This window comes from Anabas testudineus, chromosome 15, assembly GCF_900324465.2.
Source record: "Anabas testudineus chromosome 15, fAnaTes1.2, whole genome shotgun sequence".
Taxonomy (NCBI): domain Eukaryota; kingdom Metazoa; phylum Chordata; class Actinopteri; order Anabantiformes; family Anabantidae; genus Anabas; species Anabas testudineus.
Genome location: NC_046624.1, coordinates 6,590,915 through 6,712,810, shown reverse-complemented (window position 1 = coordinate 6,712,810; position 121,896 = coordinate 6,590,915). Strand labels below are relative to the sequence as shown.

General features: G+C 40.9%; 7 protein-coding genes across 26 annotated transcripts; 5 read left to right on the top strand and 2 right to left on the bottom strand.

The window, feature by feature from the left end:
• Window positions 1-214: 214 nt before the first annotated feature.
• LOC113159393 (opsin-5-like) lies at window positions 215-4,733 on the top strand. Its single transcript, XM_026356052.1, has 6 exons — window positions 215-353; window positions 700-905; window positions 2,751-2,850; window positions 3,727-3,831; window positions 3,913-4,136; window positions 4,263-4,733. Exons 1-6 carry the CDS (start codon window positions 215-217, stop codon window positions 4,731-4,733), a joined length of 1,245 nt encoding a protein of 414 aa, XP_026211837.1.
• Window positions 4,734-5,694: 961 nt separating this feature from the next.
• Window positions 5,695-22,550, top strand: vit (vitrin). Of its 13 annotated transcripts, none has more exons than XM_026355030.1 (23): window positions 5,695-6,182; window positions 10,089-10,180; window positions 10,406-10,471; window positions 10,727-10,883; window positions 10,980-11,113; window positions 11,196-11,273; window positions 11,571-11,750; window positions 12,412-12,456; window positions 12,859-12,897; window positions 12,992-13,042; window positions 13,575-13,640; window positions 14,153-14,215; window positions 16,231-16,305; window positions 16,564-16,665; window positions 17,075-17,137; window positions 18,017-18,079; window positions 18,217-18,264; window positions 18,831-18,896; window positions 19,030-19,177; window positions 19,270-19,373; window positions 20,148-20,374; window positions 20,453-20,966; window positions 21,159-22,550. In XM_026355030.1, the coding sequence occupies exons 2-23, from the start codon at window positions 10,147-10,149 to the stop codon at window positions 21,335-21,337; spliced, it is 2,502 nt and encodes an 833-aa protein (XP_026210815.1). In that variant the 5' UTR covers window positions 5,695-6,182; window positions 10,089-10,146; the 3' UTR covers window positions 21,338-22,550. The 13 variants fall into 13 exon arrangements, with proteins under 13 accessions (XP_026210815.1, XP_026210817.1, XP_026210816.1 ...); XM_026355032.1 differs by having other exon boundaries at window positions 16,600-16,665; window positions 21,159-21,337; XM_026355031.1 differs by having other exon boundaries at window positions 18,220-18,264; window positions 21,159-21,337.
• Window positions 22,551-22,737: 187 nt separating this feature from the next.
• On the bottom strand, window positions 22,738-45,970 carry LOC113158754 (striatin). 2 transcript variants are annotated; one of them, XM_026354920.1, is made up of 17 exons: window positions 45,632-45,970; window positions 35,716-35,819; window positions 32,887-32,960; window positions 30,814-30,892; window positions 30,185-30,355; window positions 29,886-30,021; window positions 29,633-29,795; window positions 28,681-28,791; window positions 27,231-27,374; window positions 26,984-27,120; window positions 26,569-26,744; window positions 25,923-25,970; window positions 25,722-25,843; window positions 25,461-25,628; window positions 25,226-25,366; window positions 24,626-24,814; window positions 22,738-24,315 (listed from the first exon to the last, which is right to left on the bottom strand). In XM_026354920.1, the coding sequence occupies exons 1-17, from the start codon at window positions 45,842-45,844 to the stop codon at window positions 24,146-24,148; spliced, it is 2,346 nt and encodes a 781-aa protein (XP_026210705.1). In that variant the 5' UTR covers window positions 45,845-45,970; the 3' UTR covers window positions 22,738-24,145. The 2 variants fall into 2 exon arrangements, with proteins under 2 accessions (XP_026210705.1, XP_026210707.1); XM_026354922.1 differs by lacking the exon at window positions 28,681-28,791.
• Window positions 45,971-46,235: 265 nt separating this feature from the next.
• heatr5b (HEAT repeat containing 5B) lies at window positions 46,236-63,806 on the bottom strand. 3 transcript variants are annotated; one of them, XM_026354307.2, is made up of 36 exons: window positions 63,705-63,805; window positions 63,047-63,214; window positions 62,752-62,963; window positions 62,291-62,399; window positions 62,005-62,154; window positions 61,654-61,825; window positions 61,411-61,568; window positions 61,027-61,321; window positions 58,712-58,867; window positions 58,178-58,428; window positions 57,614-57,725; window positions 57,371-57,523; window positions 57,181-57,280; window positions 56,933-57,042; window positions 56,689-56,852; window positions 56,352-56,527; window positions 56,161-56,266; window positions 55,872-56,062; window positions 55,474-55,633; window positions 54,970-55,159; window positions 54,583-54,752; window positions 54,338-54,485; window positions 54,051-54,230; window positions 53,666-53,920; window positions 52,789-52,970; window positions 52,620-52,688; window positions 51,879-52,058; window positions 51,538-51,778; window positions 51,201-51,437; window positions 50,869-50,996; window positions 49,817-49,961; window positions 49,421-49,693; window positions 48,804-49,028; window positions 48,525-48,676; window positions 48,194-48,407; window positions 46,236-47,346 (listed from the first exon to the last, which is right to left on the bottom strand). In XM_026354307.2, the coding sequence occupies exons 2-36, from the start codon at window positions 63,170-63,172 to the stop codon at window positions 47,039-47,041; spliced, it is 6,198 nt and encodes a 2,065-aa protein (XP_026210092.1). In that variant the 5' UTR covers window positions 63,173-63,214; window positions 63,705-63,805; the 3' UTR covers window positions 46,236-47,038. The 3 variants fall into 3 exon arrangements, with proteins under 3 accessions (XP_026210092.1, XP_026210091.1, XP_026210093.1); XM_026354306.1 differs by having other exon boundaries at window positions 47,039-47,346; window positions 63,047-63,211; window positions 63,701-63,806; XM_026354308.1 differs by having other exon boundaries at window positions 47,039-47,346; window positions 61,072-61,321.
• Window positions 63,807-63,949: 143 nt separating this feature from the next.
• Window positions 63,950-66,376, top strand: gpatch11 (G patch domain containing 11). The gene is made up of 8 exons (XM_026354309.1): window positions 63,950-64,109; window positions 64,315-64,541; window positions 64,648-64,689; window positions 64,784-64,904; window positions 64,985-65,075; window positions 65,223-65,330; window positions 65,564-65,645; window positions 65,729-66,376. The coding sequence occupies exons 1-8, from the start codon at window positions 64,060-64,062 to the stop codon at window positions 65,782-65,784; spliced, it is 777 nt and encodes a 258-aa protein (XP_026210094.1). The 5' UTR covers window positions 63,950-64,059; the 3' UTR covers window positions 65,785-66,376.
• A 318-nt stretch (window positions 66,377-66,694) lies between these two features.
• Window positions 66,695-75,715, top strand: LOC113159757 (interferon-induced, double-stranded RNA-activated protein kinase-like). 2 transcript variants are annotated; one of them, XM_026356643.1, is made up of 19 exons: window positions 66,695-66,931; window positions 67,580-67,706; window positions 67,799-67,953; window positions 68,046-68,169; window positions 68,312-68,385; window positions 68,479-68,628; window positions 68,761-68,893; window positions 69,117-69,184; window positions 69,270-69,339; window positions 69,491-69,522; window positions 69,852-69,891; window positions 69,991-70,070; window positions 72,630-72,749; window positions 72,875-73,003; window positions 73,112-73,319; window positions 73,404-73,547; window positions 73,659-73,760; window positions 74,038-74,100; window positions 75,150-75,715. In XM_026356643.1, the coding sequence occupies exons 1-19, from the start codon at window positions 66,825-66,827 to the stop codon at window positions 75,285-75,287; spliced, it is 2,064 nt and encodes a 687-aa protein (XP_026212428.1). In that variant the 5' UTR covers window positions 66,695-66,824; the 3' UTR covers window positions 75,288-75,715. The 2 variants fall into 2 exon arrangements, with proteins under 2 accessions (XP_026212428.1, XP_026212427.1); XM_026356642.1 differs by having other exon boundaries at window positions 66,696-66,931; window positions 73,103-73,319.
• A 2,506-nt stretch (window positions 75,716-78,221) lies between these two features.
• Window positions 78,222-91,965, top strand: LOC113158718 (interferon-induced, double-stranded RNA-activated protein kinase-like). Of its 4 annotated transcripts, none has more exons than XM_026354828.1 (19): window positions 78,222-78,421; window positions 86,430-86,568; window positions 86,693-86,844; window positions 86,930-87,053; window positions 87,183-87,256; window positions 87,334-87,483; window positions 87,575-87,707; window positions 87,871-87,914; window positions 88,361-88,451; window positions 88,556-88,620; window positions 88,721-88,808; window positions 88,960-89,018; window positions 89,116-89,235; window positions 89,335-89,457; window positions 89,545-89,749; window positions 89,963-90,103; window positions 90,396-90,497; window positions 90,992-91,054; window positions 91,195-91,962. In XM_026354828.1, exons 1-19 carry the CDS (start codon window positions 78,309-78,311, stop codon window positions 91,330-91,332), a joined length of 2,124 nt encoding a protein of 707 aa, XP_026210613.1. In that variant the 5' UTR covers window positions 78,222-78,308; the 3' UTR covers window positions 91,333-91,962. The 4 variants fall into 4 exon arrangements, with proteins under 4 accessions (XP_026210613.1, XP_026210622.1, XP_026210618.1 ...); XM_026354833.1 differs by lacking the exon at window positions 78,222-78,421 and adding an exon at window positions 85,261-86,065 and having other exon boundaries at window positions 86,430-86,559; window positions 91,195-91,965; XM_026354829.2 differs by lacking the exon at window positions 78,222-78,421 and adding an exon at window positions 85,953-86,065 and having other exon boundaries at window positions 91,195-91,965.
• Window positions 91,966-121,896: the final 29,931 nt, after the last annotated feature.

Sequence of the window (121,896 nt, the reverse complement as noted above, 5' to 3'; positions counted from 1 at the left end):
CCTCTATCTGCTTAGTTGTTAAGAAATAGATAGGATTACACCTGCAATCATTTGGCCAGTGAGTGGTGAGGTATTAGTGACTGTGTGTAAGCTGGATTTAAAATAACCGGTCATCCCTGCTGGTGTAACACAGTTTTGTCTGCAGAAAGCTAAAGAGAACCGAGCTACTCTAGGAGACAGCAAGGATTCATGCCTTGGCATCGAAACTCAGGCCATGGAAATAACGCTGAAGAGTTTCCCCCTGAAGGTGGTGAATATTCCATGGAGGAATAACAACCTCAGTACGCTGCGTACAGACCCTCAGCTGTCCGAACAAGGGGAGAACATCATTGGAGTCTACCTGTTGGTGCTGGGTAAGTTAATCAGCACTCACTGAAATCTAATAAAACGGCACTGTGTAAGTTAACACCGTGTAATCAATGCCAGGGACCAGGAACAGTGCAGTGAATCAACCTACTCTACTGCACTCTATTTTAGTAGGTTGTACTCTACTGCACTTTACCCTGCACTGCTGTTGTTTTCTCCTCTGTCAGGTTCTGTACTTACACTCTGCTACTGTATACTATGCTGATACGCTACACTTTGCACTATGCTTTACTATACTTCACTACTGACTCTACTTTGATTTGCTTTTGCTATACTATTCACCACACTGCACTATGGGGAATATACTAAATATATATATTTCTGTCTCCACAGGATGGATGTCCTGGTTTGGAAACAGTTTAGTGATGTTTGTCCTGTACAGACAGCGCTCCTCACTTCAGCCAACAGATTTCCTCACCTTAAGTCTTGCCATATCCGATGCCAGCATCTCAGTATTTGGCTACTCCAGAGGGATATTAGAAATATTCAATATCTTCAAGGATGACGGGTATTTGATCACATGGATCTGGACCTGCCAGGTACAAATCACACCGAGGCAATAGATTTCAAAGTGTGAAAACAATTAAAAGGGGGATTTGTTTCCTTTTTAATAATATTTAATATCCCACGAAATGTCTGTGCAGAGAGAAAATGTGCACATGCATCTGCTTTCTTTGCCCAATCCCAATTAATGAAGTACATTAAAAGAATCTGTGGAAGACTTACAGTAAAGCTAGTATACATGTGAGTGTGTATGTGTATGTGTAAGGGATTATGCTAGTAGCCATGAGGGCTGGTGGTTAAATCGGTAATAAGATTACCATAGAGGCCTTTATATGGGGGGGAGTTCTTTAAACAGCAAGGCACCTGTCAACAACCTAACAGGGTACAAGCATAGGAGAGAGAACCTTTAATTTATAATGTCATCACATGCTGCAAAGTTACAAAATAAAATTAACATTGTGTTGGGCATCATGTCAAAGATGTGCTGATCATTTCTATGTTTTCCTTCTCCCACAGTCACAGCTTGAAATGAACTAGTTGTCATATTCTAGCTTGGAATTCATCCAGGTAGATTTTTTTTGCTTAAGGCTAGATGTGGTGAAAACTGTCATATCCGCGATGCAGTGAATAAACTCTCTGAGGAATCATGTGAAAACAGGCTGGTGTAACCAGAATACTTTCAGTCTCAGAAGCACAAACCCCCAAATTTGAGAACGGGAGCTGTTGTAAATTAAGGTCTTAAACTTCAGCGCGGCGTCGGAGGTGATCTCATTTCTTAGATATCCAATCTCAGGATTTTAGCTGAAGGAGACATATAGGGATCACACTATACCCTTTTCACTTCTCGTCCCCTGAGAGAGGTTGGCTGAGAGAGCGAGCGTTGGAAGTAAATAAGGGGAAAGTGAGATGTAAGTAAGAAGTGACAGAAATAGAGGTGGGAAGGAACTGCAAGGTGAAAGAGACAGGCATGTGAGACGCATTAGCAGATTACTGCATGGAGCATGATGGGACATGAACAGATGCAAGCTGGGACAAACATCCCTTCATTTTGCACTTCGTGGGACAGGACATCATAGAATATGATGCAGCATTGTGGGACCCTTTGATTTGGCACAGGGGGATACAGAAAAAGTGTCAACGTAGTGTACAAGCTGTATAAAACACGAAGTCATTGCTTTTCTGTTGCCTGTTCTAGGATTAAAAATTCAAATATCATCCTTTCTTGTGAGCAGAGGCAGAGATGAAACACTGTGATGCCGTGGGATGAGAAGATCACATCACATCATTACATGAAGCCACAATCGTAATGCACATTTGAAATGTACCGTAGAAAAGTTATGAATTGAAATCATACTGTTGGAAGTCCATTAGTCTGATGAATGTGAGGGTGAAGAAACGTGATGACTGACAGTAATAAGATTAGCACTAAGGAGGATCAAGAAAGTAATCAGTGAGACTTTAACTGATCCATGTCACCTGGAAGTGGCACAGCAGGGAACAGGGTGTCGCACAGTTGGAGGCAGTCTGAAACAAAGTGGCATAGGTTCTTTTAAGAAGAGCAGTGATTAAAAGATTGTCTTGTTGAACAATGGACTGGCTGCGTGGAAGCTTAATGGTTATTCAACGTTTTCTCCCAGTTTAAATCTATTAAGAGCTTTACATTAAGTTTAGAAGTGTGCACGACACAAACAGAAAGATGCTGTGGGTCTGGAGCATGTTGGAAAAAGGGCTCTTCACTTGTAGCATATCTGTCTGATAATCCCCAACGCAAAAACAAACTCAGCAGAGAAAAGGTCTGGAACGATTAGGAATGCACACCCCTCAATGACAGTTTGAAGATTTATTAGACGTCACCAACCTCTCTCCCTATTTCCTTCCAGGTAGACGGCTTCTTGACGTTGCTGTTCGGCCTTGCAAGCATCAACACCCTGACTGTTATTAGCATCACCAGATACATCAAGGGATGCCACCCAAACAAAGGTCAGATCCAGCTTCCCTAAATTCAAGTGAGAGAACACAGAGAAAGTTTCAGACCGGCGTCTCGGCCTCTACATTCCAGCAGTTCTTATCTGACACAAAAGTCTGTTTTAAAGTGTTAATGAAACCTTCAGCTGTGGAAATAACTACCACTTGTCTCCAGAGATTTCTTTTACATTTCGCCAACGTGTCATTAAGTTAATGTGAGGTGACATTTTCTATTTTTAAGGTGTAATAGAGGCTGAAGAATGTCTTAATTATACAGAAATTTGGCTAAGCAACTGCCGTTGTTGTCAGAGTGAGTTTTTACGGCGTTGGTGGTTTTTTATAAAACAAGAGCTAAGGTATGAAAACCTGTGTGTGGGTATTTTTACATTTGGGGTTAAAATATGAACATCGGTTGAACATGTGGGATATAACCAACTGTATTATACCAGTGTGGTGTTGGATTCAAGTTAAATGAATTTAGACAGATTGAGTTTTTCCTTCTCCATAATACAAAGCTAAGTGTCAACAGAGGTCCTTTTGATCCACAGATGTTTGCAAAGGCTGATAACATAAAAAAAAGAACTTGACATTCATATTTCAATTCAATTTACAATTCAATTTTATTTGCATAGCACAAATTCACAACAGAAGTCGTCTTAAGGCACTGCAGTGTTTAAGACCTTACAAAACATAACAGTATACAGAATTATACAGAAAACCACAAGAAACCCATTTGAGCAAACACTAGATGACAGCAGAGAGGAAAAACTCCCTTTAGAGGAAGAAACCTCCAGCAAAACCAGGCTCAGGGTGGGCGGCCATCTGCCTCGACCAGTCACACAGCTTATTCATATTCATGTTCCTCATTGTTTTAGTTTGTTTGTTTTGCAGCTTACTGTATCAACATGAACACCATCACTGTCTCGCTCATCTGCATTTGGACCGGAGCGATCTTCTGGTCTGTTGCTCCACTGCTGGGCTGGGGCAGCTACACAGGTCTGTTTCCACATGTAATATATCGTCATATTTCTGATTAAGAGCTGTAATTTCATCTTTGCATCTTCTGTGTGTTTGTAGATCGGGGTTACGGCACCTGTGAGGTGGACTGGTCCAAAGCCAATTACTCTACCATCTACAAGTCCTACATCATCTCCATCCTCATTTTCTGCTTTTTCATACCAGTGATGGTCATGCTTTTCTCCTATGTCTCCATTATCAACCAAGTGAAAAGCACCAACGCCATGTCAGCGGATGGTTTCCTCACTGCTCGTCAAAGGAAGGTGGAGAGGGATGTCACAAGGGTAGGCAACGAGGAGGAAAAAGTTGCTTTCAAAAGACTCTAATGCGCCACTTAAAAGTGTCCTCTCAGTAATAAACCTCTCATGTAATTCCACTCCTGACAATTGTTCCCTCATGTTCCCCTCTAGATTTCCATTGTAATCTGCACAGCTTTCATCCTGGCCTGGTCGCCATATGCAGTGGTGTCTATGTGGTCAGCCTGGGGATTCCATGTGCCAAGCACGACCAGCATCATCACCCGCCTTTTCGCCAAGTCTGCCAGCTTCTACAACCCCCTCATCTACTTCGGCATGAGCTCCAAATTCCGCAAAGACGTGTCTGTGCTGCTGCCGTGCACGCGAGAGAGCAGGGACGTGGTGCGCCTGCAACACTTTAAGAACATCAAAGCCAAGGCCGAGGCCCCGTCCCCACCTGCGTCGCTCCCTGTCCAGAAGCCGGAGGCGAAATACGCAGCAGGAGAGCAGAGCCAGTCCAATCCTGACAGTGACTCAGGGGTCAACAGCCTCCCTCAGACTCCTCCACCCGACACACAGGGGGTCTTCCACATTGATGTGCCCTCGCACGTTGAAACATCAGAGTACTGGTGTGATAGACTCTGAAGACTGTCCCCATTCTACTCCAACTAACCCGTACCTGAATTATAAGGGGAGATTGAGAGCATTTTTATATTTGTTGGTCTTACCCGTGTTAAGAAACTATTTGTGTAACCAGTGTGAATAAATTATTTTCTGAATCTCAAGTGGGTTTCAGTGTTTCAAAGAGTTTTCATTCTGTCCAACTGCGACACACAGGCGCTCCATGAAGCGAGACGAGAGACGCACGAACAACATCTGGAAATACTGAATCGTCCTCGGCATGTGATGACATAGTAATCTGCCGTTTCCCCCTGCTCTTCCTGGGGGCACCTGTGCCAGATCAGACATACCCTTCAGATATCACGCATTCGTCACAAGATGCCCGACTCTGAATGTGTCATTTCACATCTCCGTCCATTCAAGCATCATTATGTCAAACAATTTAAAGCAGGTTGGAGCCAAGGTGGTTCCAGTTTGATAAAGAAGAAATAGCCCCCTGGTCCAAGGGTGTGGTGAACTTAGGGCGGCTTTTCCGTTGGCAAGCGTTCACACTAATGGCTCTGCTGAGAAATTATCATTCTTGAAATAGCACTAAACTGCACCAATGAGAAATTATCGTCTAAATATTCCCGAGATGGGTTCTGTGAACTCCATAATCACACACAGTGAGCTCTTTTAAAGCAGCCGTTAAGACCTTTAAATCAAAATGGTGCCTCCATATAGTAAAGGCAGCAGCCATGTGCCAGTCATAAACAAACAAGCTCCTGTTAGATAAGCTTGGCACAGGATTGTATGGGTGTTAAAAGGAGCTGTGGTCATGGGGCGTACTGTCGACCACACCAGCAAACAAAAAGTGACAGTGGATGTAACTTTGTCTGTTTCTCAAACAGGTGTTGATTGGTTTATTTGGTGGAGGAGGAGTGATTGCTGTGGTGAGAGTTGACACACTCCTCTTGCTTGTTTTTGTTTCAGTCAGAGGATTTGAGTGAGTTGCAGAACAGACAAGTCAGGATCGCAGCTGGGCTTTTCTCCTTTTGCATAACAAAAACATGCAGCTTTAAAGTGCCCATGTGAAGGAAACTCTCCTCTTGGGCAAGCTAAAACCATGAAAATATGCGTTGGCTGCTTCTGTCCTACCTGTCAAACAAACACAAATCTGTTTGCATTGCTGTTGCTGTAGGATTCCAGCTCGCTGCATCCTCTCCTCATGGCCCCGGGTCACTGATCTTCTTCTGCCTGGGTGAAGAGCTGGGAGCCTGAAGTGGGACGGGCAAAGAGGGGAAAATCTCTGGCCCCGTCCCGTTCTCCAGTTTTAATGAGGCTCCGATCACACAGGAGTAAAAGTTCAGGTGGAACAGTTGAGCGCTCGCACACACGTCCGCCAGTTCAAACCGAGATTCAATGACTGAGTAAAGGAAAACCGCGCAGGGATTTCCTTCTTTAAGCGCCTTCAGGACTATTTTACCTCCACAGGTAAGTTCATCTTGGTTGTTCTACGTAGATGAGGACCTGAGAATTTCTTTTTTTTTACTTTGCTGTTGCGTGGATTGACTCCTCCACTATTTCAGTGGTGCGTAATTGCGTAAACGGCTTTTAAGGACTTGTTTACATGTCTTAATAATCCAGTTTAATTTAAGTTCAATTCAGTAAAGACTACGTTGTTTTTAATCTGTGTTTTTTTTTTACCCTTATAATTTCGGGATCTGGTTCATTTCAGGCACCAGGTGTCCAAATAAGAGCACCGCTGTTTTTTATTTAGTGGAACTTTGTGCGTATTTTGTCTTTTTTATAAATACCCCCCCTTCCTCAAGTGAGACTTTTAGCTGAATGAATTAAGCTGTGTCAGGATTCATAGCATAAGTCTGTAGAAAATCCAGCTTTTTTATTTATTTTCTTTTACCAAGTGTATTTTAAAATGACAGATGTTTGACATTTCTGTGTGATTTCAAGGAGCCTGATGAAGCTCAGGTGGTCTCTCCACCATATGTCCAGCAGCTTGCTCTGGCTTGCACTAAAATTGGTGCCAAGAATTGAAGTTATACAGCCTGTTCTGTGCTTGGTAAACAAATAGTTCTCAGGCAGCAGCAGCAGCCTAAAATACTACAGAGATGACCCTGTAGAGACATGTTAGTTTCCTTTGTGACTGATCTTTCCTGTGTTTCTTTAGTTGGCTTGTTGCTACAACACTTGGCACCTATAATGTGCTTACAGTACAGTTCTGTCACACTTGAACGCTGGGATTTAACACAGCCTGGCACCGAGTGTGTGTTTTCTCTCTCACTTCAGGCATGCTATGGTGAAACAAAGTTCTCAGCTGGTTATGGGACTCATATAAGCCTCGGTTGCCTTTAGTGCCTTGTGGGTCCACAAGGAATGTGGGTGCTGCAGAAATAGAGAAGGTTTGCACTACAGTCCAGTCATGTACTGCAGCGGAGCTGCCTGAAGTGATGAAAACAGGAAACTCTAGGGGCAAAAATATGAAATAATGACACCAGCATCTGCCTTCAAGCACTTCGGAGACTATAGTAGACCAGTCACAGGTGTGTGTGGTCTACACCTTTCTTTGAGAACCTATTGTGTAATGGTCTTTGAAATAGGCGCAGACGGCCACTGTGCATCCTGTTTGCATTATAGCTACTGTGTACCTACGAAACCCCTGCCAGGTGTGATTTCCATCCTTCATTATCAGATTGCTGGCGCGTATGCATCAAAATTGCCGGAAATTTGCCCACCGGAGCTCAAAAGGTTAGCTTTGCTGCAGCTGCACGCCAACAGGTTTTGCACAACACAACAGCTTGGAATTGTGTAATCCACATTGTAGTAAGAATTTTACTCAGATCGAATTATGCACTTTTAATTCCTCAAACTATGTGACCTGTCTGAGCTGCTGGGGTTTTCTACAGTGGCCGAGGCAGGAGCCTTTCATCTTTTCCTTTCAGAGGCTGTGAAAATCCCTTTGCTTCTTTTTTATACAGTTTCTCAAAGTTAATTGTCAGCATGTGGACAGTTTTGTTTTGTGTCCCCACCCAGCTGAAATTAGATGCTAGAGATGTGCAGTACCAAGGCAGGTTCTGGCTGATGTGACGACAGGGCTGAGCTGAAGCTGTGCTGTATAATCCTCACCTTATCTAAAGTCTAACACAGGTGTATGCAAAATATACAACACTGTATGTAGCTCACCCTGCTTGTGATTTATGGTGGCGGTAAGTGGCGCGTCTGAAAGCCCTCACATACCGTGACATTCTCCAAAGCTATCTGAGCATGTGATAAGTTATCCCAGATCTCCAGATGAATGTGTGTGTGCGTGTGTGTGTGTGTGTGTGTGTATCCTCAGAATCTATTATCTACTGTACAGGAAACACCCCATAATGTTTGTCAAGGGATATTATTTGCTCTGCACATCATGGTTTGGAGAAGGAGTCATTTAGAGGCGCACACAAATGAAGAGGTCTCAAATTATTGTAATTTCTTTTTTGCACATTTCATTTTTCCTACACTGATGTCATGCTTCTCTAATCTTCAGAGGAACAGAGCAATATACAAAGCATTATTTTGGAGTCGTTGCTAGAAGGAGGAATCCGATGTTCACAGTTATCACAGATATCCTCATACAGGAATATGACAGCTCACACTTATGTGTTTTATCCAGTCAAGCATGCTCACTTCTCTTGTACTGTAGATGTTCATATCTGTCCCAGCTTGTTCCCAGTCTCAACTTTCTTCCCCCTGCGAGGACAAATTGTAGTCCTGACTGCGCAGCACTGATTTAGCTGCCTGTCAAAGCACAACACTGTGGAAAAATCATGTCTGTGCTCATGATTGTTAGGTAAAAATGTAGACCTGCATTGGGGAAAGTCCTATCACTGCCAACTGCAGCTAAATGAATTATTACCTTAACGTGATATGTTTGTTATACATATTAACTCTGATCAACACATTGATGAGAAATCACTTTACAACAACACTTCAGTACACAACACTGATTCTATTTGATGAGTCAAATATGAAACTTGGGAGGTCTGGGAGTCATAGGGCGATGTTGTTTTTCTCCCTATTGTCCTGTAATGATGTCTCTTTAAGTACAAGTAAGATTTTTTGATGTGTTTTTTTTTAATATTTCAGTTTCACCTGGTCCTTTTTCGTCAACTCTTCATTTTTTTGGTGCAGCTCTCTCCTCCTAACACCAGTGAAGAACAGTGGTTTTGAGGAATGCCTTATTCACACTTTGATATCTGGAAGCTGTCCAGTATAAATACAGTCTGATCTGTCCGCCAGCTGGAGACTTGTCTTGACGCAGGGAATTTAACCATCCTGACTTACATAGTGTGTGATCTCCTAGCTGAAGACAGGTGTATTTTTAACTTGTGTTTTCACACTTCATATGTAGCTGAGCTACATATGACTCTCGGTTCCTCTTGGTTCTGTGTCAAGGTGTCCACCATCATTTACTGCAACTGACCAAGATCAATAAAGTATGTCATTACCAGTATCATTACTAACATGCATGTCAGTCTGAAGGGCATCATACCTGGCCATGACTCAAAGGTTGTCGTACTCTGTGATCAAATGTGCCCATTTGATCAGACTACTGTTGTGTGGCAGCAGTGACAGACACGACGCCGCCCTGGTGAGTCGTGCAGCATTCCTCTGTTAACAGGGAGGCCTCAGTCATCGCCTCCCCAGTAAGTATAGCAGAGACTGGGGTGGCTCTCATTCACAGTTCATCGTCCAGCCCGTGTACTAAGACTTTATCTGGCTGGCTGTTTTAGTTCAGACTGTGCAGTTGCTGTTATCACCAGCACTATCATTAGAACAAACCTGCAGTGCCTGGACTGATGTCTTAGCATCCCACTTCTGTTAACACAGGCTTTCGCTTTGGTTTATATCTTTGCATGGGTACGACTATAAATCCAAATAACAGACGCAGAGAGACATTTTCTCCAGCGTAAACAGACTGTATTTCAACCAGTTATATGGCTTCTTGCGTTTTCTGCTGTCAAACAAAAATCATCGGATTGAACACAGCCCTCCGTTCCTCACACATTAAATTATGCCGATGTGTGTTCTCTAATTGAGCTGGAGTCCCCACACAGTGGGAGCCCAGATGTTCCAGCTTCTGATTGGCAAATAGTAGGTGTGACAATGTGAGTTTCATAATAAGTATTGTGTAGATCTCATGCAGCTCATAATGTGCCTGCTACTTATCCAAAAATTCCTAGAACATGTATCCCATCTTACTCCCTCAGTGTCTTGTTTCCAGCGGACACCAAAACACAGAAATATTGACTAAAGCCTCCAGAGTTACTTTCTGCTTGGAAACAGGAAGCAGGAAATTGGTTTTAGGGAATAATTCTGCTGTTTATCCTCTTTCTCTCTAAGGTTGGAAGGTCACACAAGGACATCTGGCTGACCTGCTGAACCAGCACAACCACCCATCATGATCAGAGCATCACTCACTGCCTTCTGTCTCGGTGAGCAATGCATCTGTCTGCAGGAGAATTCTAGTTTTAAATTTATGACCTGTCACCACAATGTTTCATATTTCCAAAATAGCCTCCAACAGTTAATTTTCTGTTCATTCACACCATCAAACAGCAGCATCCTCCAGCTCACGGGTCTTGTGTTTACCGTAAACGTACTGATGATTATGTTACTTTGTCTGCTCTTATGTGACACTCCCTCTGCCTCGCCCGCAGCGCTCCTCCTGTCCCGTGCTTGCTGGGCCAAGCCTAACGGATCAAAGAACAAGAAACCAAAGCAAGGTAGACATCATCACAATAATCAACGGGCAAGCCTATAATCTCATTTAGTCCCAGTTAGTTATTGTCTTCTCTGGCCCTCACCAGCGCAGCCGATTCGAAATCATAGCAGTTTCTAACTACATGTTGAAACATAGTCACATTATCGATTAATCTGCAGCGTTTTCAGTATATTAACTGATAAAATGCCAGGAAGTAGTAAAAAAAACCTTCAAGTCTAAAGTGGTTTATTTACTCTACTTCCTTTTCCCTCCGCAGTCGTTCCAGACATAGATTGCAATGTCAGAGCGGGAAAGGTCAACCTCCCAGAGTTCATAGTCAAGTGTCCTGCACACTGTAAGGAGACAAAGCAGCAAGTCTATGGGACGGGCGTGTTTGCTTCTATCTCCAGCATCTGCAACGCAGCCATCCACAGGTTATCACTAGAGTGACATGAGTGAAATGAAGCTCAGCGTGATGCATGTAGGGCAGTCGGGCTTAGTTACATCTGACAGACGTTTTGTGTCCACAGTGGCATCATCACCAACACAGGAGGAAAGGTGATAGTGAAGAAGATGCCTGGGCAGAACATCTACAAAGGAAGCAATTCCAACGGGGTGCGCTCTCTGTCTCTGCCTAAGTGGAGGGAGTCGTTTGTTGTCTCAGGTATTAACGATGAAGTAAAACTATGTTGAACAGTTATTCAGAATTAGCTGCTCAATCAACAGCTGACTCTGACGTGTTTCAGTGGGGAAGCCCAAGAAAGGAGTGACCTACCCATCGACTCTGGACTACGTCACTTCAAGACCAACCTACGTGAAACAAAGTGAGAGGGGGAGGGTTTCTGTTCCACTTACGTCATGTTTAGTTTATGTGAATATCTGTATGATTTACCTCGACACCTAGACGTCTTTAGGCCTACAAATCAGATCATTGCTTCGGGGCACCAAAGGTTATCAGATAGACGCCCCTGTGCTTGACTCTGGCATGTTGAACTTCTATCCGGTTGAAGGAGGAGTCAGTCTGGTTAAGAATGTCAAGAATGCATTACAACACTGCTGTTACTGTAGACGCTCTTCCTCTCCGTCCATCCGCCTTGCCTTCATCTGTCATCTCGTTACAGGTCAAAACAGGGACAGTGAGGAAACAACACCTGAACCCACCACAACTACAACACCCGCACCCACCACTACCACTACCACCACCACCACCACCACACTGGCTCCTACAACCACCACCACTACACCTCCACCAACAACCACCACCACGGCACGAGCTGCTGTTCATAAAGTCAGGGATGCAGGTGAATTAAACAAACACTTCCTACGCTACATCTTTTTTATTTTTTTTGCATGCATACATACACAAAACGCTAATCACAGTAATGAGTATCAGTTGATCTGTTTATGTTATGATTGCGTATTTACTTGGATCCAGTGTTCTGTTAATTATCCAGTAAAACCAATCGGGACAGAAGATCCACTGCAGCCAGCGTGCCACTTAGCTGATGTCGAACTAACTGCGTTAGCAGCTTTTAACTAGAGTCTCTCTTTTTACCTGAACAAGCTTTCATTTGTGTGAAACTGAGTGATGAAGATGACTGATTGCAGCCGGTAATTACAAGTCACAACTGCACTTGTAACAAATTACAGCTGGTCTGTGATGAAGTAGTACGGTGCTGTTCAGTTGCTTGGCCAACACTGCACTTGATCACCAGACCTTTCATCACTCTTATTAAAAACATTATCAGATGGTAATCGCTGTGAGTCGTCTGCCCTGTGTTGGATACAAATGCAGTTACAGTGAGTAGACAAAGCTGCAGTATCTGAAGGTATGTGTTTAAATGAGATGGGCTGCGTGCCAGTCAGGCTCCCAACCATTTCTGTCTCCTTCATTTTCTGTAACATTATCTCTTTCTCCTCTCCTCTCCATGCTGGCACCCCGTTTGTCGTTCTTCTATCTAGGCAGCAGTCACCCGTACCTTGCCTCTGTGGCAGCCGCCAGTTCAAGTAAGTGAAGGAAAGCAGCTAGTGCACGAGGGGCATGAGGAGGTGCAGCGGTGTTGCCTTACTCTGGGGTGTGCAGGGATATGTGTTTATAGCATGGGGTGTTTGCTGCTCATACTGTCCGTCCTCTGGGAATAGCGTGCATAAGGATTTGTTATATATCCTCTGTGAAAGGTATCAGTGGAGTTGTTTTCAAAGCAAGTTTGTCATTATCAACGGCACAACTTGACCATTTAATAGCTGAAATTATTTGTTTTAAGCCAAATACTTAAAACAGTAAGGCCATGCTCTGGGCTATCAGTTTATATTCATACTAAAACTATGTTCACTTAGTTGTTTTTGTGGATTATTTACTTGTAAACAAAATCAGTGCCTAAATTTGCCCACACTGTGTTATTGGTATAGGACAGTCACAGAATGGTCAAGGAAAGAGTCCCAGCCAAGGTATGTCAATGCTCTTACTGACTCTGCAGCTCTTCGAAAGTCCTTGACACCACGTTAAAATTACATTTAACTAAACCACGACATTTCTTCAAAGTATTCAGAGGAGGCACCTATCCCAGTAGATTCCCACAGCGTACCAGCCCAGGTAAACCGAACCTTAGTGTTGTTTGTCTTTTATTCCTCCTTGAAACATTTTCTGCATATTTTCTCTGCATTTCTTTGCTTTTACTGATGCATAAACCCTGCATAGTGTATCTGTCCTGTATGTGCACGGCTTCTTTAAAAAGACTTTCACTGTAACACAGACCTGAATATTCAGAAGAAGCTCAACACTGTGCTGTTGTTGTTGAATGAATAAACCAGATTCACCTATATTCGCACTGTATGAACATTTGTTGTACTTTTCTATTGAATCTTTAACAATAGTCTACAGCCATGAGCAACATAGCAGGTCACGTTTACAATAATCCAATAATAATAACTATACCTAATAAACACGAGTAGAAAACCACACAAGACAGGGGTTGTTTTGATTGTTGTGTTAGACTTCACGTGATCGCTGTAGAGGTCTGAGTTGCACAGATGCTCATGTTCAGTACTTGTTAAGGTCATCAAACAGTGAAAAAGTCATGTGCTGCTGCAGCTGAACGAATGAATGTTATCTTATGTTATCGTAGTCCAAGGTCTGCGCAGACCGGAAGCAGGGTCAGCTGCTAGGAGACCCTCGTCTCCAGTTGGACCAGGTCAGCCTCATCATTCACACACACACACACACACACACACACACTCACAAATATATTAACAAACAGGTAGATAAGGTGGATCTAACAGACCAAAGGCCGCGCAGGGACAGATTTGTTGGAACAGGAATCCACAAGACGTAGACGGTTGTAAGTCTGCCTCGTCGGCCCCTGTGGTCTTCACCTCTGGGGTCAGCACTAATCCTCTCCATCAAGCATCCCAGCGTACATTCCTTTTGTGATAACCGCTGTTCTCTGTCATCAGCGACATCCTCCTGTTAATGCTTTCATTTTCTGAGATGAAAAGGGACAAATGAAGCTAAGTCAAGGCCTGTAAATACTCACAGCATATGTCCTTGAGTTTTTGATATCACGCTGTGGAGAAAATGCCTTCAGTTTGACTCCAAGCAAAACAGCTGGCCTGAATTTGTGTATGCAGCCCCAGGCCTGAAGCTCTCCTCTGCCCCCCTTCTCCTCTCTGTTTCTATCTTCCTGTTTCTCATCGCTGCAAACAGCTTTTAACAGGGTTCAGCCGTCCCCACCCGAGCGGACTCCAATCACGAGCCAGTCCAACCCTGGTAAGTATCTCCAGACCGTTAGCGTGAGTCCTCACACAGACACACTCACTGATGTAAGAAGTAGACAGGTCTGATCAAACAGGGCAATAACTAAGGCAATAAAACAGTGGTTGAAATGTTTTATAGAGCAGCACTAATGTTTACTCTCTGTGGGACGCTGTGGTTCAATGCAGACAATACAAAGAGACACTCGACTTTGACTGTACTCGGCACAAAAAACTGAGCAACGCGTACATCAATATGCCTCAAATATGAGCAATGGTGGGAAACCATTGTTTAAAATTCATTGTCAGCAGCGTGTCTGAGACAGCTCTCAACTTTTTCCTATTTAGATAGGACCACGGTGAGACGTGTACTTGGTCAGTACTGTAATATTTCTTTGGACAGATCCCATCTGGTCTTCCTTTCGCTCGTAAATGCATGCAGTGAGAAATGAAAGCATCAGCACCAAAAGGCCTGGTGTAGCTCCCCCCTGGAGAGACTTGTGACCCAGGCCACAGCGCTGCAGGATCTGGGTCCATTCTCCAGCCTGTCAAGAATAGAAAGCCCTCGCCATTCAAACCAGGCGAGGTTTGGCTCGCCAAGGAATGTGCTTCTGTTTTTGCTTCTGTGGAATGCAAAACCATGGTTCCCTAGAATAAGACAGGAATATATCCGTTTAAATGACGGTTGATTGTATGATATGATTTCTAAAGTGCACAGTTTCATGCCACTGCATCATAACCAGTTGCTGTTGAGAAGTGTTATAGAAATGTCAGACCAAATATGTAGAGCTGTGGCTTGTGGATGATAGTGTGATGCTTTATTGATGCCCTCAGGGAAATTCTTTCTGCTTGAGGTCAGAGGTCAGCAGCGCTCCTGGAGGACACACCAGTACAGTGGATGCTTGCTCACACTGGAGTCTTGAACTCTGATTGACTGGTTGATGGGTTTTTCCCGCAGCCAATTTGCCACTCATTTGCCTCAGACAGGTGTTCAAAATGATTGCTCAGCTTTCTGGAAATGCTAAAGTTTAGTTTACCCTGGTGTTTGTTTTTATTTTAAAGAGATTCGACCACTTGACAGCCACAGACATTTATGAAGAACCTTTGTATATGTCAGGACTCTGTGTTTGACTGAATGCAAGTTAAGGCCACAGTGCAGAGCTACACACCAAGGTGAGGATCAGTATCCCCAGCTCTGTTGTGACCTTCTGGCCGCAGTGGTCACTGAAGTGGCTATGATTGAAGAGTTAAATTCAATCCTTTTAAAGCACCTGTTTCATCAGAAAAAACAACAGTGCTGTCTCTTCTATGCTGCTGAGCCTTTTACCAGCAGCAGATTGTGCTAATCTCTGCGTCCTACTATCTACACTGTCCCTGGTTTGACACCAACTTTAGAATAATACTCCCACGCTTCACTGGAAAACAGGCTGGGCTCCCCCATCCCATCCCGGTCAACAAAGGCCCTGCTCACTAGCTGCCACTGGATGGGAACCTCAGTTGCCGGGCTGTGTGTTTGTCTAAGCTACCAATCCACTGCAGGGAGGGGTTGAACTGAAGTGTGTTGTCACGCCTCAGATAAATGTGAGGCATTGTTACGGCGTTGCTCAGCTGTTTGGACTCCTAATGATCAATCATTGGAATAATGTAACTTGAATCGACCTGTGTCCGCACTAGAAATTTGCTGATTAAACAGGCTGATGCTTCTGCCACATAACAAGTTAAAACTTTGGGGCCGTGTCAATAAATTCTGGTGCCAGAAGCAGCAGACAGAGATGAGAAACACATTTCCAGAGCTCCCTCTGTCTTTCTACCTGCAGGGTAGTTGAAAGCACTTCAAAAAGTTTGAACTTCACTCAAACAGTCCTAACTTGCTCGGCCACATTGTGTTTGAGTGACTGCTGTAAGTTTAGGAATCAATGCGAGGCTGAACATCTTGTGCATACCCCACTAATAATGTGGCGGTCTGTGTGCTCCTCCTTGATGCATGTCTTGAACACAGCTTTCTAATCTTCCCCCCCCCCCCCTGCACAGCTTTTCCCAGAAGGGATTGGGCTCCCCCCTCCTTTTCTCATCCCGATTGGTTCCCTGGCGCGAGACGACCATCAGGTATCACAGAATTGCTCATCCTTCTTTAGAAAAACACAAATAAATCTTTTTATACTGCAATGTATGTCATAAAGGATTGTACTGTTTTCCATGTTTCACTGAATATAATATTTGATTTATAACGTGTAATGTCTTCAATATCTCAGTTTACCACGTAAAAAATGTTAACATTTGCTAATTACCACTAAGTACACAGTGCAGCGGAGGCTGATGGGAATGTTGGCATATGCCAACACTAAACACCCTAACTGTATGTAGTTGCTGATGCCTCCACCTTTTCTGCTGTACGTTCAGATGTTAGTTATGCAGCTCCAGACTCGGGATACAAATGGAGCGAGACAGACACGCCTGAGAGCACAGGTAAGTGAACCTCCCTCTAATGACAGCGACACCTTGTATCCATTTAAGTTGCACGTGCATGTGTTGGTGACCGATACAGTTGAGCATCTGCTGATCATGTATGTGTTGAATTGGCTCCGCGTGTGTAAGTACATGCAGTGTGTCTCTCAGGACGTTGTGTTTACATGCCATCTGCCTGCCATATGAGAAATTCCTGTGAAGTGTGGAGGAGAGGAGCATAGGGCAGGTTTATTGTTTGTGCATGTGAGAGCGAGACACTGGGAGGTGATCATTCTGCACAAAGCCATGTTTCACTGGTCTGAGGTTGGTCAGTGAGAACACGTGACCAGTCACAACCATGGAAATGCATGCTTTTCTGTCTGAAATTCAATGTGGGCATACTAATGGGTTTAAAAACATCCTCCTCTAGCTCGGGATCACAGGCCTGATATCTCAGAGTTTGAGCGCTGGTATTATAACTTTGGACCATACCGTAAGTGTTTTTCTATTCTATTTACTGGGGACTAACAAGTGCTGGGGTTCATGTTTACAGTGTAATGTCATACATAATGTATGTATATATGTATATACATATGTGTCCTCCTTCAGTGACAGTAAACAGCTTCCCACACTTCTTTGGTCATTTGATTTAATGTCTTATTGAAATGTTGCCGTACTCAGTTCTGACTTCTGAGGTGACATATCTCCTGGCATTTCTTCCTCACTGCCTTATTTAATTAATGAAATGCATCCTTTCCGTGTTTCAATACAGGATGCATTCAGGCACAACATTGGGTGTAGGTCATTAGTCTTTTGAAATGAATGCCTCCAGACAAACCTTTAGAGGTGCTGGAGATTGTGAAACTGGACAAAGTCACAGCAACTGTTTCACCCTGTTCATAGTGTTTATGCTAAGCTAGGCTTGGCTGATCATCGTCTGCTTGTAGCTCACTATTTAATAAACAGATGTGAGTCTATTGTCTATAAGTCTATTGTGTTTAATTATTCCCTTTTAAGTTATAACATATTTTTTAAGTCATAGCCTTGACACTAAAAAATACAAACCATTTACAACATGGTCAGCTTCAAAGACAGAAAGGGGCATGCAAAAACCCTATGCTTTTAGATTATAGGTTATGGTTCCATCTATTTAATGACACAGCCGATCCTCCAAATCTAAGTAGAAGGGACATAGTTTGGAAAACCGAGTAGCTAAGCCATTTCCAGTGCACACCACAAAAATACCACCACACATCCAACCAGAAACAACATGGAGCTGATGGGAGCAGGCTGTATCTCATAATCTGATTACATTTGTGTGACATATGTTAGTATCGCAGTATGCCATCACTGATAATGTGCTCACTTTTAGCGCCCCGATCCACTCACACAGATAGCACCCGTAAAGTGCCGCTGGATACAGCCCATACTAGAGGTGAGCATTGGTTACCATGGCTACAAACACATGTTTCTATCCAGGAAGGCATCACCTTAGTATTATATCAGCTGGTTTGTTGCTGATTTGTGGTAAAAATGTGTTAATACTAAGCTTGTATGACATTATCTGTGTAGTAGAGCCAGTAGATGCCTGGAAGCCAGAAGGAAACCCTTATGAGTCAGGTGAGGTGCTCCTTTTTTCTTCCTCCACAATAATCACTTTGCCAGTAATTCTCATTTGTGACTGCAAGTGCAAACCAAACAGAGGCTATCCAAGGAAACGCATCTGGGTTTCTGCTCCGCCTGTAATTGAAGGGACTTGGAGTCAAATGGCACGGTCGCTTCAGGATAAAATCATTTCCTGTTTTATATTATTTTTGCCAAAACAAAACTGGCCAACCTCTCAGATTTCTGGACAGCTGCAAAATCCCATGTTTAATGGAAATTTTATATGAAACAAACTTGCTGGTAGATTTTGCCAAAACACACACATTTTCTTTTGCTTTGGAGCAACAGAGTAGAAGATGTAGGAGGCTATATTCATATGATTCCATATAACTATATTGATGTAAATCATAGAAAACGTCCCATCATCCCATTTCATCATCTTTATGTTGAAATATGATAAATGGAATCATTTTAGAGATGCTTATGTCAATGATGCATTTGTCTGAGTGAAATGTATGAACTTGTCTTTAGTGTAGAAACCTTGGTTCAATTGAGCTATTTATGTGTTTCTTAATTTTCAGGCTTCAACATCAGGGAGCAAGAACCTGTACCTAGAGCACCTCAGCCTGTGTCACAGGGAGACCCAAGTAGTTAAAACATATTTCTTTAGCTTTTCAGTGTTTCCCACTGGAGCATACCCACTGTTAAAAACATTGCTATAACCTTTCACCAGTGGTCAGAAACTCCACAGAGCGCTTTTTTATCTGTGTCGTTCTGCAGACTGTAAGGTGGACCTAGCCTTCCTGATGGATGGGAGCTGGAGTATTGGGAAGCGGCGCTTCAAGATCCAGAAGGACTTCCTGGCTGAGGTGGCTCAGGCCATCAACGTGGGTGTGGCTGGACCCATGATGGGCATCATTCAATACGGGTAACCTACTGCTCCTTTTGTGTTATTGCTTTACCATTTTTAAATAAGGAAACGTGATGGGATGGCTTGCTCTTTTGTTTGTTTGTTTGAAGGGATGACCCTGTGACAGAGATCAATCTGAAGTCTTACTCCAACTCCAGAGAGGTGAAGTCAGCCATCGATAAGATTGTGCAAAAGGGAGGCCTCTCGAATGTGGGTGAGTGACCCGCCGTCTGCTGCCAGCTACAGTAGATGCCTACAAACACAAGTGTGAAAGTAAAAGGGGTAAAATTATCACATGGTTTACTACCCAGGCACATTTTCACATGCAAGGATAGAATTAAATCTAAATTTGATGCAAGACACTGTGAGCTAAATTACAGTCTTGATTTTGCAAGTCGTGTTTTTCTCCAACTCTGACCAAAAAGCATTTGGTTTTACCAGCCCTTGGGGGTCAGCTTACAGAGGGCAAGGGCTGTTTTTCCGTTTTGGTTGGTGCGTCAGCATGCATGCACAGCCACATGTGTCTTTATGAGTTGCTAAATTTTGCATACTGATACAAACACCATTTTTTTTGTTTGCCCAAAACTGCTCTCTAATCATGTAACATGGCAAATCCTCTTTAATCCCCAGCAGATCCACCCCTGTGCTGCCATCTTTTAGACCACCAACCATACTGTGACAGGCTAAATGATAGGATTTCATGATTTTTGTGATCATATACAGTTACAACATACACCCATTTCTGCACTGTAGACAGGCTTGGGTGCATTTTGTGTGCAAATAGAATACTATGTAAAGTTTATTTGGCATACAAGATAAAAAAAAATGTTTCTGTACTGCTCTCAGCCAACTTCATAATGATTTACAATTGGTTCTGCTCCACTGTGTCTTCCTGAATGCATGCCTGCATTTTAACCACAGACTTGTGCCACAAACCTATGTACTATGATTGTAACTGTCTCCCTGCTGCCCTCTGGTGGCCAAACAGGAAAGGCCCTCTCCTTTATCAACAAGCAGTACTTCAGTGATGCCAATGGCAACCGAGGAGGAGCTCCAAATGTGGCCGTGGTGCTGGTGGACGGCTGGCCTACAGACAAGGTGGAGGAAGCATCTCGGCTCGCTCGGGAGTCTGGCATCAACATATTCTTCGTCACCATCGAGGGCCCTGATGAAAATGAGAAACACAACTTGGTTGAGGCCAACTTTGTTGACAAGGTTGGGCGTCACAGACATTTGTCAGTGCTTTATTAAAACAACTCCAGTCTGAAACACAGTGTGTTCTTCATCCCGCAGGCTGTGTGTCGGACAAATGGCTTCTACTCCCTGCCTGTGACGAGCTGGTTTGCCCTAAGGAAGGCTGTGCAGCCCCTGGTGAAGAGGGTATGTGACACAGACCGACTTGTGTGCAGCAAAACCTGCCTCAACGCTAATGACATCGCCTTTGTCATTGATGGCTCCAGTAGTGTGGGAACCGGCAACTTCCGCACGGTGCTACAGTTTGTGGCCAACGTCACGCGGGAGTTTGAAATCTCTGACACAGACACCCGAGTCGGAGCTGTGCAGTACACCTACGAGCAGAGGCTGGAGTTTGCCTTTGGCCAATACAACAACAAGGCTGAGCTCCTTAACGCCATCAAACGCATCAACTACTGGAGCGGTGGGACCAGCACTGGTGCTGCCATCACCTACGCTGCAGAGCAGCTTTTCAGCAAATCCAAACCCAACAAACGCAAAATCATGATTGTCATTACAGATGGGCGCTCCTACGATGACGTCAGGGCACCTGCACTAGCTGTCCATCGCCAAGGTGAGGCATCAGCCGAGGAATTTCTTGTGCACGATAGTAATCTGGCGTGTTAACACACAGAATTTGGACGAAAAAGTCGTCAAATTATACAAAGAGTTGTTAAACCTGGTGTGTGAGTCCACAACACTGTTTGCTGTGACAAACACACGCAAGGCCTGTGTGTGTAATTTTCTGTCTCCTCCTGTGATCCAGGTGTGATCGCCTACTCCATCGGCATCGCCTGGGCAGCCCAGGATGAGCTGGAGTACATCGCCACAGACCCCGACAAGGAGCACTCCTTCTTCGTGGATGAGTTTGACAACCTCTACAAATTTGTACCCAAGATCATCCACAACATCTGCCAGGAGTTCAACTCCCAGCCCAGAAACTGAGGACAGATGGGCGGAGGGGAGGATTGGACAGGGACGTCCTGATCCTGGGCTGTCTTTACAGAACACTGACAGTAAATATACTCACTCTGTTGCCCAGATGGTGGTGCTGGATTGGCTGCAGCGCCCCGTGTTTGAACAGGGAGGGGGGTTGAATTTAGGTGAGGATAGTGGGTCTTGGACAAAACAAATCTTAAAGTGAATCAGCATTCGGCTCCAAATACGCAGACGGTGTTAATGGTAAAGGGTTTGCATACTGACACCTCATGTATACTGCGGTGCCAGTTATTCTTTGGTTGTGCCAAGAGAACAGAGTAATTATTTACAGTGTTGGCTCCACTTTCTAATCGGTTACCCTGCATAAGAGTTATTATTATTACATTAATAAACGTCTAACACTGCTGCAAAATATTCCTCTGGCATGAAAACTTGTCTTTTTAGATGTATAGTTTATTAAGGAAACATCTTCAATCCAACTCAGTGTTTATTAAATGCAATCTTGACTGATTTAATTTGTGCCATAAACCAAGTTATTCTTCAATAGAGCCTTGGCAGATGATTTAGTGTCCTTAGCTCAAGTACAACTTAGAACCTTTACAAAGGGAACCTCTTTAAGAAGAAGTATATAAATTGATTGGCAAACATAAAACTACCTTACTGAGACAAGATGCTTGCAGAGAAATGTAGACGGACACACTCTTATGGCTTAACATATTTCATAAACTTCATAATATGGTGCTTTTTGTATGCAGTTCTCTGTAAATATATACTTTCTTAGAACTGATGCATTCTGATCTTCCTAACAGGAGAGATTCGTTAGGAGGGACATTGTTAAAGTTCCTCTCCGAGACTATGGTGCTGTCAGTATAAGAGGTGTTTGAAATGAGGCTTAGGTGCAACCAAGTGTCTGTGAAACGCAAATAAGCGACATGAAACAAGAAAGTGGACTTGTATGACAAGTAAGGAAAGAGGAGCTTGTATGTATTGTATCTTTGTATAGAGCGATGGCAGATGCTTCCCGAGAATGAAATTCATATCATCACTCTTTGTTTTCTACTAGCGTGCCTGCTTCTGATGTTGCAGGCACTTCTCACTCTCTCCGAGTATTTATGATTTTCTCCCTGTCGTGTCCTGTTTGTACATATGCATATTAAAAGACTTGCGCTAATAATATTCAGATAATTGATCAGATTTTTTTTTGACATTTTTAATAAAATAAAGAAAATGAAGAAAACTAAAAGTATTCTCTTGAATCTTTTGTTGATCCTCTTGCAGTAACTTGTGTCACACCTGGACACGTTTAGATATTTTATAAGGGCCACATTTACTTTTCAGTGCTCATTATACATATAAAAAAAGGTGCAGGTTTTCATGATTTTAAATGACCAACATCAGAGCCCAGGTAACATTTTACAGCAGGTTTTATTTTGAACATATTTCCATGTACAAACCAGTGACTGAGAAAATGGCTCATTGGAAGCTGTACTCTACATGTACAACATCTGGATTGATTCGTGTCTACCCACGATCGTTCCCTTCTCACAGTTTATTGTAAACTGACATTTGCAGGACACGTCTCCTCTCTCAGTGTCAGATGGTTAACTCTTTCATTCAGATAGTCCTACAGTACTGCACTAAGTTCCTGCTAAACATTGGACTACTGTAAATATCTGGACATGGTACATCAAGTGTAGTCAAGCATGTCCACACAAGTGGGGAAAACTACATACAGTACAAGCCATTCAGTTCAAACAAGAGCAAACTGGCCAAAATCAGTAATTCCTAAAATGGACATCTACAACCAAGTTTGAATTGTATTTATATAACCAGGATGTTTGACTTTGGACACATATGTTGATAATTTTACTTCTGAAGTGTACAATTACTTGAATCTAACAAACAGGCATTATATTTAATGGTCTGTATCTACCAGCTTTGCCTTGAAATGCACAAAATTGATTCCCCAACCACACTTATCAAAAAGGAGCACTCAAACTCACGCTGCACAGTAAATTTTAAGACTGTATATATATATTTTTTTATTATAAGCATTTGTAATTTTACATCCAATGTTAAAATCGACAACATTGTGAACACCAGCTCCCCCTTTCTCCGCTGTCCCCTTCCCTCCTTGTTGCCCGAAACAAGCTTGTTAAAATAACATTTTTCAAGACCTTTTTAAAGCAAAGGCACATTTGTCAATACGTGTTTTAAAAAGGAAAATAAAGGCAGGCCAGCAAGCAGAGTCAGTCAGGGAAGCAGAGAAGAAGAATTGAGAGACTTCCACGACAGCTCCAGCAAGCCTTCAGTACCCCCAGGTTTCTGGATCATCACAATGTGAAACCCTGACTTGAAGCAGAGGGCCCGGACCTGTTTTGTCTGAGAGGGAAGGTCGGGGGCCTGAGGGATTTGGGGTGAGTGTGAAGTCCCAGGAAGAAGGTCGAAACCTAATTTCTCCACTCCACACTCTTTAACACTTGTCCTGAGCCTCCTAGCTATGGAGGTTAAGTTTTAGTCTGTCTGTGGGGGCGCTGTGGCTGTCACACCCAGGCCTGCCTGGATGGTAGATGGGGGACCAGAGAGCAGTTCTCCTCCTGACTGGCCTCCCTTCCGACCCCTTTCTATGGAGAGTCACGGCCCGTTTGAGGCTAGTGGCTACATAGTCTGCCAATCCAACAGGAAACCAGTGGGCTGTGTGAGGTGGGACTGGACCCATAGCTAAAGGTCTTTCCCCTGCTGTGTCTCTATTGGTCCCTTATGATGGGAGGCTGAGTCAGAGAACGAGGCTGCAGGGAGAGACACAGCTCCACGTCATACAAACACCTTTGCAAGAGCATCTGCCCCGGCACTTGCGATGTAGCATTTAGTTGGGTGAAATGCTACATCATGGATCGACTCCTCAAACTTCTTTCTGTGAGCTGTGAACTCCTGGATGCAGGTTTTACTCTCAAGGTTCCAGAGACGAATAGAGCAGTCATGACCTGGGAAAAAGATGATGAATTACAAATGGTGTAAACTAAAAGTGATGAGAGTATCAGAGAATTACATTTTTGTTTTACTTTACTTTACTTTACATGTAAGTAAGAGGCTCGGGATCATAACATTTGTGGAACATAGATAATCTTAGCAAGTGACAAGCACAGTAACTGTATACGCATATTGTACTTTTGCATTTAACGTTTAGTATTTTGTAAAACATTCTGATAAAAAATAAGCTAATACTATAGCACTGGCTCTCAGTCACTGCTACACTAGAGTCACACAATCAGACACTGGATGGGAGATACTTACTGCCTGACATGAGATAAAGTCCATTAGGATCTACAGCTAAGCTGGTGACAGCATCAAGGTGAGCCACCATAGAGTGAATCAGCTTTCCGCTGTTGTTGTCAAAAAACTTAATGTGTCTGTCCTCCTGCGCAGTGATGGTGATGGGAAGAGTCGGGTGACTAAGGACCTTATTAATCTGACAGGGAGTGCCTGAGTGAAAACAGATGAGCACATTAGACTTCACACAGTGGGAGGTCGAAGGCAGATTTAGTGCATGTACAGTCAATCAGTAGGAATCTTTACTGGCAAACACACAAAGCGGGCTTAGCTGAAGCATGGTCAACCCCACGGCAAAAACAAAACAAAACAAAACAAAACAAAACAAGACAAAACAAAACAACCTGATAAATCTATTAGAGTTCATGTTCAACCCATGAGTCACTCTTTGTGAATTTTCAATTTAGTTGTAGACTCCCTGCAAACTCAAGTTTGTTACCTTTATAATAAAGTTACATTTTTTTTAGGTTAATGTTGTTGGTACAATTGAGTCACTAGGTAAAAGGTCATCATCACCATGTCAAAACCTTCACTGACAAAAATAACACTGATCTCTAAATCTACCTGGCTCCTGACTGGATTCCAGACTGAGGACCAGCTGGCAGGTCTCCATGTTGAACAGACCAATCTGCCCATTTGTGAAGGATGTGACCAGGTGGGCTGGATCACTGCAGACTAGGTCTACAGAGGAGGGAACTCCTAGGTCTTAGACACAGAAAGATGCATCAACCATATGTTAACTATTCAATCAAAGCAAATATTTGATGGGGGAAAAAAAAGATAAGATTAAAGTCAGTACTTTTGTTTTCATTGAATACTGCGAGGGCCGGGGATGTGGTGTTGGGGTCCCACAGTCTCACGGTCCCGTCTGCAGAGCAGGAGAGGAGACGCTGGTGTGCGCTGCTGTAGACCAAACCCCAAACTGAGTCAGTGTGTCCATTCAATTCTCCACGCAGCACTGATGGGTCTGTTGGAGAAAGCACAAAACAAACCAGTCTCAGTGAACATGTTGTAATATGAAAATCCTCAGATCTAAACATAACACGACATAAATTGTTACCGTAGGAGTCATAGGGGTCAATGTTTGGATTGGGGGTGTTCCAGCACTGTATGGTCCCGTCAACCCCTCCACTGAAACACTGCTCCCCCGTACTGCTCATCACCACACTCAGTACAGCCCCTCTGTAAAAATGTTTACATTTCATGTGAATCAAACCAATTCCTAAATTTAACTATTCTTTTATGTTTTTAGTGTTTTTACCTGTGGGCCCTGAAAGTGTAGATTGGTTCCACATCTAAAGATGTACTCCTGTGGAGAAACAATGCATTCGTTAAAATAACTATAATTCAACAACAGTGCCAACTTTATGAATTCTAAAATATTATTATTTTTACATATATATTTGTGTTAAATGGTATTGTTTTCTAGTCGTATTCACAATACCCTCAACTTTAAAGTGACTTCAGCCTCTAAAAATAAACACGATATCACTACAGACCGTGTACAGGCTGCATCGTCGTGATGTGACATAATGAGTAGAGCAGTATTGTTGCGTCTTTGTTACATGGGAACTGTTTCCTGTAGCTGAATTGTGTGACAGAAAATCATCAAATTGAGCTACTGTATAATCCTTACAGGTTCTGCAATGACACAGCTTCTCTTTCTAATGGTGCTCGCTCTACAGCAGACTTCATCAAATACACTGCTGTCTGAGTGTTAGTGTGTCTAATATGGCAGAAAATGAAAGACCAGACATCAAATCAATACAACAGTAAATTTTAAATGGTTAATTTTTCTCCTTTTGTTTGAGAAATAAAAAAACTAACAGTACAAACTGATGGGAATTGGTCTGAGTTGTACTAAAAAGGAGTCTGGAGGTTTTTATTGTGAATGAAGATGTTCTTACTTCTTGGCAGGAGCAGTTTTTTGCAGATTCCACATCTTGAGAGTGTGGTCCTCTGAAGCAGTGACCAGGACAGGCTCCACAGGGTGGAAGGTCAGAGCACGAATCCCATCGAAATGGCTTCGCAGAGTGAATTTAGGGTTCCATGTCTTTCTCATGGCGTCCTTGTTGTTGCCAATCTGAGGAGAGGACATTTCGTCAGACGAGTGTTCTTTAACCAGTTCTGCCTGTTATCGCGCCGAATGGTTACAGCACATGTCATATAACAGTCATGTTTGTAGCATATAAAATCCTTTCTTGCACTCATGCTAAAAAAAACATGGTATCACAATAATAAGCAAATAAAAAAACACATGCTACAATCTACCAAAGTGTGCTTAGACATCTGCATCTTAGTGATCTGCCTCTTCCTACTCACATCGTATCCCAGACTGTCGGCTTCGTTGGCCACGGTAAGTCCAGCCAGCTCCCCCAGGCCCAGCTCGCTCTCCATGGCCTCATCTGTGCCCATGATGAACGACTTCCCTGAGGTGGGCGGGAAGGTCAGCGCCTCAACTGGACACATAACAAATAAATAAGTAAAAATGAAACAGCTGTGAGCACAGTTTATAGAGAGTGAAGGGAATTTAAAGACCCTTTCCTTTCGGGAAATTTTACTCAGGTACCTTCATCTGTTCGTGTCCCATCATGCTCATTGAAGCGGACCACATTGGAGCGGGACTGGGGGGCTGATGGAGGCTGCATGTGGGACAAGTCCTCCACATCTCTCAGATTAGCCAGCATGTCCTGCAGCTTGGACCGGTTCGGCCCTATTTAACAAGTGAGGGTCAGTATTGTTACCAAACTGATATAAAGTGATGGATAATAGAGAAGAAATTATATGGAAACAATAAATGATTTGATAAAATAGGCAATAAAACAGTGATTATAAGCTGAAAACAAAAAATACAGAATAAATGTACAAGAAAAGCAGCACTAAAAGGGAAAAAAATATATTAATTAAAATTATAAGGAAATAAATGAGGCAAAGTCAGCAGTAGAATCCTTTTTAGATGAGTTAAAGAAGGAGAAAAGTTGTGGAGAAACAGTCTGTGAGTGAGTGTGGGCTGTGTGGAGAGACTAATTCAAGATGGAGCTGGAATCTGTGACGTCTCAGCTCAGGCAGAAGCTATTAGTGACACTATTATAGATATTTATTTTGAGTCGTATGAATTTTAATATGTACGCTCTTAGAGAAAAAAAAACTGAAACCTGGAAAAACCAAGAAATACAGTATACGAAAGAACACAACTGTGTGAAAAATAACAGATCCTGATGATCTCATCCACACATCCACAAAAGTGCTAAAGCACAGGCACAGTGCGAACAACATAAACAGATTTCTGAAACCAGAGGAGGAGAAAGTGAAGTGTAAAAAGAAGAAAGTGAGACAAACTGGGGTGTTGATCTCATGATTCAATCACAGCAAGAAAAAAAAAAAAAGAAAGAAAGAGCCAAATGTAAAATATAAGAGCTCTCAGCTACTGAATGAGTCTGAAGAGGGCTGTCATCTAAGAGCTGTAGTATTGAGCTGAGTCACTTAACCGTGTCACTGAAAAAGCTTCTAATTGGTAGTAATTTACCAAGCAGCAACATTACTTATTACTCTTGTTATCAACATGGCTGACAGATGAGAATGAAGATGGTGATAATTATGTTACTATGACTGAAGAACATACTGATGTTGGAAACAAAACTGTGGAGACTATTGCTCGTCCAGATGGGTCACAGATGGACGAACTTTCACATCAATCTTTTGATATCTGACACTGTGGACGATGACGATGTCAAGAGAAATGAAATATTTAAACAGAACAGAAAATCATGCATCAAGCATTACAGTTTGTTTGGGAAAGGAAATAATGGGGACAGATTTTGTATGTTTCACTAAGGGACGGGAAACGAAAATGACAGACAAGAGGACAAAGGCTTAATAAGGAGCAACAAGAGGAGGAGATGAGAAAAATAAAGAGAAAGAGATGTTTTCTTTTTAAATTGAGGCTTTCTGCTTGAAAGTCAGGCTCTACAGAGAGAGGAGTAGAAGGGAGGGAGGCAGCAACGCCTGACAGGACTTACTCTTCACCCCCTTTTTCCCCTTGCGCTCCTTTTTGTACTGCTCCTTGAGTTTGGTTATCAGGCCCGGGTCCACGTCCCAGGCCTCAGAAATGGGACCTTGTTCGTCCTTCTCTACACAGGGAGAACAAAACCAGACCAAGAGGCTGTTGAGGAACTACCCTGAGAGGAGACCCGAGGGGCCTGGCAGGGTATGTAAAGTTGCAGAAACCTCTCAGGCTTGTACTCTCCTGGAGAATTCTCAAGCCTCAATAAAAGCAGGACCTGAGATGAGCAGGCCACTACCACCTCAGTCATAATAGACTCATTACAATTGGGAGCAGCATTAACAATTAATCTTTGTTGGATTTCTTTTGTATTGGAAGAAGGGAGAGTGGTAGAAGGGATTTAACGTCATGTCGGGAATTCTTTCATTTGGACATTTGGACAGTGAGTCACAAAATCCCCCTGTGAACTCTGTGTTGACGTGACTCAAACACTCAAACCCATGTTCAAATACAAAGAAAACATCAACATGACATAAAACCAATTTTCTTGGAGTCTAAGAATCAGTGAGGTTTAAAAGGAATCAGGCTGATTTGACGACATACAGGAGTGGAAGAGACATTGTGGTCACAGGCTGGCTATGGGAACACACAGTGGAAGAGATCACAAACTATGGGTTAAACAGACAAAGTCCAAACATCATGATTTATGGCCACAGTATGATATATGAATGACTCCTACTCCGTGAACAGTCAAATCTAAGAATATTTCATTTCGCAGAAGCAGGCAAATATTAAGGATACGGTAAAAAAAAAAAGTTCCTTGGATACTTACATAAATAACTGTATTTTAAACAGGCTCATCATTGTTCAAGAGCAAATAAACTAACATTTGATATTGTGTGTTCTACAGTTCTATCTGCTGTGTCTACAGAGTTTTTATCCAGTTCCAACTCTGATCCATGACTCACCCCAATCTGTTCCATCCCCTGTGCCTCTGGACTCAGGTGAGGTGTCCATTTCCTCAGTACTAGACAGGAAATCAAAGCCCTTCAACGCCTCCTCTGCATCAGGGTCCTCACTGGTGTCCATACTGGCCGGTGATGTTGATGAAGAAGGCTTCTTCCTCATGATCTGAGGTAAAATATTATGGCTGTTATAACAGAACAGACATAACTTCCTACATAATTGTGTCCCAAAGGTGAGGCCAGATTGTTTTCTTACAGTCCTGGATTCCACGTGAGTCCTGTCTTTCCCCTCGCTGTCCTCCTCCTCATCTTCATCGCTGAACTCAACTCCTGCATTCTCAATAAACTTGAAGGCCTCCAGTACAGAACTAGTGTCAGAAAGCTCAGCTTTCCTGTGGAGGAACAGTAATGTATGCATTAATACCCAATTTTTAAATGTAGGCATGGTTTACATAACTAACCAAGGAGAAAGTGTGATACTATTTAAAATTGTTCATAGGACATTGAACAGAATATTTAAACCATTGTTACTGTACTTTACAGGAGAGTACTCACCCTCTGGTCCCCATGCCCTTCGTTGTTGCGTCTGTGCCATTGACCAAAGGCTCAGAACCAGTCCGTTCACCTGTCGTTCCGCCTCCATCCCCGGTTAGTCCAAGCAGCGCTCTGACACGTTGGGACTTTACATCTAAGATGGTGTCTGTGTAGCCCACCTCCTGCAGATACCTGGAACAAGATAATAAACTCTAACTTTGCTATATTTGTCCCAACCACTAAATATGGTGTCTAAAAGGGAGGAGTGTCTTAGCACATTATTGATCTGTCCCGATGTTGGCACAGCTGATGTGTGATGGTGTCTGGGACAAAGGCTGAAGCTTTTTTTATATACATATACAGAGAAAGAGAGTAAGAGTAGGATGATAGAATTACTATCTTCTGAGCCCACCAGGTACACTAGAGCAGGCAGTGCCTCCTGTTGCCCATGTGAGGGAGCTCTTCTTCACAGTTACTGGGGCATAGTTTCGCAAAACCTGTTTTGTCTGACACAAGACACAGTACTATTGCAAAGAACTGTAACTAGGGGCCTGTCAGCATCCTGATATTTGTATTCAGTTAATTTTAGAAGACAGCAGTGATTTTGTTTTCTGGGTTGAAGACTGTCATAGAAGCATAAAGGCACTTACTGTCTGAGGAGCTGACGGCCTTGTTTCCAGGACAGCTGATTGTTGAGTGATCCAGAAGTCTCGTTCTCGTTGGTCTCATCTGGGGGAAGAGTGGAGGACACAAATCAGGGCTCCTCTCACAGCACAGTCTCTTGACATTATTTTCACTCTGTAAACACGACCCCTACATTCCTGCATCACAGCAACTACATACATCCAGTGCTCAGCTGCTTTCAGTAAATCAACATTGGATACGAGTTAAATAGGAGAATTTATTGCTTTTCTTTAAATTCCATCAGTGAAACAACATTTATATCGGTCCATTTTCTTAACCACTTGTCCACCAAAGGGTCACAGGAGTGCTGAAACCAGCTATCATTTATATCAATAATGTAAAATAATCACTATAAATAAGCATGCTCACAAAAGCTGTGCCGAAAACAGCATATTTTAATGGATTTGAACAAGATTTATTTTTTTTCCAATTCAATCCAAACAGTAGCACCCCAATAGGTAATTGCTGTCCTTATAAAACTTTGAACACAACAGTACTAGTAGTAGAAATAAAAGATTTAGCAATGGCATGTATTTGGTGCTAAAACATAAGACATTTGATTTTTAATGACGCATTCTGACACCTTTAAAATGGCTGTTCTCTGCTTCAACCGTGTTCCATGACATACTAGAAAAAGCAACCCTGTGTGTTTGTGCCGGCAGCATCCAGAACGACACACACACTCTTCATGACTGTCGCTCTGACAAAACAAACAATGATGGGATTCAAAGCTCACTTTTATATTCAACAACGTCAGCACTCTGCTCGCAAGTCAGCTGGGAATTCTGCATGGGCCAGAGAGACTTGTTAATAAGATTTAGATGAAGTGTGTGTGTGTGTGTGTGTGTGTGTGTGTATGTGTCTCGAGCGGTTGATTTGACGAGGCAGAGAGACGAGGTTGCCTCAAAAAGTGGGTCATGTCTAATTCAGGAGGGTGAGGAACGGGCAGGTGTGCCACCATACGAGCACCACCTCTGTCTAACACCTCTCCCCTTTACCTATCTCCGTCTCCCCTCAACACTTCAAGGGCTTGGGTGCTTTGAACAGCCCTCATGAATAGAGATGAGCACAAGAGAGGACGTATCGCAATCTGACTTAATGATGGCAGAGGACTTGAGCACGAAAGGCCAATTAAACTACAATATTATAAGAAACTAGGGTACAACAAGGTACTGTGATAGAAACAGTGAAGGCAAAATCTTTGCTTCATTTCTATCCATGCCATTAGAAACTGGCTATAATGGTGGAGCAAGCAACATGGATGGAAACAGAGTAACAGACTGTGTGAGAGACATGAAAAAAGTCGACTCTGGCTTTACAGCAATGACTACCCTAAACACTGCCTTTGTGTACCTTCGTTATTTGGCCATTTAAACCACATTTAAATGACGCACATTTTCAAAGGCGGCTACAATGTGAACAAGACGAAAAGTTCACTTTTTGTAAAAAAAAAATGTCAACAAACTAATCTAAGCACACAAGAGGAATAGTGTAAATAAGTTGAAGACAGTGTGTGCTGGTACTGTAATTTATCAGATGTGACAAGTAATTGCCCATATTTGAAAATGTGTATGCTGTTTATAACAAGTGCACTGGAGACAGCAATATCAAATGGAGATATTCTTAAATTTAGGAAAATTCAACTATAACTCTGTACAGTACATAGCTGCATGGATAAAGGTCACTAGAGACACAAGAGAAACATTTCTGGTATGGTTTTGTCCAATCAAGGTGGAATACTATATGATATGAATACTATATGACTGTTCATTTCTTTCTTACATTTACCTCCATCAATGCTCTCAAACAACAATATATCATATAAAACAAAGCAGCAATAATACAGCAACACATACACAACAATAGTACTCTTTCAGCATTCTGGAAAATACACTATGAAAAAATCTATTGAGGCAAACAAGATTCAACATGAACAGGGCCTTCACATACTAACAGTCCTGCCATTTGAAGCAACTCAACAATCACAGTGATTTAGTATGAAGAGGTTGAGTTGGCTGTTGGAGCATCTATAGACTTACCAGAGTCGTAGCTCGGAGGCTTCATGTCACCCTGATTTAACTCTGTCCCATATTTTAACTTGTGGAACTTTGCTCTGGAAGTAAAAAGGAAAAGGGTAGAAAAATACAAATAAGCAAACAGGGTTGATCAAAAGGTCTGAGAAGAAGCCATTAAAAAGAAATAAATTATGCATGGCATCTGCATAGGCTTGAAAAGTAAACCCAACTCCAACTTGCTCTACTTCTCACAAATAAGTAAACTAGTTAGACAGATTCACTGTAGGGCAGTGGTGTGGTTGAATTCAATTTTACACATTTCACCATGTCAAAAAAGATGGTGATCTACATCATTTTATAGAAATCAGGGCAACAAATATGAATCATTAGTTTAATGCCAGTGAAACTAGAGGAAAATCCTATGCTAATGATAATTTGACATTAAATTTATTATATATATATATATAAAATATATATAAGTACACAAGATTTTTTACACAAACATTTTTACATTTGAGCAGCTGGAACAGGTGAAATTTTGGCTAATTGTGCACAAAAAAAAAAGACTAAAGAAAAAGTACAAATATATGCAAACATATGTGCAAAGTCCCATGTATAACAACCAAATATATTGTCACATAATAAACAATCTCTATCATCACAATGTGTCAAAGAAAACATTTATTAAGAAATTGAAAATATCAGTGTCTGTTTCTCCCTTTACAACATTGACATGCAGTTTCTGACAATGACTATAACACATCCATATCATGGAAGAAGAATCTTATACTTATTGACTTTTAGTTAATAAGTATAATGTACAGTTGACACAGCCCCCACCACACTATTCCCCCTGTGATCAAGAGGAAGCAACCCCCAACAAAATCAAATTCATTTTAAATTGATGCATCCTACATTCGGAAAGTAATTTCTGATATTGCTTCCAGATACCCTCCGAGACATGACCTGTTGCTTAGCAACCGGGCAAAGTGGTAGCAATTCTGGGTTAAGTGTTGCTCCTGAGGCAAAGTCTGCAGTGATCTCACCGGAGAAAAGTAGATAAATATACACTACAAACAGCCAGAGGACGATTCCACGCTTTACAAATCTAATGATGATGCTCCTCACAGAGACAGAAAGGTAAAATGTAACCAACCTTGGAGTTGAGTGGAGGTAGGACACAGCACTAGCCTATTTTGACACCTGTCTAACATCATAGTGTTAAGTTTATAAAAGACACAGCCAGTTATTTTCTTTTTTATTTATTACTGATCCCAGTTTTTCTATTCTTACCTTTACTTACCCACAAAGGACTTTGTCTGTGTTCATTTCAGATTTTAAATTCCATACATTCCCACCTCATAGTTGTCTATACAAACCGAAGTGCAAAATTCAAATGGATGGCAGGAGGTAAGATAAAGAAAAGTCCATACTATGCTAGTTTAGACAATATTAGAAGATTTGGGGAAAAATGGACCATCATGACCCATTAGACATAATCAATGTTGTGAAGAGGAGTTGAATGAATTTAAAGTCAGTCATGGTGTCTGGTAATAATCCTCACACATGCATACATACATGGGTTTCTGTGCTACGGCATCACTGGCCCAACATGGAGATGATCTTGTTATTGTTGTGGCTAAAACTAGTGGTCAAGTGAGTTGGCCATTAAAAAAAAAACAAAAAACCTATCAGTCAACCACTAGCTAGTAGAGTTATATTCTGGGAAACCGCTAAAAGGAGCAGCTGAATTTTGATGGAAAATCTATATCGTTGTTAAGTTAATAATATTCCAAAGAAAAAATAGATAGAGGCAATTTTGGGATCCTCTATCAGATCAATAATACTCAGTATGTGAGGAGAGAAGCTGATGGCATTCACTGTGTTATTTGAGTTTTGCATTAACATGGTCTGGGATATATCCAGTGCCTGGTATATTTTGAGGAAAGAGCAGGATCTTCATACATGTTAATGTCACAAATGTAAAAAGGAGAAAGCTTTATGCTTTTTTTCAGCAAAAATACTAATGTTTTAAAATGTTTTTAATCTAACATCAATTGTGTATTGAGGAGTCTGTGACTGCAAAGTTTAACCTGTGCTGTCAGTAATGTTTTTGGACAACACATAGTTAATCTCTTTAGAGCTAACTTTGTGTCTACACCTATTTATAATAAACATTATCACTGCTGGATGTTGTTTAACTAGGATTAGCATTAGCTTGCTGCCAGAGATGTGCCTTAACGTTTGGTGAAAACGTTGCTAAGTTTCAATTGAGCAACCTTACACTGTGCAAACCAGAGGCATTTTAAGAGTTTTTAGTAATGTAATTAGTGTAGAAAATCTTTGGTTTCATACGCAGTTCTCATCATTGGAATGTAGTGGCATGATGTCACGTGAAAATCACCTATTCCTTTCTTCTACTTTCCTTTTCTATCCTGGGACGGTGCAGAGTCACCAGCATCCCACAGCAAACAAAGCCTCCTTGCTAACTAATGCTCTCACCCAGATGCATCCCTCTAGCTGGATTAAGGGAATCTCTCTGACACTCTTACTCCATTATTGCTTCTGCTGATATCAACTGAGCCCTCAGACTCATATGCATAGAATAAAAAAGGACACTACCTAATCTTTAAAAACACAAGTAAACCTTGCACTCACTCTGTGTGAGTGACTGAGTGTGCTAGCTCTGTGCAGGTACAGCAGATGTCAGCACTGTCCTGTTCTTACATACCATATTTCTGTATCGAGAAATCTATTTTTAGCGTTGTTTAAAACATGGAAACACTGCAGTTGTTGCAAACGACCAGAGGTATTTGTATGCATTGTAGGTGGGGTGAAGCAGCGGGCACTCACCTCTCCTGCTTCAGCGCGTACTCCAGCATTTTGATCCTCCTTACGAGGTCTTTCTTCAAATTCTCCTGGCCCTTCCTCTCTCCCTGGAGGAAGGCAATTTGAGCCTGAAAACACAAAAATAGGATTGTCAGGTCAGATTTATAAGTATTAAGAGATTTACAGTAGTTGCTTTTATAAATAGAGTCAATGTTTCCAGTGTTTTGGCATTTTAGATATGAGCTAGCTACAAAGACTTGACTTAAAAGACTAACTCGATGTGGTAACATCTAACAACTACTTCTGTCGAGACTGAAATAGGATGATGTCAAATCAATATGCGTGGCATGATGTGAAATAAAAAGCTAATCTGCACTATTCTATTTTAATCTAACCTACTCACTCTCCCACACATCAATCGTCCCTCCTCCCTCCTCTAAAATCTCTGCACACCACTGTCTCTCTTCAGTAACAGGCAGCAGCTGTTGACGCACTCAGTCTGAGTCAGCATTACATTATATTACATTGCTGAGTACCACGCACGCACGCACGCACGCACGCACGCACGCACGCACGCACGCACGCACGCACTGTATCTTACAGCAGTACTGCATATGTGTGATCATCACAATATACTCATATACATATACATTATTCCAGTCAAAATATCAAACTTGACATGTTAATATATGCTCGGACAAGCTACAAAAGGGCATCTGAGGTAGGCGTGTTAGTTTCAACAAGATTACTTGCCGTACTATATGTATAATTACTTATAGCTACTGCCTTGTAATAAATTCACTTAAGGCAATCTTTACGTTTTTGGTCAGCTCCATCTGATAGTTCCTATAAGTTTTCCATGGTGTTCTTTTAAATAATTATAAAAAACATGCTTTGTATGTATCCAGTATTAATAATGACTAAGGGAGGGCTTCTTTCACTTTTTTACTGCTGAATAATTAAAACAGGTAACACAAGTCAAACAAAACTAAATTATTACAAAGAAATTGCAGTATGTAGTTATTGCCTTTTGGCTTTTCAGGACTACACTGCTATAAATGCATTAGAACTTGGTTAAATACGGGTGGTGCTAAATAAAAAAATCTTTAGTCCAAGAATCAGAAACAACTAACCACCAAAAACAAAGTGCCAAACCACTCTAGAAGCTGCTATGGTTTCTAAATGCCACAGCGTCAACAAAAATGAGGATAAGCATGCCGTTGTTTCAATTTCAGCACTTAAGAGCTCTCCTTTAGAGTTCCTCTCAGTTGTGTGATGTTTAAATCTAATTTTGGATTAAATCAAATGACAAACAAAACTTGAAACAGTAAACCACACAACAGCAGCAGACAAATGGTAGATCCATTGCAAACAAGGCTAGACCAAGACTAAAACCACACATTAATACCTAAAGGGAATGAATATTGACTTTGATTCCCTGCATTTCACTCTACATGCAGAGGATGGTGCGAGTTTGAGTGGGCTGGATCACAGTTTCACACGGATAGCAAGTAGAGCTGCTGCCTGCAACAATGAGTCATGACAGCACTTCAATCTGCTTCATATTAATAACAACGTATCTTATAATACACAGTTCTCCACAGATAACCTGCCTACTTAGGATTTAGGGTACCGTTTCTCAGTCTAACAGTATAAGCAGTCCCAAGTTTAGTTGGCACCAGTCATGCCAGTAGTCTCTGTAGTTGCCAAGAATTGATGGTCTTTAAGGAGGATCAGCATAGCACATACATCACTCGATCTAATACATCTACACAGTCTCCAGTTCCTTATTCATCCTGTTTTATGTGCATCTATCCACAGCTAGATCTATACTAATGCATTCAAGATTGACAGCAATGTTAATGAAGTTTAGCATGCATCTGATTTTCCACATCCCTAAGCCAGTATCAGTGGACATAAAAACAGAAAGCTGTTAAACCTCACACTGGTGCATTTATAAGCTCAGTTACAGTGACATGGAAAAGGGCAGATGATGAATAGAGAAAATACCAGCAAAGCCCCAGTGGTAGTTCATTTTTCACCTGAACAATATTGATTTGTCCTGGTAGGTGGACTGAAAAGGTTTCTGAATATGGCAGGAGGAAAAAAAAGTGGTTTAGCTGACAGCTAATGAACAAACTGCTTAGATTCACTAAAGCAGGAGTCAGCTTATTCCATCTTTAGAGGGTGGATAAGGAGGCACATTGATGGTCACAAATCTGGCTTTCGGAAAATGTGGCATATGGAAAATTGTAACTGTTTAGATTGTGCCAGACTGTGCGGCACCCAAAATAACCTACTCTGGCTAAAGTGGCTCCAGTCCAAATATCAGTGAGGACCACTGCCTCGGGGCATCGAAACTGTATCATGTGCATCTAGTCTGCTGAACCAACAAAAGTTTCATTAGGATAACTGTACCGTTAGTTTCAATAATTTCCTCAATGTCCAGCTGAACACAGTCAATCTATGTAGCTCAAATGGTAAAACAACACTGGGCAGAAAGGCAACAACTCAAGAATAAAAAATGCTATATGAAAAACAATGACAATGTGTAAGAACATCCTCATAAGTGGTTATTCTGAATACACTCAATATAATACTTCACAATGCACTGTAGATGAAACTGTACATCTGTGCTGACTCAGATCGTGAACGACCATTCACTTCTTATCCACATGAAGAGCTGGCCCAGGGACCTGTGCTGTCCTGCAGTACCAGAGATAGAGAAGAGTGGATCTCTGTCAAGCTCTGGCTCGCCATCTCTCCTCCATCAAACATTAACCTTGGGAGGAATGCAATGAGTCAACTCAGGCCATAAAGACACACAGGAAGTATTTAATTCCCGGCTTCACACTGACTGCATTATTGGGCTGCTGGATAAGGGGTCCTTAGTCTGTCTAAGTAAGACACATGTAGAATAGGGGCATCCATCTAGAGCACAGGGCTTTTCAGAGACAGGAAAAGGAGGCAGAGGAGATAGGTTAGCAGCTAAACACCAGCCACTTAAAAAAAACAAAACTATTTTCTTAAAATCACAGTACTCTCTATTTACTAATCACAATTTTAGAGGTATTTGAATCAAAACTGGACTGACATTCATTCTGACATCTATTACGTTAAATTATAGGAAGTAGTATAGGAAGGTGTTATGTTCACCTTCAACTTAAAGAATTCTCTTAACCATTGCTTTCTCTCCGCCCTCTCCCAGTGGTCATCACTGTTAGCTAAATCAGTGTCCATACTGACAGATGTTCATTTACGTTTTAGCCAGCAGCCCATTTCAGCCTCATGTTCGTGTAACTTAAACCGAACTGTACATTATTTAAACTTGCAATTCCTTAATTTTTAGTCTACTAATGTATGATGACTACATAATGACACACTTGGACATACTAGACCTCTACTCTATATTTAAATTTAGAGAAGAATCTTAAGGTCTGAGATTTGTGAATTCCAAACATGTTTTTTTTTTCCAGACTTGTTCTGCGTCATTGCTTAAGACATCTACAACACAATGAGGCCATTTAAACTAGACAGAGTGAACTTCAGTACAACGGCAAGACTGAGCTCACTCCATTTGTAGAAGAAATTCAATGGATACTCACAACCTCAGGGCTCATGCACAAACAAAATGGTCACACACTCTGGCCCTTTGGTTGCGGCCAGAGCTGTAGAAAGGAAAGGTACTGAAGTAAATCTCACATTTACAATGCAAACAACCTTTCTTTCAGTGAACACAAAGTTTAGTCTTACAGTTACTGCAAACCAAAGAGCACCATGATGGTCGACCTGATAACTAGCCAAGTACATTCCATGCATGCCATTACACTAGTAGCAACAGAAAAAAAAGGCAGTCAAACAGCAGAGGTGCTGGGAAATACAGTAACATGGCCACAAGTGTGTTTTCTGTTCATTAAGTCACTTAAAGCTACTCACTCACACTTACAACAAACTAAATACTAACATGGGAAGAGTTAAGAGATTCTGTTGTTGGTGCTGGAGAGCCTTATTTGTACACAGTTATTGTAAATCTATATCATAACAGAATAAATTCTCTAAATCAACAAAGAAAGTGCTATAATGTGGTGATATTATGGTTTTACTTTTAACACTTAAATGCACACAATCAAAAACTATAAATTATGAATAAACCCAATATGGAGAATACATTTCAGAACATCATTTGGAAACATTATCATTTTAAAGGAACCTTACTTCAGTCCTTTTAAGACTTTTCAAGAACTAAACTTCAAAGCACATACTTCAAATCAAGGTTAGTCATCACAATGATGCAAAAATCATAAAATCCAATACTGCCATAAATTTTGACCTACAACAGTGTCCTAAAGCACCTAGAAGCACTAAAGGCACAGTAACCACACCAATTTACACAGTATAAAAAGATCCACCCATCTTTCGGTGCACAAACCCATTGGCTATAATGACTCATACAAATGAAGACATTCAGGTATTGTGTGCCTTTAATTACCTAAAATAACTTCAGTTTAAGTTTAAATAGATTAACTCTATTTCTCCTCCTTCCTTACTCAAGGTGGTGAGGGTCATTTAAATGTTTACTGCAAAACTGGTCGTCATTTCACAACCACGTTCTGTGTCAGAGAGTACCTCTAAAAAGGCTGACTGTGTGTACATGTATTACACATCCGTGTCCTTACTGTTGGGTGTGGGCATCAAAGTGCTTAGTTTAATCAACAGCTCCATTTTCTCCTGCTATGCCTCAGAAGCAGTCAGTTACGTTGCAAAAATACTGAAGACCTGTGATCACGGCTGGTACTCGCTCTTTTAAATGCAGACACCACACATTAATCCACCTTGCTCCTGTCTGCAAGACACAGATTCAGGATTGCTGTGAGGGTCAGGGTGACACAGTGAGCCGCTCAAACTGTGATCTATTAAAGATTTCTGTTCCGTTATCTGGAATGAGCCCAGCTGTGCCTTTCACCTCTTGTACAAAACAAAAGAAAGTCCTTAGAGTGCTGGAGATTCCTCATAGTCAAAAATACATCTCTCTTTTCCTAAACCTTCAGAGACATGGATTTGTTGTTTTCATTTCATCCTGAGTTTCCACTTTACACTTGACACAGTGTCATCAAGTTGACACTGCAGCGTTACCTTACAAGAGGGTGCAAACCAAGGCAGCATATTTGGTTTTGTAGGGGCAAGGGTGCTGCCACCCAAGCTGCTGCATTAATATTGTATATGGCTTACGGCGCACATGGCCACACTTACACATGGAGGCAAAGAGCTATTTTTTTCCACCATCAACATTTTCTCTAACAAATAAGTTGTGCGATTGTGAGGTGCAGTCCTGGTCAAATCATGCAAATAAATTTGTGTTGCAGAGTGAAAAAGATTTGAAACGGCAAACAAATAATCTAAAAAGATGATTAATCTGACATTGTAAAAAAATTCTGCAAACAGCAGACCTGCCTGCAAAAATGCTTAATAACCAGGATGAGCCGCAATATACATTTCTGTTTTTCCAGAGGCCGAATGCATAAACAAACGGACAAGGCCCTAAAATAGCCCTAGGAAAGTGCTCTGTTTCAGGATATGAATTTAAAGAAACACAACAGATGCAGACAGAAACAAACTTTCTTCCAACAAAATGTGGTTAAAGCACTAAGAGAGGCAGCAATGATTAGATTGATGGCTCCACAGTGTATATAGAAGCATGGGGTAATGATTGCTTTACTTTCAAGAAGGAACTTGTGGGCAAAAATAACCCAGATATATAACACCAGATTACAGCACTATATATCCCCACATCACAGCAAGACAACACCAATTTGATCTGGTAAGTTCACCAATTTACAACTCTGACAGACTGACAACCTCAGATTTACTGTAAAACTGGTGGAGGCAGGCGCGTTTGTGGCAACTGTCCCACACACCCACGTAGACAGACAGGCTGTAAGTGTGAATGGAGGAAGGAGAGGGGAATTAACAGCCCGACGACGACACAGAGAAAAGCTCTGGTGTGAGTCCAACGGGGACAGTGGAGGAAAGCTCAGAAGACCAGGCTTTAGTTAATAAACATGGGTCCCTTCAGGCTCTATCACAGTAAAAGCTACTTAGTGTTATCTGTACACAGTGAATATTTGATCTGAGCTGCAGCGACAGTCTTTGTGATGCTTTTGTTGACTATTACCAGTCTGTCTTGAACCAGTGACTGAGGATGAGGTTGATTCTTTGTGGTGTACGCCCTGGTTACGTGAGAAAGCCTGTGAGCCGTTGTGTAGCATTAGTTTCTGTGTGAACAGTTTTTCTTTCTTGTTTTTTTTTTAACATTTGTGGAACCTTTTAAAACCAGTACTTCTTATCCTCGAAACAGGGGCTTTGTTTTTTTTGTCAATTCCCACTCGAAGGCGCACATTGAGAGGGCAAAAATAACTTCAGGTTTGGGGTGGACATAGTGGATGCAGTATCAACTAAGGAATGACTGAGACTGCCATTTTAGAATTTTTTAATGCCACTGTATGCGCATGTGTATGTTTGTGCATGTTGCAGCGCTTCTTATTGCTCCACCACTGAGCTAAATATGCCTCAGGCTTTGCCATTAGTAAAAGTAAACATGAGCTCACAGTACTAAGTCGTATAACTGAGGCAGGCCTATGCTAGGCTGCTCCACAGTCAGCTGCAGTTGTCTCTAATATGGAGGGAAGTAATCGAATAAAATAAGCTACATGATAAGCTTGCTGAAGTTAAACACTTAGCATCGGGCTTCTATTCTGAAGTGAAGTGAGTCACAGTCTCAGTCTGCACCCATACAGAGCCACCATACACCCCTAGTCACCTTCAACCTTCTCCTGGTGTCAAATTATGGCTTCTTACAGATACTCCTAGCAAGGAGACACCCATGGAGCAGGGATTTCCCCATAACTGGAGGGTTGGCCAGGCATATTGGAGCTCTGCCTATCCTGTACAGGGTGTAACATGACTCAACTTCAGTCCCCAGGCCTGGAAAAGACCTGTGCTAAATTAAATCACAGTATTAATAAGAGATTTTCTAATAGATGAATCTAATAGGTCAAAATAACTTACTGTCTTTCACATAAATCTCTGCAGACTTTCAAAACAGCAGCTCATTCTTTTCTAATTAAAATTTGGTTAAATTCATTTTGACTTTGGAATATTACAACACAAACACAATGCAATGCCAATGATAATTGCAAATAATTATATTAAATTAACACTGTCAAAATAAACAATGCTTATAATTCAACAGCAGCATTTTATGTATCCACCGTTAATTAAAACAAAATACTCTTAAGTGGTGTGTGCCGTCAATCTAACTTGAAACCTACACAATCCTGTGTCAACGTTACTCTAAGTGCTATGATGATCAAGTCAGTAATGATCAATAGTCAAATAAGTGTCCAAACATTCAATGGGAAATTAATTAATAAGCAGTTCAATAATACCTTAAATAAAGTTGCAACAACTGGTTATGGCAAAAGCTAAGTAACTGAAAATTTAACTACTGTTTGAAATGCAGATGTTTTCTGTATTTATCATCTAAAATATGAATTTCTACTGTTTTTCTGTCTTATTTCATTGAAGAGAAAGAAGGATTTCTGAAAATAAAATTGTAAAGAACATTATTTACCATCTTATGACATTTTATATAACATATAGTTGCAGACATGGCTACCTCACTACCTCAGGCTGATCATAGCTGTAACTTACCACTAACTAAGGAGATCTGTTTTATTGAGTCAATCAATAGGGACTAAACTGGAGTCTAATCATGAATGACAGCATCCTGTGCACAACACAGAAATGGCATGGGATGTACAGTTTAGTTTCTGCACTATTTCACCAAAAAGGAGTGGCTCTCAGCATGACTTAACTGGCTAGCTAGGCGGCATTCCTACTTTACAAGTCCTGGGCTTTGCCTTCTTCCCAAACAGCCACATATGACACAGCTTCAACTGTCTCCCATTCACTGAAAGAAAAGATAAACCATCCTGGGAGGAGAATATTCACTCAATTGTGAAATCATCTGCTTTGTAAACAGGTTTTTACCTGAAACCATGTGTGTAACTTTCTTAAAACATGCAACACAATGAGCCAGTTTTGATTCTGTGATTAAAAGACACGTATGTTGACATGATGATGAACATAATGAGGAAGGATAAAACAAATCAATGAAAACAGTGGATGATGCATGGTATCTTCCATTAAGGTCCTGTTCACCAGAGGTTTTCATCATTCATAGCTATTTATGTTAATTTAAATGACTATCCATCTTTTCATCGACACTGTGTTCCCTTCACTAAAGGTTAATCCACCAAAACCAATCACTCAAGGACATTACAAGGTTGTATATCATGTGGACTTTCAAAGCTTTCAAATCCTTGATTCTACATTCTTCTCAAGTACAGAATAACGCTGTTGCAGGGAGATGCACAACTTGGAGCAAGACAGAAGATTTATAGAGTTTACTGCAAATCATGAACAAAATATTTACCAGGCTCATGTTTAGGATTAGGTGCAACAATAACAAGAACTCAAATTGAGCGCGCACCATTTTGCCGCCTCAAACAAACCACCCAATAAGCCATTTAGCAACATCACTGTGCTTTGCCGCAGTTGCTGCTGTTTCGCTGATAAGCTTGCTTCATGACAGCAGACAGGAAGCTTAATACACAGGCCAGACTGAAAGCGCTACGTGAGGCTGATGAGTCAAAACCCTACTATAGCAAACATGGTGTACGTCACCAGTGTAGAAACAATGCAGGGTCTTCCTCTGGTCTCTTTGTTAGCTGGTGCCAATCTGTTGATGGAGCCGCCTGTTGTCAAACCTCAAATCTCAATTCTGGTTCTCGTCTGTGATCCAAATATTTGGGGAAAGGGTGAAATAAAAGACATTTTTCCCCAAAAAAAACGGGCATGATAACTCAAATAAGCAAAGGCAAGTTGTAACAATGTGTATGAGTGATATAGTTCAGTCAAGTTAGGCCCCCAATAAAGCCAAAGCAAATCAGTTATGGGACTTAAAAAAAGAGCCAGACAAATTCAACAAGAGTTGGCTTACTGGCTTGAAAGTATATGGTAAGATGAGTACAGCACTTACTACTCCCATACAGTGCACGGAAAAACAAGTGCAAACATAGAAACAGGACAAAAGGATAAAAAATAAATAAATAAAAGAGAGTGTTCAAATTGTAGTTAAACTGGAAACCACAACAAAACTTTAAAAAACGGTGGTTCACAATCAATGAATGGTCAGGTTTACGGTGGTACATTACAGGCATGCTCATCGACCTATGAGTAAGAGTAAGTTAATTTAAAAGCTCTGTGATCCTTCACCAAATACATAGAAGACATCATTAGGATTTTCTCTCCAGGAGTGGCAGTGACATGGCAGCTAGCTTCCTCTGAGATAACATTCATAAACAAGACATACTGAGTCTACACGCTGTGTGGAGTATGGTCTCACAGCTCTCAAAAAGCGAAGGAGAGCTCCTACTGCCTTCTGAGCATGTTACTGTGTTTGACTTTAGACATTAAATGTAATAAAATCAACGCGAGGTGATGTATTTAGTGTTAGCTAAACGCACAAGTGTAGCGGTCTGTTTCTACGTATTACATACTTTGGTAGTAGCCATCAGTTGGGCGCTTAATGAGTCTGTTTCTTTTATAAACCGAGTTTTAAGTTTGTCTCCAACCTCTAAATGCAACAAGCAACTTCAGTGCTTCCAGTCATAGTGAGGAGCTCGCAAACAGTCGTCGTGCCGTCGGGTCAGGGAGGCGCTGCAGCGTCTTTAGCTCCTGAGGTAAAGCTAACAAGCTAACGTAGTAAGCAGAACAATCACATTCACAAACTAACGCCGCTTACTAGCAGGGGCACCGCTACGCCCCGCTAGTGCCGCTAATATGTGGTCGTGGTTGCACAAAGTGTGGTGGTTTTCACCTGCAATTCGGCCCGCTCGACCTCCCATTGTGCCCTCTCTACTTCGAAGCGGGCCCATTCGTGCTGCAGGAAGTGCAAGATCCCCGGGATACTGTACTGCGCCCTGGCCGCCTCCCCTGCGTCGCCATCGGGCAGCGGTCCTTTCCCACCGCCGGGTAAAACAGAGTTGTTATTGTTGTTGAAGAACACGCCGGGCCCCGCCTGTTCGTCCATGGCCGGGCTCGGTGAGAAGGTCTGTCCGTTGTCTCGCTGACTCGGGGCGCTAGATACCGACGGAAGGGCGAAAGCCTGTCGACGGGGCTCCGTCTCTCGGCTCGAGGGGAATGAACTCACTTTCTGACAGCTAGCTGTCACTGGGTGACGTCAGCGAGCACGGCCACGCCCACCTGATGGGGGCGCTCGATCGCTTATCCCGACTCCCCGGAGAGGCAGCGTGTGCACCTCACCAGCGTCACAGGCACATAGCATGTGTTTATGATGTATGTGGCTCAGGACAGAAAGGGATCTTCCGTTTTACAGTCTGTCATAGATTCTGCATTGGTATGTTATCTTCAAAGTGAGTGCAACCACTAAAATGTGCCACCAAACGCAGGCAAAAGCACACTGAGGTCAGAGCAACTTTATTCACATTTAAAAGAAATTAAAGTGGAATTTAACACAGGGCCATCTGAGCAACTCTGCCAGCAGCTGAGACTCACCTCTACATGTCTGTATGATATGCAACACCTTCATTAAATTATTATGTAATCTTCATTTATAAGGAGACCAATTAACTCTCTAAGAACATTTACAATTTCTGCCTAGAACAACAGAAAATGTAGTAGGAATGTTTATAACATAATTTAAGAAAAACAGACAAAAAAAAAAAAAAGAAAGATGCGCCAGTAACAATCACAATCTGTAGGTACTGCCATATACTTAACCATTGTGGATGTGCAATATAGTAAGCCAGCTCTATTAAACAAACACACAAGATGAAACCTAAACAAATAAAATATGTCATGCTTGTGGTGATGCAACATCAGCGAAAACAAATGGCACTGTAACTGAACTTGTTGAAAGTGTAGATGGTGAGCAGATGAAAAGAAAAGGGTTCAGGTTCAGGAAAAAAAAACTACTGAGAAAAAAAAGTATAGAAGTATAGAGTCCCTTTATAAATGTGCATCTACTGGTACTGGTACATTCACACATTCAACATTTCCTACAGGTTTTAAAGAGAACATTCAGAGGCTTTTTAAAAGTAATCTTCTTAAAAAGACTTCCCATTCATCAAAAACAAATCGTAGAATAAATAAAAACAGACATCAAACTATCAACTGACATGACGTACACCTTGACAGAAAGATAATCAAACCAAAAAAAAAAGACAAATTAGACTATGAGCATGTGCAGTGCATTTTGGAGTGTTTAAAAGAAGCTTTTCTTCAGTTTGATGGTTGGTGCAGTTTGCACAGCTGGCTGAGCTTGCCTGGCTGCAGCTTTGGCTTTGCTGCTGGCCTGATTGGCCCGTATAGCAGATTCCAGACGGGTTTTAAGCTCAGGTGCTGCACCAATTACTATCTTGAAGGCAGCTGGATAGAGGGGGCCAATCCGCATTAAGTTCTGAAGGGCAAAATCATGCAGGGCCTTGGAGACTTGGGGCACAGAGGAGATGGCATTTTCATCCAAAAGGTAGGAGACAAGAGTTGGAACAAGAAGAGCGAGCAACTGCACCCCTGTTAAACACAGAAACACACAGAAATTTAAAAAAAAGATTATCGCTTGGAACAAAACTAATTAGAGCAGAAAAGGACTGAGAGTGCAACTGCACAACAACAAAACTCAATCAGAGACCACTGGTCACCAATTGTTACCAAAACCATCAATATCAGTTTCTCCATTGCTGCTTTCCTTGTCTTACACTTAAACACACCATGCGTCGAACCGTGATGGATATGTTTAACTGTTTACTGACATTTTATATGTCAAAAAAATAAATAAATAAATAAAATAACTGGCAGGATAATTTGTCATGACAATGAGCAGTAGTTGCAACCCTAAATACATACAAAAAACACATAAAAATGTATTATTATTATTATGTATTATTATTGCTAACGAGTGACAAATATTATAGCACCAGATATTTCTGAAATAACCCTCTAAAGAAACTGCTCAACCCTAAACTATGATATATATCAATATATCAGCTTAATGTAACACAATAATCTATATCTATGAACATTTTTATAGAGAATTATATGCAAGTATGCAGCTCTATTTGCTTTATGGGAAATTAAAACAAGAAGTGACAGGAACAAGGTAACTCAGGAGACAAAATACCAAATGTGTGTATTTGAATAAATACAGAATATATATACAATATATATATATATACAATAATGATATTCTAAAAGCTAAATTGGTAATGCTAAATTTAGCATTTATTGCTCTGATCTTTGACAGCACATCAAATGACACGGAGATACAAACTTTAGAAGACCTAGTTTAGGTTGATTTTGGAGCTGAACATTTTTAATAGTTTTTGTACTTCAGTGGTCCATTAGGCAGAGGCATACTTACGGTTCTGCTCTTCACCCATACCGACCAGATTCTCTAGGACCCTGATGCCCTCCTGCACAGACTGCAGCTCGGCAGCAGTCCCTGGCCGACTGCGCTCCACTGCCTTCAGTTTTTCCACCATCAGTGGAGCCAGAGAGTGGATGTATGGGGTAGACAGAGCACGGTTGGAGTGCTGAAACACTGATAACAGTAGCTGGTAACATCGGGCCTGAACCTGTGGTAAAAAGAATGAGATCACTTATTTAAATTGGCCACACTCACACATGGGAAGTCTAATACACCTTTTGCTCATTCTCCCTTATTTTCATTTGTGCTATGCTTAGGTGCTTACCCACGGATCACTGGAGTTGAGGGCGTTTCGGAAGCGGTCCATGCAGCCTTTCTGCAGGACAGTCACTCCAACAAGTTCGTTGCTAGCTGACAGCAGGAAGAGTGTGATCGCTGTCAACATACTGACCTGATCCATGTCAGGTCTGGAATCATCTGCAGAAACACCCAAATATGCAAACATACTGTCTAAATAGTGATGTCAGTTGTTTTTTCATCATCCCCTTCACAGAAAGGACAGGTCACATAGACATCAATCAGACATCCAAATGCATTAGCTTACCTGGCTGTGAGTACTCAAGCACAGATGCCAAGCTGCTCCTCACGAGTCCAGTCCACTGTGTGTGTATGCTCTCAACCCGGACCAGTGGGGAGGTGATGATGGTTTTGATGCCCTGCAGGGCCGGTGACACCGGCACCGGCACTGAGTTGTCAGAAGTCTTAACTGCAGTTTCCCTCAGCACCCCGGTGATTAGGAAGAGCACAGTAGGTAGGATGGTCATACTTCCTATAAAAGAAAAGAGCAACAGTGACAAATGGGTTCAATTCACATTGCATATTTGTACTTACTCTTAACCTCACACATTTGGTAATTGGTCATTATTTATTCAGGGTACGTGTACTGAGAGGCAAAACTGGAGGACAATGCAACCACAACAGAATCTGGCTGAATCTTATTGAGTTTGAGAGTGAAATCATTATGCTAATCATAACTATATGCAAATCTGAACTGCGCAGAATGGGAATGCTAATTGTTCTAAAAAATTGTGAAAATTGTCACTGAATCAAGATGTATTGTGATTGTACAGATAAGATGAATATGGGTTATTCTTTTTTTATGTCTTTGTTGCATATTTTGAATGTGGTGAGTCTGTTGTTGCAGTGTGCCTCAGGCCTCACCAGCAGGAGAGCAGAGAGAGGGCAGCTCCGCCAGTATGGAAACTGTGTTAGCCACCAGCCGCGCACTTTCTTCTGGAAGTCGTTGAGGCCTGAGTGGCACATGGCTGGGTGACTCCTTCACACGAGTATTAAGCTGTGGTAAGTGGCGGACCAGGATGAACACGAGCAGCTCCATGGCTGCAAACACCAGAGACTTGCCAGGAACAAGCTCCCCTGTGTCTCCTCCTTCCCCTAGGCTGGCCTGAGAGTCTTTCTCGCCTTCTTCATCTTTGCCTAAACAAAACAACACAGTGACCTAGATCACTCAAACAGATGTTTTCAGAATACAGCAGTTTTTAAGTGTAATGTATTGCAAAGGAAACAAGGCTGAGGTTGTACTGTGTGTAAGCTGCTGACCTTTGCTGGACCTTTGTCTCTGCAGGTGGTCCTGTGCAGCCCTGATGGTCTCCTGTACGACCGCAGTGACCTGAAGCTGTACTGCAGGAGGATCCCGGGTCAAAAGCAGCCTGTGGAGCACATTGAGGAGCTCCACTGCCAACAGCTACAGAAAAATAAACAGTTCCAGTAACACCAAGGTAAAACACTGGGGATGGGAACATTAATATTCAGAGAGAGAATCTATTAAACTTCTGCAGTGTAAAGCCTGACACGACATCTGTTCTGGCTCACTGCCTACAGTTCCATCAAGAGGTTGTCTGAGAGGTTCTCTGAGAAACATGGACGTGAGGCAGGCGGCCATTTAAAAAAAAAAAACACACATTTTTTTGTGACTATGTAAAGAAACTAAAAGATTATGATCTCTCCTCTGCCACACACACACACACAAACACAAACACAAACACACACACGCACACACTCAATATAGTTCCAGTCTGTGATGAAAGACACAGTGGATGCAGAGAGACACATGCTGTGTCCCAATTCAGGAGCTGGATTCTCTGACGTACACACTTCTAGATAAAGTACATCAAAGTCTGGCAACACTCCTACTTCAAGGAGAAATACAACCTTCCCTTTTCTGAATTTAGACCCAAACTATATCTGCTTTGAAGCCCCGACAATCCCAGTATCTATTGTGTGTTGGTCAGTGGTGTAAGGGAGCAATAGAGTGAACCTTGTCACCTCGTAAAGTCAGTAAATATCACGTGACCGTGTTATATTTAGCAGATATTTGCAATAAGGTGGCGTCACTTGAATATATCACTTGAACTAGACTGCTAACTACTGCAAGGTGTAAATGATACAGGCCATGTATGAAATCGACCATTTCTTATTTAATAAAGATACTGTATTAAGTAAATACATGTTCTGCTTCCTTAATTTCAAGTTTCAAGTTTCATATTTTATTTAAAACTTTAACGTAAGTATAAATATTTAAACAATATTCAGATTTAGTGGCACAAATCATTCACCACCCTCCTAACATCAGTAATATTTGCAGTCTTTACCTGGTCCTCTGCAATATGGGTCTTGGCACAAGGGGATTCGAGCAGTGTGCACAGTGCCTGCAGACAGGACATCACATGTTCAATGGGCTCCTCGGGCCGGGGGAAGCAAAGAAACTCTATACTAACACCTGAGAGACAGAACACAAAAATGACTTATGGTGTGATCATGCTATTTTCTTTTTCTCATCTATTAACAGCTTCACTATAAGTAAATAAAAAGCATATCAACTTAGCTTTTTTTTTAAACCTAACTTGTGTAGATTGAAGGCTACTCCTAGCTGCACCACAGCAATGCTACTGTAAATGCTCTACACAGCAGAGTTTTTTTTTACCCAACATGAGATGCATCCTGTCTTTGACTAACTCCTCAAAAACCTTTGGGGTGGAGGAGGCTCCTTGAGAGAGGCCAGGAGTCTTTGAGGGAGCTGAGGGGATCTCCTCTTTCTCTTCACCAGCTCCAAACCCGGTGCTGTTTAGCCATAGGGCCACAGCATGCAGCACAGGGGCCCACGAGCTGCGGTAGTGAAGCCTTGCTGTGTCTATAGTCTCTGGAGTATAAAACGCTCCACCTGAGGACAGTCACAAAATTGTGGGAAAATACTGAATCAGCTAACTGTCTAATTAAACTAGAAAAATCACCATTTAAACATTCAGACATGTAACTTGTACCATCAGGTGGCAGCTGACTGGAGAACTCAGCAGGTAGCGTGAGCAGAGCGTAGTCCCGCAGCATGGCCAGCCAAAGGCGGCTCAGCGAAGGCAGCTCTGGCTGCACCAAGGTGATGAGACTGTCAGGTGGAAGCACGTCAGCACCCAGATCCTCCTCCTCTTCGTCATCCTCTCCACTTCTGACTGGCTTAGCAGGCTTAGACTCTGCCTCTTTTTTAATTTTCATCGCCACCACATACACCTGTGCCAGAAAGGCAGTGTACATATTCGTATTGATTATGTGTATCATTTGCAGCATAACAAATATAGGAAAGTGCTCTTATCAGGTCCTTTGATCTCACCTCAGCCCATGCCTTTAACACAGCCAGCTTCTCCATCGTGGTGGCACTCTCACTATATAGTTGACTAGATGAGCCCTTCCCAGCCTGCACCTTGTCCAGTGATGACACAAGCAGGTTGTGGACTCGCCGCAGGTCATTGAGGTCACTGACTACACCACTGCCAATCCATGTACTACACACCTGTGTCATGGTAAAAAATGGTCCAATTAATTAAGCTATAGCACCTGTGGCATTTCATCTATTACTCCCCTTAGACGTCTAAACCTACAGTACATAAGAGATCATTCAAGGCTGGTTAGTCATTATACATGCCATTAAAAGGGATGAGGGCAACAAAATAGAATTATTAATAAGTAGGTCTGACATGTTTTAGCTCTTAGCCTATAGAAACAAGAAAAATTGATTCAATGGGCAAAAGAGCAATTATTTTTTAAACAATACTGCTGACAGTCACTCATTCTTTACATTAGTTCAAAAAGTTCAAGAGCATCAAGGCAGAAAAACCAACAGTGCTAGTGCTGAATAGTGACTCACTACTATTTTTGCAGTAGTACCGGCACAAAAGATATCAATATATGTAAAGACAGTTCAGTAGAACAAATGTTACGACACAAGCAGAGCTGGTGGCTTTGTGCTAAGAGTAAAAGTATCTGCATTCCTGTAATGCACACATCAAACAGGGTTGTTCCTGGAGGTTCTCTGAATGAACATTACGAGGGAAAGGGAAATGTCTTACTGTACCTGGCATGCCTTAGCTGTTATATCAGATGGTGTATCAGGTGAAAATGCAGGTCTGAGGGCTGCTCCGACCTAAATGCATACATAATAGTAACAAAGTTAACTTCTTGTGTTGATTTTATTTCTACTGTCATACTACTGATTTTACACAATAATCATGTTTTTAACTCACATTGGCCTGATATTGTTCCAGGATAACATGCCCTGGGAACTCGGGCTCTGGTACAGATGCAAACTTTTTAATGATATCCTCCAGGGCCTGCAGGCCGGCCATCCTTAGCTGGTTACTATGGTCTGTGGCTGCCATGAAGGCCATGCGGATGAGGTCAGACAAATGGAGCACGAGCAGATCTCCTGGATAGACAGGTAGACAGTGGTATTTGATCTCAGTGAGCATCTACATGAATTACTCATTAAACTCTTATTTCACAATTTGCCAGTCATTGTTGTACGTAATATTCTTTTGAGGGTAGACTGCATACCAGTAATAAGGTACAATTATTGCATCCTCTACGCCCTCCCCTGCTTTCTGAATACCTCTAACTTGGTGAAAATGAATTGAATGTTAAGTATGTGCTTGCAGTGACTCAAAAGAAATATTGACCTTGAGGCTGAGCTTTAATTGAATTTTAGCTGAAGTGCACGTTTGAGGAGATTAGCTGGACACACAGACATGCAGACCAACCATCCACTCAATCCCAGTCTCTAAATTTGGCTTGACTGCTTCCATAGCTGCAGTATATATTTGCTATTACTGTCTAGCCTGCAGAATACTTTCTTATTTCAGTGGAGCTTGTGTACATACTGGTTCTTTTGTCACAGTAAAAAAATACCTCCTACACTACTTTTGCTTATTCATCTTTAGCTTTGTTGCATCTTTACATAACATAAACAAACTGCAAGGAGGTTGCAAAAAGTATATGAACTCAATCCAAAATTAGATTATAATTCAAACTGGGCTGACGAAAAAACTGCATATGGTATAAATCAATCCCAAATCTCTAAGCAGAGTCTGAACTACTCTCCTCTGGCAGCATGGTGAATGGTACCTTTGGGGTTTTTGGCCTGTGAAGAGCGGGCGGCTGCCAGGTCAAAATGCACTTTGTCTGCATTCTCACACAGCAGGATGATGCGGCATAAACAGTCTGCGGCAAACACCCGTGTCACCCAGCGCGGAGCCACAGAGGGCTTGGACTTGTCATCTTCACCCAGGCCTGTGAACATGGTGTCATCGTCCATCTCGTCTTTCTTCTCCGAATCTTCCTCATCCTTTTCCACCTCAAATGCAACAGCTCCACCAACATCTGAAAGAAGAGATGGACGTTAATTGTACCAAGAAGAGATTTAGTCCACTGTTGCAAGTCTTGTCCAATTCATGGTCAGAGTTTCAATTTCCTTTGATGCAGAATATAATAAAATGTCCTATTTGTCTACCTGTAGTTGCTGCCAGGACATCCTTGCAGAGTTTTAGCCAGTGAGAAAGCTTTTCAACAGCAAGAGAGGACAGCATGTGGCCCAGTGTGTCATGAATATCAGAACACAGCTTCCTATCTGTCTCCCGATCCAGCATGCCAAACAGGACACCCTCCAGCCCAGTCTCCGTGATGTTCAGATCTGAACCAGGAACAACATCATCTAGTCTTTCAACAGTCACAGTTACTAATGTATATTGTCATGTATATTAACAAAACAGACAGCTCTGGTTCATATTTTGTACTCACTGATTGTGGTGTTGTCTTTGCTGTCTCCTGCTCTTTTCGCTAGGCTCATGGCATACTCACAGACCTCTGCAGCCTCTCTCTGGGCAAGCTGTCTCAGGCAGGCCACAGCAGCACGTCGCAGCAACAGATGAGAGCTGCATAAGTGCACCTGCGGATATCCCATAGTACAGCCGGATATTATGAATAAAATAATGACAGTGAAGTATAATCATCATATATGTAGTCCAAAACTCATTGTATCTTACACATAGACAGGGTACCAGGCTGGATAGGTTGACATGGCGTGGAGCAAACATATGTAACTGCTGAAGACATGAGATGGCAGCTGCTTGCACAAGAGAGTCAGAGTGGTCCTGCATTATAGCACAGCCGACCAGGCAAGATGAGCGGATGGTGGAGATTGTGGCTCCATTTCCTTGCATATGACACAGATTAGGAAGATAGAGAAACAGAAAGAGAATTTTCTATGGTTAAATTACACAAATCTGCTTTGGTGACAGGAGTGTGTTAAAATGGATTACACTGCCACCTGCTGGACAAAAAGGGGTTATTTTATGACTTTTAAAGAAATGGGGCAAATGAGAGCACAAACCATAATAGAAGATTTATGATTTTGCTTCTGCCACCATTACCCTGTAATTCTGGTCCCACAGTAGTGATGAGAGCTCCCAGACAGCGGCCCAAACACTGGTGCACTTCTGTGTGAGATGGAGGCACAGTGAGGAGCAGGGTGAGCACCAGGGACAGGGTGGGTTCCACATAGCCTCTGTACATAGGACCACTGGAGTCCACGATGAGAGCCAAGGAGTGCAAAGACCATGTCTGAAATAAAAGCATAGACAAGATCTGAATTAGTTTTTGTTGAGCACAAACAGTTTTTGAATGTAAATTATGATTAGAAATGAAGTACAATATGATAACCAAATGTACAACCAAGTTAACCGAACTCTAGTTAACTTGTATGTACATTAAGTCACTTGTAAGTCGCTTTGGATAAAAGGTGTCTGCCAAATGACTAAATATAAATGTAGACAGAAGATAATGCAGGAAGAAAAGATATTAGAGTTAAAACTATTTTTATTCAACTAAACATTATTATTCTATACGGTATGTTACTGATCATTAATCCACTGTACCTGGACCTCATGAGAGGATCCATCCTGGGCAAGAGCCAATAGGATGCTGACACTGGTCTTTAAGTGCTGACCGGAGCCAATTCCTCCAACATATCGATGCAGACAGCCGAGAGCCAGTGAATGGCCTGTCCTTGAAACTACATCACGGGCTGATTTCAGTCTGGAAATTGAGGAAGCAATATAAGCACCGCTTAATAAAAGCCAAGGATGAAAATGTAGATAAAGACCGATTAATGTCAAAGAATGAAATTATCACTGTCCTAGACACATCTTTGATGTATGGATTGTAATGATGCCGTGTTGACCACATCTCCTTGATTTTAACAGGCGAAATATAAACTGAATAAACAGAGACTAAAGAAAATAACTCAAATGAAATGCACATGTAAAATACTTACTTGTCAAAGCTGGTCTGTGCCATTCTGGCAATGAAAGTAGCCTCTCCCACTACCTGAGCCATCCTACCCAAAGCCTCTCCAGCAGCACAGCGCAAGATGGGATTAGGATTGTCTAATGCTCCCATCACCAGGGCCAGTGCTGACTTGCGTACCTCCTCAGGACCCAGAGTACTTTTATTCTCTGCTAGACCCTTCAGTCAGAGGAGGAAGAACAAGCTGCATTATTTCGCATTCTATATAACACCTGGAAGATAAAATATATTCCTCCTTTGTAAGAGGATTTTCTCACCTTGAGAGCACTAAGCACGGCAGTAAAGATGTTAAGTTGGACTGCCTGCTGTCGAACACCTTTAGCCTGCTTTATACACTCTGCAAAGTGATCTAGCATCTGCAGCCTAAATCATATACATAAAAACAAATCAGAGGACACAAAAACATAATATGAAAACAATTTCACAAAAATACACCTAAATTGCTCACCTGTGTTTAAAGGAGACATGAGGAAAAACCACACCAAACAGAGCCACTGAAGCATCAATAACTGACACACCCAAAGGAAGAGGCCCTGGAATGGCCTCGCCCACTGGGATACGCAGGTAGATAGAGGACGGGTCGTGCTCCAGTGCTCCACTGCCAGATGCACTGTTGGGCTGCAGCTGTTGACATAGTAATATTAACAGCACAGACTAAACACTGCACAGAAATCAGATATTTGAGACACACTGCTTTTAATGTGTTAGTAGCAACTACTATTGTTGTTAAGACAGATTTTCTACTTTCTAAAAATATGGGTAATTTAATTTTCATTTCAACCAACCTGATCCTCTATGGACTTGTGGTCAGTCTCCTGTAGCCAGGAGCCCATGAGAACACTGTCATCATAGTGACAGAGGGAGCGCAGCAAAGAGGTGGTGGTGTTGGCTGAGTTGTCGGTCAAAGTGAACTCTGCCACCAGCTCCCTCAGGAGGGCATTGAAGCTGCCTACAGAAGAACACTACTTGGTTCAAAACACTCTCAGAATGTTATTTACTGGTAGAAAGAAGACGGCATGCATGTGTTACCTTCATAGGTCTTGGGGGGCAACAGAGCCAGAATGTCGTACAACCTGAGCCTCACCATTGCTGCACTTGCTTTCAGGTGAGCACCATGGACCTTAATGATGGCAGGCACCCTGACAAAAGGTGAAAACATTTGCATGACATAATTAATAAACTGCATCAACAAATCTAATCTGAAATCCTGCAACAAAGACAACTTATTTATCTTTATATCTTCAACAGATAATTATACTTGACAGCATCACACTCACTGAGCCATCATAGTCATTGCACATTCAATGGGAGTCATCAGTCTACGGATCACATCTTCTGTGAGGAGCTCAGGACAGTGGGCCACGAAACTTCGCATCGCTTCAGAAGAAAACAACAGGAGTATTGCTTAGGAACAAGTGTGCTGAAATTACAGAACATGTAAAGGTAAACAGTAAAGTGTTTCTTTACCACACAGTGCTCCAGCTCTTCCTTCCAGGGTGACCTGCCAGGTGAAGGAGTCTCCTCTTGCCTTTTCTGCCTCCAGCTCTTTCGAAGAGCGAGGAAACACATTCCTCCACAGGAGCAGCATCTTGGGGAGGTGATAGCGCACCAGGGAAGAACCTGACAACACGAAAAAAACAATATGGTTGCCATTTTGCCAAGAGCTTGCTGACAAATTGCCAAGAAATAGGAAACGTCTGCCAGACTCACCCAGAGTCATGAGGGCCCCTAGCAGCAGCCATCCAGCCTGTGTGCGCTGCAGGGATAGTCGACTATTCTGAGCAGCTGTCCGCAGGAGGTCTTCAGCTATACTCACCACCAACTACGAGAAAATGACACACTTAAATGTTTAAAGCTACACTACAATGTTTAGGGCCAGTTGGAAATGTCCTTTATTTACCATACATTTTTTCAGCTGTATAATTGCATGATTACCATATTTGCAAAGGGTAAACTTGCACTAGCAAAACACATCACTGGAACACAGGACTAATAAATTGCTGATAATAGACTTTTATACATTTATGTAGTATTCTAGTAAAAACAGCAACCATAGTCATTTACAACATTAACTGTGACTACACTTTATTTGTGATCAATCTGATGATATGGACATGAACATTTCAAGATGACCCCAACCTTCTAGATCGTAGTGCGTATAATATAGGACAGTCTATCAGGCTGGTACAGTAGATCAATGAGGGTGACAATTGACAGAAGCAATCAGGACGAGGCATTGGAGGAATGACCTGTGTCTCACTAAGGGTTACAAACCTTGCCCTTGGAGTGGGGGATACCCAGTGGGCACTGGTGTACGCCTCCCAGCAGAGCAGCCATAGCAAAGCTGTAGCCGCTCACAGCCTCAGGTGAACTCTTCAGGTTGTTGATTCTCTCTGCACAGCGGTCAAGCAGTGGGGTCAACTGATAGGGCAGCGCCACGGCAACACAGCGCAAGCACCAAGCAGCTGCCAAACGAGCTGCCATGCTTGGGTGCAGCAGCACTGAAGTCACAGTTTCAAGAAGTCCTGGGGAAAAGAACATGAAATATTGTATAATTTGTGAGTGACTTCAGACTAAATGCATTTCCTTATGACTGTATGTAAAGAACAACGATTCAGTTGCGAACATAACTGTTGCAAATATCCTGTTTTATGTAAAATTTAATGTTTAAATATAGCAACAAAGTTACAAAATAGTGAAACAGCATTTCCACTTTAGTTATTTATGTCATTAACAGAATTTGTGTTTACTGAAACTTGAGAGCGATAAAACTAATGTATCATGGCCATTTAATATTTTATATCCCACCTATGGAAGGTTCCTGGATGAGTGGGGAAGCTGTGGCACTCAAGCTCTGAACTAGACTGCCCAGCTCTTTTAATGCACACACCATAACATGCTGACTGGCAGACACGTCAGCTGCCCCTGCCTTGTTCTCTCCACTGATGTCATTCACAACTGCCTCTGGAAAAACACGTGGCAGAAAAAGAGAAACATACAAAAATGTTCCAAGTTGAACAAACTCAAAGTCCACACACAAGTTTTTGTAAGTTATTAAAAAGCTTCAAGGGTTGTCAAAAAATGCTTACCTAAACTAACAAAAAATGTGATATTACCTAATTCATTATTCAGATTATGTGCAACATTGATGGATAAGGTGGCCAACAATCAATCAATAGCAGCTTAGATCAACATTTTCTCACAAAAAACAAAAAACAGGACTTTCAGAAGACAATTCTAAGTGCCCTGAAACTGTTGAATAAATACTGATTTATTTTAATGTAGCTTGTAATAACAGAACTGAACTTTTTCATATCTTTATTGTGAACAACCATCAAAACCTCACAGTGCTGGTGGAAAAAGTATGTGAAACACTTGAAATAATGAGCTCAAAAATATTTTGAGGGACAAGAAGAAGACACATATGTGAACCATGCCTGGTCAAAATGAGCTTTAAGAGGCTCTACGATCAAGAATTGTTGTTTTACATAAAGCTGGAAAAAGTTACAAAGTATTTTCAAAGACTTTAGAAATTGTAGGCAAACAATCTACAAATGGAGACACTTTGGGACTGTGGCTACTCTACCAAGAAGTGGGCGGCCAGTCAAAATGACCCTAAGAGCACAACAAATACTACAAAGATTTGAATTGGAACTGGTTAACATCTGTGTTCATGAGTTTACAGTAAATAAAACATTGAACAAATAGGGTGTCTATGGTAGAACACCACATGAGGTCAACTAGTTATTCATTCCAAGGGTTCACATACTTTTTCCATCAGCAGTTTTTATGGTTGTTCTCAATAAAAACATAAAAGATCAGAATTTCTTTATGTTATTATATGTTTCTTTATGTTATTATTTTAGGCACATTATATTTGTTAATACCTCTGACTAAGAAGAAGAACAGATCACATTTTATGACAAATTAATGCAGAAAACCATGAAATTCAAAAGGTTCACTTTTTCTTGTCACTGTATATGCCAAAATTTCAGAGCTCTGTGGATGTTAGATACAAAAAGAGAAACAAGGGAAACAGTTACTATGTTTGTATTAAAGTATAAGTATAAGAAAGAAGAAAACTGTCTAATTTAAATCAGGTGCTGATGGTTTAATTTAATGATCATTTATCATAAGCTGAAATCCCCAGAGCTCTGAACAGGCAACAGTCAAGACAGATCACACTAAAGGAGAAAAGTCAAGTAAATGACCCTGGAGAGAGATTTAAAGCTGCTTCTTGAACTGTAGCTTTTGTGTGCCCCCCCCACCCACCCACTGTAGAAATATTACTGTAGAATATGAATCAAAACAAATACTATAGTCCCCAACTTCCATCGTGGCTCCAAGAAATATTTTCCCAGTTAATTTTGGAACAGCCATTCCTCAAAATGTCATTTCAAGAAGTTTTACAGATCCAACTGTTAGAAGAGCTACAAGCAACAAGTACAGTGAAGAGTCAGACTCAACATTCAACATCCTTTTTAAATTCTATTCAGAACAATAGATATTGTAAAGCAGGTTTGACATAGTTTATAGGTTGCAAAGCAAATCAGAGTAAGAATCATCCTTTTTGAATGAGGTAAAAGTGATTATAAAATGATTGGTGTGGAGTTGTGGAGTAGAAACAATGGAAAGTGGGTGCAACTTAAACAAATAAAACATAAATATGTAAATGTTGCTCTGGGGGGAAATAGCTTATTCCCAATGTATGTGAATTTAGTATCACATGCAGTTTTGGTTTTTGCTTGTGTAAGCCAGATGTCAACAGCCAGAAAGAGTTATCTGTCCTTCGAGGATTGTAATGCAATAACAGAAAGTGAATTCACAGGTCATGAAGGGTATGCAATAATATAAGCTTAAGTAACTAAAATGCTGAGCTAGCTAATGCTGGATAATGGTACTCATTATGATTGTGACTGTAGTTAAAAAATTGGTAAAGGAAGATGACTGTGATCAAATAGAAGCAAAAGCAAAAAGCAAGAAGGAAAACAGAAACAGGCAAAGCCATTTCTATATACCAGACAGAAAAGAAATAAACATTTCCTTACAAAGCACAAGCTCAAGCCATGCAAAGATTTGAATGGAGAGTGGATTAAAAATAATAATAATGGATGAGTACTTACTCTGCAATGCTCTGAACCGTGATATTTCCCCCCCATCCTCCTTACCCACAGCCCTCATTTGCTTGCTGATGGCTTGGCAGATTTCTTTGCCGGCTGCAATTTGAGCTTTCTCTCCGAGTAAGCCCCCTAGGGTGGCACGCAGCATGAAAGAGACACAGCGGCGTGAGTACACAGCCTCAACATGTGTCTGTGTGGCCCGTGGGTGAGATACTAGGTCCAAAACGTGGGACAGGAATGTGGCAAAGTTGCGCTCCAGCCACTGACCACCAAGCGTAGTCACAAACACGACATAGGCCTGAGGAGAATAGAGAAAGATTACACGTAAAGTGATCTAATCACTCAAAGTGGGAATAGATTGTAGTTAGGACTAGAAAGTCACCTCACCTGTGTAACCCCCACCCGCACCTCCCTGCTGACAGAGCCTCCACCCTTCAACATCTCCCCTCCACTTTTTAGGAACCCAGATCCACCACGTAGAAATCCTGTGGCCATAAGTTCCAGCACCTCCTCCAGAGTGGCTCGTTTCACATTCTGACGCATCACTGAGAAAGAATAATAAGACCATTAACTATACTACTACTACTACTACTACTACTATACTGTATCCACAGAAACTCTTTAACCTACCAGCTGCTTGTTTGGGCATCAGTGCAGTAGCCATAACTGTCCCCAGCAACTTGGCCACCGCTACCCGGACACCATAGTTGGATCCTTCAAGAGCCTTAAAACACAAAGTGGCCAAGTTCTCCAGCTCTGTGGTCCACATGAATACTGCCTCATTTTGCAGCTCCAACAGGCACTGATCATATGAACACGAAGAAGATATAAAGAAAAACATAGAATCCTTTTAGTAACAACAGCATTTCACAACAACAGAAAACATCGGCTGTGTTTGTTTCACTGCTGCACAACCAACTGTTCCTTTGGTCACTTTTGTTAAATCCTTTATATCTTTACTGGACATTTTCTGTCACCAACCTTTGCTACCGCACAGCGTACAGCCATGGACCTGTCTGTGAGTAGAGAACGTGCATTCTTGTAGATATCTCTATGACATGAAGCAGCAGCACCACCCAGTCCACTGAGCACTTTCTGCAGGCTGAGGAGGATCTCCCCTCTGCCTTGTGACTAGATCATAAAGTAAAGACAGATATAATAAGAGGATTAAAACAGATAACCTGAAGAATAATACATCTCAATAGTTATCCAAAATAATTTTCTGCTATATGACAATTCCCCAAATTTGCTCTATTCATAGTCGTACCTCTGCACTCTTTAATGCCTTCAACAAGTTATTAATGGTGTCTGGAAAGGAGCTTCCCAGCATCCTGCCCATCTTCTCATAAAAAGCTCCAACACATGCCACTGCAGCACTACAAGAAAAATTACGCATTAGAAATAGAAAGTATATTATAGATTACTTGACATTATTCGATACAATAATAATAATAAAATAATAATCAGATAGCAATTCAGATTCAATTATCAGCATTATAAGTTAGATTTCACATATGCAATTCAAATACATCACACTACACATCACCATTCCCCCCCCTTATACACAAACAAGTAAGTATGAATGAATCAAGCAGCAAAATTAACATTTGGCTCTAACTGCTACTGCATTATATTCCTCAGATAGCATCTAAATGCAAATATGTATAATCTCATGCAAAATATGCACATACACACTGTACGCACTGCTGTGATTAAATGTGACCTTACAGTTTTGTAGGCAAGTATGCAGGTGTGTCATCCTTGCTTTTAATGATATCATTGCATTTATCCAGAGTCTGAAAAACAGTGAAGGTGTCGCCGATGCTGTAGAGGGTAGCAAGATTTTTGGCCAGCAGTTTTCTTGTTGGTGGACCAGGGGCACTGCTGATCAGTCCTGTCAGTTGTTCTACCAGCTTTTTCTGCTTCTCCTTCACATCCACCTGCGATTCAAACACAACATGTTGAAAAACAAAGTGACAAACGTCTTCTAATGAAACGTTCTGTGTAAACCACCAAGACTTACCTTATTTGCTGCCACAAGAACTTTATCCAAGAAGCGGAGCCATTCAAAGATAAAGACAGGCCTCTTTGCTTCAGTGATTTGGGCCAAAGCATCTTCATTGAGCAGCAGACTGTGAGCCAGCTCCATGACAGCGACCTTTTAACTCAATGCTGTACACCCTCGCCTCTGCAGGGTTACATTAGGCAGTGTGTTTTGTCAGTGTCTTCTTTTCATCTAATCAGACTAGCACAAATAGCTTCATATAATACAGCACATCTCTATCTGCTAGACATCTATGGACATTTTCCGTCCTTGCAATGTCTTTTATGGGCTTGTGCCAAATACCTGAATAATCATATCACATATAATAGCTACCATTGCCTTAGACGTTTTTAGATCGGTCTTTAAGGGTATAAATTATAACAAACCAAACGTAAGTAACGTGAACACTTCGCTGCTCTGTTTTGACACAGCTACCTGCTTCCAGCTGTTGACAGGCGAGCTGGTTAGCAACCTAAGCTAGCTAGTTCCTACGAGGAACAAGCTAAAGTCTGTCAACGCTCTCGCCCAAACTACGCGTTAGCTGACACATATATCACTTAACTGTTTAAAACCACATCAGCAACAACATTTTCATGAAAACTACGACGTATGTAACCCAAACGTTAATTGTACCTGTTTTTTCGATGATCCAGGATAAATGACGACGAGTATCGGCGGTGTCGCATTAAGGTTTGTCCGGTGTGAAACCAAAGAAATGATGTGCAGATCATACAGGTTTAACATAACAAACAAAACATGTGTAATGTTTTCTGTACTCTTTTAATTAACCCTCTCTATGCATTCAAAAGCAACACCTGCTTCTGAATTACTTATCAAATACTTCGGAACCTCAGACTTGCCTTGAACGTTGTTGCTACCCGGAGTGTATATGTGAACGAACCACATATCTGAAGTAAACACTAATGGTCAACTGGAATTAGGCGGTGTACTTTGCTTTAATTGCATTTCCATTTGTTTTTTGCGCTGTCATTATGTCTGATGAAGAGGAGGACTACATGTCTGATGCATTTCTCAGTAAAATGTGAATATTTCGTGTGTCTGTTGTTTGTATTAAAACCCGGATGTGTAAGAATTGTTAGATTGTTAGATGTCGCCTAATCCGCCGTGGTGTCCCCTTACAAAAGTAAAGTTAATCCAGGGATATTCAGAGGTTAAAAATAGAAGCTTTTGTTGGCAGTTACTTGCAAAATAATTATCACTGTATTGACTGGGTTTCTGTCTGTCAGGCAAGATGTGAAACCCGGTGTCAGCATGGTGAGGCGAGTAAAAGAAGCAATCAAGAAGGAGACACGGCAAAAGGAGCAGAACATCAAGAACCGTCAGAAGACCTACAAGGAGCAGGAAAAGGAAAGTCGAGAAGCAGCTCTACAGAGCTCCATTAGCAATGAGAACAAGGGATTTGCACTTCTACAGAAAATGGGTTATAAAGCTGGTCAAGGCCTGGGGAAGGAGGGCAAGTTTCTCCTATACTGTCTAATACTCACTCATTTTTTTAATCTGCTTTGCAGCTGTCTGGTAATGTCTGCATGTTGTAATGTAAATGTGTGTGACCTTTTCAGGAGCAGGGAGGGTTGATCCAATTCCGCTAAATATAAAAACTGGTAAGCAACACATTTTTTAAAATGAAAAACATTTGGTAACAGCAGCAAAACCTAAATGATAGCTGTGGCTTTCCATCGACTTTTTCTGAATCAGACAGAGGTGGCATTGGAATGGAAGAAGTGAAGAAAAGAAAAGCTGAGGAGGAACTTGAACACTATCGACAGAAAACCCGAGCTAAACAACAGAATGAGACCAAATCTTTGGAAGATTTCAGGTGATGTTTGCATCTGTATATGAAATTTCAGCCCCGCTTATTATTCATATATTTCATAATCCTGTGCTTTTTCATTACAGGTCAAGAGTAAGGACTGAGAGGGAGGAGCGAAAGATTGAAGGCGATTTCAGGAGGAGTCAGCGAGCCTGTGAGCAGCTTGACAATCAGAAGGTTGGAGGAAATATGACTGTGGCACAGTGCTAATACTATGCAATTTCTTTGTAGTGAGAATTCAGTGCACAAGTACAGAAAAATATTTTCATATTCTGTATTTTGAAATCAGTTGGGATTTTGTTTGAGGTGTATTTTCCTTTCCAGGGCATCACTGTCCCAAGAGAAGACTGGTACTGGCCTAAAGCAGATGCTGATGATGAAGAAGATAGTCCGGAGGAGGAGGAAGAGGAAGAGGAGATTGTAGAACTAACTGTTAGTACTAATTTTGCTTGTTTATTCAGTAAAACAATGTTCAGTCCTGTTATATGAGCTAAAAGTAAATTGTTTACTTTTGGCTCATATAGTTTAGTTTAGTGTCTAATAAACATGTGGTGATATAGCACTATTTTGGTGTTTGTTGCTAACATGACAATACAGGATATAGTACATTGTTGATGTACTGGCATACCATGTAATACAAACATGTATACACCTCTCTGTTACAGTCCTTTGATAAGCTGCAAATTTTAACATCCTATTTGAGAGGAATCCATTTTTACTGCATATGGTGTGGGACCACCTATAATGGTAAGAGTGATGACAACATTGCTGTTTAGAGTTTAGTGCTGTTTGATTACCTTTACTGATATATATCCCTTTCTTTGTCACAGATGAGGAAGACTTATGCTCTAACTGTCCTGGAGATACAGCAGCAGACCACGAATGAACCTGATAACGAAATACGTGCAGGGGTTCCTTGGGGAAAAACAGAAAAATCCTATGTGTAAATGAGTGTAGACAGAAGGCTTCTTATAACACATAAGTAGTTGTAGATAAAAATGTAAATGGATCAGAAATGAAGGAAGGTTTGTTTATCATCCTATTTCACTCTCCTGTCAAAGTCTACTGGAGGTATATGACCATCAATTTTAATAGCTGACAGTCATGGATTTTTTTTTTTTTTTTTTTAGAAATTGTGTTTTATACAATACTTATATTTTGAAAAGTTATACCATGTCATCATTAAATATTGTATGTTTGACGTTGTTGCCTAATCAATTGGTAAATTGATCTTATTTCCGTTTTATTTTATGTTACTATTCAACAATACTACACTATTTCTGCCCTCACCAGAATATTACATGCTCTGAACCCATCTGATTTGTACTGTACCATCAAATGCACTATATGTGTCATTTTGCTGGTGCAAAAAATCATATATATTTGATATAACACTCTAAAATGAGGAACTTCCTCGTGTTTGAAATGATGAAGCCCGATACCAGGCTTCTGTAAATGAACGTCTACTATTTGATGAATCTAAGGTGGATTTAATCCAAGTGTTTGAGTATCTGGCATTAACAACTACAGCCCCCATGAGTCTTACTTAGAGTCAGGGTAATAATGCTTCTTGGGAAATGTAGTTCTATCGTGTTGAACGCTGCAAATGAATGAAGCGTTTATCAAGGTGAAGAACAGGTTGTCGCGCATTTTGCACAATATATAGTTTAAACAAGACGTTAAGTAGACATCGTTTAAAATGCCGTCTTTCTATTACAAATAGCATTTAGAAAAATCGGTAGTTATTTTCCAGACGCCATTTGAAGGCACCATGTCATGTGACGTTTACCGAGAAAACGAAACTTAAAGTCTGAGTGAGGCCAGTTTCAGAAACATGGACGCGGAAAACATGAACTGCTGCGAGATTTTCACTTAAGTTCGTTATTTTTATGTAATTTAAGTAGACTTTCCAACTGTTAGTGTATAATGGAAACACAAAATTACATCGCAAAATTAAATGAATACACACAGAAAACGCGGTCGGAGGTGAAATATGAAGACGTTGGATGTGTTGGACCTGACCACATTAAAACGTGAGTTGAATTCATAGCCAGCTAACATTTACCACATGTCATGCACAAAAGTGCAAGAAGCATGGGATTTTCTAGGGCAGGCCTCTGTTCAATAGGAGAATAATACACTTCCATTCAGGTGCACGATCTCATTATTGTATGTGTATGAATAATTATCTGCCAACCTGCATATGTCTTGCAGAATATATAGAGGTAGGTAAAGGTAGAGTAGGTCTGTTCTGTCAGGTGCATTAACTGATCCCAGATCTTTGTCACACTTCTCCCTGTGTTGTTTCAATCAGATTATTATGACTCATACACATACACTGTTCATGTACTGCTCTTTGGTTGTGTAAAGCTGCTTTGTGACAATGTCAATTGTAAAAAGCGCTCTACAAATAAAATTGAATTGAATTGAATTGAATTGTTTCCACCAATGCACATTTAAGTACTGTCAGGTAAAATGTATTTTGAAATTAATACCAGTACTACAGTGTTGTTTACATAGTCCCTATTAAAATGGGTGACTTCCAGGCACTCTTCTGATCCGATACTAAGGCCGTCCATCCTTCACATGCAGGGATCATTGTAGATTCACATCTTTGTAGTAAAACCTCCATCACACAGTTATGTCGCCTTTTTAACAAAGGGTTTACCATTTCTCCTCAGATTTACCGTAAGAGCTGTTGTGAATGGCAAGGCGTATCCTGACGGTGTGGGGAAGAACAAGAAGGAAGCCAAACATATTGCTGCCAAAAATGCCCTGAGAGGCTTATTGGAGGAACCAGCTGATACTGTAAGATCATCACATCTCTTTATTTAATTTCTGCACGTCAGTTTTTGTCCTTCAAAGCATAGACGACCAATTTATGGCATGTCTTCACATAGGGTTTTGTTACAGCAGAAGCTTCTACTGCACCAGCTCACCAGACAGGTATCAGTAACACCAACTATATATGTTGGTTGAATGAGCATGGTCAGAAGAACAGGGTGACTGTAAAATCTGTGGAGTCAACTAGACTGGGACCAGATAATAATACTCAGTAAGACTCCACCATATGTCTTTACATATTTATAGTTGTGTAGTCACTATAACAAAATGCGTTAAATGAAATAATCATTGTGTAATTGTTAGATGCTGTAGTTTCGTGGTTGGTGATAAGGAGTACCCAGCTGCTTATGGAAAAACAAAGAGGGAAGCTAAGGAAGAAGCAGCAAAGCTGGTGTATCAAGAAATGCACGGCAGTAGAACTATAGAGGTAAGTAGTAATACATGCTAATGTTCTTGGACCTAGAAACATTCAGAGGGAAGGAAGGAATTAAAATCTATTTTTCTACATGTAACACAGGTCAGACTCCAATTCGTAGATCATAATAAAATCATGATGTTTTCCCTTTTAGACTGGAGATGAGAAATACAGTGGAGTGTTAAGTCCACAGAAGGAGGAACTGAAGCAAAACGTGACAGACATTTGGTGAGCATGAACTGTGGCAACATATCGTTTCATTCAATACAGTTTGTTTCTTAAATGTTTGTAATCGAGGTCTGATCTGTCCTGATATTGCAGTGATAAGACCAAGAACTTGAATGTTAAGACAGCAGGCAAAAGCTTTACTGAGACAAACTTTATAGAAATCATCAACCACTACTGCCAGAAAAAAAAACACTCCCATGATTACATTTTAGAGAGAAAATGTGGTCCACCTCATAGCCCTCAGTGAGTATTACTGAATTTCTGTAAGGCTACACAGATTCACTCTGACACTACAACACTCTATATCTACTAAAAGTAGATATAGAAAACACTTCTTAACACAGTCATCTAACTATTTACTCCCTGCCTATGTAGATTTTTCTATAAATTAGTCATCAACACCAAGGAATACCCTGTAGGTGAGGGTAAGACTAAACAGGAAGCCAAACAAAATGCAGCTCAGCTGGCCTGGTGTGAGCTTCAGAAACAGCCAGACTGGGACAGTAAGGTAAGTAAGGTACAATGCAGCTTGTCTGCTTTAAATAATCACTTTAAACAATAATTAAAATTAGTCCTCACTCACTATGACAATGAGATTTAAAAAATGTAAATTTGATCTTGCTTGTATAAGTGACATTTGTTTAAACGTCATGCCAGAGAGAATCATTACAGTACAGTACAAAATACACATGCTACAGTGCAACAGCAGGAAACGTCATTTGTGATTTCAGGCAACTTCCTGGTCAGTGGTGTCTGATGATGGTACGCCAGCCAAGCTGTGCAAATCACCAAGCACTCCGTAAGGCACAGACTGAGGAGTACAACACATGGTAAAGATTAATAATGAGAATATTCCACCAATGTGTCTGATTGTTTTCTCCAAGGGTGCCTCGTGATGCACAGTCAAAAAGCATATTGTCAACTCCAAGTGGCTCAAACTCGCCAAAGGACCAGGTTTGATTTTTCCTACTAATACTATAATATTCTCACAGCTCATTAATTAGATCTTTAGATTATTAAGCAATAAAGGAGGACTTTGTGCCCCCATACATATGCCTGCAATGTAAATAGAATTGACTTTATTTTCCTCCTTTCCATTATAAAGTATCAAAGTCCCGATGTGAAGCCCAGAATAAAGTAAGTATGCTTTTTGTGTATAGCCTAGACTGTACTTGGGCAAGTACTATTTTGTTCTTTGGTTTCTGTTCTTAAGCAAGTTCTATCTGAAATAAAATAATTGATGCTACATCATAGCTACGAGTCTCAGCTTTTATTTGAGTAGCGCTGCATCAGTGTTTACAGAGCAGTGTGTGAGGTGTAGCCCTTTTCACACATAATGCTCTAAGTGGAAGGGTTAAAAAATAAATCGACTAGGAAATAACAATGTGGTAAACTTTGTGTTTGCTGGAAAATCATTGAAATTACCTGATGTTGTTGCCTGTGATGTTTTTTTCTTGTCTTGTTAGACTTGCAGCAAATTTCTCAAATGCCCGCAAGAACAGCATGGTAACTTAACAGGATATTAATCATGTTTTTTATGTTGGTATTTATATTGTAATATTTCTGTCAAAACTTTTAAAACTAAAAAAAAATATTTTCTTTAAGGATATAATGGGCAACTTCAATGGCAAGACTGCAGTTAATAGTCCGAGTGAGAAAAAGTCAACCCAGTCAGTAGACACAAGGTATGGACAATTAAATTAATGATTACAGTGTCAGGATTCAGGCCTCATACCTGCCTGTTTAGACGTTTTTGTCTCCCCCTTCTGTTTGTTTTCTCCCTTCCTGCACCTCCACCTCCACTCAACCCATGGACTCTTAATTGACTGATTCATTTCACCTGTGTTCCCCTTTTTGTTTTATAAGCTTCCCTCAGTCCTTTGTTCTCTGCTGGTTCGTCACGTTGTGTTGTGTCATGTTGCATAGTGTCCTCAGCAACTCTGGTTCGTCCGTCATCTTCCTCGTTTGTTTGTTGGACTGTTTCCCCACATGTGAGTTTTGTTTGCCTGCGACTACAGTGATTTTCTGTTGTCACTTTGTATTTTTGGTTTTGGCGTTTGCTCCTGTGTTGCCTTGCCCTCGACAGTAGTTTTCTTTTGTTACTTTTGTATTTTTTTGTCTGTCGGTTTTGTGCTGTGCAGTCCTGTGTTAAGTTAGTCAGTTATTTGTGTGTTTAGTTGTTTTATATTTCTTTACCTGCATTCCTGCGTTGTTTTAGGTTGCTACTTGGTCTGTCGGTTCCTGGTTTTTGTTAGTTCTAATCCACCGTGGTTTTGGGTCTTTTTGTGTTGATACTTTGTTAGTGTTTGTTTGGTTTCCCTGTGTCCCTGCCTTTTGTTGTTAATAATAATAATAATAATAATAATAATAATAATAATAATAATAATAATAATAATAATAATAATAATAATAATAATAATAATAATAATAATAATAATAATAATAAATGTATTTATAGAGCACTTTTCTAAACATATGTTACAAAGTGCTTCACAAGACAGACAAGAAACACATGTAGCCCAACAAGATCAACTTGAGCAAGCACTAGGCAAACAGTGGAGAGGAAAAACTCCCCCTGGGGGAAGAAACCTCCAGCAGAACCAGGCTCAAGTTAAACGGCCATCTGCCTCGACCGGTTGGGGAGCAGGAAACAGCTATACAAACAAAACAATAATACAAACAACTACCACATCGGTCCTTGGGGAGACCAGTTCCAACGTAAAGACATTGTAATCTAATGGAGAGTCTTCCCAAGGACAGATTTGTTTTAGCTTACAGAAGATCGCAAAAGGCTCGCGGGTAGAGGTATGTTTTAAGGAGAGTTTTAAAAGATGTTACTGAGTCAGCTGATCTTATATCCTCGGGTAAGCTGTTCCAGAGTTTAGGGGCTCTAACTGAAAAGGCTCTGTCACCTCTAGTAGTCATTCTGACATTGGGGACATACAGAAGATTTCTACCAGAGGATCTCAGGCTACGTGCAGGCTCATAAGGCTTTAAAAGCTGGGATAAATAGCTGGGGGAAAGGCCATGCAGAGCTTTAAAAGTTATTAATAAAATCTTAAAATCAATCCTAAAAAATACTGGCAGCCAGTGTAAGGAAGCTAATACAGGAGTGATGTGATCATATTTTCTTTTTCTAGTTAAGAGTCTTGCAGCTGAATTCTGAACAATCTGGAGCCGATTAATAGATTTCTGGCTGAGACAGGTGAACAGACTGTTGCAATAGTCAAGGCGTGAGGAAATAAATGCGTGTAAGATTACTTCAGTGTCATGAAAAGAAAGAATTGAACGTATTTTGGAGATATTTCTAAGATGATAAAAACATGCCTGGACAAGCTTTTTGACATGATGCTCGAAGTTAAGTTTACTATCAAACCAAACACCAAGACTTTTTGCAGTGGGCTTAGAATTAGCTAAGAGAGAATCTGTGCAGGGCAGAATGTGTCTGGCTACACGCTGTGGACTGATAACAACTATTTCTGTTTTGTCAGAATTCAGCTGCAGGAAATTTTGAGCCATCCAGTTTTTTATCTCATTTATACACTCATGTAAGGAACTCAGTCCCCCGTGGTCTGATATCTTAAAGGGACAGTACAGCTGAGTGTCATCAGCATAGCAATGAAAAGAAACACCATGTTTGCGAATAATATGTCCCAAAGGGAGCATATACAAAGAGAACAAGATTGGCCCCAGCACTGAACCTTGTGGGACTCCGTACTTTACAGGAGAAAAAGATGACTTGTAGTTATTAACTGTAACACAAAACGATCTGTTGGACAGGTATGAGGAGAACCAGTCCAGTGCAGTGCCTTCTATTCCAGCCCAGTGCTTTAGCCGGTCTAACAAAATTTGGTGGTCTACTGTATCAAAAGCAGCACTAAGATCGAGGAGGACAAGAATAGAGCACAAACCAGCATCAGAAGCCAACAGAATGTCATTGGTTACCTTCAGTAGGGCGGTCTCTGTGCTGTGGTGTTTGCGAAAACCAGATTGCAATTCGTCAAAGATGTTATAGTTTTCTGCGGCTAGAAATAAGTGTTTAGACACGTACTTTTCTAAAATCTTTGATATGAAGGGTAGTTTGGAGATAAATAGTTCCTTTTGTACGTACCTGTTTACTCCGTGTCAGTCCGTTCCCTCACATACAGTATTTTTTAGAACCTCTGTAGCCTTTCATTTGTGTAGTGTCTACTCAAATACAATATTTATTATATGTTCAACTTTTCTTGTGTTAACGTAAACAGGTTCACATCAGAATTTGACAACATAAAATGCCTCGGTAAAGGAGCCTTCGGTCATGTTTTCAAGGCAAGACAAAAGCTGCTAGATAAGCATTATGCTGTAAAGATTGTCCGTTGCAAAGAGTAAGTAAAGTAATGAAGTATGTTGCTTTTTCTACGAGTGCTGCATGGTGTTTTTAATATAACAAATGTTGCATCCCAAAATAGTTTTCTTACTTGAGTCATATGTTTGTCCTTCTTTGGATCAGAAAAGCCTTACGGGAGGTGGGGGCATTATCAGACCTCCAGCACAGCAATATTATTCGATACTACACATGTTGGATGGAGGATACAGGATACCAGTGGGACAGTAGAGTTGATAGTTCCACTGCTTCCCAGTAAGTATCATCGACTTACTAAAATCACTGCTGTACAGTTCCTGTGCCCAAAACAGAAAGAGATGTCACTTCACCATTATTCTCTTCATACTGTTCTAGGTCAACCAGTAGTTCAACAGCAAAGTACCTCTACATTCAGATGGAGCTGTGTGACACACGAACACTTAGGGTGTGGATAGATGAGAAAAATGCTCAGAATGCGAAGAAATCTCTGCGAAACTCCAAGAGAAGAGAAGAAAGTCTGCAAATTGCTCTGCAACTGGGTAGTGGAGTCGAGTACATTCACTCCCACTCACTCATCCACAGAGACCTGAAGGTGAGCTGCGGAGGATAAAATCACCATTTATTACATCACAACAGTTATGAAGCGACATGTCTGTTTATTTTTCCCTCTGGTTAGCCGGCCAACATCTTGTTTGGACAGGATGGAGTCGTGAAGATAGGAGACTTTGGTCTGGTCACTGCTGAGAAAGATGACGATGCTGAGAACCTGTTGGAGAGAACGGTGTACAAAGGAACCCCGTCTTACATGGCTCCTGAGCAGGTTAGATGGTCTAGACATTAACTTTTATTTAAATTCTGGTAATTTAGGTAGAGATTCTATCTGGTGGTGCTTGTAAAAGAACCTTTGTGAATTTTGTGTTCTCTATTGCAGAAAAGCAAGAGCACCTATGATCGAAAAGTGGACATATTTGCTTTGGGGTTGATATACTTTGAGCTCCTTTGGAACCTCCCTGCTGGCTCTGAAAGGAAAGAGGTGAGTGGTTTAGACAACATGGTGAGTCCCCTCTACAGCAAAGCTCAGTTTAGGACCGCAGGTTTAACCACAACATGTAAAACTGTACTTCATGAGAATCCTAATAGACATTAGACCAGCATGCACAACAACTAATGAAATTCAGCCATTATTAATGTTATTATTGTCACTTGTGCTTTTCCTACATGTGTCTTGTGTGAAAAAGGCCCATTGGGCATTTAACTGAGAAGTATTATGCCAGTTACATGTTCTTCTCTTGTCACTGCACAAATTCCAGATTTGGGAAAATGCCAGAAACCAGCAGTTTCCTAAGGGATTTTCTAACAACTTTACACAAGAGGTACATGATTTTCTTTCAGTTTGCATGATGTATGAAACAGTATTTGGCAGGTAAAGGGGTGACTTTAGTGTATTTATGTTTTCAAAGAATAAAGCAAGTCAAGGCACTGTTTGGAAAAATATATTTATTTTGTTAGTTTGCCGGAGAATTTTGATTGTTGTTTGAAACATATAAGCTCATTGTATTTGATACCAGCAACATATATCAAATAAGTTGGGACAGTGGAATGTTATCATTGTATTCAAGATTCAAGGTTCAAAACACTTTATTAATCCCAGAGGGAAACTGCCTTGTTACAGTTGCTCTCAATTTAGATGGAAGGAAAGAACCCCAACCAGAAAAAGATCTACACCAACAAAAAATCAAAAGATGGATGAAATGGGTCAATAATAATAGACATGAGTGGAATGATAACATAAATAATGATACTGATGATAGTCAGTTCAGTTCCCCACCACCTTACAGAGAGGGGAGGAGTTGTACAGTTTGATGGCCACATGAAGAAAGGATCTCCTGTTGCGCTCTGTAGCACTTGATGTTGATCAGTCTCTGGCTGAACAGGTTCCTCTGTCCAGCTAGCACACTGTGTAGTGGGTGGGAGTGATTGTCCAGGATCGAGAGGAGTTTGGACAGCATCCTCCTCTCAGATACAACATGTAGAGCGTCCCCCAGAACAGAGCCAGCCCTCCTGATTAGTTTGTTCAGCATTGTTACCATGTTACTTATCTACATGAAGAAATGAGAGAGAGCAGCTGCAACAGGCTTCTGCACGGCTCGCGCCTGCTGCATGTTCTTTATTCTTCAATGCTGTTTGGTGGCTATAGTTTTTAAATCACTTTTTCCCCATTCTCATGTAATACAGGATTTCAGGAGCTCAAAGAATTAGAGCCTTTTTTAAAATATTCTCTAAATTTATGTTGCACCAAATGTTTGGATGAGTGACAGTTACACTTTTTTGGGTAACAAGGTTGTAGAGAGCGAAGTGGATCCAAACTGGCAGCTTTTATTCATGTTCTGAAGATCACAATAGATGTTTTGTTTTGTTGCAGAACCAAATTATAAAGTCAATGCTCCGTGTGAAGCCAGAGGAACGACCTGAGGCAAGTAATGTAAAGACGGACCTGGAGAAGTACGCATGTAGACTTACAGCTCTTAAAGATACATCTTTATGCAGTAAGAGCGTGTGAATATTACGTGTAAATAATCAAATAATGGACAAGCCATCACAAGCAAGATTATTAATTTAGAATTAAATGTGTTTCAAAGCTAAGGGGAGTATTCTTTTTCTTTTACAGTTTTTTATAAAGTCACAAGACACAAGTTAACATTGTTTTAATGTAGTACCATACTTGAAACTCATTTTAGAATCAGTTTATTTTAAGAAATAATCATGTCCTGGTTGTTAAATGTCAACTCTTATTGAAATAATTTATTGATGAAAAAGTAATTGATGAAAATGTAATGAAGTATTCAAGTATTGAAAAGGCAGACTTGTAGATGGATCAAATGATAACAATACAAGTAGCTGCGTTTGTATGCAAGTGTTGTATCAACAATAAATGTGTCAGACCGTCTGAGTGTGTGGGAAAGGACAATAAACCAGAAAATTCCTTCAGCATGGTCTAACTCTGAATCTGTTCTCATGAGCAATTACTTTATAGATTAAAGTTGTTAAGATATTCTGTAAGGTGTCATTCAAGAATAATTCAGTAAGAGACACAGTAGTACATCTCAGTTTATGGTGACTCACATCAGTGTAAATAGAAATGTAAAAAAATGTTCTGTTCAAGGCTCCACAATGACACGGTACTTGAGCTCATGCTGACCAAACAATAATCAGAGTGGCAGTCAATCAATGCCAACAGATTGATCCTTTTATTGTTCACTTATATGCAGAAACTGGAATCCAGATCTTAGCGGCAAATTTAAAAAGATCATCACCCCTCACCTTGCATCTGGATGCAGGCTGATACAGCTGATCTCTGATCAACAGTGTACTCTTATTTAACAAGTAAAAAAATGTTACGGTGTACCTTGACTTAGCTTTTAAAACAGTGTTTTCAACAAAACTCACAAGGCACAGGAACACCATAAGCAGTAAAACAAGAGTCAGAGGAAAGACAAGGGAGACCCATTGCAATATTGAACACTGGTTTGATTTAGTAATTCTATTTAATAAAAAAAACCTAACCTAAAAGTACAGTATTACTTGAGGCCAATACTCATACCATAATGTAACTCAAAAGACAAAGAGAAATAGACCAATATACAAAATAAGCAAAAAAGAATTAAACCATGTTAACTAAATTTGGAAACTTCATTTAAAGAACAGTGCTGTATCCAAAATAATAATAAACATAGTTCTAAATCAAACAAATTGACTGATTCATTAAACTACAACTGTGCCAGTGCTGTGGGAGAGTAGGTGAAACTTTAACTTTCATTGTGTGGCTGTAGGTAAAGCCATCACATTTAGCAACATGTAAATATTTAAATTAGAGTGCTATTATAATTACATTATTATGATGGCTCGTAAGTGAGGTGGTCAGTAACTCTAAATAAAATTAATAAGGCTTATTTAGGCCATAAAGAAAATCATTACTTCTTTTGGGAAATTAATATGAATATATAACTTTGGGGGGTTATGAGTTTATTTATGAGGTGATTCTGATTTTAAGATCACATTCTGTATTTTAACTTAACCAATGAATTTATGCATTCATTTTACTTAGGAAGCACAGCATGGTAAAACTAATTAGGTTGTTGTGAAGCGGAAAAGCATTCAGGCATCCAGTTCAACATGAAGGGCACAGTAATGTTATATAGCAATATAGTCCTTAAAATATATTGTAAATGAGCTAATCCTAACATTGAAACATATGTACGTATGTGATAACATTGCAAAATCAATACTGTTTTTCAGATAGCAAAAATACTGATGGAATTCTTCTCAGAAATTCCAAACATGAGTTTTAGGATATACTTTATCATTCACACTGTTGGGTTTTTACAGGGTCATAATAGGTAGCTTGGGTGTCTGATGGTAAGAAACTCAAAGTCTTTTTTGGTGAATCTCAAAATGTGTTCCTTCCTATAATGTGTTGTATAGTTTAATGGTATGTAAAGACAAAAGAATATCCATAATATCCCATTTAGGGATTTAGTAGATTAATCTAACGTGATTACCTGTAGTAGTAAAAGTTATAGTTTCCTGCAAAGAAATATGGACAGTACACCAAAGTTGTGATTTGCATAGTAATTATGACAAAAGAAAAAAACAAATGACTAAATAAATGCTATATTTTCTAGTGATATGTTTTTTATCATTTTTAGAAATACAAAGCTCATAGGTAAGACTTATTTTTCAGCTGGCAACAAGTTATTTAACTAATGCAGTAAGTAGCTTCTAATTTCTTAAACAACAACCGTCATCTTCGAGGAAGAAATATGTTTGGAAAGAAAATCTTGAAAGATCATGATCAGCGATCACTTAAATGTTTGGTGAAATCAAACAACTACTGTAGAAAAACAACAGCAGAACTCAGCTAAGTTTAATAGTGAAAGTCCACATGCACACTGCAAAAGGACCTGGAGGAATTGGGACAAAACAGCTGAGTAGCCTTAAGAAAACCACTTGTCAGTGAGGCTAATCAGAATAAATGGTTTCAATTTGCTAGAGAGCACAAAGATTGGACTCTGGGGCAATGGAAGGAGGTCATGTGGTCTGATGAGTCCAGATTTACCCTGTTCCAGAGTGATGGGTGCATCAGGGAAAAAAGAGAGGAGGGTGAAGTGATGCACCCATCATGCCTAGTGTCCACTGTACAAGCCTGTGGGGGCAGTGCTATGATCTGGGGTTGCTGCAGTTGGTCAGGTCTAGATTCAGCAACGTTATGTGACCAAAGATTAAGGTCAGCTGACTACCTGAATATACTGAATGAGCAAGTTAATTCATCAATGGATTTTTTCTCTTCTTATGTCACGGACATATTCCAAAATGAATATGTGTGAACTCCTCTCCCTACTGTCACGCAAGCGTCCAGCGGTCCACAACACTTCACCTTCTTCCTGTATTTACTTTTTAGTTCCCGCGGCAGAAACATCTGACCAATAAGTTCTCGCGTGATTTGAAGTGACGCGTTTCGGTTCGTTTGGATTTCTCTGTGTGTGAAACGAAACCGAACCGTCAAACTCCAGACGCAGGTCATATGATGGACACTGGAACAAACTATGTCGCTGAACTCAACGACTACTCACAGAAAACACGATCTAAGCTTAAATATGAAGACGTCGACTGGGTCGGAGCTGAGCACAACAAAACGTAAGTTGATCAACTCTACAGAGCTCGTACCCTGTTTAATGTTTTACTGTGAATAAGCTTGATGTCACCAACATGGCAGTAACCTGTAACAAGGTGGTAAACTGAAAAGTAAACAGTGATTAGAAAGTGAAGAGCTAAACATGGAGATAGTGTTTAAAGTGAATAAACACTGTGTTATTTGGAGTTTATGAATGTAACCACACATGAAAAGGGTGTGACATGGTAGATCCACAGTTGTTACATAAATGATGAGTTCAAATGTTCCTGCTGCCTAGAGGCTGAAAATGGTAGTGTCCAAATGAATCTACAAGGAATCAGATAACTCAGTCCAACTTCACAAGTTAACTTTCCTGTATAAGAATCTGACCGTTCTCCCACAGATTCACCCAGAGGGTTGTATTTAACGGTGTAGTCTATCCTGACGGTGTGGGCAAGAACAAGAAGGAAGCCAAACTTGATGCAGCTAGAAGGGCCCTGGACTGCTTGAGGGCCAAGGAACAACCAGACTCTGTAGATACGGTAAGATTATTGTTCTCGTTGTATAACAGAACATGCTGGATTGCAGTGATTACAGACTGAAGGATGAATCCATGCATACTGTATGTCTATTTGATGTAAATGCACTATACTATTATCTTGACAGACTGAAAATGCAGCCGAAGCGTCCACTGCATCAGGTCACCAGATCACAGATGACATCAATTACATATGTTGGCTCAATCAATATGGTCAGAGGAACAGGGTGACTGTAAAAGCCGTGGAGTCAACCAAACTAGGACCAAATAGCACTGTTCAGTAAGCCTCCTAAGTGCAACCTAAATATCCTAAAATATTTCACCACCATTTAAAAATGCCTTAAATTCATGTTTTTATGATGCTAGATGTTGTAGATTTGTGGTTGATGATGTGCAGTATCCAGTCGTCAGTGGGAAAACAAAGAGGGAAGCCAAAGAGGAAGCAGCAAAGCTTGTATATGATGTAATAAATGGCAGTAAAACAACAGAGGTACGTTGTAATATCCACCAGTTTCTCCTGTTTAATCACAGACCAAAATGTATATTATACCATAGAGAATCACACTCTTAGCAGGCCACAATCGGCTGTGTCACCAGTTTGTGCTCTTTTATTTTCAAGACTGCAGGTGAGAACTGCAACCATACATCAGATCAACTAACAGAGGAAATAAATCAAAATATCTCTGAGATCTGGTAAGTAAATTCCAGTGGCGGTGCATGGGGTTATTTTGATGTCTTCATGTTCATAAAACATGATGTGTTATTTACAGTGTGATTTCCAACAACAACAGCTTTAAAGAGACAAATTTCATTGGACTGGTCAACCACTACTGTCAGAAAGCAAATATTACATCCCATTACTTCATGGAGGCGGAGAAATGTGGCCCAGCTCATAACCCTCAGTGAGTCAAACCTTAACTCTTAAAACATCTGTAATCTGAATGGACAACACAATGAACTGAACCATTTCCTGTTTTTCCAAACCCAACACAGATTTTTCTACAGATTAGTTATTGACAACAAGGAATACCCTGTAGGTGAGGGTAAGAACAAACAGGAAGCCAAACAGAATGCAGCTCAGCTGGCTTTGTCTGCTCTTCAAGAACAGTCAGACTGGGACAGTAAGGTAAGTAATGTTTTCTCCTCCCTTTGTATTATCAATATATGGTAAAAGATTGATTGTACTGTAGATTTTGTTTTACCAGGCTATAGTTATGGTAAATAACTAATTAACTGAGGTAATTCTGACATTAATTAGTGATATCTAACAACCTCTCTGTGCATTTTAGGTGTCTGTCAGGTCAACAGCGTCTGAGGATGATGCACCAGCACCGGCACTGTAAGTCCTACCATCTGAGATTAGTAGGAGAGCAGATTAGAGTTGAATACTTTGACCATGTAACTGTTTCTTTGCAAACCTCAAATTATTTCACACAGGAAGTTAAATGACAGAAAGGCTACTCCAGGAAATATAGTTTCATAAACTACAGATACTATACTATAATAACAAATTAAAAGAAAATATAATATAGAAAATACAGCTCAGTTGAGTTTATTGAAAAAGAGCCAAAATAAAAATAATTAAATAAATAAAGTAATAATGGAAATCTATCAGTTCAACCAGCTCTGAAAATTATGCATCAACCAACGTTTCAACACCAAGCTCAGTAGTGACCCTCTGCAGATTTACATCAGAGTTTGATTCCATAAAGCATCTTGGCAAAGGAGGCTTTGGACGCGTTTACAAAGCAAGAGAGAAACTTTTGGACAGGCATTACGCCATCAAGATCGTTAACTATGAAGAGTAAGTGAAGTATGCAGTTCAATGTATATTTGTAGTGTGTACTATGATACTGTAGTTCAATTTGTTTTATTAACTGAGCCATTTTCATACAGAGAAGCACTGCGAGAGGTGAAGGCATTATCAGACCTGAGTCACCAACACATTATTAGATACTATGTTTGTTGGGTGGAAGATTCAGAATACAAACAAGACATTACAGACAGTGACAGCTCTGAGTAAGTCTCGTCCAATCAAATATCATTATTGTACTTCACATATATACAACAAAGAAGTCAGTGTCATTTCATCATCTTCTCTTTTAGGTCTTTCAGTGAATTATCACAAGTGGCTCACCCTTCACCGCAGTATCTCTATATCAAGATGGAACTATGTGAGACAGGAACACTTGAAGACTGGATACAGAATAGGAATAACATTACTCAGCAAGACTCCAGGAGAAGGGAAGAAGGTCTGAACATTGCTCAACAAATTGTCAGTGGAGTCGTTTACATTCACTCCAACAATCTCATTCACAGGGACCTTAAGGTGAGAAAACGTTGATATTAATCCAATAATCCAATCCAATAATAATAATAATCCACACATTTTGTAGCATAAATCTTTGGGGTTTTCAGGGACCTGTTTTTTAAGCCCCCAAAAGGGGCATACTATGACCTCTATATACTCAGACTTTTGCTCTTGCAACCAAAATGTTTTTGATCCATTTTAATTAGATTTAAATGTTGCTTCTTCTTTCCTCTGGTTAGCCGGCCAACATCATGTTTGGACAGGATAGTCATGTGAAGATTGGAGACTTTGGTCTGGTCACTGCTGAGAAACACAAAGATACTGAGAACCTGTTGGACAGAACAGCATACAAAGGAACCCCATCTTACATGGCTCCTGAGCAGGTTAGATAGTCTATCCTGAAATTAGCATTTTATTCCTTTGTATTATTTTGTATTACTACCTACTACACTATACTTAACAGTTCTCATTATACTCCTGAATCCTTCCAGCATCCAACACTCTCTCGATGCTTTTTCTTTGATAGTGCTGTTCTTGTGCATACTTCAACTATAAATAAAAGCAGTTATTAGAGCAGGCTGTTAAAATGCATTTACTTCATAAATATACAGTTTATTCGGTTGTGGCTACTAAAGTGAAGTGTCACTTGTTAATACCATATTTTTACCTTATTACAGAAGACTGAGGCAAACTATGATCACAAAGTGGACATATTTGCTTTGGGGTTAATTTACTTTGAACTCCTTTGGAAACTGTCTACTCTCCAGGAAAGAGCAATGGTGAGTAGCTTATATACAAAATGTAACACTGTGTGTTGTTATTGAACAAATTACTTGAAACACATATGACATAAATAATATATGAGACAAAACTTTGTTAATCTTAATATGTTGCGTTTAGCATTTCTTGTATTTACCTTTACCAGATTTGGGATGACGTCCGTAATTACAAGTTCCCCAGGGAGTTTGCACAGACTTTTTTCCAAGAGGTACACAGTCACATTCTTGCTATCCAAACTGATTTGCTTTCCACATCTTGCACAGGATGCCAGTCATGATGGTCACCAACAGAACACTAGTGAGGCTGACATCAAGGAATTTGCACGGTTTAAGATTTGTATTGATTGACAAAGGTGGTAGGAGTACACAAAGTCAGTACTGAAGTAACTGCATTTAAGATAAAAAAAAAACAAAACCCAGTACCACTGCAAATTGTTTTTTCAAGTTGAAGTTCTAAGTACTGTACATGCTCTAATATTTCTACTGTACTATAAAATACTGCAATAGGAAAACTATGTATTTTAAACCATATTTAATTTGAGTTTGTAGGCCTGGTCTACATATGTTTTACAAATTCTTAGAGGTGAAAATAGTTACAAAGAAAATGTATAAAAGTTAGTCAGATAACAAAACAATAAAAGCTTTTACTTTAGAGACAACAACAGCAGCTGTTGAAGGTGCAGTTGATTTTAATCACATACATGTACTGACGACTGGCTAAATATTGTTTTTTCATTCATAACAAAACATTTATAAGCTGATTATATTTTTATTAAGACTCTACATCTGCAGTTACTAGTAAGTAATAACTAATTGTCAAATAAATGTGTTAGAGTAAAAAGTCCACATTTTCTCTCTGAATGGTACTGGATTAAAAGTAAAAGTAACATAAAATGGAAATACTGCAGTACAAGTATCTTAAAATGGTATGTAATTACATTACTTGAGTAAATGTACTTACATGTAGTGTCTTACAGCCTCTCTTGGTTGGTTGGTTGAATGCGCACATATATATGTTAAAAATACTGAGGAACTGAGCACAACAAATTTTACCACCAGATTACAATATATAGTGTTAGTACAAATTTCACAGTAGCTGTTTATATTTTTTGCAGGACCAAATAATTAAGTTGATGCTGTGTAAGAAGCCAGAAGACAGACCAGAAGCAAGTGTGTTGAAGGAAAAGCTGGAAGATTTTAAAAAACAGAAAATGCGTTGTGAAAATCTAACTGTCTGAGTATCTCAAGCAGTCATATGAGATTATGGAAACCAGTTTCTTCCAGTGGCTGGGATGTTGTGAAATTATTTGATATACTGTTGTCTGATTTGGTAAGAAATGGTTAATGTACTGCACTTATATAACACTTCAACCTGATTGCTTAATAACTTAATTTATCACTCTCTACCAGATGCACTGTCACACTTTAAGGCAATGGTTCTATTTTGGTCAGTGACGGTTCAACAGATAAATTATTAACCCAACACTTAATGAAAAAGAAGAAAAAGAACCAAGTATGATGGGTTTTATCAGCATTTTAAAAAACATGAAATAGATTTGTGTAGTTATTACATCAGTTCACACAGCTGTTTGTTCTAAGTAATCATGTGACAGGTAATTAGCAGTTGATGTTTTATTCAATGCTGGAAATGGTTGAATGTGTATTTTCTTTGTATTGAATCTGTTACTTTAAGAATAAAATAATGGTTATTGGGGATTTGTTTGTAACTGTTCTGAATAATCTGCCAATGACTGTATAAAACTGTGCAGAGCCTTTTTTAGAGAATATGAGAAGTGAACATTTGAATGGGGATTGTTTATAAAATAAATAGCAGAAGACACCAGAGTATTATCACATATCTTCTCAGCTTTATTTTACATTTATTTGTGCTGCATGATGCCGGTGATGAAAAGGATACCAGATCTTGGCCAATGACAAACTTTCTTCAGTGTTTCAATTCATGAATATTTTCCAATGAATTATGAATCTATGATGTTAATGTGGTTTTCTGAGTAAAGGGCTGAATGCATAATTTAGTAACCGGTATCATGGAGTAAAAGGATATGTAGGCCAACTAACTGAATAGAAAATAAGAATCAGAGTTTTTAGTTTAGAGGGAAAATACATGATGGAAGCTTGATAGAACTTTAAAGATAGATATATATTTCTTTTGTAAAATATAATAACCTTATAGTTCTGCTTTAGATCTAAAACTCCCTGCACCACTGCACTTTGATTTATAGAAAACGTTTTTGTATTACATGTGTGCAATTGGGAACTGGAGTCCAACAAAAGTTATTATTCCAGCAGCTGATCCAAGATTGCTTTTAACCTCCATCCTAGTTGATAAATGTGTCTATTTTTTTTAAAACTAGAGTTATTATAATTATATCTCAAAAATGTTCATGTTGTTTGCTTTTCATAGTATAAACTTATTAGAAACTATGGACTTGTAATAGAAATATTAGTAATAATGTATTATCATTTATTTACTCTTTACTGTAACATATAAATACATTCCAGTCTCTACTGACTAATTGATGCAAAATCTGTTCTAAAATGTTCTTCTTCTTGTACCATTATCCTCTTTTAAGAAATAATCATGTCCTGGTTATATCCAACCTATTGAAATCATTTATTGATGAAAATGGTTTAAGTAACGAAAAGGCAGACTTTTAGATGGATCCAATGGATAAGACTGCAAGTACCTGAATTTGTATGCAAGTGTTGTATCAACAATAAATGTGTCAGACTTTCTGGGCGTGTGCTCTGTGTGGCAAGAGCAATAAACCAGGAAATGCCTTCAACATGGTCTGACTGAGGTGTCATTCGAGAATAATACAGTAAGAGTACATTGAGTTTATTTTGACTCACACCAGTCTAAATGGAAATAAAAACAAAACGAATAGGTTGAAGTGAGTAAAGTACAGGAAGAGGTAAGGGATCAGATTAAGGACTGAGAAATAATTAAGGCTATAAATGGGTCTAGATGATAGGAAGTCATCACTTGCATAACGCCAGGTCATTGGCATCTACAGAACTTAAAATCAGAGAAGTGCATGTAAGCAGCCATATTGGTCATATTACTGACTGTGACTGTGGTGTGTGACTGTGACTGATTACTCTTCACAGTGCATAACACTATTAACCTGGTATTTATATGACAGATATATTAGTATTATATTATATGTTATATATGTTATAATATGACAACATCAGTTGATACTTACATGTAAAACCTGGCTGAGTTTTGGCTACAGTCATGTTTGTCGTTTTTTTCTACTGGTAACCACAAGCTGTGATAGTTATGGGGCAGAGGTGACAGAAAGGTTAGAGAAGCAAGCTTGTGTCCAGAAGAACAATCGAGCATACTGAGGAAGGGACCCGTGAAAAAGCAGCACTTGTCAACTTCCTCATCGTGCCCTTGAGCAAGGCCTTTAACCCCCAGTGCTGTAGCTACTGGACAGCTTCCAGCTGTGAATGTGTGTAACTGTGTGAATGTGATCAGGGCATTTGTGAAAAAGAGAAGTGATCTGTCAGGGAGCAGTTCCTTATTATAAATACATGATCAGAAATGATAATCTGCCAGTTATTGAAACTAATCTGAATCTAACCACCCTCACAGTGGGAATATAAACTCACTCTGCTGGGACTAAAGGAGGGGGGCTCTCTTCAACATGTCAGGGGTGCCTATTTTGAAGCTTTGCCCCCACCTGGAGACACAGCTTGCACACCACTGGACAGATCCTGTGCAGCCTGTAGTTTGCACACTTTCAGTTTCGATATATGACGTTTATGTGAGGAAATTGAAACTTAAAGAGCTCTTAAGACAAATCGACACAATGCACACAGCACAGTGCTGGGATGGCTGTGGAGAAGTGAGAAGCCCAGTGAGCACTATTATTTATGAAGTTTAAGCTGTTTAATTTATAATGGACACTGGAAACTATGTCGCTAAACTCAACGAGTACTCACAGAAAACACGATCTAAGCTCCGATATGAGGACCGAGGCTCGGTCGGAGCTGACCACAACAAAACGTAAGTTGAACATCTCTACATAGCTCGTACCCTGTTTAATGTTTTACTGTTTGTTGCTGCTCATATTAATAAACCGATCGGTTATAGGAACCCTGCTTTTTCATTTGTAAAGTGCATAGATGGTGAACTGCGATTAGAAAGAGGAGAGCTAAACATGTGTGTTTTACCTTTAACCTCTGTTGTGTTTGATAAACACTGTGTCATTTAGAGATGTTCTCCCAGCAAACATATGATGAGTTCAAATGTTCCTGCTGCCTAGAGGCTGAAAATGGTAGTGTCCAAATGAATCTACAAGGAATCAGATAACTCAGTCCAACTTCACAAGTTAACTTTCCTGTATAAGAATCTGACAGTTCTCCCACAGATTCACCCAGAGGGTTGTATTTAACGGTGTAGTCTATCCTGATGGTGTGGGCAAGAACAAGAAGGAAGCCAAACTTGATGCAGCTAGAAGGGCCCTGGACTGCTTGTTGCACAATGAACAACCAGACTCTGTAGATACGGTAAGATTATTGTTCTCGTTGTATAACAGAACATGCTGGATTGCAGTGATTACAGACTGAAGGATGAATCCATGCATACTGTATGTCTATTTGATGTAAATGCACTATACTATTATCTTGACAGACTGAAAATGCAGCCGAAGCGTCCACTGCATCAGGTCACCAGATCACAGATGACATCAATTACATATGTTGGCTCAATCAATATGGTCAGAGGAACAGGGTGACTGTAAAAGCCGTGGAGTCAACCAAACTAGGACCAAATAGCACTGTTCAGTAAGCCTCCTAAGTGCAACCTAAATATCTTCAATATTTCACCACCATTTAAAAATGCCTTAAATTCATGTTTTTATGATGCTAGATGTTGTAGCTTTGTGGTTGGTGAGAAGGTGTATCCAGTCGTCAGTGGGAAAACAAAGAGGGAAGCCAAAGAGGAAGCAGCAAAGCTTGTATATGATGTAATAAATGGCAGTAAAACAACAGAGGTACGTTGTAATATCCACCAGTTTCTCCTGTTTAATCAAAGACCAAAATGTATATTATACCATAGAGAATCACACACTTAGCAGGCCACAATCGGCTGTGTCACCAGTTTGTGCTCTTTAATTTTCAAGACTGCAGGTGAGAACTGCAACCATACATCAGATCAACTAACAGAGGAAATAAATCAAAATATCTCTGAGATCTCGTAAGTAAATTCCAGTGGCAGTGCATGGGGTTATTTTGATGTCTTCATATTCATAAAACATGATTTGTTATTTACAGTAACAAGACAAGAAGCCTAAGTGTGATTTCCAACAACAACAGCTTCAAAGAGACAAATTTCATTGGACTGGTCAACCACTACTGTCAGAAAACAAACCACTCCCATAAGTTCATGGAGGTGAACCGATGTGGCCCAGCTCATAACCCTCAGTGAGTCAAACCTTAACTCTTAAAACATCTGTAATCTGAATGGACGACACAATGAACTGAACCATTTCCTGTTTTTCCAAACCCAACACAGATTTTTCTACAGATTAGTTATTGACAACAAGGAATACCCTGTAGGTGAGGGTAAGAACAAACAGGAAGCCAAACAGAATGCAGCTCAGCTGGCTTGGTCTGCTCTTCAAGAACAGTCAGACTGGGACAGTAAGGTAAGTAATATTTTCTCCTCCCTTTGTATTATCAATATATGGTAAAAGATTGATTGTACTGTAGATTTTGTTCTACCAGGCTATAGTTATAGTAAATAACTAATTAACTGAGGTAATTCTGACATTAATTAGTGATATCTAACAACCTCTCTGTGCATTTTAGGTGTCTGTCAGGTCAACAGCGTCTGAGGATGATGCACCTGCACTGTAAGTCCTACCATCTGAGATTAGTAGGAGAGCAGATTAGAGTTGAATACTTTGACCATGTAACTGTTTCTTTGCAAACCTCAAATTATTTCACACAGGAAGTTAAATGACAGAAAAGCTACTCCAGGAAATATAGTTTTGTAAACTACAGATACTTCAAAAGGTAGTTCAAACTAATATGTGAAAATAATCAAATTGATGATGTAAATTGAATAACAAATGAAAAGAAAATATAATATAGAAAATACAGCTCAGTTGAGTTTATTGCAAAATAAAAATAACTAAATAAATAAAGTAATAATGGAAAGGTACAGGCACATCAGCTTTGTAGTTTAGTTAGCCATAGTTCAATACTCCACAACACTGGGTATTACTAGAATATCAGTGTACTGCTCTATATACTGAGAAAGCTGTATTACAGTATGTCTGTCATTGTTTTCTACCAGGGACTCCTGTGAATCATCATTGCAAAGCATGTCAACAAGTACAAGTGAATCAGTAGTGTTCAGAGATTCATCAAATCATCCAAAGGCTCAGGTCTGTTCTCTCTCTAGAACAACAATATACCTTTATAATAATAATAACTGCTTTTAAACTGCTTTTATTTTGAAATGTACCAAACACTTTTTTGTACATTGTAGACATCCAGCAGCTCAGCTTGGTCTGAAAATGATGCATCAGCCAACGTTTCAACACCAAGCACAATGTAAGTGTCTGAGCGACACCAGCATTCAATCAGACTGTACCGTCCACAGTACTGTTGGAAAGACTGTGACCTGTAAATGTTTGTCCTTGTTTTCCTTTAGAGAGTCTCTTCGGCCACCAAAAAACGCACCAACGGATACAAGTGACTTTGTAATATTTGAGCATTCAGAAAACCAGAACGGGGATCAGGTGTGTTATTCCTCTTAGAATCTCACAAACAGATATGTTGTCTGTCTTAGTTTTGTAAGATAATTTATAGTCAGAGCTGGATGTAAATCTACTCTCCAGAACTATAATTTACATTTAAAATCCATATTGTGTATTTATTTTATTCTCCAAGGATGCTGTGAAAAACAAAAGTAGGGAACACAGTGTGAGTGATACATCAACCCAGTCAAGGTACGAAAATGCTGTGAATGATTTTCTAATACTTACACAGGCTGTCTTCCTCATTAATGGATGCGATGTTACTGAGCACGTTTTTGACTCTCTGCAGATTCACATCAGAGTTTGATTCCATAGAGCGTCTTGGCAAAGGAGGCTTTGGACGCGTATACAAAGCTAGAGAGAAACTTTTGGACAAGTATTACGCCATCAAGATCGTTAACTGTAAAGAGTAAGTGAAGTATGCAGTTCAATGTATATTTGATTTGAAGTGTGTAACAGGTTATATAATGGTTTGATTTGATTTATTAATGGAGCCATTTTCAAACAGAAAAGCCCTGCGAGAGGTGAAGGCATTATCAGACCTGAGTCACCAACACATTATTAGATACTATGTTTGTTGGGTGGAGGATTCAGAATACAAACAAGACATTACAGACAGTGACAGCGTTCAGTAAGTCTCGTCCAATCAAATATCATTATTGTACTTCACATATATACAACAAAGAAGTCAGTGTCATTTCATCATCTTCTCTTTTAGGTCTGTCAGTGATTCGTCACCGCAGTATCTCTATATTAAAATGGAATTATGTGAGACAGGAACACTTCAAAATTGGATCAGGAACAGGAATAAGATGACACAGCAAGACTCTAAGAGAAGGGAAGACGTTCTGACCATTGCCCAACAAATTGTCAGTGGAGTTGTTTACATTCACTCCAACAATCTCCTTCACAGGGACCTTAAGGTGAGAAACGTTGATCCCCTACAGTAGCTTGGATTTTTACTTTTATACTGTATATTTAATCCTCATATTGTGGCCCTCTGTGTGCTGTTAATGTGTCACTGTGACATTAACAAACACCAATCGACTGATTGATGTAGAAAACCAGGAAACTGCAGACACCGCCATTGCTTTTTCTTCTGACTGTAATCGTTGCTCTTGCTCTCGTCTTGTTAGCCGGCCAACATCATGTTTGGACGTGACAGAACAGTCAAGATTGGCGACTTTGGTCTGGTCACTGCTGAGAATCATGAAGATGACAGCAACTTAATGAAAAGAACAAAAACAGGAACCAAATCTTACATGGCTCCTGAACAAGTGAGATGGTTTCTGTTGACATTTACAATTAATTATTTTTTATTGTTTTTATTTTATCTATTCTACTCACTACATGCCTACTACTACTACTTGTAGTTAACATTTAACCATATATAAAAACATTTACAGAACTGTGTAAAGGTTTGGGCACTTACAGTAAAGTGAGGATGCTTTTAATAACCCCAACAATTGTTTATAAGTTCAACTGAACTGACTCCAAGATGCTGTAAGTCAGCTTTAGGTTACTGTAGGTAGTGCTACTTGTTAATACCATGTTTCTACTTTCTTACAGAAGAGTAAGACAACCTATGATCACAAAGTGGACATATTTGCTTTGGGCTTGATTTACTTTGAACTCCTTTGGAAATTCTCCACTGGACATGAAAAAGCAATGGTAAGACTATATATATATATATATATATATATATATATATATATATATATATATATATATATATATATATATATATATATATATATATATATATATATACACACACAACACACAAATGACTTACAATACACTGCCCATCCCCCCCAAAAAATAATAACACAAGTTGCAAGTCTTCTCCAGCACATCTCAAAGGTTCTCAATGGGATAAAGGTCTGGACTCTGTGCCACCTGAAACATAATCATCCATGCAGTAATTATCCAGTGAGACCTGTTTGCTTAGTTAAATCCTGTTGGAGTTTTTTTTTTTTGGGATGGGCTGTAGTGTTACGTCTGTCAGAGATACACAAATTGTTCTTTTCTTTCCAGTACAGTATGTAACAAAGGAAACCAGAAGAGATAAAACCTTAACCTGTCGATCTTATATTACTTTCAAGTTTGACAGTACATATTTTCAATTCATGTTTTTCATGTTTTTATCTCTAAATAAAAACCAGATGTGGGAGAATGCCAGACATCAGATACTCCCCAAAGAGTTTGCACAAACTTTTCCCCAAGAGGTAGGCTACCATATTCTGGTTTATCCAAACTGATTTGCTTTCTGCAGGAAACTGTCAGAGCTTCACAAATTTTACACTAAGGCACATTAGATACTGTTGGTACAGAGTTCATGGTAGCTGCTTGTAATTTCTTTTTCCAGAACCACCTAATTAAGCTGATGCTGTGTGAGAGGCCAGAGGACCGACCTAAAGCACTTATACTGAAGGGAAAGCTAGAGGAGTGGACTCAGATGTTCGGAGAAGAAAAAAATATGCTTCTGGAAAGTGTAACTGTGTAAAGTGTTTTCCAGGACCTGAGATGTTATGAAATGATTTGATGTCTGATTTGTTATAAAGTGGTAAATGTACTGCACTTCCATAGCACTTTAACCTGCGACCTTGATAAAGCACTTAATTACTTAAATCTCTCACACCTTAAGGCAGTGGACGGCAGTTTGAGATTATATTTTGGTAAATGATGATTCAACAGTTCATTAAATCCTTAACCCAGCACTTAATGAACAACCAGAAAAAGGACCAAGTACAGTATGATGGGTTTTATCAGCATTTTAAAAACCATGAAATAGATTTGTGTAATTATTACATCAATTCACACAGCTGTTTGTTCTAAATAATCATGTGACAGGTAATTAGCAGTTGATGTTTTATTCTTTGCTGGAAATGGTTGAATGTGTATTTCCTTTGTATTGAATCTGTTACTTTAAGAATAAAATAATGGTTATTGGGGATTGGTTTGTAACTGTTCTGAATAAGCTGCCTATGTTGTCCTGTACAAATTGTTTGGGGGATTGTCCTGGATGTGGACTGGGTAATGTGTAAGGACATTTTACAGATTTCTTTCATTTTTCAGCCATTCAAAAGCAACTAGGAACATGGAACAACAAGGAATCTTTTGAGTGAGTGGTGCTAATACTTTTGGCGCTCATATAACTAATATCATTGAGTTTTTTCAGGATTTTTTTTCCAGCTGTTCCTTGAAAGCTTCTGGAACCTTTTGTAATTGGGACTGCCCACTTTTGTCTGACTAGGTTTTCCACCATTTTTTATTTTTTGACTTAATAATCTTCATATTTAATCAAAACCTCTTAAAATCTGGTACATGGTCTGTTGGGACGACTGGGGATTACATGGTACCACCCATTCTACAAATTTTTTTCCCTCGTACCTGTAATTTGGTGTTGAAATTGTGTGGGTGGGGTCTTTGGAAATTCAGTGGTGTGATTGCTGTCACGCCACCATGTGGTAGTTATGAAACTGCAAATGTGAAAGCAATGGTTTAGGTTAGTTAGTAGAAACAATCACAGTCTACACAATTATCTCTAATGCAGACACTCTCAGTAAATAAGTGCAAACCATACGAAAGCCTGATATCATACTGTCACCTGCAGGAAACTTTGGAAAGACTTTGTTCTTTCAAAACTTGTTCATGCTTAAATCTTCCAGTAGTATTAGCTGCAAGAAGCTATGACAGCTTGCTTTCTGCAATAACACACATTTCCTATACGAATTGCACATTCTAGTTACCTATTTGTTTTAATGACATTTCATTCCCTTTAATGCATTTTTGAGCTTTTGTGATCAAACCAGTTGTCTGAAATCTATGCAATGTAAACTGTAACACACATTGCAGCTCCTACTGCAGTTTTACTCCTGCTACCCACTGTAATTTATTTTCCATATTACATGGCTTTATACCCTACAGTATATGTACAGTATGAAATTATTTTAATATACATGACTATACGTTTTTGTAGTTGTTTTTACATTGTATGCTTTAAATCATGATTTTATTTTGTTCTTTGAGGATGCAATGTTTCTTGAAGATGATGAAATTTGTACAGGAAACAGTCTTGGTGAGGCAACATTAACCCAATTAGAAATAATCATCATCATCTGTCATCATGGAAAATGTTTACATTAAATTTTAATATTACTATGATACTGGATCTTTTAAGGTGTTACATTCATATGTTTGTCAATCCTAAAAATGGATGCAGAGTAAGAGGCGTTTCTTACACATCAGTCACAGGAACAAATCAGAATTTGACTGCATAGAGCTCCGAGGCAGAGGAGGGTTTGATCAGGTTTTCAAGACAAGACATGCTGGACAAGTACTATGCAGTTGACTTGTAAGTCAAGTAGTCAGTGGTGTTTTTTTAATGTAAATTTCATATTTTATCAGTTACCATTGTAGTTCACAATGATTTGACAATTTGACCTGACCTATGTTCTTATCTTTAGGTGGAAAAAGCTCTACAAGAGCATATATGGTATTAAAGGTCAGGAGGTCGTCTCTAGGCCAAAAAATAACCTGCGTTGTGTTGTGAATTGTGAAAACAGGACAACTTCTGTCTTACCAGCTGGTAGCAGATTTATTTCCTCTTATCAAGGCTCTGTGTAAAATAAAATAAAAAACAGTACAGCAACTTCATTTGACCGTTCTCTCACATGCACACCTGTCCTCAGCGAGGCTTCTTGCCAACTGAGGAAAGTAGGAAGTGACAGCCTTTGGATTATGGAGCTCAGCCTCTTTGCTAGTGTGCAAGTTCAAGATTGATATTTTAGGACTTTTAGGAATGTAACATGAATTTCTAGTAGTAGAAATAGAGGCAAAAATGTAATAATGCTGGAGAGATTATGTGTTGTGGGTTTTTGTAAAATTAGCTACCATTGCCCTAACAAATCATTTGCCCACTGTTCAGCTTGTTGTTGTCTTTTACTATGTGGCCTGTAGGGGGAGCTGTGGCTCTGCACAGCTCATGATGTTCAGGATGTGTCTGCAGATTTCAGGCCTCCTCAGCCTGTGGGTGAGAGGTTTATTCACAGTGAGAGGGCCAAAACACAGGGAGCTGTCTGACATTTAATCATGCCTCAGGCGCACGCTGGATGATTAGCATCTCTGTAGAAAACAACAGTAACAAGTGCCAAAGGCAGGATCCCACACAATCACCTGGCCGTGGAGAACACAGTCGCATAGGACCCGGTAATCAGTACAAATCAGTTCCTGCAGTTCAGTATGTTAGCTCAACAATCACCACACTGCAAAGCCCCGCAACACTGGATTTGTGCCTGTAGATAGAGGACATGGCTGGATGCACTGCCTTCATTTAGGTTGAATAACCTGGTTGATTTCTGTTTAATCAGCCATGGCCTGTGTAAAAATCTGATGGCGACAGAAACTATAAGGAGAGAAAATCTGTCCCAGAAACCCTATTTATTTTTAATTTGATATAATTTTATATGTAACAGGAAATACGTTCAAATGTATTTTTTTTTATACAGCCAACAATGCTGTCATATTATCAAAGATATGAGGAAAATGTTACCTAACAGCTGATTATTTACACGTGAAAGAGACACAAAGGAACCGTAGCATTTATCTGCCGTTGTGATTGTTTCTATCTGACAACCACAGCTCCAATATTCACAAACAACTTAGCTGCTAACTGCTCCTCAGTGATCACTAGCCCGTTGCTGTTGAGGACAGATAGGATTCACTTGCTTTTTCTCATCTTTATCACCGTATTTCACTGGAAACTGTAATGAAGCTGATGAGATCAGTGCGTGAATAAAAACAGTAAAGGTGCGACCCATAAAACCTCAACAATGGGTTTAAAGCCTTTAAAGTACTCTACAGTGCTGAGGGGAACTACACAGTTACCTCTGTGGGTTTATCACTATGATGGATACACACAGTGAACTGATTCATTTTTAAAGTAGAAATACTGATTAATCCAACTTTAAACTGCTACACCACTAGTATTTCATTTTCTACCCAAGAGAAATAACACAATAACAGTGTGCTTAGTTTTATTGCTCTTATTTACCAGAGGAAATTCATTAATTTAAGTTAAATATTATTCTACATCATGACCAGTTACCGTTATAATTCTTTCTATTTTATTTGGAGATGTCATTTAGATATCCATTAATCATGAGAAAACTTTGAATCATTGTTCCCTTGACATTTACACTATCAAAACAATGTACTCTCTCATTCTGGCAGTATCTAAGATAAGAAACCTGGTGAGTTTCCAATCTTCCACAGCTGTCGCGCTTGTGCGAGCAGGGTTATTGGATGTATTGAGGTCACTTCCTCTGAGAGAAGTGTGGGCACTGAAGCGGTGCTCTAGTCAGTGGCCTGGACCGTGTAGCCGGGGGTAAAATGGACTCACCAGTCAGAAGCACAACAGCAGAGTGTCTCCCCAAAGTCTCAGGGGTCGGAGCAAACGATTACTTTGTGAGTAGCCTCATTGCAGCAGCAGAAACTAGAGTTTGTTCTGCTCTGTGGGTTTTAGGAAGCAGACTTTCTGCAAAGACAAAACGACTGTACAAGAATAATTTCTGTTTTTGAATTACTGTACACTCCACTTAACCTCTGATAAACTCCAACTAACTGAAGCAGGACCATACAGTGGCAAGAAAAAGTATGTGAACCTTTTGGAACAATTTTTTCATGGTTTTCTGCATTAATTTGTCATAAAATGTGATCTGACCTTATAAAAACCTCATAGTGCTAGTGGTAAAAGTATGTGAACCCTTGGAATAATGACCTCGAAAAAGCTAAATATAATTAGTCTTAATGTGTGGACTAGAGCTACTTTGCTGAACACCCAGTTGAGATGCTTTGGAACGACTTAAGAGAGTCACACATGAGACGTCCAAAGAATATGAGAGAGCTAAAGCAGTTCTGCTGGAAGACTGGGTTAAAACTCCTCCTCCTACAAGAAGCACCTGGTTGAGATTATTGCTGCGGGTGATCAACCAGTAATTAATTCCAAGGGTTCACATACATTTTCCAAATGCACTATGAGGATTGTATGGTTGTTTTCAATAAAGAAATGAGAGATCAGAATTACTACTTTGCTTTTGCTTTGAAATTTTCACCTCTCCTGAACCACATCCTGCCACTGTCCACACCACTTAAGAAACTGGGCCAGTGTTGTTTAAAATGCAGTACCGGTGATTTTAGATGTTCTCATTTATTTACTACAACTTGTGGAAACTTGGAACCTTACTTTATACAGTGTTTTCCTACTTTTCTTACTGTCAGACAGCGTTTGATTTTTATACATTTCCATACAATATGAAAGTCAGAGGACTAAATTTAGTTTGAACTACAACAGTGGTAATGCACTTTATATATGGTGTTAGCTCACACCGATAATGTAAATTTAACACATCTTAAAGCAGCTCTTATGAATGAATCAGATCTTGGTTGGATGGTTTTGCAAATTGCACCTTTCTTGTTTTCTGTTTTACATGTAATGAAACTTTCTGAAACTTGCACATTTCTGTATGTTGAGAGGTCGTCAGAGGTGACTGAAAGTGAGCACATTGTTTTTCAAGATGATAAAGGCTTTTTAATGTGCTGAGTTTTTATATAAATGAGTGGAAACAGTTTCTTTAAAACCTTGTTGTCAATTTTCCTTTCAAGTCATTTGAAACACCTTGTGTTTACGCAGATCTCCGTGATTCAGCTCCAGTCAGTAAATGAAATCATCTCCTCAACACCTACATTACATCCTCCCCCAAGCACTTGTGCTGTAGTTACATAAAACACATTTCCCTCCCAGTTGGTCTACATTAAATGTACTTTGAGTCACAGACAACAGATACATTAAACTCTGCTCTACATCAGCTCAATGTGCGTTCACATGTTACATTGTTCATTGTCACATCTAAAAGAAACAAACAAAAAACACTGTCTCCTGAGGGTATAATTGTCAAATATAAGAAACAAATACATCCATAGCTTCACATCACAATTTTTCCACTGCTGGATAGACGTTTCTGACATGCAACATTAAAATACCACTTGATTCAAGAAAAAAATGTATTATTATAATGTAATACAATAAAAAAGGAGAAGCAAAGAAGAGCAATAAGCATTGCACAGGTTGGTAGCAGCAGTAACTGTTTTCTAACAGGTCCAAAACCAGGGTTACCTGCAGAAAGCTACAGACAGAGTGAGACAGAGAGGAGGAAGCACAGCTACAAGGTGAGGAAGACACAAAGTTAATGACATGAAAGGGGGGGCATCTGAGAGGAGAGAAGAGGATCAAAGGATGTCCCCAAGCTGTCCACGTTTATAGCAGAATTTTTATAAGAGATGGTTCAGAGTCACCTGAATCTAAAATGCAAAGGTGCAAACACACAATGGAAATTAAATCCTCAGACCATTATTCTACACAAACAATAAATAAGTGTTTAAAGACGTTTCTGGGGGAGTTTATGTGAAACTGACTGTGCTGCTGTGTGTATTTAGTTCGTTTTATTGACACATGTGGGTTAAAAATGGGAAGTGTGTGTGTGCGTGTGTGTTTTTCTCTTGGCAGGTGTGTGCGGCTGAAGGAGCTGTCAGAAGAACTTGCCTTACACTGCATTGTGTCACTTTGTGTGGGCTGGTAATTTACTACAAATGATATTGCATTCTCTCTGTTGACAGCCTGCCAACACTGTCAACTGGCAAAGGCTGCAAAGTCGTTTGTCAACTTCCTGCTCCCTCAAATCCCCAAACGCTCACTGTTTTCATGCAGTCACAGCCCCATCTGAGAGCTTTGAAGGTCAAGGGCACAACAGCAGACTTACCTGGTAAATCTTTAATAAGTCAAAGAGTCAGCCCCATCTGGATTTCAGCAGTTCATTTCAGCAGGGGAGACAGCGCAGTGTCAGAAGGATGCTCTGAATCCTCCGCAGCCAGTTATTCCCCCGTTTTCTTCTGAAAGATGACACCTTCTGACAGCCCAGCTGTTGTGCCGATTTCATGCCTGGAGGAAAGACTTGTGAAGTGATGCAATCACGATGTTAGAGTGGATTTCTCAGGAGGCAATGCAAAGAAAGACGAAAAATGGTTTGACTTAAAATAGAAATACAAACTGCACACTTGGTGTCGGAGAGTTGCCTTTATCTGTGACTGGTGTACAAGTGAAGGTTACAATATTTAACCACTGCAGCCACCAATGCTAATGTTGTTTACCGCTACAAGGACGGTTCCAAATCAAGGATGGGGACATCTGAACATCAGCCTTTTTGCCATCATAAATATGTTACAACAGTGGTAAATACCAGGCAAGAGGCAGTTCCATGAAAGACTGCGAAGCAACAATTTTATTTGCTTTTAAATGATTCAGTAGGAGGCTTCTACTTCTACACCTGCACCTGCCGAGTGAGAGAGAAGAGAGAATCCGTCCTCCGTGAGCCCCTGTAGTGATGTTGGCAGTATAGAAACCAGAGTATTTAGTATGGGAGGATGAAGCAAGGGGACTGCACTGCATAATTGAAATAAGTGACAACAAATGGGTAAACGTATGGGTTTTAGCAAGGCTGCAGAAAAATAAGTAAAAGACACGCTCATCAAACTGGCAGATAAATTGAAAGATTGAGGGAATCGACAGGAATTAATTACTTTTGTAATGTTTGCAGATTCATGTTAGCCTCTCCCTCTTTGTGTCAGTAGTAATTACGCAGGCACCTACGGGAGAGGGTAGAGAGGGAGATGAAAGCGCTGAGAAACCAGGACACGAACAAAGCCTTAAACAGAAAGAAGGGGCCAACGCTTGAACACCATGCCATGACAGACAGCCTTTGGGGCTGTTTTATTCAGCTGCCAGGAGCTTTTTAGGATTCGTTTTATCTGCTCTGCCTTCCCACCCACCCACACGCCCACCCTTCTGGATGGCACTCCAGATGATTTGTGTCCAGTTTGGCTTCACTCGAGCCAACACAGCGTCTAAAAGCAGACACACTCTGCCTCCTTCTCTGCAATCAGCCCGACTGTCTTGTGCTTGAGAAGCTGTTAAACCTCTTTTCTGCCTGAGTGGGTTTGTTCGCATTTAAGTGAAAGGTCACTTCAGGTTGAATGTTTCACAGATGAAGTTAAGATATTTTTTAATACTTCCATTTTGATCAGGGTCTGGTAAGAGTAGCAAATCATGTCTTGCTTTATCATGTTATACTGTATATATATTACAGTCTGTGAATGAAAGAGTACAACACAACAGAAGCTTTACCTGTCCTTTACTAATAGCATGGTAAATTCAAGCATAACAAAGGAAGCTAAAAGTGATTTAATAGTGTATAACGTCTAGATATTTATAGAGTCTGCACCATCCTGACACACTGCTCATGGTGATGATGCTGACATGATGATGCTAAGTAGGTGTTATGTCTGCTATGCTATCCATTTTGGTTTAACATGCTCATTTTTTACATTTTTAATTACAGTGATGGGAATTTGTTGCTTCCCGAGGGGGAACATGTGTGACTTAAATCTCATGGCAATGCTGTTGTCAACAGTTTCCCTTAAAAACACAAATGCTGCTGTAGCTGCTTGTGGTACTAGAAGTAAAATCTTGAAATCATCAGGGGTACTCCTGTCAGGATCTAAACTTTCATAACAATTTGTTTAATAAAACTTTGCCATATGTACGTCCAGACTACTAGCATGCCTTCAAACAGAATTAATTTAGTAGAGAGGTTTGGGAATGGGGGGTTGATCACAGCTGCTTTTATAAAAGACCTTTTTCTAGACACCTGTATGCATTCTCGTTGAATAGAAGCCTGCTCTGTCTGGTTCTTCCAAAAAATCAATACCTGTCAAAGTCAGTGAATCCTTTAAAAGGCAAAATCCAGTGTGTCAGTATTTAACCAACCAACCAGCCAGAAAATGGAAAAATACTTACAAAACTGTACTCCAGGAGACTGGTTAAATAAATCCACTTGTTTACTTTTTAGTACTGTTATTTATAAAATGTCAGTTTAGTATTTCATTCATTTATTTTTGTGCTGACATTGAAGCTGATTTTTTGGTAGATGTAATGAGGAGCTTTCAAAGCTGGTCCTCTTGCTGCTGGTGAACTAACACAGTGCAGTAACTGCAAGCATTTCTCTGTGTGTTGTATAAAACCTGATAACATGCCCTCTTAAAAGCCCCTCCAGGGATAAACACAGTTGAATCAAATTCAATGCACAGCACATCTGGGCTCTCAAAGATCCTTTTAGGGATGGTTGAAAGTCCCCACTGCTGGCTCCTGTGTTCTTCATCAGACCCAAATTAGTGGCATTACACTCAGAGAGCCATAACATAAATGGATTTCTTGTTGTGTGTGAAGCCTCATAGGGGAATCGGTGCACCATGTGGCCATCTGTCTCCGTACTTCCTGCCTCCTGAGCCATTTTCCAAGAAATCAACACCCTGCGGTCTGAATCACACTCACACTCACAGGTCTCTAAGCACTATTGACTGTTTTGTGCCTATAAGAGCACTGTGCTTTGTCATTACAGGCATGTCACTCTGCAGAGAACAATGCAGATACTATCTTTCACAAGATGTATAGCAGCACGGATGGGAAATGCAAGCACTTTCTTGCATGGATGGAACATGTAATCAATGAAGATGAACTATTGATATCTGACATCACTGCTCACATACTTTCAGCTCAGTCATGATAAATGTTTCATCCCATTTCATGCTAAGCTAAGCTAATGGAATCCAGCTACATACTTACAAACATAAGGATGTCAATTTTCCAATCCAAATCCAAATTAACAAATTATTCCTTTACTACCAAACAAGCATATACACACAACCAGAACATGATGTATCACCTGAGATAGTATGTTGATTATACATGAAGTTTAATAGTGGGTCATGTGTATACACATATGTCCACGTACATGTACAGTATACATACATATATTTTATATTAAAGTCAAATGGACTTCTAAATGATACCATGCCCTATTATATAGTATCTTATAAATTTCAATCATGAATGAATATTAATAACATTATTATATTGTTGATCTATGAGTGTCTTTCCTAGCACCTGGTAAAGTTTCTCTCCCATCTGCTGGCTGCCTGTGAGGACAATGACTGGGCTCACAACCCAGTGAAGTCACCAGCCAAATTGGCCAACTCCACTTTGGAGCCACAAACCAAGTTGGCCTCCCTGTGGAGTGGCACTTGGAAATTTGGTGTGCCCACTGTTCTGCTGCTAATTGTATGGCAGCAAAGGCCTCTCTGGCAAATGAGTCCCTCCATCACTCCATTGTGTTTTCCTGTTTCACCAGTGACAGTGCCAGCTCAGCAGGACAAGGCCAGGGGATGCAATAGCATATTTGGCCTGCATGGCTTTTGCTACTCCTTTTTTGGTTTCTAGCTTTGTTATATTTCTCTTTGTTGCATTTAGCATTCAGTGCAACAGCATCTAATTAGAAAAAAAAGTCCAATTATGTGCACCATGCTAATTACATTACACAAACATTATGTTCTGAATAATTTTCAATCTGGAAAAACACCTGGATTTGCCCTTGGTTGCTTTTGAGTTCACAATTTGACTGGATGCAATGTGACCTCCAGGGGGCACTGTTGTATCAGGCTACATCCCACTGTAAGAGAGGACTGAGGAGGGACGCAGTAGGGCTGTCCACCACCACTATCTGTGTTTGTGTCCTCACTTTGGAAGACAACGGCTCTATATCCGTATCCCAACTTCTACCTGGAGAAAAAGACGGATTGCATGACACTTTCTTTCCTACAGCAAATTAAATCAAAATCCTATTATAGAAAAACAGATAATACTCCTACAATTCAATACCACCATTGAATGACAATAACAGGAAGTATAGTGCATGTTGTTTGCAGGATATATATCATTTTAGAGTGGAATAATTGAACAGTTCTCAATGAGGAGAGTCCATTAATCGACACCACGCGTGATTCTGAATGATAGCCCCTCTGCTCATGGAACTGATGAGCTCATTTGAATTGTGGCTGAATTACTGGAGGAATGTTGATCCCAGCAGGAACAATAGGTCTGATCCCAGTCCAGGGAACATAGCATATGTAATTAGTTCGAGGTTGCATATGTTGTCTGTGTTTTAGAAGCTGAACTAGAAGCATTTAGATAATGCATAATGTGCTGTATAATTTTTTTGACCTTGCCCTGACTATTTTATTGCATTGCTCTTCTCAAAATCTTTGATTGGCCTGCCCCTCACATCTCACCTCCACTCTTTTCACCACCAGTTAAACCCACTCGCTCCTCGGGGGTTTGAATATGGATACCATCCTTCACTGTGTTATTGGCCTCCTTCTCCCCTCCCGTCCTTCATTACAAATGATCTCTCAGTACTAATGAGTACATGTCTAAAAATACCTTCCTTGTCCAGAGAGCTGGATGTGTCGTGGTGCGTATTGGGCTTTAACAGATGTTAATGGTTATGGAACATCAGACTGGTGTAATGAATAGAGGCGCAGCAACTCTGACTTCATTTAGAGAGAATATTTTAATATTCAACATGCATTCGCACCCACCCACTGAAATTCCACAGCCGTGGATTTAGTTTAGACACCCCCTACACTCCTCCTTACTACCTTCTTAACATACTGGTGGTGTTCTCTGTTGCCACGGTAACACCGCATGACCTTTTTCGGGAGGTCGAGCTCATGTCAGCGTGTTGCTCGAAAGATTTCACTCCAGCTCTCAGCTTATTGGTGGTCTTCACAGTTGGAAAAGCGCTTCAGTTTGACGGATGAGAGAAATGTTTCAACTGGACTTGGTCTCCGGGTGAAAGAAAATGTACGGCGATGCAGGGAGCCGTCACCACCATCGTCTCATTAACTGATAGGGTCCACTCATTGCCTGATAGTCTCAGTTCATGGTTATGTTTACACTAGTCACCCTTTGCCCCATGGAAAAAAGAGGCATTCTTGAATGAAGTTTCTCTTTACTTGACATTGTAAGTTAAAACCAGAGAGGTGACCAATTAAAATCCATTTTGTCAAAGCAGTACTGTAGTATTTAGTGTTTAGCACAAATTGCAAATATGTTAGTTCATTTTTCAATGCTTAGTTATTAAAGAAACTGTTAAATATTTTGAGAAATATGTCTTTTGTGCTATGTTTGTACAAAAAATCAAGTATATTGTCATGTGATGTGAAGTACATGCTGAATTTATTTATCCGAATTGTGTGTTGACACATTATTTCGTGGTTGTTAGACTTAATGCTGACCTTGGCACAAAAAGTGAACAGCTTAAATGAGCTGTTTTTGGTTTAGTTACAAATTGGCCTGAGTTTACCAAGCGATACATGACAGACATAAACAGTACAAAACTGGTTAAATGACTACATTAATATCATAATAATGGTACTACGGCTGACACAGTTGAGTTGTCTTGTGTAGCATGATGTTGCGGGGCTAGCTATTGATTGGTAAGGGCAAAAAAACAAACCCTCAGCTGTAACAAGAAACTGTCTAACATGACCACAATGTCAGGCTGAGTACAAAATAGCACTTCAGTCCTTCAGTCAGTCCAGCTAATTCAATACATAATGCACAAATATGGGGGTTGTAACGATCATCTAACGAAGAAGAAAGTGACGTATATTTCCCCAATTGTTTCCCTGTCTGACTGACATCACTAGCCCTCTTACTTTATTTGGGATAAAGGGTTAAGACTGGAACCATCAATCATTAACCTGCTGTGGACACCCTGGGCATCAGGATCAGTTATTTCCACAGGCAGAGGGAAAAAAGGCCACTTTACAAACCTGGACATTACACAGTGATGCACGATGACTGTGTAGTCACATGGAGTGAAACACTCACCAACACTTTCATCAGGCCTATGAGCTCATTATGAGCAGATCAGAAATGCCAAGCCAGCATAATGTACAGCACAGTCAACTGTAACCAGGAGCCCCCACCCGTTCCTCCCTCCATGAGAAACTGAGAGGAGACATGGAAAGTGGGTCTCCCCCTATTCTTGCCCAAGGGTTTGAGTCTAATAAAGACAAGATGTTGGATGTTCAGCGGCCTTGTTTTCTTATTTGCGGTGCAGATCTAGATGAAAAGGTGGTGTGCGGCAGGAGCAGACCTCTCTGGAGGGGTTTCATTAGATATTACAATCTAAGCTTCCTCCAAGGCCAGGGTCAAAGATGGCTTCTATTTGCACCTTATTTCATGGCCAGAAAGATAATCGACCCACACAAAGTCCATCTGGTTCAAATGGAGGTCTTGTTTAGAAATGGCCCTTTGTAGCACGCAATGCAGAGCAGCTCACACGGCCCCTAAATAAGACAAAAGATAAGGACCGTGAGCACAAAATCAAAGGCGTATTTGTTCTCTTTTATACAAAGTCACTTCAACTTCAGCTCTGTCACCAGATTAGAACTTTACTTCTTTACTTTACTTCACTCGGCTTAGCAACATGTGACAGGCTCACGAGTTTCCAGGCCCCAGTTCCCAGTGAGTCTGTTGTCTTTGTACAGTCTTGCTAAGCGTGATAATGTGAGTGTAACCACCCCTTCTGTCCTCACAGTCTGCTTTGTGTCCTTCACAGGTGGTAATAAGATACAGTGGACTGATTGTGGAACAAACGGCCCGGGGCAGTCCAGCTGCACAGGAGTACAGTTTCAATCCTTAAATGATGATGTCACCATCCCCATGTGACAGGGCTCAGTTTCACTGTCAGATCAATTATTCACAGCATTTAATTGGATCAGCTGAATCCAGATCGCTCCAGGGATCCATTTCCAGTAACAGCAGCTGCAAATAAACCCTGAGCCAGCACACAAGACATAAGGCTCCAGATCAATATCCACACAATATCTAACTGCAACTCACTGACATCACAAACGCTACACGTATGACACGCACGCTCGCTTCGATGCAAGGAAATAAAAATGTAAATAATAATGTTAAAGCATATGTTTTTGTGGGTTTTTTTTTTTAAGATGAATCTGGGCTCCTCCACAATAACATAAGAAGAAGGCGAGGTGGAGGTGGTGATCTCAGAGGGTTGGTTGAAGGCCAATCTGTGATGATGCTGCATCCATTAATCACACAACCATGTACAGTGGCGTTCGCAGCCTCTGAGTCATCAGATATTCCCCTGGCCTCGGCTCCACTCCCATCTCCGAATCATTGCAGGCCTCCCCATCAAAGATGGCCTTTGTATGGATGGCAGTTAGAGCCGACCAAGACAGCCCTCGACCTCCCCCCGGGCCCCCATTAGCACTGGTTGGGTTTCATGGTAGAGAACATAGTGCAAAGAGCCTTCCATTCACAAGGTGGGGGATCAAAACACAAGGCCAATATCTCTGTGGAAAAGAAGAAAGATCAGCCCATTTATCTTTGACCTTAGGATGGTAGACACAAGTGCAAAGGTCATCTCTGTTTTCACATTAAAACCAAAGTGTTTGTCTTGTCTTTTTTTTAAATGTTCACCTAGTGTAAAGTGCCTTTTTTCTATTTTTGTTACATTTGTTTTAGACCTGACTCAATCTTATCAGTAACTGCATATACATGTAATAAATAAACTGTTAAGTAATCCAGTGTACTCACCAGTGAACAGTTATGTTAGTCACAGAAAGCCTATAAGCTACTGATTGAAAAGATTTATACTGCTTCTGGTTCCCATCATCATGAAATTACTCCGAAGGCATGAATAAGTCTCTTTCATTCCCATGTATGGAGTCTTACACCACCTATAGAGGCAGAACTCACATGGTCCTAAGTGTCTTTTGGCAGGTTTCCAGACAACAAAACCGAGCTGTGACTCCGTCAATGTCATAACCTCAGACTAGAAAACATTGCCTTCTTTGACTATCGGAGACATGCCACCAGCTTGCACCTCACTACTCAGCCTCGGGTGTCCACAGCAATAATATCAAATGAACACTTATTTCCTCACTGACCTTTAAAACACTTGCAGCGAAGTTTGGAAGCGAAGCTGGATAGAAATCTGTTTTAAAGTATGGGTTTGTGATTACAAACGTAGGGGTTCAAGAGGTTCCTCGACACATTAGCAGCATTGTTACAAAAGGGAGCTGAACATCAGTTTAGCTCAGCTTGGATTAAAACTCTGTGGGATTTCTGCATGGACCAGAGTGAGCAGAGCGAGTGCTGATTAATGTTTCCCACAGTCTAATTCTATTAATTATATGTGCTGAGAGGGTGAGGACTGACTCAGTACAAACAACCAGTGGCTCCACAGGGTGCAATGACCTTGTGACTGGTGACCTTTTCTGTGTTTCTCTTCAACCTGAGGCAACGTGCTTTCCAGACTCGGCTAATCGGCTTTGTTCATTCAACTGCAGCTCTAATAAGCCTATTGATCTGGCTACGCATTGATCCAGTGTTCAGGCTGGAGTCGGGGTGGGTTAGCAGATTGTGTGGGCAAAGGGCTTTGAACTGGACACAGTTTTTTTTTTCTCATTTAGATTATTTAAAAGGGACAAAGTTAATTCTTTTAGAATTAGCTTGGCTTTAGTCTTGATTAGCACGAAACAAGAAAACATGGGCTCAATAAGCCAAATAAATGGCATCTCAGACAGCATCTATGTTAGACCTTGTATTTGTGTTATTAAACTTGTCCATCTGTATTCAGGTGGGGACATCCCAGTGATTAACAGCTCATAGTGTATGGCTTTCACATTATTGAAGATGCTGCGTGGTAGTCATGGGACAGTTTATATATTCAATCTATGTACGTTATGTTAGGTCAGCAGAGACACCCGCGTGGAATTTACTCACCGGCTCTGCAATAATAAAGCGGTGTGTGAAATGCTGCATGTGTCAGAAGCTGGCGTTCATTCATATTATGAAATATGTTATTCAATTTTGCGGTTGAGTTGTCACAGTATGCACCATAATGTTTAGTAAGTCATTTGGTAAGTCATATATAGAATGACGGCTGCTGTGCTGGTGTTCTCAGAAACGCTGCAGAGTGGACATTTTCCTGCTTTCACAATGACGGAGCTCTGATTTACTTACATTTTTGCTTATACTAATGGTGTGGCTCTGGCGGACTATTTAACACATGTTAGCATGCTAACACACAATAAAAAATAATGAACGTGCTAAATACAACCAGCAGCAGCATCATGGCTGTACACTCACATTGCTCAGAAAATAATAAGTGGGGGCCACATTGAGAAGTCACTTGATGCTGCACTGAGGGAAATTGGGAGCTCATGACTCACATTAAACACGACAAAATGTGCTGCCTATTTTTGACCACTTATATAAACATTGTCTGTTGTGCCGTGAGCTCTGACAAGTCTATTTCGGAGCGTCCTGCCAGAAAAGGCTCTGAGACTGGGCCGCTGTCAGCGCTGCACACAAATGCTGGGAGAATCCTCAAAAACAGAATGACTCATATAATGATCGGTCAGGACAGTTAATTTCCTCTGAAAATGGTCTCAAGGGAGCCACACCTTGTTTACTCTTGTTTGTGTTCCTCTCTGCTGACTGGCACTCAGAAGGAATATGATTGCTGCCTCACTTACTGTAAATCAGTCATCGCCACAGTTGTGATGTTAACAGCACTTCCCCCAAAAAAATAAATAAAATTAAAACCCTCTTTTGCAACAAACATGACCTGACAGGAGAAAAGGCTGGGGTAAGAGAGCGAGGGTAGTCAGGGATGACGTCGGGTTAAATGCATTTGAGTTGCAGAAGTGAATTAGGGCAAAAAGGGAGCTCAAATGGAACAGACAAGCCTCGGTTCCTCCAGGGCGATTATGAAACTAGCCTTTACAGTGAAATGATTCTCCATTCTGATGTTTTCATGAAACATTTCTATTTCTGGACTAGCCTTATCCTCGCTAGGCAGGCACACAAACATCAGATCATGCTCAGCACACTGGACATCGCTCGACTGTTATTGTGGATGGCAGATGTAGCCATCCAAACATGCAAAGAGCACATAAGAGTGTGTTCAAGGGGGACGTGCGCTCTCACACATGAGCACGCACAAAGTAGAAGTAGAAACAGTAGAAGCACTTTCCACAGCAAAGAGATTTAGAGTTTTTTTCTACAAAACATATAAAATATACATTTGTCTCTTACGTGTTGTCGAGTCACACACACACACACACACACACACACACAAATGCAGTCACACACACACACACACAAATGCAGTCACACAGCACAATCCTGTTCCTGCTGTTCTCATGAAAGACTAAAATTAAAGTTGAGTAACATTAGCATTGCGTAATATTTCTTTGTTTTCTCTGGGATGATGTGGAAACTGTGCTGAACACACACATACACTCATACAACTACTTATATTCCCACTCAAATCTCCCACAGAGCACAACAAATCCCACCCCCTGACGCTGATGCCCCACACACACACACACACACACACACACTCACTCTCTTGGCCCTGTGGCAACAAATACTTCATGTTCGCCTTTCCTTACAGAGTGAGATCACCGGTCTCTGTGTGTGTATGTGTTGCAAATATTCTCAGCTCCCCTAGCCAAGTCTGCCCTGCCCCCGTCAGACAGCAAAACACTTGCATGTGTAATTTTTGGCCTGGAGGACTGACGAACAAAAAGTAACAGTTGGTGTGCATGTGTGTGTTGTCTACTTGTGCCAACATGTTTTCTGTTTCTCTTATTTGTAGATGTGTGTGTGTGTGTGTGTGTGTGTGTGTGTTTGTGTGTGAGCCTGGAATGCTTTGTGTTTCTGCATAGTGAGTCTCTGAGTGCTCTCTAGCCGCCGCCTCTGAGCAGGGTCAGAGGCCACAGCACATATTGTCCCAATATGGAAACCGCTCTTCCAGCTCTGCAGCACAAAGGCTGGCCACACTAAGCTCTTTGTCATGACTGCCAGAGACCCCAGTCAGGTCAACAACACTGCCTCCAAACCAATTAACAAAGGATTTTTCATTTGTGGCCCACATGCACGTAAATAAAAGTACATTTTCTACACGGGTTGCAGTAAGAACATGTAAAAATACCAGAAATCTTTCCTTCTTTTGTCTGTGTGTAATCTTTAAAATAGCCTCAGAACCATGTGGCTCGGCTCCAGCTGTTATGAGAGGATGGAGAGGAAGAGCTTTGCTAGGAAGAGGGTGGGGGAGTGCATAAAAGGATGGAAATGGAGGGAGAGCCACAGAGTAGGAGGGGGCATTTGCTGTAAAATCCTGTTATGCAACCCCTTTTCTGTGGCTGGTGTACTGTTAAAAATGGAGGAGAAAAACAGCTTCGCAATTAGTGCTCTGTGTCCTGAGGGTCCTGGTCTCCCCCAATCACAACACTCTGTCCTGCTCTCCCCAGCGTGCGTGTTGCTAAGCAGATGATGTGACTCAGGAACACACACTGCTATTCTTATTGTGTCAGCGTGGAGTAGACACGCTGATAGCTATGCACTGACTCTCCCTGCATGCACACTGATGTTTACTGGAACAGACCAGCCTTTCAAATTAAACCAGGCTGGGTTGTTGTTTTTTCTGCCTCGGCTGCTCCCGTAAGTGCTGCGACAGTCGCCCCCTTCACTTCTTGTATTTCGGGCACATTCGAAGGTTTACAGCAACTTAGGGTGTGGTCTCTGTACACGGGTGCTTCCTCTGTGGTGAGTCGGGGTGTTTATAGGTCTGGCGCTGTTTCCTGACTCTCAGATAACGACCACCCAGCGAGGCCTCATCGCTCCAAATCCGTCAGCAGTGAATGAGCCCCTACAAGGCTCCAACATTCTCATAACGCAGCAGTAATGCAATTACTCAGCATTTGTCAGAGCCACCAGAGAGATGATCGTGGAGAAAATCATAAACAGTAGGCTAATATATGATAGCTGAGAAGTGCTTCCTTTGGTTTGGTGTCTTGTTAACATATCATTTTATACACTCTGGCAACCGTTCTCTGAAATACAACATGGAAGCATGCGTTCCCTCAGGGTATCCTGTTAACGGGGCAAAATATGTCAGGTTCAGACAACCTAGCTCAGGCAAGGCCTTTTATCTTTCATTGTTCCACTAATTGTTAGAGTTCTTTTCAGAGGTTAATCCGAGCTGAAACTAGGCGGGTGTGTAATCTGAGCCTCAAAAGATTGGATGTTGAGGTTGCTCAATTAGGTCATCGAGCACTAAACTGATGCCTCGAAGAGGCACTGATGAGAAGGAAAATGCTCTATCGAGTGGTTGTAGGAAAAGAAAGAGGATACAGAGGCTGTATTTCATTGTTCCAAATGGCCACAGCCAATGTTCTCCATTTCTGGTGTGAATGGAAGATATTTGTGCAAGTGTGTGATGCATTATTTAAAAGTAAACACGGTGGAGACAGAGAGGCCCAGCGGTGGTGGGTGTTATTGATTGTGACAGGCCAGAGGGGACATGCACACCTCTCTTAAGTGTCTGGGGCTTCTCACAATGCCCTCACAAATCAACTTTTATTGCTCCAGCTTTGGAGTCTCCGCAGTCAGCAGCCCATCAGGCAAAGCAGCTTAGCAGAGATAGCCTGCAGCAGTCCCACAGTGGGCCTTAACGCTATCAATCGATCAATCATCACTATTCCCTAAGAAACAAAAACAAGCAGCCAAAAGACAAACGGGGGGGGAGGAGGGAGGCGGTTGAACTGGACTGTGTCACACAGTTCTCGGCTGAGTGAAAAATCCCTGTCAGGTTTTATTTGGGAACAGTCCACGGCCTGTTCTGTGCAGCAGAAATTGAAACATTTGAGGAGGAGAGGGAGAAGAAAAGTAATGAGAAAAACTTTCTGAAAGAGGTCGAATGAAATGTGGCCCCCCAGTGCCCCCTTCTCCTCTCTGCTCCCTCCCTCCTCCTGCACATTCCTCTCCCCTCAGCAGATCTGGCATGCCCCACAGGAGGCGGCGGCAGCAGCAGCACAGTAATCTTTTCAAAAGGGCGGATTTGAGTGGCCGCCAGGGCAGCCGGCCAACTATTTCTCATTTGGAGCTGGCCTGGAGATGACCCTCGTGTTGGAGCCCCACTCTCAGGAAAAACAAAAACGCCAGCACCGAGTAAGGGAGCGCCTTGGCAATGCTGGAGAACAGGGAACAGACCAGCAAAAGGAAAACAGGGAAACCGCACGCCTGCTCACAGGAACATCTGCACCGCCTTCCTGTGTAAAAAGAAAAAAAATTAAACTTAATACTGTCTGCATGAGCCCAAGGGGCTTAACAAAAACATGGGAGGGCTCAGTCCTTTTTTTTTTCTTGGAACTCTGTCTGCATGTCTTTTTTTCCCCTTTTGTCCATTTTCCTCTCTGTCTAACAATTTCCTGAGACCAACATACCCACCCTTGGCTGGGGAGGAGCTGGTCTGGGTCCCTGTTATGCTTGCTCAATGATGGATGGACAGGAAAACTAAGAATCCAAGTCCAGCATTCCTGCTTTTACAGTGGGGTGAACTGGTGAAGAGGTGGGGGAAAGAGGGGGGGCGGCAATTCCTGAGTGTCTTTGTAATCACTGTGTGTTTGACAGCAACTGCAGAGACCTTCATCCAAACTTGTGGTCAACCCCCAAACACGAGTGCCTAGTAATTATCTGGGTGTTTCTTACAAAAGTAACAGAAAAAAAAAAAAAAAATGCAGCTTCCAGAAAAAGTGAAACAGAGAAAAAGGACAGGACATGTGGAAATGTTTGGAGGCTTCAAGACTTTGTGAGTCAGACCTAAGACATCAAATTCCACATGCTGGGTTCAGATATCGTGTCTGTATGCAATGTTTACTGCCACACTCAGCCCTCACTTGGCCACTGGGCCAATAAGACGCCCCTGCGGCCAGCTTTAGGGAGCATGAGACAACAACAAAGAAAGCTCTTATGTTTTCCCTCTAAAACCCATCTCTCACCCCCCTTTCCACCCTCCCTCACGCACACATACACAACACTCCAAAAGCAAAAAAAAAAAAAAAAAACAACGCTTCAGTAAAAACTCATCACACATCTGCCAGATCCGCTGAGGCCTGCCTCCAATTATCCGCCCACCACGCTGGAATCCCAGGAAGGCTCTGTCCGGCAGAGCGTTTGATGTTGCCACGCAACATTTGACAGAGAACAGGGCGGCTTTGAAAATCGGAGTGTAAACTTGCCTGCCAAGTTTGACGTGAAGAAAGAGGGGATGGTGCTGGTGGTGGGAGGACGAGTGGTGGAGGGGGGAAGGGGGGGTAGACAAGGAAAATGCCACTAGATGGAAAGCAGCTGCTGACAGCTGGGAAACATTGCTTTAAATGGGCCCAAATGTGGCGGTGCCCTAGCAAACCTCAGCCAACTGGTCAGCATTAAGTCTTCTGGGGCCTTTTGCTGAGGTGTACAGAAGAGAGCCGAAGAGCAAGTTGCGAAAGCATTTATGCAAATGAAAAGCAGATTGTACTATTAGAGGCAAGCTGCTGAAAAGGGTTTTTTTTTTCTTTTGTCATGTCACAAGAAATTAGTGTGAAATGATAATTAACACACCTCCAAACAGGATCAAAATGTTAACTCAAATAGCTTGCACTGGGTTTGTTTCATGATGCGTACAGTGCTGCGATGCACAAATCATTAAATCCTTTCTTACAAGGTTTTTGGAAGAAGATCCTGATCGTTTCTGTTACCGAGAGCGAGACTGGACCAGCTCCATCTGAATCATCTTTCACGCTAATTATCGTTTGAGAGCACAATGATGAATGTAAAGTGAAACCACGGTTGTGTGCTGTGAACCTCCCAAGGCAAATGAGGTCACTCCAGCTCCAGTTTGTTTAGAGTCTTTCCCCATTACAGTATCAACACCGTGATCTGGAAAGGCGAAACCTTGGAGGCACGACTGACATGAGAAGCTGTGGCAACGCTTCGCTTAGCGTCCCAGCCACACCTCAGACACAAAGGAAAACAAGTACAGTAGAGGAGCTGCATTCTTTCCCACGATTACTGGTAGAGCGAGGTAAAGGGAGCCGGATTTGATGCCGTGCAAATGAACGCCATTGTACACACACAAATGCACACCCTGCCTCAACTCCTCTTTGCTGTCACTTCAAAATATCACACCTTTCAAACAGCATTTTCAGACCGTGTAGTGACCATTACGCTTGTTCAATCCTCCAGTCGGTGAAAATTGCATGAAGACCTCATCACCTTTCATTTTGAACTATAATAGCATAAAACTGAAGCTACACAAAGACACACCTGTCCCTCAGACTGTTTGAAGAGTAAACAGCGATGCTGACAGGTACTGTGTTTGTCACCTGTATTGAACTGACTTTCACCGGCTATAAACAAAAGAGGATTACTCAAGTAAACTCCACAATGTTCAGACAAGCTTAGCAAGATTTTCCTGCTCTGACTCCCGCAGCTCTTAAGCGGGCAAGCCGTTAAGAAAATGAATGGATGGATGGATAATCAGCAGTCATGACGTGACTGTTGGAAAGTAGCTGACCTAGTCCTGGAATAAAATGCTAGTGAGTCGGAGCACAATGGTGAGTGTAAAGTGACGCCGCTGATAAATTAGTCCTATCTCAGTTGTAGCGTGATATTTACTGAAAACATGGTAAGGTCAGATCACACGGTTTAGGAAAATAATTCATGATTCTCACAGAAACTTGCAGCAACTGGAAACTGAGCGATGACACACACACACACACACACACACACACTGTTGTTGTTGCAGGATAGTGGCAGTGGTGATATGTGGCGATCGCCGGACTCTTTGTCTCGTTCCATTTAAGCTGCAGATTGTGTTACACACTCTCTTCCGGACCAGAGAATATCCCATTGTTCTCGTTGACGTGCAGGGCTGCATAGGATCTCTGTTCTGCATGGGGTCCAGTTCACCAGTGCTCACACAGACCCGGGCCTGTTTGGCAGAGACCGCACATACTTGCAACATGTGACTCACATGGTGACATGCTGAATACATTAATAGGGAGTGTAGAGCAAGGAAGTAGGCTTGGAAACTGTTTTTTTTTTTCTTTCAGAGGCAAAGACAAGCGATATAATCAAATTAAACAAGCAAGACTCAGAAAATAAGGGACTAAAATGATGCATTTCTTATTAAAATAGCTGCCGATAAACTTTCTCATTGTTGGAGCACTTGTGTGTTGCACTTGTAAGCGTCACAATTCTCGGTTTTGATGTATTGCTTGTTAGTCAAATCAGGCGGCATGTGATGCGCGTGATGCTTGTGGTGTGTGCAGCTTTCCACCTACATTCTCTCACAAATACAAAATGGCGGCGGCAATTGGTGCGTTGCGAGGGACTTTCTCTTAGCCGAGAGAGAGATAAATAAATAAAGAGGTAAGCAAATCATGTTTGAAAGGATTTACCCAAAGGGCATCAGCTGACTCTTTTGGCCCTTTAAGTGGTCTCCATGGCAACAGCCCTTCCAAATCTGGCCAGTGCCAGCCTCGCTCCATCATAACAACAAATCCCATTGATGCGTCTCTGGAATGTGTTGACCTGTTTCTAGGGGAAACCTGAGGCCATTTGCACAGCTGCTCAGCACTGAGTGAATGCGCCGCTTCAGTGTTGACTGCACCTCACTCTGCTGAAAATAAACCACAGAAAAGCGCGAAGGTATTTGTCACATTTCAAAAGCTAAGAAAAGGGTGTCTTTGAAGATTTTACTTTGCCTGCTTTCCTTTATACCTCAGGTTTTTAATATTGCTCATTTTTAAAACGCATAACTCGCTGAGCACAGACTTCAGTGGCTTCACATAAATCACATCGTACAGAGACAGTGTTTGAAAATGAAAATGTGTATTTAATGTTGTCACTATTGGTTTTTCTGAAGGCTTAAAAGCTATTTAGCACCAATCCAGCTGCATCTCAATCATTTGACACTAAGCTTTTCACTCATTAAGATGTAAATGCTGTTGTCAAGCAACTGGCACATCATTAGTCAAAAATTAATTACTTCTCTGTGTAAAGCAGCCTCTCAATAATACGTCAATGTGTAAATAAAGACTGAAGGGGGCCTTGAAGTCAGGCTAGTCGGGGGAGGAACATACTGTACTCTGGTTCCACATTGGGATGAGAGAAAACTCATGCCAAAGCAATTCAAAGATGTCCTTTTTTGTAACATGTAGTAATTTTGGTGTTTACGATTAAAGAATCTGGATCAGATCTCTGGGGGAGCACACTGACCTCTGCTGCTCCCTTTGAGTGTAAGTTGCAGTCTGTGATTGCACCATGAGGCTAAAGTAAATGTCACTAGGATTCCCATTGGGAGGGATGAAGTCAGTGCTATGTTTAGGAGTTTATTCTTGGTGCGTTGTCTGCTTACAAGGGAGACAGAGAGGGTTTGGTGTGGCTCTTCTCATCTTGCTCTAAAAGCATCTCAGGAAACCTGAGTTGTAATGTTGAGTTACTCTAATCAGCATCATCACGCTATTGATCTTGTTTCTCTCACCGGCTGCTCGAGCCCTGAATGGATGTGCCGAGAACAGCGTGGTCTTTGTGTGAAGTCCCCCTCTCCCCACCACTCGACCTGCTTCCATCCTCTGTGGCAAGTAACCCAATCTTCAAAGTCACGAGCTCTCCTCTTTTCGTCTGAGCAGGTAGCGAGACCAGCTGTTGCCATGGTTACGAGTCACAACCAGTCTCAAGCTGAAGGGGACGAGGGGCTTCCAATCACAACGACGACTCAATCACATCCAACATCGGCTCAGCTGCACGCAGGCAATCTCTTTCTGTGTGCTACATTTCTACAACACAAGATTTAATCATCTTGCTGTTACTCTGCTAAGCGCCGTAGTTCAGGGAGAAAGGAGAAAGGCCTGACCGTGGCGCAGAATGGCGTGATTAACTGCCTTGAGTGGAGAGCGACAAGCCTTCGCTACCCGTTACTGTGAGTCAGCTGTAGAGGCACACAGGCCATCTGGCTGCTAACTCACTAGCAAATATGTAAAGGGCATCATGACATGACGAATGTGCAGCAGTTTCACAAGATACTGGCTCCTAATTTATTAAAATATTTTTTCATGTCCTAGGCATTATATTTCATATTTATACTATGCAAACTTAACAACAGTACATAATCAATAAAGAAATGGTTTAATAAATACATGTTTATGTTTATATTCACCCTCAAGCATATTTCTGGAATGAACTAATATGCAAGAGTTGGGATGTGGGACCACAACCTGTCAGACGGGATTGTGGGATGATGCAGGATCGAAGTATTAGCTGAAGACCGTCCTGCAAATCTTGTCTTTTTCGCTTTCAGTTCATGTTCAGCACACTGTTTTAGTGTGTAAGCTTTAGTTCAGAGTAAAGCTAGTACATATTAGAGTGTCCCTGAGCACATAGCATAGTAGAACAATTCATTAATAAATAATCTGGGCTTAAAAATGATAAGTTTTATCTGCTACAACTACACTATGCCATGTTATTATCCATTTAGTGTTTATATACTGGTTCTGAATGTTAAATCAAACAAAGCTGCAGTAAATAAATAAATGATTCCCAAACCAGTCTGTCCATCCACATGTCCATTCATCTAACTCCAACTCTGTTAGATTGTTGCCCTGGCAACTGGGAGATGGAGCTTACTTTGAAATGTGACTTCTCTGTAAAATTACAATGAATCATACTCTACTATATAGATTCCTCATCATCCCCCACATATGATGAGAATATACATCCATCTGTGTAGCTTACCTAAGAGTGTACACTCGCTGGTCACTTTATTAGGAACACCTGTACAGTTTCATGTCATCCATATAGCCAGCGAGTTTATAAGCGCTGAGGATGTATGAAGATAATTATCCAGGTGTTCATATTTTACTCATAGTTGGAGCATCTGCCATCCACCTATAGCTAACAGGCTCCCACAGATGTCACTCCTTAAAATCAAAAGCAAAATATCACAGAACAGACTTATGTGTGGCATTATGAAAAATAAATCAACTCTAAAGAAGCCGCCCGTCTGATTATCATTTTTTTCAACCACACAATTAGCATCAGTTAATTAGCATTGGTAACATACCTCCATCAATCCTAACAACAACAACAACCGCCGATTCTCTTTGAAATGCAAACCCACTGGAAATGCTTTGTCTAGAACATGAAAGACATTTAGACAGCAAAATAATAAATTCCCCACAATGCTTGTCTCATCAGTATTATCATTATTCTTGTGAATAAGGAGCTTGAGCAGTCTCTTGCCAACGTGTATGAGGGATGAATCACTTCCATTCCCAACCCACGCTTCCTCATGCATAAATTCTCATTTGTTCCTGCATTAGGGTCATTCTGCAGTAATTGTTTGTTTTACTTCTGATGATTGAATAACAACCTTGTGGCGGTGCCATGCTGTGTTTACCACATGTTGCTATGGTTCATGGGCTCCTTTAATTGGATTTTGTTGTTTCCTGGGAAACAAGGTAACCCACTGTATTGCTCAGCAACCTTACCAATTTACCCGGTGTGCGTTAAGATGCACGCTGTTGGATTTGTATTTCAGATTTGTCAAGCTGATCCTAAATATAACTAAATGAGGCACTGGAGTGTGGTTAAATCAAAATTCCAAAGGGAAATGGAGCCCAGTATTTGAGACAGTGAGCTGCACACACAATACTGCATCTATGCATTTAAATTTAGCTGTGCAGTGGGTGAATTTGTGCACGAGCACGGGGTGAGTGCTCGTGCACAGGGAGACTGTGTCCATGTGAACTGATGGGTGAAAAATTACGAAGATAACACACAAGCTGTGAGGTTTTTGCTGGCGATGGTCAGGGAAGAAAGAGAAAGCGCTGTGATGAGTGGCATGTAATTACCGTGGCTTGCCGCCTCAACTCGGCCCCCAGGAGCCGGACACTCTCACGCAGCCCTCCACATAAACAACTGCAACAAACAGCAATAACAACAGTAAAACGTCCTTGAATTTGTCATTCGGGCTGCGAGCGGTCCTCTATCAGAAGCTTCCAGACTCTGGGTCCACTCGATGCCTGAGTGACTAATCGCTTCAGAGGAGTGGGGACCAGCAAAGCCCAGAGGCACGGGGTAAAACTAGTGCTTCACTGCAGTTCTCCGGTTTTGGGAGGGGGATACAAGGAAAGTGCAGAGTGTGAGTGACGGAGAGGCTGTGAGAAATGAAGGGTTGGCAGAAGGATGGGAGAGATGATTAGGATATGAAAGGGAGGACTGTTGGGGGTGCCAGTAGCACATCAACACCCACCTGACTGCAGGAGGTGATATCTGCTCTTGTCAGTGCTCACTTCCTCCCCAATTTTTCTCTTTTCCAATAGTGTGCAGGTGCCTCCATTTGAAATTGGTGAATTCTTCTAAGGAAAAAACAAGACTCTGTGCAGGATGTGAATCATGCAGGATGAACGCCATGCAAAATTGATATCGTGCCTGCAAACTCCTCAATTATATACTATAGGTTTGCCCGCATTTATGAATCTATTAATGTGTCTGCAGTGCTGTGTTTACAGCTCTATGTGCATGTGTGGATGTCTCACGGCTCTGCACAGCTGGTGTTTTGAGAGATGAAGAGGAGTCTGTCTCTCCCCTTTATCTGATATAGGAGATGATTGGAATATTAATGGACCACGCAGAGGAGAGAACAAGCAATGCCCAGGCAGATTTATTCAGCAATCAAGAGGAAGTGCTGAGGCACAGGCTGAATGTGAATAAAGTCAAACAGTGTTGTCAGTAATGTTCAAACTAGTAAAACTGGGTTTGGTGTGTTTATTTGAGCATCTTTTCACAGTTTGTATTTCAAGCTTGGAAGAATGTTAGCTGTAAAGTGCCAAATGTGGAAATTGCATTATTTTGTCTGGGCTCTATACCATTTAAAAAATAAATAATGAGCCCTTGAGACAGGAATAGCCACCGGTTCCTTTGAAAGGCCTTGTTTCATCACCTATTCGTTTATCATATGCCACTTCTATCATCTCGTGGCGCCTCATGCTCCCTGCTCCACGTTGTACCAGAGCTGCTAGTCCACCAGTATCAATCATCCACCTTCCCACACTCCACTCGTGGAAACTCAGGGACAGAAGTGCTGCTGTTATGACGGGCGAGATTAAATGAAAAGAGATGAAAGAGCAGAACCTTCAAAAGAACAGATGCGGACAAGCCGAACAAATGCATAGTAAGTTAAAGTATGGCTGTGCTGACAGGATTTTATTTGTTACCTCCAGTCAAACAACATGGTGTGATGCTGATGGTGATAGAATACAACATATTGTTAAAATGTCATCTGTTTCTACCTGTTTTATTTCACGTTCTGCCTCACAATCTACTCGATATGTGCAAGTTATCCACACACCAGGGGTGGATATATATCCTACATGCAGACAGTAAATCAATGCGTTTCTCATACCCACACACTGCACATACTTATGTGTATATGACTGTATCTGCGTGGGTCTGTTTTCTACTGCGATGCTTTCGGGAAATTGTGTATTCTTCTGTTTGTATTTGCACATCTTTCATTGCTCCTAACAAGAAAATTAATGAAGGCAATTATGTCACAAGTCCTGCACCCAGAAAATTCTCACTCCTGTTTGCCATGGCAACCGTCTCCTCGCCCTGCTGCATCATTGTCGACAAGTGAGTGACCAATAAAAAACAAAAGCTGAGGAAATGAACTAGACACTGCATTCAGACAAATTCGATTGGGGACTTTCAGGAAAATATTCTTCCCACAAACACACCCAGTAATGTCAGCCTGCTTTATATTCTCAGTTCAGACTTTATCTCGTTAACATTCAGAAGTGTTCTTTTCCAATTTCATAGCACCAATCTATGAAGCAATCAGCTCGTACTACTTGACAAGTTCAGCTTCACATTTGACATCAATTAGTGAGCTCTTGTCAGGGGTATTTTTAGTGATGACAGCCAGTGACCGCTTCAGAACATTAACAGCTGTGGAACGATACTGAATGGCGGCGCTTAACTTTAACACAGTATTAGGCCAAAGACAGACGGTTGAACTTCGGGGTGAGTGCGTCTGCAGTGTGGAAAGCTTCGGGGATGCTAACCACTGCACCGGTCGTTGCTGGAGCCAGGCCAATGTCATTTCACAGTGCTAAGCCATGTAGGATAAGATGGGCAACATCAGACCCCGGCCAGCTCAAATGAATGGGATGTCACTTCTGCTTAGAACCACAAGCTTTGTCCTCTACAACGGTGAGCATGTGTGTGTGTGTGTAGACTCTAAACAGAGAGGACATATCCAATTCTTAGGAAAGTTCCACTGTCCGTACACAGCCTGGTGGCATGTAATAAGATTTCCCTCTTGTGCTGTGAGAGAGAGCCAGGGCATCTGCTCAATAATAGTTGATTTTTAATCTGGCCTGGGTAATTGCCTTGAAACAATGGTGCTGCCTGAGTCCTGCAGGATTTCTGTGTTGCAAACAGGTGGGTCTGCTCTTTTCCCTTCAGAAAATGAGCACTTCTAATTTAAATTTTCCACAAACAGATATTTACACATTAAATAGGTACCTGGCAGAGGTGTAATCATTTTCGTGGTGCCAGCTCAACTTCAGCCTGGCCACAGATCATCTAAAGGTTACCCTCCTCAGATGAGGTTGAAAGGTTGTTTATTTCAGACTTAGGCCCGGGGGTGTTGCCATGGCAACTTTTCATGGGTCTGGCACTGGCGGGCTCTAGGGCGGAGCTTGGCGTCAGCCAGGGAGGCAGCAGGCACACAGGTGCCCCGGCCCGAGCAGCTGCCTCTCCTGTCAGATAAAGAGTGGTTTGTTGTTCTCTCCCTCCCTCCACCCGAACACGCATGTCAATCTCACTCGCCCTTTTCACTTCTCTGTCTCCTCTCCCTTCTCGTATCCTTTTTTCTCCTTGGCCTTTGATCAGGGATTGGATTTGCTGGTAGAATGACAGAGGCAGGAAGTGCTCCAAGGCACAGGAGGGGCTCGTGGGCCCAAGGGCCGGGGCCAGGGCAGTCCACAGTGCTCTCTGTTTCACTGGGCCTGCGTCATCTCTGGACTGGCCCTGCAGTCACAGAGCCTGGCTTTCAGCCTTGACTCTCATCATGGTCTATCTGTCAGACTGGCCCAGTCACAACAGCCCAGACCCACTGATCACGGGGGTGGGGGTGGGGGTGCTGGCTTCAGATTGAAGTCCTGCCTCGATACAGCCCACGGCACAATGGCTTCATGTATTTATCCACAAATTACAAAGATGACCTTCATCGTGTCCTCAGGCAGGATCGTGACCTCTGACCCCTTCGATTCTAGGATCTGGGAGTGGGATTTCAGTTTATTTTTCACTAACCTCTTGTATTAAACTTTTAAAACCAGTTTCTGGCACCTCAGAAACAAGCTCTAATTATTTTCTAACACAAACTTGACTTGAATGTTTGATTTGAAACTTCATCAACAATTCATCATCAATGTCCAACATTTGTCTAAACCGTCCTAAAAGAATTTACAATGAACCAAATCAACCCACTACTCAGAGATTCACAGACAATGTTTGTTTGCTTTCGGTCATTATCGTTAAGTCAAGCTAACCTCCCAACTCCACCTCTGGACGTCATCTCATCTCGTATGAGAGTGACATTGATTCAGCATTTTTGAGTACGTAATATAACTACATGTTATTGTGTTTACAAGTGTTTGCTACTTCTCGGAAATGTGCACGTGTGGATACAAAAGGGCAACTGCATGCTGCTTGTTCAGCTTGTGTACATTACTGCACATCTGCACAGGGCAGCTGACAGCAGGGTGGTTGACCTACGCGAACTTTCTGCCACAGCAGCCTGGGTGATAAACAAGCACCTGAGATGCCTTGCCCTCCTTCTACTGTTTACTGGCCAGCTTATCCTGTTTATTTGACTCAATTACAAAACACACTCTGTGACTGATCTGTTTAACGTGGCTCACTGCCAGGGAAAATAGTCACGTTCCCAGCGATTCCAAGAAACCGGCCATAGTGGTCATGGCGGCCATGATGATGACATGTCAGTGCAAGGCTAACACAGCATGGCCCTTATAGTCACAACTCAGCACAAACTGTAGCCTTGACAGTTTGCACAAGCTGTACTCTCATGTGCTTTCGCTGACTCAAGTCCATGAGCTAACTGGCAGAACTTAGCTGGTGGATCAAGACGAAACTCGTGAACAAATGAGCAACCCACAG

Excerpts from the sequence above, each read along its gene's own strand:
- LOC113159393 (XM_026356052.1), top strand. The coding sequence starts at position 215 with ATGGAAATAACGCTGAAGAGTTTCCCCCTGAAGGTGGTGAATATTCCA. Across the intron at positions 3,832-3,912 it reads GGGCTGGGGCAGCTACACAG|ATCGGGGTTACGGCACCTGT; the intron begins GTCTGTTTCCAC and ends GTGTGTTTGTAG. Across the intron at positions 4,137-4,262 it reads TGGAGAGGGATGTCACAAGG|ATTTCCATTGTAATCTGCAC; the intron begins GTAGGCAACGAG and ends GTTCCCCTCTAG.
- vit (XM_026355030.1), top strand. The coding sequence starts at position 10,147 with ATGATCAGAGCATCACTCACTGCCTTCTGTCTCG. Across the intron at positions 11,751-12,411 it reads TCATAAAGTCAGGGATGCAG|GCAGCAGTCACCCGTACCTT; the intron begins GTGAATTAAACA and ends TCTTCTATCTAG. Across the intron at positions 14,216-16,230 it reads CACGAGCCAGTCCAACCCTG|CTTTTCCCAGAAGGGATTGG; the intron begins GTAAGTATCTCC and ends CCCCCTGCACAG.
- LOC113158754 (XM_026354920.1), bottom strand. The coding sequence starts at position 45,844 with ATGGACGAACAGGCGGGGCCCGGCGTGTTCTTCAACAACAATAACAAC. Across the intron at positions 35,820-45,631 it reads TCGAGCGGGCCGAATTGCAG|GCTCAAATTGCCTTCCTCCA; the intron begins GTGAAAACCACC and ends TTGTGTTTTCAG. Across the intron at positions 25,844-25,922 it reads TACACTTTCAGGGCCCACAG|AGGGGCTGTACTGAGTGTGG; the intron begins GTAAAAACACTA and ends ACATTTTTACAG.
- heatr5b (XM_026354306.1), bottom strand. The coding sequence starts at position 63,172 with ATGGAGCTGGCTCACAGTCTGCTGCTCAATGAAGATGCTTTGGCCCAA. Across the intron at positions 56,528-56,688 it reads ACAAGTCCATAGAGGATCAG|CTGCAGCCCAACAGTGCATC; the intron begins GTTGGTTGAAAT and ends CTATGTCAACAG. Across the intron at positions 49,962-50,868 it reads CCCATATTGCAGAGGACCAG|CTGTTGGCAGTGGAGCTCCT; the intron begins GTAAAGACTGCA and ends ATTTTTCTGTAG.
- gpatch11 (XM_026354309.1), top strand. The coding sequence starts at position 64,060 with ATGTCTGATGAAGAGGAGGACTACATGTCTGATGCATTTCTCAGTAAA. Across the intron at positions 64,110-64,314 it reads GATGCATTTCTCAGTAAAAT|GCAAGATGTGAAACCCGGTG; the intron begins GTGAATATTTCG and ends TCTGTCTGTCAG. Across the intron at positions 65,646-65,728 it reads GTGTGGGACCACCTATAATG|ATGAGGAAGACTTATGCTCT; the intron begins GTAAGAGTGATG and ends TCTTTGTCACAG.
- LOC113159757 (XM_026356642.1), top strand. The coding sequence starts at position 66,825 with ATGGAAACACAAAATTACATCGCAAAATTAAATGAATACACACAGAAA. Across the intron at positions 73,004-73,102 it reads GATAGTTCCACTGCTTCCCA|GTCAACCAGTAGTTCAACAG; the intron begins GTAAGTATCATC and ends ATACTGTTCTAG. Across the intron at positions 73,548-73,658 it reads CTTACATGGCTCCTGAGCAG|AAAAGCAAGAGCACCTATGA; the intron begins GTTAGATGGTCT and ends TCTCTATTGCAG.
- LOC113158718 (XM_026354828.1), top strand. The coding sequence starts at position 78,309 with ATGATGGACACTGGAACAAACTATGTCGCTGAACTCAACGACTACTCA. Across the intron at positions 78,422-86,429 it reads GGAGCTGAGCACAACAAAAC|ATTCACCCAGAGGGTTGTAT; the intron begins GTAAGTTGATCA and ends GTTCTCCCACAG. Across the intron at positions 90,104-90,395 it reads CTTACATGGCTCCTGAACAA|AAGAGTAAGACAACCTATGA; the intron begins GTGAGATGGTTT and ends ACTTTCTTACAG.